At 39.1% G+C, this 121,896-nt stretch overlaps 2 protein-coding genes across 2 annotated transcripts; both read left to right on the top strand.

Annotated features, from left to right (window-relative positions):
* Positions 1-6,256: 6,256 nt before the first annotated feature.
* Positions 6,257-68,340, top strand: LOC126470863 (katanin p60 ATPase-containing subunit A1-like). Its single transcript, XM_050098879.1, has 14 exons — positions 6,257-6,306; positions 6,418-6,468; positions 6,902-6,963; positions 12,914-12,921; positions 13,041-13,192; positions 13,417-13,472; positions 17,683-17,914; positions 18,558-18,861; positions 26,670-26,891; positions 29,560-29,702; positions 34,086-34,097; positions 36,641-36,750; positions 65,063-65,189; positions 68,104-68,340. Exons 1-14 carry the CDS (start codon positions 6,257-6,259, stop codon positions 68,300-68,302), a joined length of 1,728 nt encoding a protein of 575 aa, XP_049954836.1. The 3' UTR covers positions 68,303-68,340.
* Positions 68,341-104,058: 35,718 nt separating this feature from the next.
* LOC126470862 (uncharacterized) lies at positions 104,059-104,526 on the top strand. Its single transcript, XM_050098878.1, has one exon. The coding sequence runs from the start codon at positions 104,059-104,061 to the stop codon at positions 104,524-104,526; it is 468 nt and encodes a 155-aa protein (XP_049954835.1).
* Positions 104,527-121,896: the final 17,370 nt, after the last annotated feature.

Here is a 121,896-nt window from a genome sequence, read left to right as displayed (position 1 = left end):
TTGCCCTGATTCACTTAGTAGCTGAGCTACTTGGTTTATTAACTGCTAAATAAGCGCCCTGAGCCGAAATTTGCTCCACCATGTTGCCTACTGAGAGAGGATAGGAAAACAACCATACAGGCTCTAACAAAAATTATGTTGTTGCATAGGATGTCCGTGCTGCAGAAGATCCGAGGTTATGGCTGCTGTCGTGTGGCTGTTCATCTTCTTCTTTATGTCCATCCCCAGCAGTCCCCCTAACATAAGTTATAACATGACGGCTCTGATAGCTTAGTGGGGGCTAGGATTCGCTGCTGAGGGAGAATGTTGTGCAGCTGAAGAAGGTAAAGTGATGGATACAATGACCTCTTTATTGAGGTTTGATTTCAATCATTAGTGTGTGACATGGAGAATGTGACAGCATCTTCCCAGAGGCGATGGTCTCCAGCTGCTGTGCGTTCTGCTGCTATACAGCTGTTGCTGCGTCACCAAGTTCCTGTGCTTCCTGCCTGTAGTGAGTGTGTCTGGCGGTGGCGACCACAAGCACATCAGGCTGCACCACGATGCCTGGCTTGGAGCGTAGTGGTCTTCTGTTGGTGCAAGAACAAAAATGCAACTTACATACTGCTTTATTTGCAAAAACAAAAACGAAAAAAACGTTCTGGTACTGTGGCACTCTAGGGGGTGATTTTTCTTTTTTTTTTTAATTTAGACATCCCAAAACGTTATTTTAAGCTTTCTTTTGTCAGAGGTACCGGTATTGGGTACTGAATCGCACTGTCACAAATGAAGCACTGTGCTTGTATGTGTGTGTGTGTGTGTGTGTGTGTATGAGATAGAGACAGAGAGAGACAGACAGAAAGGAAGTGAGAGAGAGTTTGTGTTTACATAGAATGGGATGGACACAGAGAGTGGAGAGGAAGAAATGTGCTGAATATGTATACATGAGCGAAGGTGGGGGAAAGGACTAGTGTATATACACTGATCAGCCACAACATTATGACCATCAACCTACTACTGATATAAACCCATCCAGACGATAGCAGCATTATCTAACAAGGAGTGACTGCTAGTCAGACACACGCATGGTGCATGCAGTATCAGTGAATGTGTTGTCCGTGTGTAGAATGGGGATGCCCTGGAGGCTCAGCTTGAGCATTTTGGAAACTGCACTACTTGTCGAGTGTTCGGCGAGTGCTATCGTGAGTGTTTTCAACACATGGCGGAACCAACGTGAAACCACTTCCAAACATCATGGGGCTGGGTGGCCAACCTTCATTATAGATGTCGAAAAACTGAAACCACTTCGAGACATCGTGGGGTTGGGCAGCCACCCTTCAGTACGAATATCGGATGTTGCAGACTGGTAAAACAGAACAGGCAGTGAAATGTGGTGGAAATAACATCAGACATTAATGCTGGGCACAGTACAAGTGAGTCTAAACAAATAATGCACCAAATACTTCTAACGATGGGCTTCCTCAGCCAATGACCCATGCATCTGCCAATGTTTTTTTTTTTTTTATTTATTTACTGTTCCGTGGGACCACATTTAGGAGAAGTCTCCATGGTCATGGAACGAGTCAATACATGAAATTATAACACGATTGTAGAAACAGATAAAATGAAGTATAAGAAACATATTCAGGCGACAAGTCGTTAGTTTAAATAAAGAAAATCAACAATGTAACACTGGAATTTGCTTAATTTTTTAGCTCTTCCAGGAGCTCCTCGACAGAATAGAAGGAGTGAGCCATGAGGAAACTCTTTAGTTTAGACTTAAAAGTGTTTGGGCTACTGCTAAAATTTTTGAATTCTTGTGGTAGCTTATTGAAAATGGATGCAGCAGAATACTGCACTCCTTTCTGCACAAGAGTCAAGGAAGTGCATTCCACATGCAGATTTGATTTCTGCCTAGTATTAACTGAGTGAAAGCTGCTAACTCTTGGGAATAAGATAATATTGCTAACAACAAAAGACATTAAAGAAAATACATACTGTGAGGGCAATGTCAAAATTCCCAGACTATTGAATAGGGGTCGACAAGAGGTTTTCGAACTTACACCATACATAGCTCGAACAGCCCGTTTTTGAGCCAAAAATACCCTTTTTGAATCAGAAGAATTACCCCAAAAAATAATACCATATGACATAAGCGTATGAAAATATGCGAAGTATACTACTTTTCGTGTTGAAATATTAACCACGAGTTTAGCGACTACGACTGAAATGGGCACGTGATCATCAGCACTGGACAATGACACAGTGGTAATGCTCTGCACGGTCCGATGAACCCCAATGCTGATGGGAGGGCACGAATCCGTCACCTTCCAGAGGAACATTTCCTTGATACCTGTACTGTGGGACGGAGACAATCTGGTGGCAGCTCCAGTATGCTTAGGAGAACATTCACGTGGGCTTTCATTGATCCAGTGGAGCTCGTGCAAGGCACCATGATTGCCAAGCAGGATCTTACACCGCTTCATGACGATCATGTTTCCTGACAACAGTGGCATATTTCAACAAGATAATGCGCCATGTCACAAGGCCAGGAATGTGATGGAGTGGTTCAATACAGTGCCTAGTTCCAATTGATGTGCTGGCCCTCAATTCACCATATCTGAACCCGATCGAACACTTCTGGGATGTGATTGAATGTGGAGTCAGAGCTTGTCAGCCCCATCCTTGGAGTTTATGGGAATTAGGTGACATGTGGGCGGATGTGGTGCCAGCTCCCTCCAGCGCCTTGCCAAGGCTTTATTGCTTCAGTACCGTGAAACGTTGCCACTCTATCCATGCCAAATGTGGACGTACCAGCTGTTAGGTAGGTGGTCATAATGTTGTGGCTGGATCAGTGTACATGACCCAGTCACACTAATGTAACCATTACCTACGTTCGACATCAAAGTGCTATAGCCACTTACAGACAGCAGGTGGCAGCATTAGCAGTGTAGAGTATAATGTGTGTCGGGGTATGCAGGAACAGCGCAATCTTTGTCAGTGCAGAAATGGTGTGATTTATCTAATGTCTAAAAGGGCCCGATCACTTGCTTTCAGGCCTTATTCAGTAGTAACAACTGTACTTCAAAGTATCTCATTCTGTCTGCCGCCACACGTACTGGGCATAACATCATACTTTGTAGCTTATATTTTAGACGTCGTTAGCCATATTTTCATCCCCCTATACTGAATATGTATCATTACTGTATTACAGGGATTTGAGCCTGATGGTCCGAGGAAAGGGCTAAAAGGGGTTGTCAAGAAATAAAAAGTCTGAAAATGTGATCGAGACTGTTTTCTACTGATTTTTAACATTTTATACCAATCACTGTGCTCCAGTCAAAAATGCTTTCTAAAATTTTAAAAGAGTGGAAGCATTTCCGAAATGGCTATGTTTGTAAACTGTTCACGTGCCACCATGGTTAAAGCATACCATGCATGGCAAAATTGCAATATCCAAAACTGATGCTAAGTGGTTATAAATCTGTGGTGCAACTGTGGTGCATCATGCACTATAGATGACAGGGCTGAACGATGCCTGCAGAGATGTGTACAGACTAATAGATGTAAAACTGTTGAGCAATTGACAAGATGAACCAAGGGACTATTAACAGTATCTCCTCATGGCCATTTAGTGCATGTAGCTGCATATGGGTCTCTGCAGCAGGTGCATGGTTCATGCATAGGTGTTCATTTTTTATGCGTGCTGTTCTAGAGTGGAGTAATAGAGAATTAGAGTGCACTTTGTTTGATTAATCTTCTGCCACAACCTTAAGTGTTATTTGAACCATAACCATGTAGATGCAGATGTAGGTGCACCCATGTGGACTGCTGTTCGTCAGCGACGAAGGCTGGAATTTGCTTGCCAATAGCACCACTGGACATCCACTAAGTGGTGACAGAAGGTCTTTTCAGATAAATCAGTTTTACGCTCCATTATGTCAAACTTCTGAAAGCAAACACCCTGCAACAATCGTCAGGCGGGTCCAGGATAGAGAAGGGAATGTGAAGGTCTGAGGAATGTCTTCGTGGCTTCCCTGGGTTTTCTTGTCATGTCGGAAGACACAGTGGATTAACACAGTTATCCATCTATTCTCGGGAACCACATATACCCCTACATGCAGTTTGTTCTTCCTTGGCACGCAGTTCATTGGAATGTGCAGAGGAACGTGTATCACCCTGCACTACTGTACCAGACATAGGAAGTCACTGAGTGGACTGAAGGGACATCAAAACCACATTTATGGTTCTAATCCTCATCAGTTTACGTTTTTATTTTTTAGATGTTTCTTCCCTACTATTTATCATTTCTTATCATTAATAATCAGAACATTGTTCTATGTGTCCACTAACTGGGCTGTGCACAACCATAACTAGTCCTGTCCAGTTCATGTAGGGTGACTTCCAGATGGAGTAGACAAACAATGAATACATCACTATGCTTTTGATACTGGGTGAATTCGATAACCAAGCTGCTATTGCTGCTCGTACATATACTGCACAGTACCCTCAAATGTGACATCCTGATAAGAATGTTTTTGTCTCCTGGAGCAATGTCATCAGGGAAGCAGTAGTCTTTGTCCACAAGTAATGGACACGTGTCATTCAAGGACTAGACATGCTCCACAAACACAGGATGCAATTCTTGATACCATTCACCATTCACCTCAGTGAAATACCCATGATATTGCAAGGCAGTTCAGATATTTCAAAAATTGGTTGTTAAAGCGTTGCTTAGTGAAGAATTGCACCTGTATCATTACACATTTACTCAACACCAGTGGCCAGAAGACCTCATTCAACGAATGCAGTTTTGTGAATGGCTTTTGCAAAAAGTGGAAGATAATGAACATTTTATGAAGAGTGTGATATGGACAGACAAATCTAGCTTCACTCGCAAAGATATTTTTAACCTCCACAACAGACATTATTGGTCACAACACAACCGACATGTCACACATAAGCATGACTTGTAGGCACGCTTTGCCATAAATCTGTGGCCTGGAATCATGGAAGGAGTGCTTTTGGGCCCCTACATATTACTGGAAAATTTGAATGTGCTCCTGTATTGTATGTTTCTTTACAGCACTTTGCCTGGCTCATTGGAAAACATCCCACTTAGTGTTCGGCGAAAGCTATGGTCTCAACGTGATGGTGCACAGCCACGGTTCAGAATGAATGTGTGTAACTATTTAAATTAGGCGTTTTCATGGAAATAGATTTGTCACTGAGGTCAAATATTCTGACCTCCATGTTCCCCGGACCTTATTCCACTAGCTTTTTATTTGTGGGGACACCTAAAGGAACAAGTTTATAGTATTCCACCAATGGATGGATACAAACTAAGAGCATGTGTGCATACTGCTTTGGCAATGATGGATGCAGGTGTGTTGCATAGCATGTTACAAAGTATTTTGACTCTAGAGGGAATGGCAACCAATGCAAACAAAGCATTCCTTGCATTGGCTTTAACACTGTGTATAAAAAAGAAAAAGAAAACGAGATGCTAGTCCAGGAAATAGTTAAAACTGAGAGACATATAGCTATGAAACTCTGCTAAAGGAATTTTTTTTCATTTTTTTACTTGGCCCTCACACTGAAAAAGAAGACACAAGTATGCAAAAATTTATTTTCATCTAGTTTGTTGCCTAACAACAGTTTATTAAAATATCACACTGTGGAAACATATACATTGTGTTTGGAAGAAGATGTGAATTTTGATATTTTTTTTATTTTATTGCACTCCTTCTTGTGTGTTGTGCATAAAATATTGCTTTTTTTTTAACTCTTCCACCATAATACCATATATGGCTGGGAAAGAGGCAAGACGTCTACCCTTTTGGTAATTGCCGGTACTGTTTTGTCTTTATCCTTGATCATAGTTTCCACAGTTGCAAAAACTCATGATAGTGAGATGTATTGTAATAATCTCTTTTTTGCTAAATCTGCACAATGAAACATCAACACCAAAAATCAAAACTTCTCTCAAACACATCAAACACTCTAAATGTTTGACAAATGCATCAGACAAAGCCACACATAGTAAATTATTTAAAAAGCTAGCAAAGGATGACAAACTGCTTGTTCGCATATGGGGGGATTTGAAAATTTGATATCCTGTCATACAAAAACTGCACACAGTAGGTGTTCATATGAACAGTTTATATTATGTTTGTAAAATAATAACTAACTACAGAGTGAATCACATCATAAGAGTACATTTGGATGGAATCATTTAGTTGACCAATAGTATATTTTAATTGAGCGTGACCATAAGATGTTAACCTGGACTGGTCACCTAAAAGAAGTTCACAAAGATATTTACATGTAAGTGTCTGGTGGTTAGACAACGAGTAACTGGAACACTGTTCTGCACAGTGAGTTACAGAAGTGTGTATTAATAAAATTCAAAATTTATTGTTATATTTTACTTTATAGAGGGAAACTAGCAAAATTTGTGGACACAAAATTACGATCAGACAAAGAAGTGTCATTAACTATGTGTTTTTTATCAAGGAAAATGACAATATTATAAGAATTATGTTGTAAATACCATACATATACTCATCGGGATCTGCAAATCCTGGGAAAAAAATGGCTAAAATTTCAAATTTTGTAGATAGAATAAATAGTAAATTAACAAGTTTTGCTAGTGAGAGGGGCATTTTTGAACTCAGACAAATCAGAGCTACAAAATTGTGGAACTGAATTTTGAAAACAGCCACTGATTAAAAATCAGAAATCAAATAAGAATTTTAATTACAAATATTTGGGGAAGTATGGTATTTTAGAAGAAATAAAGATGTTCTCTAAAAAGGGGAGGGTGAAAGCTTTAAACTGAATAATAATCTGTCAGTCAAAATCAGTTATTAGTTCACTTTATAAGTTCCATCTCTACAAGTTCTTGAAATTTTATTTCCAGGTTATTTAATATAAGTATCATTGTTAGTGACTTAGAAACTATATTGTCACTTGAAGGAAGGTGTAAGTAGATGAATGACGAACACTAGCTTTACTTAACGAAAGTTTATTCAGCACTTGCACATACAAGAACGCAGAGCGATGTGCCTCTGGCCAGAACACTTACGGTATATATACAGCTACAGAACATTCCAGTATAATGATTCTTGCCATTTGTGGATACTTCTAGAATGGCAATGTTTCAGTTCAGGTGAGTTTTGAACTCACGACCCTCCATGCAACAATCTAGTATCATAACCACTGCACTACAGCGACTGCGCTACTCGGCTTCTTCTGCGAGATTGCTCCCTCCTTAAGAGAACAGCGTCTTGCTGTTACATCCTCCTAGTCCAGGAATGAGTCATCGGTCTTGCATACTCTGACTCTCGATGACTGATGTTCACCCTGGTGGTGATCTTCTTATAACTTCCCTTGCCGCTACGATCTTTGTTACCTTTCCACTTGTTGCCTGTCGCTGGAGCTTCGACTGTACCCTGGGTTGCAGGAGCCTTATAGGGCTTCATTCGAAGGGCGTGGACCGTAGCTCTGATCTTTCGTCGTCTTGTGTCAGGTTTGAAGTCTTCAACTTCGTAACATCAGACAACAGTCTTACAACCTTATAAGGGCCAAAGTAGCGCCTGAGGAGTTTCTCAGAGTGACCAACCTTCCGAACAGGAGTGAAGATCCAGACGAGGTCACCAGACTGAAAGACAACAGGGCGGTGGCTTGTGTCATACCTTCGGCGATCGTTTTCTTGAGCCTGCAACGTACGGAGTCTAGCTAACTGCCAAGCTTCCTCAGCTCTGTTTATTATCTGGCCGGTGTAGACGTCTTCCACGTCATCAGGATGTAACGGAAACACAGTGTCGATCGTCGTAGTCGCCTCACGCCCATGCACCAGGAAAAATGGCGTAAATCCTGTGGTGTCTTGTTTGGCGGTGTTGTAGGTAAACGTCACGAAAAGTAGCACCTAATCCCAGTTGCTCTGCTCAACATTGACGAACATTGATAGCATGTTGGCCAAGGTCTTATTAAGGCGTTCAGTAAGCCCGTTAGTTTGCGGATGGTAGGCAGTCGTCATGTGATGGGTAATGCACCGACAGTTTATCTCTGTCACAAGATTCGATTGAAAAACTTTCCCTCGATACGTAATTAACGACCTTGGGGCACGGTGTTTCAATACAATGTCTTCTACGATGAATTTGGCTACCTTGAATGCTTCGGCTGTTTTCACGGCTTTTGTAATGGCATAGTGCGTCAGACAATCAGTGCAAACAACAATCCATCTATTGTCACAAGCAGACGTTGGAAATCGTCCGAGGAGGTTCAAATGGCTCTGAGCACTATGGGACTTAACTGCTGAGGTCATCAGTCCCTTAGAACTTAGAACTACTTAAACCTAACTAACCTAAGGACAACACACACATCCATGCCCGAGGCAGGATTCGAACCTGCGACCGCAGCGGTCGCGCGGCTCCAGACTGTAGCGCCTAGAACCGCTCGGCTACTCCTGCCGTCCGTCCGAGGAGGTCAAGCCCAATACGATGGAAAGGCGTTTCGGCTGGTGCAATTGGCGTGAGTCGGCCAGGTGGTTTCTGAGGAACTGCCTTTCTCCTCTGGCACTCGCTACAGTGCGACACATAGTGACGGACACTCCTAAATAAACCCAGCCAGAAAAGTCTCTTGCGGATCCTATCGTATGTCTTAATAAATCCTAAATGTCCGGCCTCAAGAGTGTCATGGAATTTCGTAGAACATCTAAGCGCATGTGTTTAGGAATCACTCGTAGCCACCTCTTTCAAAAACGGATCAAAGTTTTTCTTGCAAAGTAATCCTTTAACTACCTTAAATTGTCCTTTCACATCCTCTGACAGATTTAAGGAAGCATAATTTGAGATATCTTGGCGTCCTTCTTCTGCTCAGCAGAGAGATCCTAGAGTGCAGCGAGACAGTCATTATCTTCATCAAAGTCTTGATGGTCTGGCACAGGGCTTCTTGAGAGACAGTCGGCATATTGGTGTTTTATCCCACTTTTGCACATTATGGTAATGTCATATTCTTGAAGTCGTAGTGCCCACCTGGCGAGTCGTCCTGTTGGATCCTTAAGATCTGTCAACCAACAAAGTGAATGATGGTCTGTAACAATTGTGAATGGCCTTCCGTAGAGATACTGTCGAAATTTGCACATGGCCCAAATCACAGCAAGATATTCTCTTTCTGTAGTTGAGTAGTTTCTCTCGGCTTTTTTAAGTGTCCTAGACGCATAGGCTATAACCTTCTCTTTTCCATCCGAAATCTGCACTACAACAGCACGGATCCCATACCCACTGGCATCTGTGTGTAGTTTTGTAGGTACTCTCTCATCATACAGATCAAGTACAGGGTCAGTCGTCAGAGCTTTCTGCAGCAAATCGAAAGAATCTTGTTGAGCACCACCCCAGATAAATTTAGCATCGGCTTTTAACAAGTCTTGGTGTGGCCTGGCTTTGATACAAAAGTCTTTGGTAAAACGACGGTAATAAGAACACAATCTTAGGAAGCTTCTCACATTTCTAATACTTTTAGGGATAGGAAATTCCGTCATAGCTCTCACCTTTTCTGGGTCTGGCCGTACACCTTCGTTTGACACAAGGTGTCCAACCATTTAGATTTCTTTTGCTCCAAGGGACACTCTCTTGCATTAAGTTTCAGTTCGGCTTGTTGGTACGGTCTGGCTTGTTGGAGGCACTTAAGAACGGCCCTCAGTCTTTTTATGAATTCATCAAATGTCTCTGAGAACACTATAATGTCACCTAATTCACAAAGACACATCGTCCACGTCAGGTGCCTTAGAAGATTATCCATCATTCGTTCCAAAGTTGCTGGTGCATTACACAGACCAAACGGTATTACCTTAAATTCATACAGGCCCTCAGGGGTGATGAATGCAGTTTTCTCACGATCAGCCTCATCTACTTCGATTTGCCAGTATCCCGAGTACATGTCCATGGTTGAGAAAAACTTAGCCCCTTTCAGACAATCTGGTGTATCATCAATTCATGGAAGAGGGTAAAGGTCCTTTGTAGTTATCTTATTAAGCTTCCTGTAATGAACACAAAAGCGCCAACTGCTATCTGTCTTCCTGACAGGAACCACTGGTCACGACCATAGGCTCTGCGAAGGCTGAATGATGTCATTCTTCATCATTTTCTCTACTTCGTCGCAAATTATTCGACGTTCCGTTGCTGACACACGTTATGCTCTCTGGCTTATTGGTTGATGGTCTCCAGTGCTAATTCAGTGCTTCACTGACGATTTGCCTAATTTGCTCTTCACCTGTGGATTGAAGCATTCAGAGAACTCTTGAAGAATGGCAGTTAGCTTCTTCTGTTGTTCCTTAGTGAGATCTGGTGATAGTCGAGCTAGAAGATTTTGTCTCGTAGTGGTAGCGCGAAAGTAGCGCTAATTTCGCCCACAGACCCGGCCTGGGAAGTTTCTATGACGCTCAGCTGTTCTGCAATTAACAGCTCAGCATTTACTACGCACATGCATCTTGGAAGGATCTGCGGTTCTCGGCGACACTTAACTATCCACAATTCACCGAATCCGTTCTTAAACGAGATGCCAGAGGCTGGGATGACCAAGTTATTCTCCAGTGGTTTGCTTCTCTTACATTCCACCCAAGATCCATTGGTTGATGCATGGCATGACACATGACAGCTACCTTTCTAGTGCTGACTGTAGGAATGATCACTTCATCCAGCACACATAGTCTCCACACACTCGGATGCGCATCTTCCTGTCCAGAGTACCTCATCTCATCTACCATAATCTTGGAGCGACCACAATCTATAATTGCTTGAGAAGCTATCAAAAAGTCCCATCTGAGAATGACGTCATGATTACACTCTTGGAAGACGATGAATTCTAACAGCTGTGTATGGCCACTTATACCCACATGAATGACACATCTTCCTGTAGGTTTTACATATTTCCCATTAGCCTCCTTCAGCAGAGATGTTTTGCTGTCGACGAATACGGTTTTCTGCAACTGGCGATGGTACTTCTCCGAAATGACTATTATGATGCTCCAGAGTCCACAAGAGCTTGGGCTGGTTGGCCATCCATGAGGACATCGACGTAGTTTCCTATCATTTTCGTAGTGATCGACGGCGGAGGATTTTTCTCTTCGACAGTCTCACCTCCAAGGAAGGTCGCACTCTTTAGTTTTCCAGGTGGCGGCGGCTAGGTGATCGGCTGCAGCTTCTAAACGGCGATGTGGACCTGGGGAGCGTCCTCTCCAGCGGCTAGCTTGCGGCGATGGTGACCTACGTCGTCTGGCGCCACCTCTTCTTGTTCATCTTCGTCGTCCCGGAGTTGGCGACGGCTAAGATCGTTCTGCTGTCTTTTGGCGCGGGCTCCATCAAATATCCTTTCTCGACAATAACGCATCACATGTCCCGGTCGTCCGCAGTGGAAACATACTGGTTGGTTACCCTGGGTCCTCCAGACATCAGTCTTCCTTGGTTCCTAAACAGGTTCCTCATGCGGCATTGTAGAAACGTAACTTCGCCTGGGTCTCGACTTTTTTATTGTTTTAAAGAGAAATGAAGGACGAGAGATTGGGTTCAATGTCCGTTCCACTTCCTCCCTTATGACCTCTTGAACCGTCTCGGTTTTTTGCTCGACGTGCAATCCAAGTGCCTTATGAACTTCCTCTCTCACTATCCGACAACGAACACTTGTGAAATCAGTTTCTTCCTCCATCACAGACATCTATACGACGCTTGGAAGCCGTTCAAACTTCTTGCGTGTAATTCTTTTTTCATCCATTGTCTCGATATACTAGCACCATTTTATGAAGTCGTCTGCTGTCGAAACCTCCTTCAGGAGTAGGGCTTGATACATGTCCTCAGCGACACCCTTCATGAGATGTGCAACCTTATCTTCCTCCTTCATTTGGGGATCCACTATTTTACACAGCTCCAAGATGTCTTGAATGTAGGATGCTGTAGTTTCTCCTGGACGCTGTGCCCTGCACTTTAATTTATCTTCAGCCTTGCACTTCTGTCGTTGTGTGTCGCCAAAATACTCGCGCAGTTCCGCCTGGAATACTTCCCAGCTTGTGAACTTCTCCTCGTTGTTCTCATACCATTGCTTGGCAGTGCCCTCCAAGTAGAAAAATATGTTAGCCAAACACACGGTGTCATCCCATTTGTTAAATTTTACTATAAGCTCGTATACCTTCAGCCACTTGTTTGGATCTTGACCATCGTCACCAGAGAACCCGGAAGGATGTCTCATGTGATGGCACACAGTTGCTGTTATCGTGACGTCATCTTCTTCTTCTGTCTCTGATAGATTGGGATCTATAGAATATGCCTCAAACTCGGGTTTCTCGCCACGTAAATGGCGGCTCTGGAGTGGCCTGATGGGAGCCACTGTGTTGTCGACAATGTGTGGTATCACAAGTTCCAATACCCAGCGCCTCCACCAGAGTAATGTCACGCAGAGGAAGGTGTTAGGAGATGAATGACGAACACTAACTTTACTTAACGAAGGTTTATTCAGCACTTGCACATACAAGAGCGCGGAGTGAACTGCCTCCAGCCGGAACACATACAGTATATATACTGTTACAGAACATTCCGGTACAATGATTCTTGCCGTTTGTGGATACTTCTAGAATAGCAATGTTTCAGTTCAGGTGAGTTTTGAACTCACGACCCTCAATGCAACAGTCTAGTATCATAACCACTACACTACAGCGGCTGCACTACTCAGCTTCTTCTGCAACAATATTTTGAACAATTAATTCTGATAAAATACAACCTGAATACAAAATTAACTATTTTGTGAAATTGTCCCCTATGTGTATATTACTATCAGGAATGGTATAAGAACAAGTCAATAGTTCCACCTTACTCCATTACTGCTAGTTCCAATACAAATCAGTGTTGAACTTCCCACATAGAAGTGTTGATTTCTTTCATAGCTATAGACGTAAGCAACAACTGTATTTGCATATATCTCTGTGTATAAAGAATTTTATAATAGCTTTGCATTTCTACTCTTTTTTAGTCTCATAACTGCTTTTACACAAATAATCTGACAGTATGTAGCCTCATGTAGAAATTGAAACTAACTCATCTACCTATATCCAATTTTCTGTGGGGCATAGAACACTAATAACACTTAGTTCAGTACTAGCACTTGGTGTTGCCTTTTTCATACTACTGATATCTTATCATACCAGGTCACTTCCACAAACTTTGTAAGTTTATTCAAAATCATTTACTCTCCCCATTACATAGATTTCTGTCACGTCTGGATGTTTCTGAGTCATAATCTCTACGTTGCCACAGGAGGGCCCTGTTTAAGGTCCAAGGGCCACTTGGGGCACCAGGCTGAGGCACACTAGAGATGCCTCTTGTGAAAAATTTGACACAGAGTGTATCATAAATAGTAGTAAAACCAATCCATTTCCATGTTCAGTAGATTTAGGTTTATTTTGACAGGTCTCATGAAGAGCCCAAGGAATTGCAGCTTGGCAGGTAATGTACGTGCAAGGGAAGTAGAAGGGAAAGGGGGCATGAAATGTTTCTTGTGTGGAAAAATGGGAGGGGGGGGGGGGTGGCAAATGACATATTGTCACTTGTGTGGAAAAATGATCCTTGTCACAGAATTTGGTAGAAAGATGTACCTATTAATTTTCCAGTTTCTTTCAATCAGTGTGGTATACTTGTGTGATATGGTAGTTTTGGTTTGAACTTTTCTGGTCTGTTATAAGCTGAGGTTTGATAGGGTCCCTGAATGTTCATCAAACCAGGAACATATGCTTGCAGACCTGTGAACATAGCTGCTGCCATCATGAAAGATGGTAGTGTCCATGGCATATCACCATGAATATATAGAAGAAAGGAAGATAACTGTTTGGCAAGAATGCTGAAATATACATCCGTAGCCTGAATGAATGGGCTCAAGCCATGGTACAAAAAAACATCCCTCGAAGATCACAGGACCACCTCCATCCTGACCTACACCCTCAGTGCATTATAGTTTAAATGCCTCATTGAGCCACCAATGCACTCAGCACCTTGTATCATTTGAAAAGAGGAAAAACTATGACTCATCAGGCCACACTATGTGCCTCCATTCCTCTGTGTTGTTTGGCTCATTAAGTAGATTTATGTGCATTTGTGAGTAATGGCCTTTTGTGAGGTACCACCCTACGCTAAATGTCCATTGCACTCCCTTCACAACTTATTGAGATGAAACTGCATTCACTGATGCCATTTCCTGGCAAGTTTGAAACTGATCATCATTGACATCCCTGTTAGTTAAGACCTTATCATGACCATAGTTAAAATGCTGTTACTTGGCTGTGAATAGTACACTATTCCCTGTAAACACATTCGACATTCCACATTGATACACTAACAAACTGGGCAACATCAGTCACAGTGTGGTTATATGCACATCCAAATACAATATCTCCTTTTCCATTCTGTCACATCTCCTTCTCAACCTAGCTTACTGCAGTGATTTGTACAACTGACATCACTTGCCTGAAATGATTTGTCAATGGTGGATGGTCACATGAGTGCCTGCTACTAGTTCTATGTCATCTACAGAATTCTAAAGTGACAATAAGGCTCTTTTATGAGGATAGCTGATATCTTTCCCCATGAGCTGAACTCTTTGTGGACAGAATTATTGATCAATAAAATCAAAATATTGTATGTGCTCTATTTGTAATATACAAGGGTATGATATAAGATATTTTGATATTTGATAAAAAGACATATTGGTCAAGTTTTTTATAATATATTATGCAGTGTTATTTATTTTTTACAGAAATGATTTTACAGATGAATTAAATGTTGGCTTCTTATTTTATTTATTTATTTATTTATTTATTTATTGTTCCGTGGGACCACATTTAAGAGAAGTCTCCATGGTCATGGAACGAGTCAATACATGAAATTATAACACGATTGTAGAAACAGATAAAATGAAATATCAGAAACATATTCAGATGACAAGTCGTTAGTTTAAATAAAGAAAACCAAGAATGTAACACTGGAATTTGCTTAATTTTTTAGCTCTTCCAGGAGCTCCTCGACAGAATAGAAGGAGTGAGCCATGAGGAAACTCTTCAGTTTAGACTTAAAAGTGTTTGGGCTACTGCTAAGATTTTTGAGTTCTTGTGGTAGCATATTGAAAATTGATGCAGCAGAATACTGCACTCCTTTCTGCACAAGAGTCAAGGAAGTGCATTCCACATGCAGATTTGATTTCTGCCTAGTATTAACTGAGTGAAAGCTGCTAACTCTTGGGAATAAGCTAATATTGCTAACAACAAACGACATTAAAGAAAATACATACTGTGAGGGCAATGTCAAAATTCCCAGACTATTGAATAGGGGTCGACAAGAGGTTTTCGAACTTACACCATACATAGCTCGAATAGCCCGTTTTTGAGCCAAAAATACCCTTTTTGAATCAGAAGAATTACCCCAAAAAATAATACCATATGACATAAGCGTATGAAAATATGCGAAGTATACTACTTTTCGTGTTGAAATGTCACTTATTTCAGATACTGTTCTAATGGTAAATAAAGCGGCATTTAGTTTCTGAACAAGATCCTGAACATGGGCTTTCCACAACAGCTTACTATCTATCCGTACGCCTAGGAACTTGAACTGTTCCGTCTCGCTTATAACATGCCCATTCTGTCTGATTAAAATGTCAGTTCTTGTTGAATTGTGGGTTAGAAACTGTAAAAACTGAGTCTTACTGTGATTTAGCATCAAATTATTTTCCACAAGCCACGAACTTATATCATGAACTACATTATTTGATAATGTTTCAATATTACACACAAGATCCTTCACTACCAAGGTGGTGTCATCAGCAAACAGAAATATTTTTGAATCACCTGTAATACTAGAAGGCATATCATTTACATAAATAAGAAACAGCAGTGGCCCCAGCACCGACCCTTGGGGAACGCCCCATTTAACAGTGCCCCATTGGGACTGAACATCATTACCACTCTCAATATTGCGGAGGATTACCTTCTGCTTTCTGTTCTTAAAGTAGGAGGCGAACCAATTGTAAGCTACTCCCCTTACTCCATAATGTTCCAACTTCTGCAGTAATATTTTGTGGTCAACACAGTCAAAAGCCTTAGTAGTTATATATACTGTCTGACAAAACAGTGAAGCGCCCAGAAGACATGGTCGGCTGTCAAACATATAAAACACCAGTGTTTGTGTAAAAGATTATAGTTGCAATTCTCTGTGACAGGTAGAACAGCCACCGTAGTTCATTAGTGCATGAAGCACACTGTAACCCCTCCACATCTGTGCCTGCCATACAAGAACAAGTAATGGATTCCCTGCAATGTTCTGTATCATCCTGCATCATTCAGTAGAGATTAGCAGCAGCCAGACTAGGGAACTACTTTCCCATATGTAGGCTCCCATTAACGCCACAACACAAACAGCAGTGTTCGGAGACGTGCCATGAACATGGAACCTAGACTGCTGATGAAAGATGTCATATTGTATTCTGCCATGAATCATGATTATGCGCTAGGCTAGATGATCATCGTCGACAAGCATGGTAGTGACATGGGAAGATGTCCCATTCTTCCAATGTTTTGAAGAGGCATAGTGGTATTAGTCTTGGCATCATGGTGTGTAGAGCCATCGGGTATGACTTTACATCGTAGCTGGTACTGGTTACAGAACTGTGATGGCAAAATGGTACATAACAGACATCCTGCATTCTCGCATACTACCACTCGTACTACAGTATTGTGGTGCTACTTTTCAACGGAACAATTCTCATCCACGCATGGAAAGTGCCTCTGTGAAGTCTCTGTGTGATGTTGAGGTATTCCTGTTCTAGCAACATCAAGATTTGTTGTTGATAGAAAATGCTGAGGACCAGCTGAGACATCAACTCTGTCAAAGTGCCAGTATCCAGGATACCAAGGAATGACTTGCCATTGGAGAGGGTACAATGGCTTTATGACACCCTTGACAATTGTATCAGTAAATAAAGCCAGGCAAAAGAGAGTGCAATGTCATACTGATAGGTGAGTCCACTTTACTGTCAACTTCTTTGTAAATTTGCCCCAATCTTGTAATCACTGAAATAATATCACATACCCTCTCAACCCATGAAGTTTCGTTTTGTTCCCTCCTCCCCAACTGGGTGCTTCACTATTTTTGTCAGGCAGTGTATATACACTTTTCTGACACATGGAAATACACAATAATGACATACTTGTGACCTGTATAACCATTATCTTTTGTGGAAGTCCAGAAAACAGTTCCTTATTGTCTAACATTGTCTTGATGGACAACTCATCTCTGAGAGCTACATAAAAGGTATACAGAAAATCAGTATCGCAGAAACAATTTCAAATAATGCTGCAGAATAAATGTGGAGATAAAAGCCAAAACCTTACCATTTTGAGAAATGTTTCTTGTAGCTCACCTATTTGTTAGCACAAAACAGCTGCAGTATAATTAAAGGAGCCACTCAAGTAACTGTTGCCACCCTCTCCATCTGCTCTGTGTGCCACACAAGCAAATACACTACTCTTCTTTGCATAAAATTCTGTAGGGCTGATTTTATATAAAAACAACTTTTCTTGTGAATGCCTAAGTTAACAAATTTGTATTTCTTAAAAAAAATAATCACAATGTTTTGGAATAATATCTACCATAGTAATTTTTTATCCAGATATTTCTCAAAATTATCCACTTTTTGTAGAATTTCTTAAAAGTTCACAGCTTACCCTTTGTAAGATCATTCATAATAAGTATGAAGAGCTGAAACAAATGTTTCCACATTCCCAAGATGCAATTGCTCAAGTGATTCAACAAATTGTCACAGCACTATTTTACAATGTATTGGAAGCTTACAAACTTGTTAAGCACAACCATAGAGGGTTATATCCTGTCATTAATATTCAGTAACTCATATCTGTATGGTACAGTTTATAATATAGTTTTAATGTCGCTAAGTTTGGATTTTTTTTTTTTACTAAAAGTAGTTCTGAAGGAGCATACCACCACAGCCACACTTTTGACATGAGCCACTTTTAGTTAAGGGACAGCACCATTTCTTACTTAGTGATTCTTAAACTGCAATGCATCTCCTCCATTACTGGCCGTTCATGAAGCCATACTGTCACATGCTTTCATGTTTTCACTGTGTTTGATGGTTCTTCATTGACTAAGAGTTTGTTACATTGTCCTATGTTTAAATTGACCCTCACACAGTATATCACCTCTTCTAAGATGGTTTAAAAAGCTATTCATTAATGAAAATGTGGTTAAGATGTGTCTGAATTTTGATTCCCACAAATTTTGCAATGACTGAAAATGTGGAAAGATAGGAAAGAAGTACCATCAATATTTTCTGAAAGTTTGAATCATAAATGTGCTCCATAATTAATTCTTATAAACAAAAATGCATACCATAACTTCAGTTTCGAGCTAGTTGTCATAGTATTATATTAGTGAATATCTAAATTCATTACACATTTAACAATAAGTCATTACAATTTCACCAAGTAAATTTTTCATTAAGACTTTTGACTTCTTTCATTGTAGCCGATCCAGGAAGTCTCATTCAATGGACCGCACTCCATGCCTGACAAAGCGGTCACATCGTGGAGCAGCAGTGAGCGTGAAAACACAAGGACCAGTAAGACGGAGCAATGAGGGACCGCCTTCATTACCATCTGCAATACCTTCACAAGATAGTGATTCTCATGAAACCCCACCAAAAGTGTTCCAGGCTGCCCAGTATGAACAGCATCTTGTAGAGACACTTGAAAAGGATATCATTCATAGAAATCCTAATGTGCAGTGGAACCGTGTCGCTGGGCTGAGCGAAGCAAAAGCAATACTTCAGGTGATGAACAATATTCAGTTACACACTTATTTTAGACAGTAATATTTTGTTGAGTTACATGTTATTACTAACACAACTCAAGAATAATCAAAAATTTCAGCAAAATATGATGAAAGTATTAAAAAACCAGAAGAAGGTGTACATGAGAAATGTTTCTCTACTGCTTGAATAACTTTTTGTATTTAAAATACACTCTGGATGTGTGGTATCAGAAATTATGTTTTATATCTCCTGCTTAATAAAAAGAACAGTTTAATACTAAATCATTGCATCAGACATGAGAGCAAATACCCTCACCTCAGGTGCCCTGGATATTGATTGACATCTGCACTCTTCATGCCACTGGTTAGTGGCTGTCAGGTACTGCATAACACGACCATCATTCTCTTCCTCCTGTGTTCTATATGTAGAGGAAGCATGATGAGACCTATGTGTGTCCTACTGCTTCTTATCTTGCTCATGTGGATTTTCCCTTACAGGTACAAAAACAACAAAGTAAAACCAAATTCCATAACACTCCGGTGTTCAAAAGTTTCCTCAACAACTTTCCACAGAAAGAACATCCAAAATTTAACATTCTATGTTATAAATCTTCTGAAAGACTTTAACTTGGACCAGACATGCTATTGGGAGTTACAGTATTCATCTCTGAATTTCATGTATATGCTTTGCCAATGCAGCCTTGCCAGAGCCATACTCATTTTTAATCTCCTGTATATGCTGAATTTTATCAGTAGTATTTCATTGAAATGGGATATGCCATTTCCTGTCTCCATAATTAAGTACATAACATAGTTAGCCTTCCACTACTACTTCATGTAATCATCACTAACTAGCAAGACAATGAATGTTTCTCATGATGATGTGCAATTATGTAGAGACAGCCACAATTTGCCTTTAAAAATAGTACTGAGTGACAGTAAGGCACACAAAAAAATGGAGATTTCCACTTGCTGAGCGGTAAGACATCGTTTCCTCAAACAAAAAGGTTATCAGGAAGATAAACATAATTTTGAGGTTGCTGATATATTGCTTTGGATACTGGAACAAAATAAAAACATAATATTTAAATAAATATCAAATTAAATAAATACTAATGTAAAAAGTGAGTTACACACATAAAATTTAGAGGTATTCAGAAAAATATCAGTCTATAGAACCAATGTAAGGGAGGACTGGAATAGTAATAGGAAGAAAAAAGAAGAACAGTGTGACAGAGTCAGTGGTGTGAAAGCAGAAGGAGCTAGGCAGATTACATAATATTGTTGAAGTTCAGACAAAGGATAATGTAGGAATGTTGGGTGTTCTATATGGACATTATCCATTTATGTAGAACATTTTGCATCTGTGTAAAAGATCTGTCCTTTAGTTGGAAGTTACAGATGGTATGGGTTCTGAACACGTTGGAGTCTCACAGTTTCATAATCTTGCTACTTTAGGAATCATATCAATTTAAACATTAATTTTTTTCTTCGGGAATACATATATGTTAATCACACATAAGACGCATAGGAATTTCTGATAGTATTCTAAGCATAGTGGTTTAAAAAATCCTTATTTTTTCTTAGATGCAGAATATTCCCATAATTCATAATAAAGAATAGGTTATTGAACTGAAATCACTCATGTATAAAACAATGGAAACACCAGGTTGAAATATCAGCTGTATAAGAAAAGGATAGATTGCTACACACCATAAAGATGACATGTTGAGCTGGAGACAGGCACAATGAAAATATTATTACACATTTAGATTTTGGCCAAAGCCTTTTTTAATAAGAAAACACACACACATTCATTCACACAAGCAAGCACACCTCACACATACATGACAGCCATCTCTTGCAGCTCAGACTTGTGAATAGTTGCCCCATAATCACAAATACTAATGTATGGTGCTTCACCTGGAAGAGTGACCTTCTCTGTTCTCAACAAACAGATAGATCTCATTTCTTCACGGAGTAATAGTAAGCTAGGGAAAATAGACATTTTATACTACTCACAGTTCTGCATGTAATTACTTCAGGCTGATCAGACTACAAAATTTATACTGAAACTAACTTTTTATCAACTGAATATAATGTTGATGTGATCCATACTTCATTCTTGATAACTCATTCAATAATGAATATAGAAAGCTGCTCTTGCTTTCTAGGTGACATGTAAAAACATGATATGTCATATAGCTTAGACCAGTCAGCATAAATTAAATTTTAGTGTTTTTCAACAATATGGCAATAGCAACAGAGAAAAAAATTAAACATTTAGTGTGAAATTATTGTTGCAGATGACAGTCCTCTGAAACTCTTTGGCAGTGACTAAACATTTATCAGTGTTTACAGCAATATGTAGGTAAAGTTCCTATACCTACCAAGTGAGCAGCTCGGTGTATCAGAAATATCAAAGGACATCATATCCTACATTAACATATTTGTAACAGGATTGCTGTTTATTTAAACATTATCTATCGTCTTACACTGCCAGATTCATACATGTTAGGGAAAACTGTCTTTCATGGTAATTTCTTCATGACACATGCACCATGTAGCATAAATTGATTGTGGTGGATATTATGTAAAAGCTTACCTAGACCTCTGTGAGACCTATGGTCATTTCAGAAAGTAACATAACTACTATGAACTGTGTCAATATTACTGCTAACATTCATGGCTGACACATACATTTTGAACCCTAGCCAGGTATGTGTAGTCTAAATTTGCACTTATTATTAACCACAAATAATGTTAGGAAGTAAATTTATTGGTGCACCAGTATAAAAATCCCAGAGTCTATGAAGAGGATTCTGCAAAATGCTTGGTTAGAAACTTTACAAAATATTTTAACTGCATGTGCCCTTAGAAAAAATACTTTTTTAACCTTTCCTGCACTGTCCCAGGAAATTATGTCACTGCACCATAGTGCAGTACTGAATGAAAGTATGTAAACACAATCTGCAGATTACACAGTGGTAGGGATTTTCAAATGCCAAGCAGACAGATAGGAGCTTTTTGGAGAACTTACCCTTTATGCTGGTTCAACTCAGTTTATTATCCATCTGAATGCTTAGACTTTTACATAGAGTTTCATTTATTGTATTCCCATTGACATCTATTTCTAACCAGTAGTTGTAACATTTTTAACTGATTTCAATTGCATAATATAAGATTTGTAAGATAAAGTAAAATAATGGTAAGAGTATCATGGGAGATTGTCAGTTCACCTGCCCAACGAACAACATCCTTGCATAACATGTGTCAGTAGACATCGAGTTATAAACACAATGTTTATGTCTGGCATAGTGGTTAAAAGAAAAATATGCAGTAATACATTTACAAATGTGTAAAAAAAATCAGAAATTTTAAAATCTTTTGCTGTTCAAAATATCAACCCTGGTGTGCAACCTCAGTTATTAAATTAACAGAATATACACTGAAGCACCAAAGAATATGGTAAAAGTGTGCATGCTCAGGTACAGAGATATGCAAATAGGCAGAATACAGTGCTCTAGTTGGAAACACTTATATAAGACAACAAGTGTCTGGCGCAGTTGTTAGATAGGTTACTGCTGCAACAATGGCAGGTTATCAAGATTTAAGTGACTTTGAATGCGGTGTTGTAGTCAGCAGATGAGCAACGGGACACAGCATCTCCAAGGTAGTGATGAAGTGGGGATTTTACTGTATGACCATTTCACGAGTGTACTGTGAATATCAGGAATCCGGTAGAACATCAAATCTCCAACATTGCTGCGGCCATAAAAAGATCCTTCAAGAACAGGACCAACAATGACTGAAGAGAATTGTTCAGTGTGATAGAAGTGCAATCCTTCTGCACATTGCTGCAGATTTCAATGCTGGGCCATCAACAAGTGTCGGTGTGAACCATTCAATGAAACATCACAACACAAAGCTTTAGGACAGTCAGTACCAACATTGGACTGTTGATGATTGGAAATATGTTGCCTGGTCAGAGGAGTCTCATTTCAAATTATATCAAGCAGATGGACGCCTATGGGTGTGGAGACAACCTCAAAAAACCATGGACTTTGCGTGTCAGCAGGGGACTGCTCAAGCTGGTGGTGGCTCTGTAATGGTATGGGGCATGTGCAGTTGGAGTGATATGGGATCCCTGATATGTGTAGATACAACTCTGACAGGTGACATGTACGTAGGCATCCTGTCTGATCACCTGCATCCATTCATGTCCATTGTGCATTCCAACAACACCCAACACATCCAGAATTGATACAAAGTAGCTCCAGGAACATATCTGAGTTCAAACACTTCTGCTGGCCACAAAACTCCCCAGACATGAACATTATTGAGCATATCTGGTATGCCTTGCAACATGCTGTTCAGAAGAGATCTCCACCCCCTTGTACTCTTACAGATTTATGGACAGCCCTGCAGAATTCATGGTGTCAATTCCTTCCAGCACTACTTCAGACATTAGTCAAGTCCATGCCACATTGTGTTGTGGCACTTCTGCATGCTTTTGGGGGGCCTACATGATATTAGACAGGTGAATTGGTTTCTTTGGTTCTTAAGTGTGTTTAGTAGCACTTGAAGAAAATAAGTAAAGGTACAAGAAGCTGCTTTCATTTTAGAAAGTATGGCGTAAAGTTCCTGATGTTTCAGATGACAGGCTAACATTTCAGATGGTTAACTTTGCATATAAGCACAATACACAAAATTTGTCAGCAAAAATCCTAATAATAAAGTTTCGAGGTTAACATCTATGATCACGATGAAGAACTAAGATATAGGTGAACAAGTGTGGAGGTACTTAGACATTCACATACTGTGCATTATTTATTGTTTATGAAGATGTATACATCAATGAAATAGACACTGAAGAGTAATGGAATGATACACATTTCCTTAGTAACATACAGTACCATGATGATGGTGGACACTTGTAATGGCATGGGGTTTGCAAGAGACTAGTTGCCACATGGACTCTTACTGATTGATGATTCACATCTAGTGGAAACTAGTCTAATGATGTGTAGAATCCCAGGCTTGCTCAATAGGACTGAAATTAGACCATACTCTAATATCCATAGAGCACCACACTGACAACATTCAAGAGTGATGTGATGATGTGGGTATTTACACATATCATAAAAAGTTTTGTGTCACCCCAGTTCCCAGAACTCCTGAAGATAGTCATTGACTGTGGATATTGTATCACAGACACAGTCCCTTTGGCTGTTCAGAGATGTCACTAAACCTGCCTGAAGATTTAAACAACCACGCACGAGCAGTGACTATTAGATGGAGGGGGTCCGACTGCCGATCAGTTCCAGTCATTCCACCAGGAAGGAGGTACACGGCTCATGTTGTCTGTAGTTCAACCAAGCCTAGATGGTCAATGCCACAGTTTGATCATGTCCACATTGTTACTTTCAGCCAGGAAGGGTTCTCAACAAGGAAGGTGTCCAGGAGTCTCAGAGTGAACCAAAGCAATGTTGTTTGGACATGGAGGAGTTACAGGGAGAAAAAGAACTGTTCATGACATGCATCGCTCAGGCCACCCAAGGGCTACTACTGCAGTGGATGACTGCTACCTATAGATTATGGCTCAGAGGAACCCTGACAGCAACGCCACCATGTGCAATAATGCTTTTCATGCAGCTACAGGACGTCGTGTTACGGCTCAAACTGCACGCAATAGGCTGCATGATGCTCATCTTCACTCCCAACGTCCATAGCGAGGTCCATCTTTGCAACCATGACACCATGAAATGTGGTACAGATGGGCCCGAAAACATGCTGAATGGACTGCTCAGGATTGGCATCATGTTCTCTTCACCAATGAGTGTCGCATATGCCTTCAACCAGACAATCGTCGGAGACCTGTATGGAGGCAACCCAGTCAGGTTGAATGCACTCTGTCCATCAAGTACAGCAAGGCAGAGATTCCCTGATGTTTTAGCATGGCATTATGTGGGGCTGACATACACCACTGGAGGTCATGGAAGGTGCTGTAATAGCTGTGCGATACGTGTATGCCATCCTCCAACTGATAGTGCAACCATATCGGCAGCATATTGGCGAGGCATTTGTCTCCATGGACAACAATTCGCACCCCAATCGTGCACATCTTGTGAATGACTTCCTTCATGATAATCACTTTGCTCAACTAGAGTGACTAGCATGTTATCCAGACATGAACCCTACTGAACATGCCTGGGATAGATTGAAAAGGGCTGTTTATGGACAACGAGACCCATCAACCACTCTGAGTGATCTACACCAAATCGCCATTGAGGTGTGGGACAATCTGGACCAACAGTGCCTTGATGAACTTGTGGCTAGTATGCCATGACAAATACAGGCATGCATCAATGCAACAGGACATCCTACTTGGTATTTGAGCTACCGATGTGTACAGAAATCTGGACCACCACCTCTGAAGGTCTCGCTGTGTGGTGGTACAACATGCAATATGTGGCCTTTATGAGCAATAAAAAGGGCAGAAATTATGTTTATGTTGATCTCTATTCCAATTTTCTGTACAGGTTCTGGAACTCTTGGAACCGAGGTGATGCAAAACTTTTTTTGATGGGTGTATTATTATCATGCTGAAAATACATATCTCCAGTAGGACCCTATAAATCACAAATATAAACACATGATCTGCCAGCCACTACCTGAATCCTTAGCCTATGAATGATAGGAGTACATGCACCAGAGGTCACGTTCAGTCTCATATGAGTTTCATCACATGAAGAGACTACCACTTATTAGACTGCATCTTGATCGTTATAGGATTACACACACATTTTGAAATATGCAATTCTGTACTGGAACTCATCTGCCTTAGTGACCTTTTACCTTTTGTTGAGCATCCATTTGCAGTGTTTTTGCCCTTATGCTAATTGCTCTGGTTTGCGAGGTGTGGTTTGCAAATTGTTTATTGTGTGATGGCGGTTTTTGTACCTTATGGTGATGCGATAGGTCTTGATGGTATTGTTTCCCAAATATTGTGTACAAAAATAGCAAGTGATCTGGAGGGCTGTGGTTTGTCTATCTAAGGTTAAATTCTCAGCCCAGTGATGGAAATCCCTACCAGCTAAATTTTGATAACTGTAGTTGCAGTATTACCTGGATCAACATAGCCACTGTATATACAGGAAATTGTGGCCAATGAAAGCTCCAGTACCTGTATAGCTTCAGGGATGAAGCTGTCCCTCGCATCTGACTTGTGTCACTTGTCAGTCAAACATGTTGCCTTTCTGTGTGCAGCTGTTCTGTGTACAGCCAGTGCATGGTCTGACTACATTTCAGTCATGTACCATACTGAAACACTCAATTCAGTGAAACAACAAAAGTGCTATTACTCCAATGTGGTAGCAATCAGTTTCCCATCAGCATATATATCTGACCTCATACAGATGCAAATATTCTGTTGTAGAAAAACTGGCTCTGTAAACCTGTGCTATTAAGAAATCTGTTTTACTTACTTTATTTTAATTGAGTCATATTTTTAGTTACTTAACTGAGTAGGACATACAGTGAGAAAGTTGGCGTAACTAATTTAATTTTGAAGCCAAAAAATCCACTATGAGAATGTTACAAATATTCTTTCCAAGATCCTCAAAGAACATGCATCAGTCAAGTGAAATTATTTCTATTTCCAGAACATACATTGCCATTAAATCTACTTTATTATTAATTTACAAACTCATTTCTTTCTGATAAATGGAGAACTTCCAGAATGAATGTTCTATATAATCATCAATTACTGACCAGTGAATGGCATATTGACATTTACATAGGCTGAAAAAGCACTCTATGTTTCAGGAAGCCATGGTACTCCCAATGCTGATGCCTGATTTCTTCTGTGGAATAAGAAGACCATGGAAAGGAATTCTTATGGTGGGACCTCCAGGAACAGGAAAGACTATGTTGGCTAAGGCAGTTGCAGCTGAGTGTGGTTCAACATTCTTCAATATTTCTTCAGCAACACTTACCTCAAAATACCGTGGAGACTCAGAAAAGCTTGTGCGACTATTATTTGAAATGGTACGCTTATACAATAATGGAAATTCACTTAAGTTTTCACGAACTGCATAAAAATCACTTTTAATCAGTCAAAGTAGCAATCTGGTTTTAGAAGTCAGTATAGCACAATCAACCATTTATAAGTCATGAAAGTAGTTGCACTTTGCCTACGATTCAGAGATTTTGAGAAAGCTTTAAATTTAATGTCAGTAAATTCTCTTCTGACAGTCCTTGACAGACAATACATTGATTCAACCTATGTTATTATGCTGATGAATGCATAAACCACTGCAATGACTATCATTAGATTTAACCAGGATAACGGGATTTTTAATATTGAGAAATGAAGCATGTACGGAGTTTTGTATCACTGATGCTATTCACAGCAGCCCTAGGTGATGTTTTCAGGTACATATGGTGAAAAATATTTGTTAATGGAATGTAACAGAACAATCTTCATTTTGCTGATGACATTGTGTTGTTTGCCTGCAAATGGTTTGTAATCAGTACACAGGAAAAAAATTGTACAAATTAACAATGAAGTTATAGAACCAGTTGAAAAGCTGTATTTCAGACATTTGAAGACAATGGCAGTGTATGCAGCATAAGAAAAAAAAATATAGGAACAAAAGTGGCCTGGGTTGCTTTGGTACACTAAATTTCGAAAGTAAGCATCTGACGTGTATGAAAAGTAAAGCTTGCAGTTTGTGTATTTATCAGTTATGCTTATGTTAGTGAGATAATGCAGAATCTGTACAAAACTTGAGGGTTTTTCAGAGAGCAATAGGAATATGCATACCATAGACCATAATGGTCTAAATAAAGTAACTTTCCTTTTTTCCAGTTCATGGATAATAATTTATTTTTTAGAAGTAAGCAGATTTTTTAAAAAGTAGTGCCCTCTTTTGTATATGGGTAAATACTCATTTGCAGTTGTCCTAATTATATAAAGAACAAATCAGTTCTATCACTGTCATAAAAGTAGACTGTCATTAACACTACATATATTTACATTTGACATTATAATGAAGAATCCTGTCTTCAACACATCTAGTAGGGAAGACAGCACTGTTAGTGTTACAGAGCCTGAGGAGATTATAGAGCATATTTCTACAAACAAACCATGCAGCACAGTATGTCTTTTTGGAGTTGGTTTGGTATAATTTGCTATTAATCTCAAGAACAGGACAGTTGAGTTAAAAAACTGAAACTGTGCAGATTCTAATAGTACATTTTAATACTCTCTACTCCATTTGCATTCAAGCTGGAACAATCTAGATCACAGTGCTGGCAAAACTAAATTATTACTCTGTAGTATAACATTTATTGCAGAGAAATATTCCTGAAAGGTTAAAATTATGTGACTTATGTGGAAGGCAAGCAAAGATCTATACTCAGGTCTCAGTCTGACATAAAGCTTTAACCCATTGGGAATTTTTATTGTTGCTTAAAGTTTACTTCAGGTTTAATGTTTCATTCTGAGAACAACTTCAAGGCATTTACATTGTACACTATTTTGTTTTTAATAGCATTTCATTAATTTCTTCAGAATTGATATGCTTGTTGCTACACTCTGATTTTTTTAATGTCCTCTGAGCTGATTCTTTCAGTGCATCATCCTTCTCACACTTTATTTTACACGTTTCAATGCATTTTCTTCCCTTCCCTTCCCTTTTCTAAAATCCTTGGAATTTGTAAACTAAGTTGATACTCTTTGTTCTCAGTTCAACTAATATTAATAATTCTAAACTGAAATGGAAAATTGACACTTATGAGGTTCCAGTAGAAAAACACAAGAACAGCAGATGATAAAGATAGTAGACTTTGGAATCAGATGTTCCTTTATTGACTAAAATAGAAGAAAGGGCTGAAAGAAAAGGGGCAATTTAAGAGATATGCAGGAGACCCAACCAGGTTCCCAAGTCAAAAAAGTCATATTGTCACAGGATAAGAAATAAATAAATAATGAAGCCAATGGAAAAGATTTAAAAACTAGAAGACGAAAGTGATGGAGAGGGTAGCCAACAACTCAGAAAAAAGTGGAGCATAGTGTGAAACTAGAAATATAGATAATCAAGTTTGGCAACTCCAGATTGAATATTAAGAAACTAAAGAGGATATTCATTGTACACCTAGACTCTGATACCCATAGTTAGGAAAATGCTCAGTGCTACTGTCCTGTCAGACTGGATATAAATATCAAAAATATTAATTATTTAAAAATAGTTGAGAGTAACTTTGACACAAGCATCTCCACATCATAATGCTCCATTAAAGTGTCTCTGTAAAGCAGTGTTTCAGGAGATCCACTGCATATGCTGTGGCCTGTACTTTATAACAAATAATTCAGTTCATATGATCACATAAAGCTAATTTGTTGCCTACATGTTTCAATATTGGTAGAACAAGTTTATCTAAAATATATGCCAATCAACTCATTTCTTATAATATACTGTATATTCTAGGCTAACAGCTCATACTGCTACATTACAAATACACAATGTACATTTCAAAATATAATGACATGTAGAAAAAAGGCAATATGATTGGAATAGTGATTGAATACTTGTATTAATTTTTCAAAGTGATTTTGTTTTCTGGGTCTCACTCATACCAGTTTTTCAACTTGAACATTTTAATTTGCTGCAATGAATAAGATATTTCCTTAATAATATGCATTATATTTCAGGCTCACTTTTATGCCCCAAGCACTATTTTTATAGATGAAATAGATTCACTGTGTTCACAACATGGTACAGATTCAGAACATGAAGCTTCCCGAAGATTTAAGGCAGAACTGTTGATTCAAATGGATGGTCTTAATTCTAACAGGTATGAACACCATATTTACTTCAAATGGTAAAGAAACATCCATTAATTAAGTTATATGGACAAGTGTTGCCTGTGTGAATGAAGATATAAGTTGGTTGACACTGCAATCAGTGCTTGAGTAGAGTCTGAGAAAAGAAAAAGGTTAGGGTACAGGCACATTGGAAGATTAATAATGCAGAGATTGTGAAACATATGTAGTCCCTAAGCCATTGTTGTGAATTCCAGATGAGCTGACAGTGCGAAAATTTTGCACATAAAATACAATAAGCAGTTCTGAAACATGCACACACACACACACACACACACACACACACACACACACACACACACACACACACACAGAGAGAGAGAGAGAGAGAGAGAGAGAGAGAGAGAGAGAGAGAGAGAGAGAAAATGTAACTGTTTATTATTTTATTATTGTGTCATTCCTCAGCATACTGTTTTGGCACTAAATAGATTCCTGTCCTCATCTGAGACTTTTTTTAACTGATAAACACTCAGATGACATGATTCAGGGTGCCGATTTCTTGATACTCTCAAGAATCTGTTGAGTGTTGATGTATTTTTAGTAAATACAAGGGATATTAAATATAGCCTATATTTTCCCAGGTAGTGTATTGGATTTTTGGGTGTCCCAGCTGTTATGCACTCTTGGTCACTACAACTGCTACTCTATAAATTAAAGAATATCTGACCAGATTTTTTCCTTGAAACAAAATGTGCTTCATTCTGTCACAGAAAATGCCAAACTACTCCACTGGTGTTTAAAACTCAAAATAAGAACAAGTTTCAAAACACTCTGAAAAATAACAGACTGTGCACTGCACATGTCCACTATTTTTTAGTTGGTTAGCTGAGTTTGCTAGTGAGTGTAACCCCAGAAAACAAATTCTTTCAGGAAATCAGCAGATTTTATCCCAGGTTTTTCTTTTGTCATAATAGAAATGTCTTCCTTGTGTGTTAATTGATTCAGTTCTTAATGGGCACTTGTAATACTTGTAGCATAACAAATCCCAAAATTAAACACAAATCAGCAAGCTTCATTTAAAGTTATAAGTTTACTCTTTTGTGAAACATTCCATGAGTCACAATACGCTCAACTGCGAATGTTGTTCTTAGGCCTGCGATGAGTTACTTACTGTTTGTAGACAGCTGGAAACAGATCTGACAACTGTTAGATGACTAGAGCTGCACCAAACAGGTGTACTTGGAGGGCTACAGAGAAACATGTACCAAAGATACCAATGATACCTCGAATACAATCCTCCCATTGTTTCCTCTACAGCAAGTACAGGATCTATCACTACTCGCCATTGTGGATGGTGTGATAGGTCTCAGGGCCCTGTACAGAGGAGACAGGGACCAGAGAGAACTCAAGGTTTTACAGCCACCCACCCCACCCCCAACCAACGAATTCAAGGTTCTGTCTTTCACTGAAACTGAAACTGAGCCAGTAAGACTCACTTCACTTATTTAGGAATCTGCTGTGTATCATGTCAAGGGGAGAAAATTTAAAAGAGTATGGGGTCTATTAAGCACTGACACTTATAACATACAGGAATACTTGTACCCTTAGAAAAATTTCAGCAAAGGATGGGAAGGATCACCACACGCACTCCACACGTATGCCCATTCAACATTCTGAGGAGGCCGTTCCAGCACCCATTGAAGGAACAGACAACTGTGTATTGTGGAGCATATTTGAACAAACAGTGCTTGTCAGGCAAGCTTCAAAATCATACTTGAATCCTTCCACAACTGGAAGGAAAGGCTGAAAAGAATAGCCATTTTCACAGACATACATTCTGCAGCATTTCCCCTGGTTCTCAGTTGAGAAGGCGGCTTGAATCACTTTGACTTTGGAGGTTCTGCGACAAGTTAGGCTACAAATTCTTAGAATTGCACCATAGAGTAGAGAAATCTAGGGTCTGTCTAGATGTGTCAGGTGTGCACTACACATCAGAAGCTGTTACCAAGACAGTTGATGGTTTGTGGGGTGCACAAAAGATTTTTTTTATATTACCTGACTCTTCATGCTGTCTGAGTAATGACACCTGTAAAAGCATCAGTGTAAGGTCAAAATTAATGCACTCCCCTTGCCACCTTCCCCCTATCCACCCAAAAAAGTATAGAAGTCCTAGTTATCAGTATCAATTGCTGAAGCACTTGCAACAAAGCACCAGGGTTAATAGCACTCCTAAAAAGCAGAAATGCTGAACTCCAGGAGTACTATCCCAATTTAATGCTTGCACCACTGCCAAGATTGGTGATATAGATATTAGGGTGACTACTATTAAGAAAAAATTTAAACCGCTAAGACTGAATGAAGTTCCATGACCTGATAGAATTCCTATTAGATTCTATACAGAATTTGTGGCTGAGTTAGTGCCCCTCGTAAAAATATTATATACCATAGATCTCTCAAACAAAAAAAACTGTGTCCAGTAGTTGGCAGAAAGCACAGCTCTCACCCATCTACAAGGAGGATAGCAAAAGTTATCTACAAAACTAATGTCCAATATCATTGACATGCATCATTATAGAAACTTAGAACATATTCTGAGTTCAGACATAACTAGGACTTCAAACAAAATCACCTCTTGCAAGGCAACCAGCATGGATTAAAAAGCATTGTTCATGCAAACCCAACTCACACTTTTCTCACATGATATCTGGAAAGTTATGGAGCAAAGTAGTCAAGCAGATGCATTATTTCTTGAATTTTGAAAAGCATTTCACTCAGTACCTCACCTAAACTTCTTATCGGAAGTATGATTCTGTGGGATATCAATTAAAATTTATGACTTACTGAGGATTTCATGGTGGAGAGGATGAAGCATGTTATCTTGGCTAGAGGGCCATCAACAAATGTAAAAGTATCTTCAGGCAACCCATAGGTAGGTTTCTTGGGATGCTTGCTGTTCACGTTGCATATTAATGACCTATCAGACAATACTCATAATAACCTCAAACACTAACCATTGTGGCCGAGCGGTTCAAGGTACTTCAGTCTAGAAGCGCGCGGCTGCTTCAGTCACAGGTTCGAATCCTACCTTGGGAATGGATGTGTGTGATGTCCTTAGGTTAGTTAGGTTTAAGTTCAAATGGTTCAAATGGCTCTGAGCACTATGGGACTTAACATCTGAGGTCATCAGTCCCCTAGAACTTAGAACTACTTAAACCTAATTAACCTAAGGACATCACACACATCCATGCCCAAGGCAGGAGATTCGAACCTGCGACTGTAGCAGTCGCACGGATCCGGACTGAAGCGCCTAGACCCGCTCAGCCACCGTGGGTGGCTAGGTTTAAGTAGTTCTAACTCTAGAGGACTGATGACCTTAGATGTTAAGTCCCATAGTGCTCAGAGCCATTTCTTTTAACCTCAAACTTTTAACAGATGCATTTATGTGTAATGAAGAACTGCCTGAAAAAATTGCACAGTTACTGAGATAAATCTTAATAAGATTTAAAAGTGGTGTAAGGATTCACATCTTGCTTTAAATTTTCAGAAATATAAAATTTTGCATTTCCCAAAATGAAAAAAGTCGTATCCATCAACTTCAATAACAATCAGTCACAACTCGAATCAGTCAACTTGTACAAATACAAGGTTGTAACAATTTGTAGTTATATTACATGGAGAAATTGCCTAAGCATAGTTGTAGATAAAGTAAGTGGCAGACTTTGTCTCATTGGTAGTACACTAAGAATACATAATCTGTTTACAAAGGAGGTTGCTTACAAAACACTCAAGCTATGCAGTAGTTCTATAATGTTACATTTTATTCTGTCATGCTAAAAAAGTATTTTAAGTAAATAATTATTCTTAATTTTACTTTATTTTCAACATGATTATTTTAAACCATTTTGTGGTACTTAAAATCACAAAATACCTGTAATTATTCTGTACACTTACAATTAGATGTTATGAGACAATAAAGTTTCTATTCTATTCTACCAAGGGGGGGGAAAAAAAAAAAAAAAAAAAAAAAAAAAAAAAAATGTGGCTCTGAGCACTGTGGGACTCAACATCTATGGTCATCAGTCCCCTAGAACTTAATACTACTTAAACCTAACTAACTAAAGGACACCACACAACACCCAGTCATCACGAGGCAGAGAAAATCCCTGATCCGCCGGGAATCAAACCCGGGAACCTGGATGCGGGAAGCAAGGACGCAACCGCACGACCACGAGCTGCGAACTAAAAGTTTCAATTCTGCCATAAAAACAGGTAGCCTATTTATGGGGATTATGACAGTCAAATTGAAAGAATGCATTACAAATTTAGAAAAAAATTGGGCTTTATAAGACATAAGATTTCGCATGTAATAAATGAAAATTCTGAGCTGCAGAACGTTTCCCCATCTTGGCGTTAAGCACCAACAATCAGTCGAATTGCTCGACAAACAAAAGTAAACTATGAGCAAATACGTGTTGAACATGCAAAAAAAAAAAAAAAAATCAACATATTTAGTGACAGGACGTGTCTAGCTTGCACTGTAATATCAAAAATTATGGAAAAGAGACATGTAGAATCAGAGAAATTCGAGAGTACAGAAGCAAACAAAATGTGACGTTAAGTCGAAGAGTTTCAGGTCTTTGCTACTGTGGAAATCGTTCCTTTAAAGGAATTGTGTGCATCAAATATAAAACTGCTTCATTTCTCTTGTGCAAATGTGAATTCAAAATGGAAGATATGGTTGTGCATGGAAGATGAGCTAGGGCTAAATTTTAATAACAAAGATGGTACTTACATTTTTTATCAGTATGCTCATTGATGAAGTTAAAGATTTAAGAAGTAAAATCGACGAACTCCGTTGACAGAAGCTATAAAATGATGGCGAAATATGCAGAGACAAAAAAATTGGCGCTAAATTATGCAAAAACCAATTCCCTGCAAAGAAAACCTTTACGAGAACTGAACAATATATTACGACTAAAAAAACATTTAAAACTGTGAAAAGAATTGCGAATGATTCTTCCTTAATTATTACAATAAGCAACAGGTTTCTAGCACTTCAAAAAGGATAAAATCATTAACAACAAAGTACCTGTTCTGAAAATACGGTATTAATTTTACAACTGAAGCAAACAAAATAAATAACAAGAAATATTCACACAACAGAAACAGCAATGGCATAAGCAGCAGTCACAGTTGGAGTCAGTCCATTCATCCTATTATGTGGGTGTAATAATGTGTTGTGATAATGTAACTGGCCAGAAAATGTATAGGCCTAGGTAAAATGCTATCAGTTTACAAAGGTGACTGCTTCCAAAACACTTGTGTGTTCCACAGCACAATATTGTTGAAGTGTGTGGAAACCATACCAAACAGGACTTATTGGGGATACTGAACTTATACAAGTGGTCACATGTTTGTTTGACTCGAAGGAGACCATCGAAAATGCTGAAAAACTTGAATTGGCAGATGCTTTAAAATGGAGACCAAGTATCCTGTGAAAGCCTATTCACAAAGTTTCAAGAAATATTAATATATATGGAATCTAGGAATGTATTGCAGATGCCTAAAAGATTCACTCATATACCAACTGCAAATACAAAATTAGTTTAATTGGAACGTACACAAAGTCATTCTTCCCACACTGCATATGCAAATTAACTGGGAAGAAACTGTAGTGTGTGATACTGTGAGAAGTACCCTCTGTCATGCATGTCACAGTAGTTGGCAGAGTGTGTGTGTAGACGTATATTTTTTGGACAATTCCATTTATACCATAGAAGAGTTGAATAGACAATATTTATCACAATTTTGAGACACATCTGGTTACTGTGGTTATGCAAGCCTATCCAGTTATGTCTCCAAGAGTGACCCAAAGCCTCAGTATGATTGTTATTCCCCTTGTATTTCTTCTGAACATTACAACAAGAGATTCTTCCAAGGCATACATGGTAGCAGCATCACAGGGGTAATGGACATTGTACCCTGTACCACCAACCCAAGGACGTTAACATCCATGGAAACATTGAAAACTACGAAACAGATTCATTAATCAAATTACTACTGTATTATTATTTATGAGTCTAATTTAAATCCAGGTTCAAGTACTAGTCTGTTACAATTTTTCTGTTGTCACAATAGAAAAATGATTTTGCAGGAACTGAGTTGATTAACTGCTTTCATTTTTTAATTTCAATGTTTCTATGGAAATATATTATGTATTAATAAATATAGGTTAAAACCAATAAGTAAACAGTGTGCATCTTTTGTGAAATAAAAGATAATTGTAGGGCAATGACTGAAAAAATTAGTTGTTTTTCTGTCTTTTATTATACCAGACAATAATCACTGATTGTGTTTATACAATTATTGATTTCAAGTGTGATCTACAGCCATCTCTAAATCAGTATTGGAACACAAGAAGCTTTTTTACACAGTGATGCAAATGTAGCATACTTTGCTACATGTAATTCTCTTTGACCATGTGATCAAACTAACAAGAAGAATTGTCACTACAAAATGTGCACTGTAACCTTTTACACTGTGCTAGGAGTAATGGAGAGGATTATACCTACTCCCCTGCTTCCTGCATCCCCCATGTAAAATGCCAAGTTACATTGCACATATATTAAATAAAGCCTCCAAGCACACAAAAACTTCACTTTTACCTTGCATATAATTCTTCCAATGATAACAAATATAAATCTTCTGATCAGGGTACAGCTGAAGATCAAATATGGATACATAACAATCTTTAAATCAGGTCTTAAAGGGCATTATAGCCATAGTGCAGTAAATATCATACCTGGCCATTTGTCTTTTCATGTGTCTGCACGTGCATCAAGTCTATGAGCATTTCTTAGGTGTGTGTGTGTGTGTGTGTGTGTGTGTGTGTGTGTGTGTGTGTGTGTGTGTGTGTGTGTAATTCCTCCATGATACAGAAATAACAAAAGTGCTCTAAAAAATTTTTCAGTTCAGATAACAAGGTGATAATGGTACTAGCAGCAACCAACCATCCATGGAACATTGATGAGGCATTTCGCCGAAGATTTGAGAAAAGGATATATGTTCCTCTTCCAAACGGTAAATCTGCATTCATAATTCATCATAATAATGGTATTCATACAGCTATGTATTTGATTCACAGTGGTGTACTTAAACCCAAATCATTGAGCTATGACACACAGAATTGTTACACATACTCTAGGATCACTTGATGGAAAGATATTAACTTTCTCCTTATTATATTCCTAAAATCAATACACATATACACTCAGATCTACATATAATGTACAACTGTGCATGTACATGCAATATCAGTAACTGAAAATCCAGGAATAGAGATAGTATGTATGTAGGATAGAACACTGCCCGCCAAATAGAAGCAATTCTGAACAGTAGGTAATTGCTTATAAAAGACAAAAATGCTTTATTTTTGGAGAATGTCCTTTATTAGGACTACCAATGCACATGCTCAACTCAGCACAGGCTCTTGTATTGCAATGCTGTTTATCTAAATGAGGTCGGCAATGATGTCAAATGGGATAAGTGGTGGGCGAACAGAGATATATGTAGAGTGAGGAGATGGATGAATGGTACAGTAGGTGGGGTGGGGGGGGGGGTTATGAAGGATAGTGCTGGGATGGAACATGTAACTGTTTTGCAAGGTCAAGTTAGGGATAGGTGTGCCAGGATGAAAACAGAGAGGAAAATGGGAGAGTACTGGGGTAACAATACAAACTCGTAGATACATATAGGAGATATCGAAAGGTTCAAAGTTATGAGTAAGGATGGAGTAGTAGATAGAGGAAACAGGAAAAGTAAGAGCATGTTATGGGAACAATTGGTGAAATTAGTTGATAACATGAAGGGAGAAGAGAAGGAGGACAAGTGTGGCACAAGAGTTAGCAAATATTGAAATCTTAACTGGAATGAACGATATGTAGAAGGGAGATTTCCCACCCACAACATTCACAAAAACTTAAGGCTGTTGGCAAGAATCCAAGTAGCATGGCATGTAAAACAAATGCTGAGTACAACCACTTGCATAGCATGCTAACTTTCAGTCACGGTTTGACAATTTCTGTTCATGTGAGTGGATAGTTTAGTGCTCATATCTACATAGAATGCTGCATAGTACTTTCAACATAGTTATATGCTGTGACTGCTTCCATGTGTGGCTCTAGTTGTGATGAGTGATGCCAGTGATAGAATTGGTCTAGGAATGGTTGGCAGATGTATAGGACAGGTCTTGCATCTGGGTCTTATACAGGAATGTCACCCAGAGGTCAAGGGATTGAAAACAAGATGGCCATAAGGACACACAAAGATACTGCATAATTTTGGTGGACAACTGAATAGGGGTAGAGGAGTTCTGTTTAAGTCAGGGTTGGAAGGGTTGATATACTCTGCTGATGCTTCAGTACGATTCTCAGTACCGTAGGAAAAGAATTGCTTGTCACTGAAAATTTGGTATCCACTGGTTGCCAGTCTGTATGGGGGAGGGAGGTGAGACGTTTTTTATATAAGACAGGTAGCAGCTGCAGAGTGGATGTACTTCTGGTGAGTGATGGGTTTAATTTAAATAGTCTGAAAGTGGCCATCAGTGAAGTGAAGGTGGCTCTAGGGGCCAAGGAGGACAATATAAAACAGGTGGTAGACCGGTGTTAAGATTTTGAATGAATGACAGTGGGATGTCTTCAGTGGGTCTCTAAATCATAAATATGTCATCAGTAAATCAGAACTAACTAAGGGTTTCAGGACTGTGAGTGATTAGAAAGGATTCCTCATGAAGGCTCTTGAACAAGTTGACACAGATCATGTAGATGTAATATGATTTTCCGAACATCCTTTGACCATTGATACAGGAATGCTGAATATGGGCAGAAATAACTGCAGGTCAAGCATGGAGAAAGGAGGAGATGCCAGTTACATTAAGAAGGCATGAAACTATAAAAACACTGATACCCATATACTTTACAGTGATCAGTGTTTTAAAACTTATGCTGCAAAAGTAGATTTTCTTGGAAAGTTAATAATAATAATAGCATACAGGACTCCATCTGTTAATTTTGAATTATTTATGAAATATTGATGCATTATTAAACTTCTTGACTTCCAAGCAAAATAAGGTAATATTATGTGGAAATATAATTTTTCAGAGAACACCTGTTCTAGAGCTTTACTTAAGTTCCTTGCCATTTTATGTGATCCAGCTCCTTTATGCAATTTGCAACAAGAATTATGGGAATGAGCACTACTGCTACTGACCACATTTTTATAGATGCATTGAGATTACAAAGTGCTATTGAAATTCCCATAGTTAATGGCCTCTCAGAATATTATAGTCAATTGCTGATGTTTAATATCAGAGTGCACCACAAAAATAAAAATAATTGGAAAATACAAGGGTGATAAATGGACAAGAAATTGTCAGATACAAACTGGAAAGATATGTACAACATTCCTGGTGTTAATGAAAAACATAATGTATTCTGTAACATTGTAATAGGCTACTAATAGAAACTGCATTCCTAAGAAATTGAAAAAAGGAAGCAGATTAAATGCATCTGAAACTTGGGTTACATATGTAATCAGAATATCATGCAGAACTACGAGAAAACTCTACTAGTCATCAAGGGACATGGATGATGATAGGATTAAAGCCCATTTCAAACTGTGCTGTAAAAGTCCAAGTAAAGTCATCTGAGTGCCAAATGGTATGTATTATCAATAAAAAATAAGCTCCTTAAAGAACAAGATAAGAACTGTTTGGAACCCACCAAAAAAATGAGACAGGAGAAAAGAATCCAGACAATGGAGAAATTTCTTTAAAAAAATGAGGAATTCTGCATAAATTTATTTGGCCAATAACAGATAGATTAGGTTTGAATATTTCCATAGAGTACTTTCCAAAACAAGTTACATAAAATTCAGCATCCTCTTACATTTCCAAAATAAGTTTCCAAATTTTATTAATTCTCTTACAAATAAATGGTCAAGTGGTTACGAAGAAATCAAAAGTAAAATAATGAAATGTTGTTCAGCTGAGCTTACAATTAGTAATATATTGGCTTACTTATGCAACTAATCTTTTCCTAGAGAGACAAGCGTTCCGTTTTCTGCAACTTCGCAAAAAAAGGGGGCAAGACACTATTCCAAATTACCAATCTGTCTTATTATGGCCAGTATTTTCAAAAAAAAAATTTAGAAAATCATATAAGTTGTAAACACTTTTGTTTGTTTATTTATTTGTCCATCTTCAAGCATCTGCATGCAAAGGATGCCTAGACATTTGTAAGTACAATCTATTTTATTTAGTTGAGTTGTATGTATTTCTATTTTTAATGTTTGACAAGAATTATCTTGGTGTACAGGTTGCCTTAGGCTATTCCTTCTATAATTTACTTCTATATGCAAGAGGTAACTGCATATGGAGAGAAATAAACTGTTAATATATTTAACTGTGTGGAATAAGGCCTATAAGGTATTTTAGTCATGGAAATTCCAGATGTGCACCTGTTGGTCTTGTTCAAACAGATGCTCCCCCCCTCCCCCTTTCTCTCCCTCTTAATTTTTCTCTCTTCTTTTTTTTCTTCCTCAGGGAGAATCACCCTAAAATCAATACCTTATTTTAAATGAAAGTGGAAGATATCATAATAGGAACTCAGTGATAGTTGTTTAAAAACATATGTGCATTGTTTCCCCAACAAATAAATAACAAGTGACATAATTATAGATATACCGTCCGTGTGACTATTTGAAGTAAATTTAGTCTCAAAATGTATGCCAAGGAGTTCAGCAGATGTGCACTCATTTCAGCATAGGATTAACTGAAAATAATGTTCAGTCTTTTCCTTGGTATACAATATACTAGAATCAGTAAAATAGAAGCTACTACCATTGGGAAATTTTGTGACTTAGCTAAGGGAACCATAGTATTCCCAAGGAAATGCTTAAATATTATGAAGTAGTAGACACAGCAGGTTCCTGGTTTTTATCTTATGTGAATGGCAGAAAGCAATGTGTATTCCTGGTTTTTATCTTATGTGAATGACAGAAAGCAATGTGTATCTGTTGCCTGTCAGTCACTTAACAATAGGCACTCAGAATTAGAACCAATCAGACATGGTGTACTGTAAGGTTCAAGTTTGGGTCCTCTGTTGTTTCTGATCTACCAGTACATAAACAATCCTTCATTTGCAGTTTCAAAAAGTACAAATTTTATTATTTACTGTAGATGATATAAGTGTAGAAATAAGAGGTAATATCAATTTCCTAAGTGAAAAGGCACTGTTGAAAGATTAGAAAAAGTCAGCAGTTGTTTTAACACAAATGCAATGCAATGTAATGATATTTGTGCTATGTTGAGTACATTCAGTTCAGTACATCTCATATAACTCTACAAGCTACAGAAATAGTCTACTGAAACAATGAAGTACAAGAAATAGAAAGTGTTCACTGTTTTGGATCACAACTTTAATTGGAGGACTGTGGCCTGGAATTATTTTAGTGCATTAGTTTGGCTATGTTTCAATTCCTACTGCCATACGTAATTTAAAAATGAAGAAACTATTTTTTTCTGCACATTTTCATTCAATAATGAGCTATGGGATCATTTTATGGGGATGCTCTACTTATATGAGCAATATTATTTTCAGATGATGGTAGTGTGTTATAAGAATTATGTATGGTGTTATCAGTGCTCCTTCAATAAGGCTGCTTTTATTTTTATATACATCATTTCCTTCTCTGATTATGACACAGTTTACATCACTTTTTACTGCAGTTTCACGGTTTTTGAGCACTTCTTGTAATCGAGCTCCAGGCTTTCAAATTCTATTCACTTTATATTCTGACTTAATATCAGGTAAGACTGTGGCTAGTCCCCTACCATGACTCATTGATAGTACGTATGTTTCTTCTTTCTTATTCACTGTCTGGTTTTCTGCACTGCATTTAATTTCATCATTTGTTGCACTAATACAATTTTTACTTCTAATAGTACTGTACATGGTGGTAATGAGTTTCCATTGGCAGTTTTTTGGTCAATAGATTTTTCTGAGCAGTTTCCTCTGACACTGAATTTTTTTTCGACTTTTTTGGGCTGCCTGCACTTCGAACCCTGTACTCGATCATTAGTGGAACACGAAAAACGTTTGTTCTTAACACAGGATGAGAGAATTTCTTACGCCTAATATATATAGTACACATTCTTGTTTGCAGCTTTGCATCTCCATGGGAATGTCCACAACTGCATCAAATTTTTCAACATACTGTCTGGCTTTACTCAACCTGTTTTGCAGCCCTTCCCCCACAATTACTTCAAGTCTGGTGTATTGCTTTACTGTATCTTATATAGACCTATTCAGTTGTCTGTACAACCTTTAGGGCCTACTGCTTGTTAAATCTGGACCAGTAAAAATACAATAAAATACAGCACAATGAAACTGGTGGTATGCTAAGTGAACAGATGTGCTAAATAAAACATACTGGTAGTTCATAATGTGTTGTAAGAAAGACATGAACGCTTTGTCCCTTAGAAAGCAGTTTCTATTAGAAGTATATATAATTCCTAGCAGTTGTGTTCATAATGACAACAGATGGGACCCTGTCCCATTGTTTGTTTTTCTGTCTAAAAAATTTTTTTTGGCCAAATTACATACAATGTGCCACCTATAACCCACTTTGTAACCTTTCCCAGAAAGTTTGGATACTCACTACTACCTCCCAATATGTTTTCTACATGATAGTCATAGTGGACAAATTGGTGCACAGTGAAACTAAGAAATACACTATAATTACAACACAAGAACATAAGCTGACCAGCTTGTGCACTGCTGAAACTAAGTGTTGTCCAGTGCATACAACAATATCATGTGACCATTCATGAAATTTTATGTCATAACAATGTGTTATTCATAAATGATTGTTGTCAAGATAGGACTATTACACTGAGGTGACAAAAGTCAGTGGATAGCAGTACACATGTCCAGAGGGTAGTAGTATTGCATACACAAAGTACGATCTGTTGTAGAATTTTAGAACATGTTTTTTGCTCGAGTATCATGTTGTTTTTGGAAACCCAGAATCTACTATGTAGGAATCAACATGGATTCCGGAAACAGCGATCGTGTGAGACCCAACTCACTTTATTTGTTCATGAGACCCAGAAAATATTAGATACAGGCTCCCAGGTATATGCTATTTTTCTTGACTTCCGGAAGGCGTTCGATACAGTTCCGCACTGTCGCCTGATAAACAAAGTAAGAGCCTACGGAATATCAGACCAGCTGTGTTGCTGGATTGAAGAGTTTTTAGCAAACAGAACACAGCATGTTGTTATCAATGGAGAGACGTCTACAGACGTTAAAGTAACCTCTGGCGTGCCACAGGGGAGTGTTATGGGACCATTGCTTTTCACAATATATATAAATGACCTAGTAGATAGTGTCGGAAGTTCCATGCGGCTTTTCGCGGATGATGCTGTAGTATACAGAGAAACTGCAGCATTAGAAAATTGTAGCGAAATGCAGGAAGATCTGCAGCGGATAGGCACTTGGTGCAGGGAGTGGCAACTGACCCTTAACATAGACAAATGTAATGTATTGCGAATACATAGAAAGAAGGATCCTTTATTGTATGATTATATGATAGCGGAACAAACACTGGTAGCAGTTACTTCTGTAAAATATCTGGGACTATGCGTGCAGAACGATTTGAAGTGGAATGATCATATAAAATTAATTGTTGGTAAGGCGGGTACCGGGTTGAGATTCATTGGGAGAGTGCTTAGAAAATGTAGTCCATCAACAAAGGAGGTGGCTTACAAAACACTCGTTCGACCTATACTTGAGTATTGCTCATCAGTGTGGGATCCGTACCAGATCGGTCTGACGGAGGAGATAGAGAAGATCCAAAGAAGAGTGGCGCGTTTCGTCACAGGGTTATTTGGTAACCGTGATAGCGTTACGGAGATGTTTATTAAACTCAAGTGGCAGACTCTGCAAGAGAGGCGCTCTGCATCGCGGTGTAGCTTGCTGTCCAGGTTTCGAGAGGGTGCGTTTCTGGATGAGGTATCGAATATATTGCTTCCCCCTACTTATACCTCCCGAGATGACGAATGTAAAATTAGAGAGATTAGAGCGCGCACAGAGGCTTTCAGACAGTCGTTCTTCCGCCGAACCATACGCGACTGGAACAGGAAAGGGAGGTAATGACAGTGGCACGTAAAGTGCCCTCCGCCACACACCGTTGCGTGGCTTGCGGAGTATAAATGTAGATGTAGAAGGGCAGTGCACTGGCTAAGCTGTCATTTGTACTACGCTAATTGATGTGAAAATGTTTCTGATGTGATTATGATCACACAACAGAAATTAACAGGCTTTTAACGTGGAATGGTGGTTGGAGCTAGAAGCGTTGGACATTCCATTTTGTAAATCGTTATATAATCCAACATTCCGAGATCCACAGTGTCACGAGTGTGCTGACAATACCAAATTTCAGGCAACCCCTCTCACCATGGACAACGCAGTGGCCGATGGCATCCACTTAATGACTGAGGGCAGTGACGTTTGCGTAGGGTTGTCAGTGCTAACAGATGAGCAACACTATGTGAAATAAGAACAGTAATCAATGTATGATGTATAAAGAACATATTCATTGGGACAGTGTGGTGAAATATGGCATTAGTGGGCTATGGCAGCCAATTAGACCCTAGAAGTCTGGAAGACCATGGCCTGGTCCGATGATTCCCGATATCAGCCGGCAAGAGCTGACAGTAGCGTTTGAATGTGGTGCAGACCCCATGAAGCCATGGTTCCAAGTTGTCAAGTGCTGTGCAAGTTGGTGGTGGTTCCATAATGGTGTGGGCTGTGCTTGCATGGAACAGACTGGGTTCTCTGGTCCAACTAAACCAATCATTGACTGATAATGGCTAAGTGTAGCTAGTTCGAGACCATTTGCAGCCATTCATGGACTTTATATTCCCAAACAATGATGGAATTTTTGTGGGTGACAATGCACCATGTTATTGGGCCACATTTTTCTGCGATTGGTTTGAAGAACATTCTGGACAATTCAGGTGAATGATTTGACCACTCAGATGACATGAATCCCATTGAATTTTTATAGGATACAGTCAAGAGATCAGTTCGTGCACAAAATCCTGCATTGGCAACACTTTCGCAAATATGGACAGCTGTAGTGGCAGCATGGCTCAGTATTTCTGCAGGGGACTTCCAATGACTTGTTGAGGCTATCCCATGTCAAGTTGCTGCACTACACCAGGCCAAAGGAAGTCTGGTATAATATTAGGTAGTATCTCATGACTTTTGTCACCTCAGTATATGTTGTTGAAGAGAAACATGGCTGCTGTATCTCATGGTGTTTTTATGCAATACATTTCCAAGATTCTCTCTGGGCAGGCAATTAAAAAATTAAGTGCTAAAACATGTGCAATAGAGGTATTACAAGAAACATTATCAGACTTAAATTTAATACATGTTGCCTCTCGTATGGTGTAATGCCATTCTGTGCAAAACTTAAACTACATAGTGTTTCAACTGTTGCTCCCGAGATCAAACATTGTTTTTAAATAGCTTTGTCCTTTGAGGACGGCCCAGTGGCCGAAATGCGTAAGAAGTGATTGAAACATTATTTGTAGTCAAAACAGAAGAATTGTATTATACAAGCTCTGTCACGGCAACATCTTACATGAGTCAGTGTTATGAGAGTTTTATCCCCTGGTAAAGAAAATTTTCTACCGTTATTACTCAGACCCTGTCCCGCCAAATTTGTAAATTTAGTGAGAGAAGAAAGACTCAGAACACACCTGCCTGCTTCCTTAATCCCAATTTTCTCATTGTTACGACATTCACATGAAATATGAGCACCAACTAAGAGAGACTGGGAAGCAGATGGAGATGATCCAGGTCATTTGCCTTTTACGTTATTCACAGTTTGGATAGGATAGTGAGACACGAAAGACAGGTGTGGCTAGACGTGTGGTGGTTTGACAGGTGACCCAGCTCGATGCATCAGGAGTGCCAACACAGATGCGCGTAGTCCGTAAGGAGTTAGCATGTGGAGCTGTCTGTCTGAGCAGCAGACCATACATCAACCCCTGCTACTGGAACAGTATAAGGGCACCAAGTAACCTGAGGGGTTATTGTCGACATCTACACTATATTCTGCAAGCACCCTCATCATGTTTGGTGGAGGGTACTTCGTGTACCAGTGACACTTCCCTCTTTTTCTCTTGCAGTTACAAATGGTTCGTAGGAAGAACATTTGCTGGTTAGCCTCCATGTTGGCTCAAATCTTTCTGATTTTATCTTCATGGTCTTTTCATGAGCTAAACGTAGGAGGAAGCACTATATTGGTTGACTCTTCAAGGAACATGCACTTTTGGAATTTTAACAGTAAACTACACTGTGATCCAAAATTACTCTCTCGCAGTTCCTGTGACTGTTGGCTGAGCATCTCTGACACTTTCAAGCTTACTAAATGAACGTGTAACTAAATTATCTGCTTTTCTTTGGATCTTTTCTGTTTCCTCTATTAGTCCTGTTTGTCACACATCTTAGACTAATGACAATGCGTGTTCTTTGCAGTGGTTTGCAAAGTACAGATATAGATGTTTAGATTAATTCAAGTGTTGGTCAAACGAGTGTTTTGTAAGTCATCTTCTTTATCGATGGACTACATTTCCTAAGAATTCCTCTAATGGGTCTGTCTGGCATCTGCCGTACCCAAGAGTAGCTGTATGCAGCAGTTCTACTTCAGATTGCTCCCTACGCATATCGCTTTCCAGTGATTGTTCTGCATTTGTGTAATCATACAATAATGGGTCTTTCTATGTATTCGCAATATGTTACATTTGTTTATGTACAAGGCCTAGTGCCGATCCTCTGCAGTTCCTCCTGCAATTTTGCTACAGTTTTCTAGCTTTATGACTTCTCTGTCTATAACAACATCATCCACGATCAACCTAACAGAACTCCCGACGTTATCTTCTAGGTCGTTTATATATACTGTGAGAAGTAATGGTCCTAAAACACTTCCTTGCGTTGCGTCCAAAGTTACTTTTATGTCTGTAGATTTCTCGTCAGTGAGAATGACATGATGTGTTCTGTTTCCTAGAAACTTGTCACTACAGTCACGCAATTGCTGTGATATTCCGTATGATCATATTTTGTTCACTAAGTGGCATTACGGAATTCTGTCAAACGCCTTCAGGAAGTCAAGGAACACGGCATCACTTGTGCGCCTCCATCTACTACTTTCTGGGTCTCGTGGACGAACAGAGCGAGCTGGGTTTCACATTATAGCTGTTTCATTCCTACAGACAGGAGATTGTCGGTCTCCAGAGATGTCATAATACGCGAGTATATATTCTACAACAGACCGGCGTCAGAGATATAGGCCTATAGTTCTGTTATTTGTTCGACGACCTTTCTTGAAAACGGGAGTGACTTGTGTTTTTTTTTTTTTTTCAATCATTAGGAACGCTTTGTTTCTCCAAAGACCTACGGTAGACTGCTAGAAGAGGGCAAGTTCGTTTGCATACTCTATGTAGAATCGAATTGGTATTCCTTTAGATCCATTGGTCTTTCTTCTGTTTAGTAATTCCAGTAGACTTTCTATCGCATGGTCACTTATTTCGACATCTGTCATTTTGTGCCATGATTTAAAGAAGGAACTACAGTGCTCTTTCCCTCTGTGAAACAATTTTAGAAAAAGTCATTTCCGCCTTTTCTGTGTCATCCTCCGTTTCATTCTCATTACGCTCACAGTGTATCTGAACAAAACTTCTTAGGATTTTCTGTCAAATCGGTCAACAGAATTTTACTTTCAGATTCATTGAACTCTTCATTCATGGCCCTCCTGTGCTGATTTTGGGTTCGTCTAGTTTTTGTTTGTGTGTGAGGCTTTTGCTGGTTTTAAATTTGCAGTCAAACTCTCTTTGCTTTCGTAACAGCTTTCTAACGTGGTTGTCGAACTTTGGCTGGAGTTTTCCATCCCTCACAACTTTGCTCGGCATGTACAAGTCTAAAGCCTAGGCCTATTGTACAACAGTGGCGGCTCGTGACTGGGAAGTTAGGTGAAGAGCTATCAGGAAAGAAAACTATACCTAGATTCATACAAGCTTATCTAAATAATTGAATTTATTTCTTTGTTGTACTCCAAATCAATTCTTGGATCCTTTAAGGGTGGCCGGCCGGAGTGACCGTGCGGTTCTAGGCGCTACAGTCTGGAGCCGAGCTGCCGCTACGGTCGCAGGTTCGAATCCTGCCTCGGGCATGGATGTGTGTGATGTCCTTAGGTTAGTTAGGTTTAATTAGTTCTAAGTTCTAGGCGACTGATGACCTCAGAAGTTAAGTCGCATGGTGCTGAGAGCCATTTGAACCATTTTGAACTTAAAGGGTGCAAACTTGTCGGTGATGTCTTCATAGAATGCTGTGTTTATATTAACTGCAGTAGAAGTTCCTTCTGAATTGAAATATTCGCTAAAGAAGAAAGTCTTTCTTCTGAAACTGCATTCTTCGTGTACGTTTTTATACGCTTCAGACAAGGAAAGTGTGTTTCCGTAGATGCCGTAGTAGAAGAGATGGACAGAATGAAGGAGAACGCTTTATAAGTAGCCGGGAAAATATCCTTAGCCTCGTTAAGCATTTATAATATCCTTCCTGTGGGAATCTTTCTCATTGCCATACAAAATAATAAAATACATACTGCATCATCAGTGGAGTTCAGATTTAATACATATACTGCCAAATGCATTATGCGTGCTCCACACACACAACAAACTCTGCTTTACAGCCTTGAATAGGAAGCAGCCGGGAATAAAATTCCCATCTACATCACTGCATGCCGCCTCCACAGAAAACCTCAAGAAGGTGACATCTTAGTTGCTATAGTAACCATACGATCACGCTCGACCTGATATGTGGCTCCGTTCACGAGGTTGAGCTCCAGGAAACGAAGGCCACTGCAGTTCGCCTGGTCCGAATCGTGTGCTTGCTGCTAGAAGAGAATTCCACACAGTATAAAACATGGAAATGCATTTGGAGTAATAACCAGCATACGTGGTAAAATAAATAAACTCTTTTAAAGTGTGGCAACGGTTGCGGATGCTGGGGGGGGGGGGGGTTAAGGGGCTCAAGGTTCCCCCCTCCACCCCCCCCCCCACACAAAAAAAAGCATCTGGGTCTACCCAGATACAATACTTCGTATTGTCCTTCTTTCTTAGTACAATTTTCATTACTTATCCTAACGTAATCGATTTAAAGTAGGTATAATATGTTATCAACTTTTAAATTACTTAAGAAGCTGTTTACATAACGAGTCTTTAATTCGCACGCTACTCATTGGCGATGCACCAACAGCGACGCCCAACTGCTACCGCCGCAGAGCCGCCCACGACGGGGTCCCGCGTGGTATATGAGAGAGTAGTGTGCAGTAAACAATGAGTGGTTTTCTTACTTTTTTTTTTTTAACAGCAGAAGAAGAGGCCGAATCGCGCGAAAATGAACCAATATTACCCGAAAACAATGCCAGCTACTTCTTATTGTCAACACAAACGTTCATCAGGTGCATCCTTCTGATTATTTTGTATGTTTTAAATGAAATTCATATAAACGCGATTAGTCGGGTTTGTGACTTTTTGTTCGGTTGATTTCGTTGATCTTTCGATAGGTGTGGTGTGGCTGCCTGTGGACACGAGTCTGAGCACTCGTTCCTCCCTGCTGGCCCTACAAGGGACAGCGTGAAGTGAAACTTAATGTAAATAATGTAATACAACATAAATCATCGGGTTTCTTCGGTTTGTAATTCTTTTTAAACTAGCTTTCTTCGCACGCCTGCAACTGCTCTGAATTTCATAGTTTTATATTCTATTATTTACCTAAAATCGGTAAATAATCTTTTACAGGTTAAAGTACTCATCCATAAGAACAACTTTTACTATCGGACCTACTTCGAAATCGCGCAAAGCACCAGCTATTTCATACATTTCGGTCAAGTAGGTTATCAGATGTGTAACTTTTGTGCAGCTGATTTTTTTCGGGATTTCGAAGCTGCTGAGTATTATTCTAACCCATTAAAAGGAATTTTGACTATTTTTAAATAACCCTGTAGAGTAGCTCCGCAGAGTTAGTTTAGTTGGTAAGTTGTTGATTTCATCGTGCGCGCAGGCTGCTGGTGGCCGAGTGTTTCTAGGCGCCTCATTCTGGAACCGCGCGACCGCTACGGTCACAGGTTCGAATCCTGCCTCGGGCATGGATGTGTGTGATGTCCTTAGGTTAGTTTGGTTTAAGTAGTTCTAAGTTCTAGGACACTGATGACCTCAGAAGTTAAGTCCCATAATGCTCAGAGCCATTTGAACCATGTGAATCATCGTGCACGATTCTCTACTTCGTGTACAAGCATCAGTTTGTTGGCCGCTGTTAACAGAGCCCGACCCAGTGCTATAGGGAGTGGCTAGTACATACATTACCTGACCTGAAAATCGTTTCGATATTTCTTATGTAACAGGAAAAGCATTTAGCGATGAGGAAAAGTATTAACATCTGACAGTCTTCAGAACCACCTCGAATTATGAATATCCAGAGTAGACAAGAAAGAAAGTTTCAATTGGATTGGCTAAAGAAATACTGTCTGTAGCCAAAAACAGAATGGTGCATAATGTTTGTCTTGCGTACTATTTTCTGGTCCAGGTGGTAGGGGAAAGCATTCTGTAGCGCTAGGATCTTTAGCCACTCGTCCACTTTGCAAATACACTCTAATATAAAATGAAAAAGAATCCTGAATATGACAGAAATCGGTAGATGTTCTGTGCATCTACAGACAAACAAACCATTACAGTTTCAGAACATTTGGACGATTTATTCAAGAGAAAGCGCTTCACAGATTTAGCAAGTCAACAACGCATTGGTCCACCTTTGGCCCTTTAAGCAAGCAGTTACACAGCTTAGCACTGATTGATAAGAGTTGATATATGTCCTCCTCAGCGATATCATGCCAAATTCTGTCTAACTGGCGCGATAGATCGTCAAAATCCCGAGGTGCTTGGAGGGCCCTGCCCGTAATGCTCCAAACATTCTCAAGTGGGGAAAGATCCGGCGACCTTGCTGGTCAAGGTAGGGTTTAGCAAGCACGAAGATAAGCAGCAGAAACTCTCGCTATATGCGGAAGGGAATTGTCTTGGTGAAATGTAAGCCCAGCATGGCTTCCCGTGAAGGATAACAAAACGAGGCCTAGAATATCGTCGGCCTACAGCTTTGCTGTAAGGGTGCCGCGATGACTGCCAAAGGGGTCCTGCTATGAAATGAAATGGCACACAAGACCATCACCCCTAACTGTCGGGCTGTATGGCGGGTGAGAGTCAGGTTGGTATCCCACTCTGTCCGCGGCGTTTCCAGACACGTCTTCGCTGATCATCAAGGCTTAGTTTGAAGCGCGACTCATCACTGAAGACAATTCTACTCCAGGCAGAAAGTGGCTGACACCACTGCAGACAGGCTTGTTGGTGTACAGAGGTTAATGGTAGTCGGTGCAAGGAGCTCCGTGAGCTCAGCCCCCTTTCTGTGAGCCGCCTATTGATGGTCCTTGTGGTCAATGAAGCACCAGTTGCACGTTGCTTCTATGATAATGATGAATCCGTGGTTCTGATGATTGCTCGGTCCTCATGTTCTGTCGTCTGTTCCTTCTTGACATCGTGTTCTGCCATGGTTAATCCATTCCTGCCAACATCATCGAATAGTAGCATCGCTCCTATCCGAACGTCGAGCAATTCATCGATTACTCCAACCAGCTTCTTTAAGAACAACTACACGTCCTTTCTCAAATGCTGATATCTACGTATACTGTTCGCGCGCCCATTTACGAGGTACAGTTGCTGTCTAATTGAATCCACAGAATGAAACTCGCAAAGATTTTATGTCCTGGTATTGACGTGTCCCCTGTTTATTCTCCTTGCCAGCTGCGCAGTAAAACCGTGCTGCAGTGTCACACATTCATCCACCGGCAGTCAAAGTTTACAGTTTTGCATTTTCCTTCGATACATTGATGAATACCAATTTGTGAGCAATTTACATAACTCCTACTTGGTGCGTCGTTTCTTTGTCTGGTACACATTTCAAAAGTTCATATGAAAACCCTGAAAAGGCTGCCAATATTTTAATCGAAACGGAGAGAAACTGAAAATGATTAAATCAAAGAGAGTGTGGCTGATTCCTATAGTAAATACTATTATACTATGTTATCGACAAAATATACCGTTAAGAGGCCGCCGAGATGAAGTGATGAAATCGGCCAAGGAAAATTTCAAGCCGTTTTAAAATTTCGCGTTGACTCAGTTGATTCATCTCTCAACAAAAAAAATAGAGACAGCGCTGCAAAATGCTACATATCTGAGCAAAAAAGCTCATAATTAGATGATTGATTGTTACCATTCTGTCATAATAAGAAAGGTACTCAACAAAGTCGACGAAGCCGGCCGTAGTGGCCGTGCGGTTAAAGGCGCTGCAGTCTGGAACCGCAAGACCGCTACGGTCGCAGGTTCGAATCCTGCCTCAGGCATGGATGTTTGTGGTGTCCTTAGGTTACTTAGGTTTAACCAGTTCTAAGTTCTAGGGGACTAATGACCTCAGCAGTTGAGTCCCATAGTGCTCAGAGCCATTTGAACCAAAGTCGACGAAGCGAAATATTATGCTACCCTTGGCGACGAAATAGGATACCAGTGGTGCAGGACAATTTAGTGTATGTATCAGGTATTTCGATGTACTAACAGCACAGTGCATGGAGATTTCATAAGCTTCCTGTCTGCAATTGACTTGACTGGTGCTGCATTAAGCGATCAAATCGTTCAAGTTCACAATTTGAGATGTGAAGGTTATGACGGAGATGCCAACATGTCTTGAAAGTTAAGTGGTGTACAATTTCGATTAAAGTAACTCCTGCTTCTAGCGACTTTTATGCATTCTGCATAACATAAACTAAACCTAGCTACCGTGGAGGCCTGCAGCTTGCCTAGTGTTCGCAGTATGATGAAAGATGTAAGTAGTATTACCAGTTTTGTAAGTGAGTGAGTCAGCAAAAGGGTTGGAACTTATCAAGCGAACTTTCCTTGAAATCATCCGAAGGCAAAAATAGTTTCAAAATCTTAATGATACACGCTGGCTTCAAAGTCTGATGCACTCCAATTCAAAGAGCTCTTTCACTATAGTGTACAGCTTTCTTTTTTTTTTTTTTTTTTTTTAAGTAATTGACGGACCTTCTCCGCAATCGGAAAGTGCAAGTCTTCTGGTTTCTATTCGACGATGGCTTACCTTTGACGGTAACAACCCCTGAATTTGAGATTACTGTTTCGCTTTCACGCCAACTTTAGGCTGTTACATTAGACCTTAACTTTTGCTATGAGATGGTAGACGGTGTAATAAGAACTCTGGAGAGGTACAGAGAAACTTAATATCAAGAAATTTACCAAGAGGCATGTCGCACTTGTAGAAACTTTGGACATTCAATTGCAGGCTCCCAGAAAAGCCAGACATTCAATTCAGCGCTGAAAAATAGAAGCTCCAGATGCTAAGTAATACTAAGGTAAAAAAAGAACCTTTAATATACAGGGTGGTCCATTTATCGTGATCGGGCCAAATATCTCAGGAAATAAGCGTCAAACGAAAAAACTACAAAGAACGAAACTTGTCTAGCTTGAAGGCGGAAACCAGATGGCGCTATGGTTGGCCCGCTAGATGGCGCTGCCATAGGTCAAACGGATATCAACGGCGTTTTTTTTTTTTTAAAATAGGAACCCCCATTTTTATTACGTATTCGTGTAGTGCATAAAGAAATATGAATATTTTAGTTGGACCACTTTTTTCGCTGTGTGATAGATGGCGCTGTAATAGTCACAAACGTATAAGAACGTGGTATCACGTAACATTCCGCCAGTGCGGACGGTATTTGCTTCGTGATACATTACACGTGTTAATGATTGTACCTTAGCATATGGCAAAATCTAAAAAAAATCATCTGACATGACAATACAGAGAGGATGATTTCATCACACTGTGTTCCTGATTATACTTCTTGTGTATATTTCACTCTTTGAATTGCATTGTGAATATGTGCTCATATTCTTCTTTATTTTTGCATGCATCCATAATATTATGTGGAGTATTTGATTTCATGTTTATTTTTGTTTCATGTAGGACTAAAATAGAAACTGTTTCATTGGATAGTGTAGTATGTACTCATGTAAATTTGTTCCTGCTTACTAATCTGTGTGTGCACTGCTCAGTTTAAAGGTATTACAAGTTTGTTGCTAGTATTCTGCTTTACTTTAGATTGCATCCATTTTTATACTTTCTCACATTTAATGGAATACTCCATGTTACCAGCTTTTGACATAATTGGTAGTCAGCTTTATTACATCTGGTCATGAAGTAAGTATGTATTTCTGCTTTGTATAGTGTTGCTTCTTGCCATTAAGTATCCTTTGTGGACGTAGTAACGGACACCCGTAACAGGGACTACTGACAATACAATGCACTACAATCATCCTTCCACACCAGTGAAAATTTGATAGGAAATAACACACACACACACACACACACACACACACACACACACACAAACACACACACACACACACACAAGCTTTCATAATTGGATCTACTAGCGAATCCTCTATAACTAGAGTTTGCTAGATGCAGTAGTATTCAGTTCAGTGAAAGTGTTTTCAAACTATAGCACACAATCCGATGTACAAATATGTACTTCGACGTAGAATAATTTTTCTAGTTATAATATATGGCACAATAACTAAGAACTCTGTCACTAATATTACAAAACATACTAACCAGTAAAGTACTTGGGCTCGAACAAACAGATCTGTATGAACGTTTGGTTACAGGACCATTATGTTCCTCTGAATGTGCTGGTGGGTGTCGTTTTTCTGCAAAACTCTGCAGTCATGCTCTAGATATCACTGTAGATGTAATTGTAGACGCCATACGCAATGCAGCAATCTTAACTATAAATGTAAATGCGGAATGTCATTAAAATGCTCCGAGCAATACGAATGACTGCAAAACGCACAGTGAAGAAATGCAAGTTGATCACATGGCGTATTTGCATATTCTATATCAGTGTTGAACGCCACGTCAATGACACTTTTGAAGTTGTTGGATGATTCACCAATATCGTAGCCAGCGTTCTGCCACGCGTAACGAAACATTGGTCTGTACACTCCCGCAGATAACTGATTGTAAATGACAGAATGCATATTCATGATAAAGAACCTGTCGTGCAATTTCGGCTGCATATTACTGGAGCGTAGTTTAATGAAGTGTTTTATTCTCTCGGCATATATTTTATATTGCCTGAAGAAATACACATCCAGAGGTTGTGCATATTTTGTAGTTTTAGGCGGAATGATTTTTAAATCTACATGTTTTCCACCAGATGCTTCCAGTAGTACTCGTTCATCCTTATGTCCAGACCAGGAGTCACAAAGTACTAATGACTTTCTCGACAAATGTGGATTCAAAACTGACAGAAAAAACGTCTTCAGATGTTGTTTCGTCATCTTCCCATTCACACTTGCATCGACGACGACATTTGGAGGGCACCGCGTTTCTATTTCCCTTGACACGCGGGGTCCAAACTTTCCACGGGATTCGTGGAATCGTCCATTGATATAGCAACATCGCTCGTGTAACTACACTGCTGGCCACCGTAAATGCAACACCCTGATGGAAGCATCCGAATCAAGTGAAATTTACACCGTGGGTTTGCAGTGATGAGATATGCAACTGATTAGAATTTCAGCGCAGACGCACATCATGCGCGCCTGTGGCGCCACCTCATAGCGCCATTTAAGGCTTGGCGATTTCGACGAGTGTACGTTCGGCACGTGTGTTTACCTTATGGTTGTTTCACAAGACGATCAGTTATGCCTCGTAGACAACAGCGAACATCGTTTGATCAAGTATCCGAGATTGTGGATTATCATACAGAGAAATCGCTAGTCATGTTGGACGAAACCAAACAACTGTAATGCGGATATGTGACCGTTGGGTGCAGGAGGGTACGACGGACCGACGTGGTCGATCGCATTCACCTCGGTGCACCACTGCACATGCTGATAGGCAAACTGTGCGCATGGCAGTGACGGATCGCTCAGTGACATCCCGAACCATAGTACAACACATTGCGTCTGTAACGCATCATCCAGTGTCTGCGTGTACCATTCGACGCCGTTTACAGCAGAGTGGTCTGTCCGCAAGACGTCCATTGCTTCGTCTACCACTGACGCAGAACCAAAGACGTCTCCGTCGCCAATGGTGTGATGACAGACGGATGTGGACGGCAGAATGGAATGACGTTGTCTTTACTGACGAGGCACGCTTCTGTCTGCAGCACCACGATGGTCGAATTCCAGTGTGGAGACACCGTGGAGAGAGGATGCTGGACAGCTGCATTATGCACCGCCACACTGGTCTTGCACCGGGTATTATGGTATGGGGCGGTATTGGATATTACTCTCGCACGCCTCTAGTACGCATTGCCGGTACTTTAAATAGTCGGCGCTACATATCCGAGGTGCTGGAGCCAGTTGTCCTTCCTTACCTTCAGGGCTCGGCCACAGCCGTATTTCAACAGGATAATGCGCGACCACACGTGGCACGCATTGTCCAAAGGTTCTTCGTCAATAACCAGATTGAAGTGCTTCCCTGGCCGGCTCGCTCTCCGGATCTTTCGCCGATAGAAAACATGTGGTCCATGGTTGCTCAACGAGTGACCCAGATTACATCCCTAGCTGCCACACCAGATGATCTTTGGCAACGTGTGGAAGTTTCTTGGGCTGCTGTACCCCAGGAACACATCCAACGTCTCTTTGACTCAATGCCGAGACGTGTGGCAGCGGTGATCTCCAACAATGGCGACTACTCTGGCTACTGATTCTGGCAGGAACCACATGTCACAGACGTCTGTAAACGTAATCATTTGATACTTGGTCAACATGTTATCTACAAAATAAATTTTGTTGTGCTACCTCTTGTCTTTCTTGGTGTTGCATTTACGGTGGCCAGCAGTGTATGTGTTGCACAGTTAACTGATTGCAACACCGCGACAGTGTTTCTCTCCCCTTTCGTGGATAGTGTTCTGTCACAAGAAAGTTCATAGTTGAACTGACTGGTCACAGTTCCATACAGAACTAATATCGATGTTTTCTCTCGTGACATGCTCATTGACGTCAGCAACAAACGTTTGAGCTCTTTCAATCAGCTCTTCTTCGTCATCCTTATATTTTTGTGCTTGGAGCATAGTGATACGGCGTGATGTTATCCTATACTCCTTTTTCAAATTAGTAATAAATCCTAGTGAATCTGTAAAGTTTGTACACCCGAGATTTCTGGCTACGTCCAATGCCAAATGTTGTAAATGCCAATAATGAACGGTGGAACCGCATTCTCGCGCTTCATCGAATTTCGCCATTACACGCTCCTTGATGGTCTTGAACAGCAGTGTACGATTTCCTTTGAAAACTGTATTTCCTTCTCTTTTCTTTGCTACGTAATCCAGTATGTTTTTAATATTGCTTTTAGACTTCAGTTTAGGATATCTTTTCAGAAGCTTGTCGTATGTGTCGAAACCTCTTACGTAATAATCATCGTACATGTTCTCGAGTGTGTTGTCATCAAACGCCGTGATGATACTTGCAACTTTAACCTTCTTCTTAGGAGACGGTTGGTATTCACTGTCACTGCTTCCATCGCCTCTTCCCGCACTTGCCGTAGCACTACCGTTTGCAATGAGTTGTTCGTCATAATCATCCCTATCATCATCATTATGTGTTATTGTAAAAACAGTATCTGTTTCTAACTTATGCTCATATTTCTGCTCTATAATAGACACCAGAAAACATGCGAATGATTCGTCTTCTACACCGATATCATCTTCGCGAAGAAGGGTTCTTCGTAACTTCTTCTCAACCAATCGCAATACATTAGCAGGATTGATTATCAATCGCCGACCCATCTGACGCTTCAATACACAAATAATGTCACAAAACGCAACTTCAGAGGCACGCTGCACCGTCCCTACTGGTCCCGACTGGCGTACCGACAGGTCAGAGTGCAATGCGGCATGGCATACGCAGTGCCTCTAACGGACGACTGCAGAGTTTTGCAGATGCGGGAGTATCACTAGTGCAATAAGAGACCTTTACATTATTTCTCACACGATTTTGGTGTATTTGTGTTTGTTCGAGCCCAAGTACTTTCTTGGTCAGTGGCAAGAAGCAACACAGTTCAATGCAGAAATACATACACATTGCGTGAAAAGACGTAATAAAGTTGAATAGCATTACTGTCAAAAGCTGCTAAATGGAGGTCCCCATAAACCCATTGGATTATACAGCTTATACAGCTGTCTCACAGCCAGCCACAGGTTTCAAGTCCGTCATTACATTGCTAGCTGTGAGACGGACCGAGCAGCTATAGCGCCTCCTTAGTGTTTCTTCTTCGCTGTTACTAGATGGCATGAACGTAATATACCATTGGAAAGTTGAGAAATCGGTCTGTTTGGTGGTGAGTACCACACACGATTTCTTTCGATATTTTACGAGTTTTAAGCAAACACTTTCAGGTTTTGTTTGGTTTATTCTCCCCAATCCCATCAAGAAAACACCCCCCAGAAGTTGTGCAGTGTGTAAAGCAAGGAAGAAGAAAAGTGATACACGATATGAATGTGAGAAACTCTAGTGGCGTTGAACATGCCTGCATTTTTCGGGTATATCACACCAACAAAAACTTCTAAAACAGTGTTATCTTCATTCCTCAACAATTCAATAAATAGTGAGGATAGATTTATAAAGAACTGTAATCAAAAATATATATAACTTTGAGGAAAGTTTGTAAGACAACATATGATGATTTTCGTAAATTTAAATAGTAAATGTATGGTCAACTGTGGGAAAAATATTAGTAAGTCACTGGGTGAAATGGGAGAAAGATGAAAAATGGATGTGAACTAAAATAAAGTAGGATATAAGAAATATACTTAAAATGCACTTAAACTGGGCAGTTCACATTCGTATTCGTAGGCAGGAACAAATGTCAACAGAACACTATGCAGCAAAACCAATTTCTGTTTTATATGAAACGAAAACAAATATGGAATTATTTACTCCAACAATCAATACAGATGCAAGCAAAAATCGAGCAGAATACAATCAGCTTATTCACAGTGCAGTTCAAAGAGTGCAATACACACAGGAAGTCATATATCAGGAACACAATGCGATGAAACCCACTTCTGTTTACTGCGAAACGAAATCAAATACGGAAGACATTAAATCACTCGATAAGAAAGCGAGATGATGTACTAATAATTTTGCAGTGCTCCAAATGTCATGGCAGAGAATCGAGGTCATGTTACCGGAAGTCCCCCTAATGTGAATTTCAACCCCCCCCCCCCCTCCCACTACACACACATCGCTCTGCTGAGACTACCAGACACTGACTATGCGAGAACTGTCTCCAGTGTTCACGAGATCCAAATTGAATCACATAACTGTAGTGCTTATGACGGGGCAAAACTGCACTAGAATGTTGGCTCCCACAAAGATAATGCACTAAGACTTATACAAAAAACCTTAAGATAGTAAACACTAGTCTAGAAAGTAAAATACAAAGGTACAATTCACTTTTTCGAAGAAATACGTGGGAACAAAAATTAAACTATGCACTGTGAATAAAACAAACTAATATCGCTCCAGGTGCGTCTTTGGAAGGGATGCCGCAAAAATGCGTGAAAGGACCAGAGCTGTCACGACGGTCCCACGTGGCACGCACACATGCGAGCCAGCAGAAGAAGCAACGGCAGTGCGAACTGAGCTGTCGTATAGTACAGACGCGAATTTCGAGATTCTGTAATTTCAGTCCGCGGATCAGGAGGGTCGAGCTTAACACGAGCTCCCCACAGACTCATACGGATCTTTGTTTTTCACTCTCCCTTTGCTTCATCATGTCTGCGAAACACACAGCACCCCCACGATCACGAGAAAAAGATTCGTTTTGTTCCGGACATGCTTCCACTGTTCTCCTGCCCTCACACAACCAGACGACACGCTCGTCACCGAGGAGGGTACACCGTCTGGGGTCGGTGTTCGAGCGGAACTGTTATGCAAAGACAATTATCGCGATCGACGGTTAATGGACATTGCGAATCAATTTCATTTTTGTCACTTGTTCATTTACTCATTTGACAAAATAATTTTCGGAAAGTGTACTTATCAATTTCCTGTTACCACACCGTCGAACAAAGTGCGTGGGTGTCAGTAAAGTCGGATCTCTCTACAACTGACATGTAAGCGGCGATACCCACACGTTCCCGCTTCACTGGTGACCCCAACACGATCGCTACGCTAAATACGCGGTGATGAACTTTCATCAATGTGAGTGATGCAGAACCACAAGTGATCTAACGCTTTCGTCCTCGCGTATGAAGAGTGAGTTCACGAACAAAACTTCGTGAACTAGACGCTAAAGCAAGGTGACAGCTTTGGAAGAACTGCAAAAGACAATAGACAGTGTACAACAGACAATACTTGAGCTGCTAGTGCGCAATCAGAGACTGGAGAACAAGTTTACGGGAGTGGCAGAAAGCACAGGATGTGTGTTTTGGTTAGGCTGCCCTCCATTTGGCCCCGTGGCCCAATCATGTGGTTCAGCCAAGTGGAGGCAGTTTTCATGAGCAACATCACCTGTGACCTCGCCAAATTTGGACATGTCATGAGCCAGCTAGATCAAGACTATGCAGCCAAAGTGTGGGATATCACCACCACGCCGACATAGTCTTCATATAAGTGACTAACAGAGGAGTTAATAAGGTGAATTGCATCACTGCGGGAACAACAGGTGAATCAGTTGCTGCGACAACAGGAGAGATTAGATTAGATTAGATTAGATTAGATTAATACTAGTTCCATGGATCATGAATACGATATTTTGTAATGATGTGGAACGAGTCAAATTTTCCAATACATGACATAATTAAGTTAATTTAACAACATAATTAAGTTAATATAACAACTTTTTTATTTTTTGTTTTTTTTTTAATTTTTTTAATAATTTTTTGGTTTGGTTTTTTTCTTTTTTTCTTAATTTATATCTAAAAATTCCTCTATGGAGTAGAAGGAGTTGTCATTCAGAAATTCTTTTAATTTCTTCTTAAATACTTGTTGGTTATCTGTCAGACTTTTGATACTATTTGGTAAGTGACCAAAGACTTTAGTGGCAGTATAATTCACCCCTTTCTGTGCCAAAATTAGATTTAATATTGAATAGTGAAGATTATCCTTTCTCCTAGTATTGTAGTTATGCACACTACTATTACTTTTCAATTGGGTTTGGTTGTTAATAACAAATTTCATAAGAGAGTATATATACTGAGAAGCTACTGTGAATATCTCTAGATCCTTAAATAAATGTCTGCAGGATGATCTTGGGTGGACTCCAGCTATTATTCTGACTACACGCTTTTGTGCAATAAATATTTTATTCCTCAGTGATGAATTACCTCAAAATATGATGCCATATGCAAGCAATGAGTGAAAATAGACGTAGTAAGCTAATTTACTAAGATGTTTATCACCAAAATTTGTAATGACCCTTATTGCATAAGTAGCTGAACTCAAAAGTTTCAGCAGATCATCAATGTGTTTCTTCCAATTTAATTTCACATCAATGGACACACCTAAAAATTTTCAATATTCTACCTTAGCTATATGCTTCTGATTAAGGTCTATATTTATTAATGGCGTCATACCATTTACTGTACGGAAGTGTATCTACTGTGTCTTACCAAAATTCAGTGAGAGTCCGTTTACAAGGAACCACTTAGTAATTTTCTGAAAGACATTATTGACAATTTCATCAGTTAATTCTTGTTTGTCAGGTGTGATTACTATACTTGTATCATCAGCAAAGAGAACTAACTTTGCCTCTTCATGAATATAGAATGGCAAGTTATTAATATATATTAAGAACAACAACAGACCCAAGACTGACCCTTGTGGAACCCCAGTCTTGATAGTTCCCCATTTTGAGGAATGTGCTGATCTTTGCATATTATGAGAACTGCTTATTTCAATGTGCAATGACAGGAGGCCATCGCAGTTCCTGCACCATTTTCAGAGCCTCGCACAGTCCGACATGGTCCTAGACTTGCTATTGCGTGCTGTCTGGATGCGCAGCCTTCCAGCACAAGTGCAAGCAGCCATTGCTGCACAAACAGAAATGCAGCTGGACACTGTCATGAACTTGGCTGATAGGGTGTGTGACGCACCGGCAACAACACCCAATACCACCGCCGTGGCAGCCTACAATGCTGTTGCCGTGCCTGCAAATTTGGCTTTGTTGTGATATGTGTCTCCCGTAGTTACCAGTACAGATGCCAACCTGCCCTACCTAGTTCGAGACCTGGCCGCAAAGGTGGCAGTACACAGGTCGACCAGTTGGCACACTCACAAACAGAGAGCAGCAGTCCCCATAGTGGCACAGATTTCGATACCCCTATCTGGCTCCCACCACCACCAGCGTGTTACCAGCCATTCTGGTGGTAAGCCGACAACATTAGAGCATCAGCTGAGTGGGCACTGCTGGTATCATTCCTGCTTTAGCTATAATTCGACAAAGTGTCGGCCTCTCTGCTTGCACCCAAATGCCAGCTGCAAATGGGCCTAGGTTCACCCAGCTGCAGTGCAATATCCAGGCATCTCCTCAAAATGGAATGGCCTAGCAGCGTGAAGTACCTCATCTGCATGGGTTCCAATCTGTCTCTTTCCCCTTGATTTATGCTAAGAGCTTGCTGGAAGGCCTAGACAATCTCTTATGGTGGCAAACAACTCAACAATAAAAATGTACAGCACTTGTCACAGAAATTTGGATCCTGGACTGTGTCGCACCTTTCCTTGTAAGTTTGTTGTGGCTGATGTCAACAAATCAATCCGGGGTGCGAATTTCCTTGGTCACAACAACATATTAGCTGACATTACAAGTGCCCTTCTGATTTGACAACAAATTTGAAAATAGAGTTACAGTAACAGCTGGCTGCCTCGTTCAGTGTTAAACTAGTGAAGTTCCCCAGACCATATGCAGATATACTGGACAAATTTCCAGAGCGCACTTGTCTGCCTTGTGCACTGAGGCATGTCGAACATTCAGCAGTCCACCACATTATGACTACATGTGGACCACCAACCTCATGCTGTCCACATCAACTTGCACCCGAGTGACTTGCTGTAGTAAAGGCTGAGTTCGAGGCCGTGTTGTGACAGTGCATTGTTCGTCCACCATGTAGCCAATGGTCCTCTGCCTTGCAATTTGTGCCAAAGATAGATAATTTTTGGTGCCCATAAGGAGATTGGTTGGTTGGTTGGTTTTGGGGAAGGAGAGGTCATCGGTCTCATCGGATTAGGGAAGGATGGGGAAGGAAGTCGGCCGTGCCATGCCCATGAGGAGACTACCTACCTTAAATGCACAAACGGTGCCAGACCGATAGCTCAAACCACGCCTATAGAATTGTAGCCACGCCTTGGTGGGCTCTGTTATACTTAGCAAAATTAACTGCACGAAGGTGTTCATGCAGATCCCTGTGGTACCTGAAGACATTCAGAAAACAGTAATTATAATGCCCTTCATTCGTTTTGAAAGCTTATACTTGTCATTCGGTCTACAGAATATTGCCCAGACATAGCAGCATTTACTGGATGGCATTTTACGAGGCATATTTGTGGTATTTTATGTACCTCACTGATATCCTCATCTATTCAAAGTCATCTGAATGCCATCACTGCCACATAACGACCATCTTTCAGTGGCTGAGCGAGGCCGGCATAGTCATTAATCCCTCAAAAATTATGTTTGGGGTCACAGAAATTGAGTTTCAAGGGCATTTACTCAGAGCCACTACTGGGTAAGGTGCAGGGGATGTTGAACAAGGTGCACCCACAGACACAGAAAGGCTTAAGCCACTATCTTGACATGATAAATTTTTATCGGTGCCATCTGCCTAATGCCACCACATTGCTGGAACCTCTGACTGTGGTGCTACGTGGTCCTACCTTGAAGCCGGCCAGTGTGGCAGTACGGTTCTAGGCACTTCAGTCTGGAACTGCGTGACCGCTACGGTCGCAGGTTCGAATCCTACCTCGGGCATGGATGTATGTGATGTCCTTAGGTTAGTTAGGTTTAAGTAGTTCCAAGTTCTAGGGGACTGATGACCACAGATGTTAAGTCCCATAGTTCTCAGAGCCATTTGAACCATTTTTTCCTACCTTGAAGGGAGAGACCCTTGTTAACTGGTAGTATGCAATGGAGAGAGGATCTATTAACTCCAAACGAAGCCTTGCAGAAGTGACACTGCTCTCTCACCTGGTGCACGACGCTCAACTGGCTGTGGTCATGAATGCTAGCCAGACAGCTATAGGTGCAGTGCTTCAACAGCGCATTGGCAGCAGCTGGCAGATGCTCAGTTTCTTCTCATGGAAGCTTTCAGAGTGGCAACACACATGGAGTGCTAAGGATTGTGAGTTGCTTGCATTGTTCAAGGCAGTAAAATTCTGCCGCCTATCAGTAGAAGCTCATCCCTTTGTAATTTTCACCAACCACAAGCCCCTAACTCACGTATTTCAGTACAATAATACCACGTGTACGCCACACCAATACTGGCAGTTGGAGTACGTGTCACAGTTCTTCACGGACATCCTCCATTACCACAATAAAGAAAAATTTTAATGGAGCAAAAAATAGTACGTTCATAGTGAAAAATGCAACAGGAAATGACAGTGAAAGGAAGTTTGTTGACATTAATCAATAGCAGTTGAAACAGAAACAGCAGTATCTTTCATAAATATAATACAACAGTGAAAAATGACATTTCCTAACATTTATACAAACCTAGCAATGCACAGGAAGGAGTAAATTATCCACCTGTTGGCTCTCTTCCAAGATTTGTGTAGTGATCTTGAGGATGTTATGCGTATAAAATAATTTTGAAAACAAATTACTCTACACAGAGTATATGCAGTGTTTGTTCTACTGGACAAGTGAAGACTATGTTATGTATCTTAAACCCACTGCATCATTTGAGCACATTCCGTAAACTGACTTAGAGACAGTGGATGTCGTAAAGAGTTTGGTGTATCCACACAGTCTGTGTTACTGATGAGAATTAATTCGCCTTCATTACACAGAATAAATCCTATATTATTTGTATGTGGCAGTTTCTTCCTTTCCAATTTCTCTTTCACAGACTTTGTGTAATGGACCCTTTTTTACACAGATTGTCATTACTGATATCAGGATGTTTCATGTTGTTTCAGATGAAACAAGATCTGCCTTGGTGAAACTATGCCTAGAAGGAGTAAATGTTGATCCTCCTCTAGATACTAACAAAGTTGCTGACAGCCTTAAGGGCTACACAGGATCAGACATAAGTAATGTATGTAGGTAAGTAAAATACAATTTGTTGAAAATCAAAGTACACTACTAAGGCAGAACATTATGACCATCTTTCTTCCATTTAAATGAGGGAAGCTGATAACCAAAGCAACTTGACAAATATGATTTTCCAGTGAATATCACAGATGTGACATGGCTTGAAAAATGAAACAGTGCTGGAGGAGATAATAGTGCTTGAGAGCACACAATTCATGATTCATGATTGCTCATGTCTTTCTGCACCCATGTGTGTGCACTAATTTATCCATTGACACCAATACATATTATGTCATTCAGCATTACAGGATTCACCTTAGAAAATAGTGTAAGAGAAATGTGTTATCTTCTCTAATAAATCAGGCTTCTTGTTTCATTATGTTAAATGATGCACCAGAACATACTGGCATCTTGGAGGTCACCTGAACAACACACACATCATGAGACATAAATAAATAGGCCAGTGATCACAATACCATGTTATGAGTGGCATCCGTCTGTGTTTACCTCAGCATTACACAAGGCAATTAGTAATATCCCTGTTACGATCAAGTTTTTATGCCAGTGGTTGACTCACAGAAAATTACATGAATGATCAGTATATTCTTGCTTATAAATGTAGACTGTCACTAATAAAATACTAAATAAAGTAGTTAAACATATTAGTAATAGTATTAACTGAAAGACTTTGAATATTCTGTACTACTGTCAGTCATGCTGCATGGCAGCTTATGTAACAGTGACCCAACTGCTAATGGTTGACACAGTAATTTCATTTCATAAATAACAACAGGTCACACTTATCTCTGTTACATAATAGACCATTATATGAATAAATCACTGCTCACTGTTATGATTTAAGCTACTTCATGAAACCATCATTCTCTCATATATCATATAACAAATTAGAGTTAATAAGTCCGACAGACAACAAGCAGCCTTGTTTAACTTTCAAAGAGGAAAAATTCTGCGCAGTATGAAGCATGAATTATGGATGCCAGTATGGAATCAGAGGACAATTGAGCCACAGGCTAAAATCCTACCTACATGACAGACAAGAGAAAATAATCTCAGATGGGATCAACATGTAGGTAAGAGGGCTGGAGTCCAAATGGGGAATGGTAAATTATGGAGCCCTACAAGACTCTGTCCTCAGTCACCTGCTATTTCTTATCCACAAGCATTGTGATACACTATAAAACATCCACAGATGTAGAGTTTAATGCCATATTATTACTTGCAGATGTTCTGAACTGGTTCACAGTAAATTCCCTGACAATAAACCTCATCAAAACCAATTATATTTACCTCCATTCTTATCAGGAAAGCCCATAAGAAATTAACACTGCACTTGAGAGCCATCAGATACAGTGGGCATATTGTTTGAAATAATTAGGCATACTAATGAATAACAGGTTTAACTGTGAACATCACATCCTTCAAATCTTGAAAAGGATAATCTCCCAACTCTGAGACATCAACGTCTCAAAATCTGCTTATTTTGGTTACTTCCAGTCGCTCATCTTGTGCGGCAGTTCACTGATAATGAAAAAAGTCTTTATCATCCAGAGAAAGATTGTCAGAGTGGTGTGTGGACTGCCTCTAAAATTTTCATGTCCTAATCTTTTGAAGCAAATAGAGATATTAATTACTACCTCTCAAAATCTCTTTTTGATTGTGCCATTCATGCGTCACAATACTTCTCAATATGAAATAAATGAATGAGTACTGCCATCGCCATAACACAAGAAGGAAATGTGGCATACAATAAAACTTGAAGAATTTTCTCTAGTGCAAAAATGTGTAAAATGCACTAGCACAAAAATCTTGAACTCACCTCCAAGTCATATTAAATCCCTACAAGGCAGTAACTGAATGTTTAAAAGTAAGCTGGAGCAGTTTCATCTTGAAAAAGTTTCTGTTCTCTAGACAAATTCTTTAACAGACACAGGTAAGAGCATTTTCCATATCTACCTGTGTTTTGCTGTTTTATTGTCTCTTTCTTCTTTAATTAGATCTTATAAATCACATTGTGTCCTGTAAGTTATAAAGATGGTTACTGTATTTTATAAATCAAAGGCTGTGTTTAGGTAATATCTGAAATTTACATATTAAACTCTGTATTGACATAAACATACAAAATGAGTTAACAGTTTCAAGTCATTCCACAAGCATGTGTGATCACACAATAATGGATAAATGGAATGTGTATCAGAATAAATAAATAAAAACACATTCCACTATTTCTCTGGCAATTTCAGTTTCTATCTACAGTGAAAGGAATTTTTCCTCATCACATAATAAGTATTCTCAATGGGTTACAACTTAGATGACATTGCAGGCCAATGGATAGAGATCATAGCTTTTCAACAAGCTGTGTGTTAAGTAAACATTGGATTTAAAATGGTGAAAAATTGCAGTGTATATCATGCAATGAAATAGCAATAAATGGTACAGTTGGACAGTTGTAATATATCACTGTCTATCTCACAGCCTCTAGTGAACACAATAAGTGATAACAAACAGTAACTGGTGTCACATCAGACTGTAGCACTTGATATTTCTGACACATGATGCTTATGAACCAGTACTAATTACCTGTTGTGCATTGCAGTGACAATCATTGCTCTTGTCAGAATGGTATAGAAACTTGAAGCGGGCAAGATCAGAGAAAATAATGCTTGCTCAGTTTAGTTGTACCAGACATTTGAGTATTGACTCAGATGCAAATTGATGCTGAGGATTCAAACACAAATGGCAGAAGGTGACCTATGTTGTGGTACTGAGTTATGGATTCTAATGTGTTATAGATTCCAGAGCTCAGTATAAAATGCATGAAATGTTACTAAAAAAACCACCCCACTTGATCCTGAAACAGTAAATTAAACCTTTGTGTAATTATTCATGTTTTGTGTGCTCTTCTCAGGGATGCTGCCCTTATGGCAATGAGGCATAAAATATGTGGCAGGAGTCCAGAAGAAATTAAGAAAATCAAGAAAGAAGATGTTGATCTACCAGTAACTATGCAGGATTTTGATGAAGCATTAACAAGATGTAAAAAAAGTGTATCAGCAGGAGACATTGCAAAATATGAAGTTTGGATGGAAGAATTTGGATCTTGCTAGAGACCTTGAAGTGATGATTATTTTTTATGAAGTGTAAAATGACATGTGATGTAATTTTCTAGCATGTTCAGAGTGAAATAAAGATTATCCATGTATGGTATTCTTAAACTAATCTTTCCCATACTCACTAACCATTATTACTGATTTGCTCATTTTTTGAAACAAAATATTTACTAATTGTGTCTGGACTATTTGTTAAGATTTACTGTGGTGTGTTCTATAGAATCGAACAAAGATATGAAAATTGTTTTGCCTCATTCTCATTAAGAAGAAAGAATTCTTATTGTAGCTTTTGGCTGTCAGCGTTAGTCCTATGTACTTTATATGGGCAGTTTTCTGGTATCAGAATGAGCCCAAGGAGCTTTAGAATGGATAATATATTTTTTCCTTATCCCTTTTCATACATTATTTTTTAACTTAATCATTTTTCATTGTTGCATATTCTAAACTTTTTTAAATTGTTGTTCCTAACCAACCTATGGTATACAATATAAGAGATATGGGATAAATTATATATTAGCATCATAAATACCAGAAATATTTATGTGAAATGGATGAGTACCCCAAAAACATGTAGTTTACATGTCTACATCTACATCTACATCTACATTTATACTCTGCAAGCCACCCAAAGGTGTGTGGCGGAGGGCATTTTACGTGCCACTGTCATTACCTCCCTTTCCTGTTCCAGTCTTGTTGAACTTCATGCATATATGTTAAGTTATTGAGCCAGCCATGCAGTTTGTATACAAATGCACTGTGCTAACACCCAAATCTGTACATAAATCAAAATGAACCAAATCCAAAGAAAACACATTAGGTTGGCTAATGATGGTGTCACACACTGCGTGGTGCCTAGTGGAGTACAAATGTAAATGACATACACATTACTAGGACCAAAATTGATAAAGTACAAGAAATTATAGAACATATTAGCTTAAAAATATGTTGTAGAAATCTTAAGTAATGACCAGTACAATTGGTGATGCACCACAAATTTGTATAAAATACAAAGATAACAAAGTACACAAATTTAAGTACCTTGGGGAGATCATCAAAGAAAATTGAGTGAAAAAAGAAGCACTTTGGAAGTGAATGCAAGAACTCAACAAAGCACATCAGGCATAAAAGCAATCTAAAACACAAAGTCATCTCCTGAAAGACATCGATAAATTATTGTGAAACCATTTTGTATTGTCTCAGTCAGAACCAAATGGACTAGTCACAATATTTTTTTCCCATTATTTTGCACTTAGGAGAACTGTCCTACTTCCACAGTGATGTCAAAGGGGTGGGGGAAAACTGTGTAGCAAAATTTGGCTCTTTTGAGTTTCCCACCACCTTTTGATTTTCGCACCATTTTGCACTTATAGCAGTTTACCTATGTCAGAAGGATGGGGGAGGGGACAAAATCTGTCAGAGTTGCATGGCATCATTAACGATGATGTAGATGAGGGGGAAATCTAGCAAAAATGCAGACTATCCTGAAACTGGCCTAGCCCAACTACTGAAGAATTCATTAATCAGCAGTTGCGGGCATTATTGAGGAAAGTATCAATCCGGTGGAGCACCTGTGGTGATCATCCCCAAAAAAGAGTGTGTATGGATAGCTCAAAATCATATCAGTTTTGTTTTAGTTACAGATAACTCAGTAGTCGCATGATTACAGGTGCTTATCTGATCTCAAATGTAGCAGAAACTATGGATAATTTTGGATAGACTCCACCATGGACTTAAAGAGTGGTTATCACCAGCTAGAAGCAATACTGGAAGACCAGCCAAAAATGCATTTATTGTTCCTATGGGTAACTACCAATACTGGTATATGCCATTTGGATTAAAGAATGTGGCAGCCACATTTCAGCATTTGCCACATGGATTTTAGCAAGGTTTGAAAGCAAGGAAGTGTACGGTACATTTGGATGACGTTGCTGACCTTGCTCAGGATATGGAAGAACAAGTGCTACTGTTAATGAAGGTGTCTGACAGTTGCGAACAGCACATCTAAGACTGAGTATTGAAACATGTGATTAATCATGAAGAGGTCTGGACTGATGCTAGTTGGTAAGGGCCATGCAAGATTTTCTGCACTGTGTTCTGAGGAAGAGCTATAGTAGTTTTTGGTTTTATTGAATTGTTATAGAAAGTTCAATGTGAAATTTGCAGAGGTAGCATGGCCACTTACTCACCAACTGAGAAAAGGAATGATGTGTCATTGTACATCAGAGTGCAGGGATGCAGTCAGTAAATTAAAAGAATTGTTAAGATCTTGTACAGTGTTGATTTTTTCAAACTATGAATTTGTATTGTCATATGATGCAAGCAATAATTTGCTTAGCTGTTTATTGAGTTAGGAAGTGGACAGAGCAGAGCATGCAGTTGCCTATTCCTCACATTGATTGAATACATTGTAAAGAATTTACTCTAAAACAAAAAAGGAAATGCTTAAGCCTCATATGTGGCATAACATACTTTTGATGTTACTCACATTGTAGTATACTAAAAGTAATAACAGGTATGTGGTGTTGACACGGATATTAAGTTTGAAGGATCCATCAAGCAGATTGATGCACTGGATACTGAAGCTTAGCGAGTTCAATTTTGAGGTAATCCATGGACCAGACAGAACACAAGGGAACGCAGACGGCCTCAGTCTCAAGGTTTGTGTATTATGGTGAGTGGGTCACACAGCTGCAGAGTGATAGAAAGCACAAGATCCGATGAAGACTGCAAGTTATGCAGCTACAGTTCATTCAGCATGGTGGAGTGTTATGTAAGAAAAGAAAACAAGGACCCCCATCTTGTGATTCCAGCCACACTGTGGAAGGAAATGTTGAGACAGGTACATGATCATTTGTTAGCCAGCCATGGGGGTCGAAGAACCATGGAGCAGCATATAGCAAAACAATACTGGCAGTGGACACTTGAAGAAGATGTAAGACTGTACATGTATCATGTGCACAGTGGGTTGAATTAAGCCATCAGCATATTCCACTGCAAAGATTAACAGAGGCTAGTAAATCATTTGCAATGATTGATATGGAGATCTTAGGCTCTTCTAAGGTTTCTGAGAGTACAAGTCTGTCACACTGTGAGGTAGTATATGGCCAGAAAATGCCTTCACTATTTGAGGTAGTGAAGGCTAAAGTAGGGAGGAATGGAGAATAGGTATGGAATTCCACAAGAGCTTTACAGAAGGTATGGAATGAAGTGTGCAGGAACGGCTCTGCTAGGAGGGGCTAAGGCGGTGGGCGAATTTGTTGAAAGAAATTGTTCTGACACCTTTTCTTGAAATGAGGCCATTTATTGGCAGAAAAACCAACAGATGCGAATTCAAATGGACAACATGAGTCAGGCCTGGGAAGGCAAGGGTGAGCCAAGATGTAGTGGTGGGCAAAACATAATTTGCAGCAAACTTAGGTGAAGTTAAAGAAAAGTGGTGGCTGTCATTCGGACAAGTCTGAATGCCATGGCAGCTACAGAAACAAAGTCCTCGGTGCCGCAGCACCGGGAAGAGAAGATGATGTTCACAGCCACAGGGCGCGTGGCAGAGAGCGTTTTCAGCTGATGGGCAGCAGGGTACCTCCAGCGCAGCCATGCGATTTCCTCCACCCTGATTGGCCAGGAGCCGAGAAAACCACAGCAGCACCATGGAAAGTTCCGAAGCATGACTTGGTCAGCTTTGCCTAAGTGGTATTACCTCATCAGCACATGAGGGAGGTGCGTGATTGAGATTGCCCACCTCGGTGGTGACTTGCTGCTGCCAGACCATGGGACGAGAAAATTACAGGCAGCTGGATCTACTGGCTAATGCTTGACCATAACAAGAGAATGAAATAAACCTTTTGAAATAAAATAAAGATAGAATCCCCTACTATCTGGCTCAACCTTACAGAAGTGCAAAGAGCAAATACAAAGGCCCCAGAACATCTTCAGTGGATGGGGTAATGAAATGCTAAGTTACCTGAATACCATGTAGGACAGCTGGTATGTTAACAAGCTATTACACCCCAGAGGGAAAGGTACCAAATTCTTCACTTATTACCGAGGTCCATACTTCATTAGTGAACATGAAGCTACAACCTCCTCCAAGTACACGAGACATCCATATTGGGCATATCCATCTGCCTTAGGGTGTACTCGACTCTTTACTGCCATTACTGGTGTCATTTCCAAAAAAGGGGAAGATGTAGGAAGGAGAATGTAACACAAGTGGAGTGGATTACTTCTGTGCAATCTGCATACAAGTCACTTTCACATTAAGACAGACAGTTAAGCAAATGTATAGAGGAAATGACAGTGTACTAAATTTTCTTATAGTTTTATAAGATGCATTTTATAGCTCATATCATGTATCACATCCAGCTCCATAGCTGAGAAGTCAGCATGATTGATTACCATACAGAGGACTTGGTTTTGATTCCCCATGCTGCCAGAAATTTTTCATTGGTGGGAGGACTGGAACAGGTTACACGCAGGTTCATGATGCCAGTAACTGAGGAGATACTCGACCACATCATAATGACACCATATTTATTCAACAATGGCTGGGGGTTAGGTGTGTTGACTCCCGCTCCTCCATACCACATCCACATGATGCCATTAGTTGATACATGACACAGTGGTTGGTCAGGCACAGTTCACTCATCTGTGGCAAGAACAGCAGTGCTTATATTTTATTGCTTCATGTACCATGATAATGAGAGTGTCTGAATGTATTATGTGCACATGATGAATGAGTTTTGTTTTAATTTGTATGTATTTTGACTGAGATGTTAATTTGGTGGTTGCAATTAGTGGATGAATTTCATTCTTGTGATATTTTAACAGCTGTGCAGGAAATATCTTTTGGGTTGTCTGAATTGATTCTAGTGTTTTGTTAGTATAGTAATTTGGGGATTTCTATTGTTTTGCAATGGTGGGAGATGGTGTTTGCTTATTTTTCTCTATAAATATACTGTAAGTGAGGTATAGCTACTAATGTTTTCAGGTTGTAGATTTAGATGGAACATTGGGAGAGGAAGTAACCCACACAGTTGGTACATGGTACAGCATTAGAGAAATTGTATTACTGGAATGGGGTGGTGTGCAGTGATTTTGTGACAATGGTTCAAACTGTCACAGATATGTGCAAGATACAGCTGTTTCTCAAGGGGACAGGAGCAAGAAGATGCCCACAGGCATCCTCACAGAACAAGCATATTTCCAAAACACAGGACCCTACTGGGCACAATCTGTGTGTGACCTAATTAGAGTTATCAGCACTTGCTATGAGCAGGGATGTTCAAGGGGAACAGAGTGCTTAGAGCTATGGAACAGTGGGCCACTGTTGAATGGTACAAAATGTGACATCTTGGGACTGACTTTTCAGCTCCCAGCAACAATAACAAGAGCTATGACTCTGAACATAACAAATTTACTGCTGTGTTTTCTTGATAATCCTCTACATCACTCCATACTGACATCACTCATTGATCATATAGCTGCACAGAAAGGGGGACATAAGTGTGGAACAGATGTTCCAATAGATTCAGTAATATTGCAGCAGGTACCAGCACAGAGTCATGGTAATTGTAATTTAATCCTGGGGCACCATCTTAATCCCAGTCCGAACCTCTGTCTATGAATGCTAGAGAACCAACTGTCGACCCAAAATTCCAGTCTATTACATACTGATCAAGTGTGTCAGCCCCAGAGTGCTGAACAATTGTGGGTCTACCAGCCTCCATAAACCATGTGATCAAGTGAACAAAGAAAGAAGGCGCTCAATGTAGAAATTGTAAATAATGGTGTCAGAGGACAGAGATGCTACAGTGTTAGGTTATTTTAAATGATTAAAAGGCTTAGAACAAGCCAGGGATTCAGAGGACTGAATATTCCTGAAGAGGAAGATGTTTTGTGTAACACAGTCCAGACTTCACAACCCATTGAGAGTCAGGCAGGTGAGCTGAATATGAAATCTTGTTACTGGGTGCAAGAATTCTGCTGGCACAGCATGCTGCAAGACCACAGTCTGCCACAGTCGTGGGCTGAAATTCCACATGTCATGACACAATTCTACACTTTCATGGTCACCTACATGACTAGAGACAGGGCCCTATCACACCGTAGCTGTGCAGAGTTACTATACATACTCATTACTCAGCACCTACCAGCACTTTTATTCATACTATGATTGGCTCTGGGATGTCCAACAACAGCTGACACCACCTCTAGGTCAGCTGCCTCTGTGGGGCAAATCAGCTTCAACTTCACCTAGCACATTGTAGGAACCACTGCTAGAACTGATAGTTTTGGGTCTGGAACTGGGACTACCAAGGGAAGACCTCCTTTAGGGTGTCTTCATCTGCTACCCTAGCCACCATCAAGAACCCTGGGCCAAGTGCTGGGCATCTGTGCATCTGACTTGCTGTTCACAGTCATTGCCTCATAAGCCTGCTGGCTGCCATAGGTGCCTACCATACATAGTATAGCTGGGGCGCTAGCTGTGATCTTCTGCTGAGGCAAGCATCATTGCCTTTAGTACACAAACACTCCTTTGAGCTGGACATGTAGCATGGAGCTATACTGAAATAGTGTCCATTGCCTGGGTGACCACTGGGATGCTGTCATCAACCTCTGTACAGAAGTCTTGCAGCATAAAGAATATTATTACTGATTGAGTTCTCCTGATCTGCACTTGCTGTGATACTGGTGGAACACAAACCACACTTCCCACACACTTCATTCTAGGGCAGAATTGGACATCTGGCTAATAATGATGTCCACACCCTGAAAGCATTACACTGTGTGTGTATGTGTGTGTGTGTGGGGGGGGAGTGTGTGTGTGTGTGTGTGTGTGTGTGTGTGAGTGTGTGTGTGTGTGTGTGTGTGTGTGTGTGTGTGTAGAGAGAGAGAGAGAGAGAGAGCTAGAATATCACTTTCTGTTTATCATTAGAAGGTCTGTACCAGTCATTCTGACTGGTGAGCATTGTTTAACATTCAATAAATAGTGTATGCCTGTATTTAATGTAATTTGGTGGTTTATAGCTTCTGCAAAAGACAAAAACCTATTACAAAAAGTGGATAACTATAAACATTTTTATCATAAAATGGCACCCAGTTATGTTGTCTGCAGAGTATTTTTTACATTTATCATCTCTACATGTGCAAAAATGGATTTTTACATCTGCTTAACTTATTTTATTTCATTCTTCTGATCATCCCTATCTTTCTTTCCATTTTACTTGATGTAGTGGAAGTGCAAACGTGTGTTTCTTGCTGCTCTCTGTCAGTATATTGTTGTGCTCTGCAGAAGTTCAGGGCTCCTCATTATTGTGGCTCATTGGTGTTTCCACATGTGTAGAGAATTACTGAACTACTTGAACAGTTTACCAGAAGAAGAGTCTGCACGAGAAGATATTTATGATTCTGATGAGTTGGATGATAAAGATGTCAAAGATGACACAGAATATCAGCTTCATGAAACAGAACATGGGGAATCATCTGAGGTGCAAGATGAATATTCAGAACCTGTAAAACAACACACAAATAATCCAGTTCTTATAGATTCAGTTCCTGTGGTGCCTCAAACCCCTACTCACAGTCAAGGAAGAAAATGGAAATAATCACATTCATCTCAGCATCTAGAAGCTAGAGTGAGGAGACTGCACCAAGTGGAAAAGTGTGGACTTGACTGCACCATGTCATGCACCTGGGAGATCAGTGCATCATAACATGTTGGAAACTATAGGGCCAACATGTAATGCTAAGAAACTTATAGACAGATGGTGATAGACAGAGGGTGTTACTTGAGTGCATTGTGAGTGCTAATAGACAATAATACTCTACAAATCATAAATACTTTACAGAAATTATAGCCCAAAAAGTTAATCAACATGCTTAGGTGGTGGCAAGTGTGGGGCCCGCCATTTTTTTCTCGCACTATGGGAAGACTTGATAGAAGTAATGAGTAGGTTAACAAGTAGAGGCAAGTGTGGGGCCCGCCATTTTTTCTCGCACTATGGGAAGACTTGATAGAAGTAATGAGTAGGTTAACAAGTAGAGGTACTATACAAAGTATGTTGCTGATGATGTCATCGATGATGCACTTGATGGGTCATCAGATGTTCCCAACCCCACCCCTCCCTTGCCTGACAAAGGTCAATTGCCCCTCCATAAAGTGGTCAAAAGTGCAAATTTTGGCAGGAAATTCAAATTTTGATGGGCAATTCAAAACATAGCCCAACTGTGCTAGCATCTTTCCTGTTGAAGTAGGACATTATCCTAATTCAAAAATGCAAGATGGCGGCCAGCCCATACTGGGACGAGCTCTACAACATCATAATCCAAGAACAGGAATACTGGCACTGGCTGTATTACATCACAATCCAGCTCAGACCTTTTGGGCTATTTACAACAGCTTGGTGGGTTTCCTATGGAAGGAGGTCTGTGGTCCAAAATATAAATTTGAAGGAAATTAAAAATGGTCCATTGTCATGCTGGCTGACCTGGAATTCTGGAACAGGCACTATAACATCATAATCCAGCTCAGATCTGTTGAGTTGAAACTTCCTGGCAGATTAAAATGGTGTGCCGGACCAAGACTCAAACTTGGGACCTTTGCCTTTCGTGGGCAACTGCTGTACCAACTGAGCTACCCAAGCATGACTCACGGCCCGTCCTCACAGCTTTACTACTGCCAGTGTCTCGTCTCCTACCTTCCAAGCTTTTCAGAAGCTCCCCAGCGAACCCCCAACCATGGGGTAACTTTGACCAGTGACATGAAAAAATTATTAGGTAAATTAATCAGTAGCTAGGTGGCTAGCCCCCAATATACAATATTCAGTTTCAGGAACTGTTTGTGTGTTCTGATATCACACTTATATTGAAAATTTTGGTCAAAGTATCCCCATTTGATGGTACCACCTTCCCACCTGAATGATTTTTAGTAGAAAACAGAGCAAAGAAGAACAACACAAGATAAACAGGGTCAGGGCTTTATTGGAGGTGAATGGTTCATCAGAAATGACTAAAAGCAGTAGCTGCAGTAAGCAAATTAAATCTAACATTCTGCCATTTCATATAATGTATCATAATGTTCAGTCTCTGACTAACAAATTGCAAGAACTAGAAATAATACTATGTTCTGACCTAAATGTTGATGTTATCTGCATAACATAACATTGGCTAGAAGAACCACAAATAGAAACTCTAAAGATCCATGGTTTTTCTCTAGTCAGTTCATTTTGCAGGTCTTATTATAAACATGGAGGGAGAACTATCTTTGCAAAGCAGCATTTGAGGTATAAAGCAATCTGAACATATTCTAAACTGAATAAAGAAAAAGTCTTTGAAATGGTGGTTATTGAACTTACTGACATTCAACAAGTTATTATAGCTATATACAGATCACCTGATGCTGACATAAAAGAAATCCTGTATAAATTTGATATGATGTTAAATATTGTAGAACTAAAGAAAAGAAAATCATTTGTGGGGACTTCAACATAGACTTTTTGAAACCCTCAAACTGCAAAGATGAATTACTGTACATGACAAAGAGTTTCAAGTTAATCCCCACAGTAAATACACCAACACGAATCACTAGGCGTAGTAAAACTGCACCAGACCAAATTTTTATTCAAGAAGCCTTTTCTCACTACAGTAGTGAAGCAGTTAAGATGGGATACAGTGATCATGATTCTGTGTTGTTATCACTGGAATTATGTTCAGAGAAAATATCTGCCATTAAAATAACTGAGTGCAGGGATTTCACTGATGGCATTATAACAAACTTTTGCAACATAATAAGCTGAGGAACATGTGCTGAAGTGTTTAATGAAACAGATATAAATAGAATGTTTCATAACTTTCATGGATCATATAAGTACTATTTTGACACAGTCTTCCCACTAAAGCAACATAAATTAAAACCAACCAGAAACAAAAGTTGGATTACTAAGGGCATAAAAATCTCCAGTGCAAGGAAAAGATTTCTACATTTGTATAAAAAACAAAACACTTTATCATTAGAAATGCAAAATTATATCAAAGAATACAGTAAGATCTACCACAAAGTTATTAAAGAGGCAAAGAAAAGGGGGAATGATGAATATATCTGCAAATCAAACAACAAAACACGGGCCGCATGGAACATCATCAGATTTGAAACACACATAAAACCAGTGGCAAAAAATATTAACTTAAAGCTGGAAAACAAACAAGTATCAGATGCTACCTCTGTAGCTAATATCTTCAATGAGTACTTTGGCAAAACTGCAAATGATCTTATCCAAAGCAACTTTCAGAATACTAATATGAACTACATTGAGAACTATAAACCACTGATGGGGTCTTTGTTACCCAAGCAGGTCACACAGAGTGAGCTCATACTGGCAATGAGCTCATTAAGGAAACTTTATGTTGTTTTGATGAGATTCCGGATTGTATTATAAACCAAACAAAATGATAAATTGTAGAACCTCTGAAGCATGTTGTTAACCACTCCTTTTCCAAAGGTACCTTTCCAAATTTTCTAAAGATTGCAAAATTAGCACCCTTGCACAAAAATGGAGCCACAGACAATGTTAACAATTACAGACCTGTAGCACAGCTTAGAGGCTTCTCAAAGTTCTTTGAGAAGCTCTTTTATAATAGGTTGCTAGAGTTTGTTAACAAAAACTCATTGCTGTCAAATCATCAACATGGCTTCAGGCAATCTAGATCCGCAACCACAACAGTCTATGAATATTTGCACACCATTCTAAAACCTGTAGATGAAAAGGAAATGGCTACTGGAATATTCTTGGACCTATCCAAAGCATTTGACATTTTAGATCATGGTATCCTGCTATGTAAGTTGGAAAGAAAGGGAATTAGAGGTATTCCAAATCAATGGATTGGATCATATCTTACTAGCTGGCAATTAAAAGTTGTTCTCAGACAGGACGCAATAACTGAAAACGTTTCAAGAACAACAACATACACTTCAGAAAAAACTACCATTAAATATGGTATGCCACAAAGATCAACATTAGGTCCTATCCTATTTCTCTTGTATGTTGATGACCTGAATGACATTGTCCATGCCAAACAGAAACGAGCTATCAGAATCATCTGCAACATGAAGAGCCAAGGATCATGTCACTCTCTTTTTCCTACTCTAAAGATATTGAACCTTGCATGCCTATATATATTTGAAACAATAGTCTTTGTAACAGAATATTTAAGAACCTCCAATGCCTATCAGCTGAAGAGCTCTGTGCACAATTACACAAGAAGAAATGGCAATAACGTTCGTGTCTCCTATGCTAGAACAACAGCCTACCAGAAAAGTGTCCTTCATAGAAGCACACAATCGTCTAAACCACCTCCCTAACAACATCAAGTTGGTAAAGCAAGACAGCTTGTTCAAAAAAAAAAAGCTGAAGTCATTTCTGATGGACCACAGTTTCTACTCTGTAAATGAATACCACTCAGAATGAAACAGAATTTTATAATGTTAAATTAATAAACATTTTATGACAATTATTTGTTTATTAAAGTGTACTAGCTGTACATTTAATGTTGTTTGAATGTAGATATTTGTATTCCACAGCATTGTATTGATCTATATATATATATATATATATATATATATATATATATATATATATATATATATATATATATATATACAGGGTGGTCCATTGATAGTGACTGGGCCAAATATCTCATGAAATAAGCATCAAGCGAAAAAACTACAACAAATTAAACTTGTCTAGCTTGAAGGGGGAAACCAGATGGTTGGCCCACTAGATGGGGCTGCCATAGGTCAAATGAGTATCAACTGCGTTTTTCTTAAATAGGAACCCCCATGTTTTATTGTGGCAATGGCCTTGCCGCAGTGGATACACCGGTTCCTTTGAGATCACCGAAGTTAAGCGCTGTTGTGCGTGGCCGGCACTTGGATGGGTGACCATCCAGCTTCCATGCGCTGTTGCCATTTTTCGGGGTGTACTTAGACTTGTAATTGAGGAGCTACTCGGCAGAATAGTAGTGGCTTCAGTCAAGAATACTGTCTTAACGACTGGGAGAGCGGTGTGCTAACCCCATGCCCCACCTATCCGCATCCTCCAATGAAGATCACATGGCGGTCGGATGGTCCCGGTAGGCCACTCGTGGGCAGAAGACAGAGTGAGTGCATTTTTAATTACATATTCATGAAGTACATAAAGAAATATGAATGTTTTAGTTGGACCACTCTTTTCACTTTGTGACAGATGGCGCTGTAATAGTCACAAACGCATCAGTACATGGTATCACGTAACATTCCGCCTGTGCGGACAGTACCGGTATTTGCTTCATGATACATTACCCGTGTTAAAATGGACCATTTACCAATTGTGGAAAAGGTCCATATCATGTTGATGTATGGCTATTGTGATCAAAATGCCGAATGGGTATGTGATATGTATGCTGCTCGGTATCCTGGATAACATCATCCAAGTGTCCGGACCGTTCGCCAGATAGTTACGTTATTTAAGGAAGCAGGAAGTGTTCAACCACATGTGAAACGTCAACCATGACCTGCAACAAATGATGATGCCCAAGAAGGCTGCTGTTGCAGCTAATCTGCACATCAGTAGCAAACAAATTGCGTGAGAATCGGGAATCTCAAAAACGTCGGTGTTGAGAATGCTACATCAACATCGATTGCACCTGTACCGTATTTCTATGCACCAGGAATTGCATGGCGATGGCGACGACTTGGAAGTGTACAGTTCTGCCACAGGGCAAAAGAGAAATTACGGGACGATGACAGATTTTTTGCACGCGTTCTGTTTAGCGACAAAGCATCATTCACGAACAGCGGTAACGTAAACCAGCATAATATGCACTATTGGGCAACAGAAAATCCACGTTGGCTGCGACAAGTGGAACATCAATGACCTTGGTGGGTTAATGTATGGTACGGCATTATGGGAGGAAGGATAATTGCTCCCCATTTTATCGATGGAAATCTAAATGCTGATTTCCTACATGATGTTCTACCAATGTTACTACAAGATGTTTCGCTGCATGACAGAATGGCGATGTACTTCCAACATGATGGATGTCAGGCACATAACTCGCATGCGGTTGAAGCGGTATTGAATAGCATATTTCATGACAGGTGGATAGGTCGTCGAAGCACCATACCATCGCTCTCACGTTCACCGGATATGACGTCCCCGGATTTCTCTCTGTGGGGAAAGTTGAAGGATATTTGCCATTGTGATCCACTGACAATGCCTGACAACATGCATCAGCACATTGTCAATGCACGTGCGAACATTACAGAAGGTGAACTACTCACTGTTGAGAGGAATGTTGTTACATGTATTACCAAATGCATTGAGGTTGAAGGACATCATTTTTAGCATTTATTGCACTAATGTGGTATTTACAGGTAATCCCACTGTAACAGCATGTGTTCTCAGAAATCATAAGTTCACAAAGGTACATGTATCACATCGGAACAACCGAAATAAAATGTTCAAACGTACCTGCGTTCTGTATTTTAATTTAAAAAACCTACCTGTTACCAACTGTTCATCTAAAATTGTGAGGCGTATGTTTGTGACTATTACAGCACCATCTATCACAAAGCGAAAAAAGTGGTCCAACTAAAATATCCATATTTTTTTTATGTACTACACGAATATGTAATAAAAAACAGGGGTTCCTATTTAAAAAAAACGCAGTTGATATCCAATTGACCTATGGCAGTGCCATCTAGCAGGCCAACCATAGCGCCATCTGGTTTCCTCCTTCAAGCTAGACAAGTTTCGTTGTTTGTAGTTTTTTTGTTTGACGCTTATTTCGTGAGATATTTGGCCCAGTCATGATCAATGGACCACCCTGTGTGTGTGTGTGTGTGTGTGTGTGTGTGTGTGTGTGTGTGTGTGTGTGTGTGAAATTTTTAACTTCGTGAATCATTTATTGACCTGTCCAATATCTGTACAAGATGTCACAGGACCAAAGCTAAATACATAGATAAATAAATAAACATAATCAAAGAGTAGTTTAAGCTATGTCCACCACAGACTGAGTCTCCCCATAGCGACCCATATTGAAGAGTATAAATCACGTAGACTCACAACAATTGAAGGCATGAAGGTACTTAACAGAGGCATGTATTTGTTCTCCCATTACTCCATAAGCACATGGAGTAGCAAAAGGGTCCAAACACCTCCCCCTCCTCTGTCTGTCTCCTGTCTCCCAGTCTCCTGTCTCCCTCTCTCCTGTCTCCCTCGCTCCTTTCTCCCTGTCTCTTGTCTTTGTCTCCCTGTCTCTTGTCTTTGTCTCCCTGTCTCTTGTCTTTGTCTCCCTGTCTCTTGCCTTTGTCTCCCTGTCTCTTGTCTTTGTCTCCCTGTCTCTTGTCTTTGTCTCCCTGTCTCTTGCCTTTGTCTCCCTGTCTCTTGTCTTTGTCTCCCTGTCTCTTGTCTTTGTCTCCCTGTCTCTTGTCTGTCTCCCTGTCTCTTGTCTTTGTCTCTCTGTCTCCTGTCTTTGTCTCTCTGTCTCCTGTCTCTCTCTCTCTCTCTCTCTCTCTCTCTCTACATGTCAAGAACTCCAGCTAATACTTGACATAATAGAACATCAGTTCAGATATGTCGACCATAAGTAGTATCTCCTTAACGATCCATATTGCAGAGTACAAGTCACATGTGTTCACCCCATTTGAACACTTAAAGGTACTTGTCAGTGGTATATATCGATTCTCCCACTGCTCTATATGCAAGTAGAATAGCAAAAGGGGCCAGTTAGCAGTAATTTAAGATATTCCCCACAATGTGTTGTATGTAGGCTTGTAGACTATACACAGTTATCTTTCTAAGGTTTGAGGCATAGCAGAAGCAGCATCAAAGTTTTTAACACCACACGCAACACATTTGTAAAGGTTCTTGTGTAAGAAAAAGTGCTATAATAGTCCATACAGATGTGTGGACGACTTTGGCTCGGCCTACCATATATTTTTTTCAAATATACGGGACACCTACAAAAATACTCCAGTGTCACTCTCTGACACAAAGATGACCTAGGCATCCACTAAAACAACTTATTGATCCTATTTAACTGGAACTGAAATGGATCAACAATTGCTTTTTGTGACTGGAATATTATAATAATGACTTTTACCATCGATATTCATGTAAGGTAATTGCATTTCAGAGATAACAAAGAGCCATTGTTATTTATGTAAAACAAGTAATAAGTAGTTAAAAGAAAGAACACTATCACGTTTAAAACCATTTAACATTTTTATAAATCTTTTCTGTATAGTGCAAATCTCATGCAGTCATTCATGTTTGCTTATTTACATATTTTGCACTGCAGTGAATATTTTCACAAATGTTTCTGAGAGTCAACTCTCTGGTATACATTTCTGTGCATGGTAAAGTGAAATTACATTGTAGCATTAAAGAATTCATGATCATAGATTCCAAAACATTGGTCTTTTTACATGACCAGCACTTAATCATTTTTGAAAAAATACGTTATATGAGTGCATTTGAGCCCGGAAGGCAAATGATAAATTCTTTAACCTTAGGGAGGATTGTTATTGGAATGTTTTTCTCCTTAAATAGATCGAAAATTCCCACCCACCTATCCTGTACTGCTACAGTGTTAGCATTCCATTCACATAATTTTTCTACTGTAATTGTTTTAGCCATACAAAATTCATCAAACAAGAGTGAACAATCAAGGATTGTATTACCCATGTCTTGTACTGTGGAAATACTGGCCTCTTCATCTGACCATTTTAGTTCTGATTTCAAAGTAGACCAACATAAGTCAGTGTTATACGGAAATTTCTGACTCCATGAAACTAGATAGTCATATGCTACACAGTAGAAGATATTTGCAGATGAATAAAATCTATCTTGAGCTGCTCGGTCACACACATACAATTTCAGTAAGATGGATTTAACTTGGACAAAAAATTATTATATCCCCTTCTAACAGCCATGTACCGCAAGTCTCTAGAGGAAAAGAAGGTTCCAAATGATTGGAAAAGAGCACAGGTAGTTCCAGTTTTCAAGAAGGGTCATCGAGTAGATGCGCAAAACTATAGGCCTATATCTCTGACATTTATCTGTTGTAGAATTTTAGAACATGTTTTTAGCTCGCGTATCATGTCATTTCTGGAAACCCAGAATCTACTCTGTAGGAATCAACATGGATTCCAGAAACAGCAATCGTGTGAGACCCAACTCGCTTTATTTGTTCATGAGACCCAGAAAATATTAGATACAGGCTCCCAGGTAGATGCCATTTTCCTTGACTTCCGGAAGGCGTTCGATACAGTTCCGCACTGTCGCCTGACAAAGTAAGGACCTACAGAATATCAGACCATCTGTGTGGTTGGTTTGAAGAGTTTTTAGCAAACAGATCGCAGCATCTTGTTCTCATTGGAGAGACGTCTACAGCTGTTAAAGTAACCTCTGGCGTGCCACAGGAGAGTGTTATGGGACTATTGCTTTTCACAATATATGTAAATGACCTAGTAGATAGTGTCGGAAGTTCCATGCGGCTTTTCGCGGATGATGCTGTAGTATACAGAGAAACTGCAGCATTAGAACATTGCAGCGAACTGCAGGAAGATCTGCACCGGATAGGCACTTGGTGCAGGGACTGGCAACTGACCCTTAACATAGACAAATGTAACATATTGCGAATACATAGAAAGAAGGATCCTTTATTGTGTGATTATATGATAGCAGAACAAACACTGGTAGCAGTTACTTCTGTAAAATATCTGGGAGTATGCGTATGGAACGATTTGAAGTGGAATGAATATATAAAATTAATTGTTGGTAAGGCAAGTGCCAGGTTGAGATTTATTGGGAGAGTCCTTAGAAAATGTAGTCCATCAACAAACAAGGTAGCTTACAAAACACTCGTTTAACCTATACTTTAGTATTGCTCATCAGTGTGGGATCCGTACCAGGTCAGGTTGACAGAGCAGATAGAGCAGGTCCAAAGAAGAGCGGCGCGTTTCATCACAGGCATATTTGGTAAGCGTGATAGCGTTACGCAGATGTTTAACAAATAAAAGAGGCACTCTGCATCGTGGTGTAGCTTGCTCTCTAGGTTTCGAGACGGTGTGTTTCTGGATAAGGTATCGAATATATTGCTTCCCCCTACTTATACTTCCCGAGGAGATCACGAATGTAAAATTAGAGCGATTCGAACGCGCACGGAGGCTTTCTGGCAGTCGTTCTTCCCCCGAACCATACGCGACTGGAACAGGAAAGGGAGGTAATGACAGTGGCACGTAAAGTGCCCTCCGCACACACACCGTTGGGCATGCGGAATATAAATGTAGATGTAGATTTTTTACCTTTGTTTTTAGTAGCTTATAACAATGCAATGCTTACGCAACACAAATATTCTGCCTTTAAGTTTCTAGAATGCTTGTTCAAAAGATATTTGGCTGACTGTGCACAAAGCATAACCATAATTCTGATTCCTTATTACTGAAAAATGAATACAAAGTAGCAGAACACCCTGGTTCTGACAGGAAAAATGATTTTAAAGCAGGATACAGTTTCACAATCCTTAAAAGTGCAGGCAATAATGCTAACCACCTTGCTCTGCTGTAACTCAGTACTTGCTAATATTCAATATTCACAACATCACAGAATTCTGTATTCGTTCCACCAGAACACTGTATATGTGGAAATGCTTATAAATTTTACACACATTGTTTTCCACACCAGTGGGCTACTGCTGTTACTGTGGTGTTGTGAATTATATATGCCATGCAATCAATCCCTATAGGAGGCTTTTTAGGACTGACTTTTGATTTGCTGGAAACATTTTGTTTAGCCCCTCTCTTAACTCCACCAAACATACTATTCATTTTATCAGCTGAGAGACACACAAATTTTGACTTCCAGTTATTGGCCTGTAGAACATGTTGTACATGCTGATAAGACGGCTGATGTTTCATTTTCAACAGAACAGAAATCTGATAACTTCACATGTACCCCACTTACAGGTTTGAAAAATCTGACAATGAGTGGAAGTAATTTAGTTGATTTATGATTGCTGGTATCAATAGAAATGCTTATAAAATTCATTTCATTAAGGTCTTCAGTAAGAAGCTCTTTGCACGATGGATCCAATACATTGTGAACTATACATTCTGTTTTTGCCCTTGCACAACTAAACTTGGTATCATACAGTTTCTTAATCATTTTCAGTGTGCAGTCCATGGAACTATAGCTGTGTCTGTGACGCACAGTGTGGTAGGTAGATGTTCCTTCTACGCAGCCAATTTTAATTCTTCATTGCATGAGACAGAATGAATTTGTAAAAGTTACTAACAAAGAAAAAAAATTGCAGTAGTTAAGAACGAAAGTATAAGATTTCAATATTACAGTATTGTGTTAACATATGTAATGCTCTACTGGGTACAAGGGTGCTCATTTTTAATGATGTTGCAGCAGCTATTGAACCCAATTTATGTTTCTTACAAGGGAACCTCCCCACCGCACCCCCCTCAGATTTAGTTATAACTTGGCACAGTGGATAGGCCTTAAAAACTCAACACAGATCAATCGAGAAAACAGGAAGAAGTTGTGTGGAACTATAAAAAAAATAAGCAAAATATACAAACTGAGTAGTCCGTGCGCAACATAGGCAGCATCAAGGACAAATGTCAGCTCAGGAGCGACGTGGTCCCGTGGTTAGTGTGTGCAGCTGCGGAGAAAGAAGATCTTGCTTCAAGTCTTTCCTCGAGTGAAAAGTTTAATTTTTTATTTTCAGACAATTATCAAAGTTCAGGCACTCACACATAATCAACTTCGCTCTCCAAAATTCCAGGACATGTTCAGATTTGCTTGGACATATTCAGGATTTGACGCTCTACACAAGGAATAATTTGAAACGTTAAAAACCGTTAAAACATATGTTTTGACAGAGCACAGGGAAAACCGTGCGACTGTGAAACTGTTGCATTCATTTGTAGCAGTTTATGTGACACTCTTATGTTTTCATCACTTTTTTGGGAGTGATTATCACATCCACAAGAGAACATAAATCGTGCAAGCTAAAACCCATTCGCCAAGTGTACAAGTTAGGTGGGTCGACAACATATTTCTGTCATGTGACGCACATGCCGGCACCTGTGTCGTATAGAATATATCAGACGTGTTTTCCTGTGGAGGAATCGGTTGACCTATGACCTTGCGATCAAATGTTTTCGGTTCCCATTGGAGAGGCACGTCCTTTCGTCTACTAATCGCACGGTTTTACGGTGCGGTCGCAAAACAGACACTAAACTTATTACAGTGAACAGAAACGTCAATGAACGAACTGACAGATCATAACTTTGCGAAAATAAAGAATGTAAGCTTTTCACTCTCACGCTAACCACGGGACCACGTCGCTCCTGAGCTAACATTTGTCCTTGATGTTGTGCACGGACTATGCAGTTTGTATATTTTGCTTATTTTTTCATAGTTCCACACAACTTCTTCCTGTTTTCTCGATTGATCTGTGTTCAGTTTTTCAAGGCCTATCCACTGTGCCAACTTATAACTAAATCTGGGGGGGGTGCGATGGGGAGGTTCCCTTGTTAGAGGTTTGTTTACGGTTAGGCCGAGGCTGCGCTTGGGAGCGTACTGCGGCCACGCCGGCCGGTGGGGGACACGCCGCACGCTTCGTCAACATCGCACAGAGTATTTCCCCAACGTCGCCCCATGCCTCTATTTGCGCTCCAGCGGCGCGAGAAATTTCAAAAGACTGAGTGGTGGATAGGACTTCATCTAGAGTCGGATTTGCCAACTGAAGGGCACATTGCCTAGCTTCTTTGTCTGGCGCCGATGGCATAATAGCATCCCGTACCTAGGAATCGGAGTAGGATTTTTTGTAAACTTCAGTAACAAATTGACACTTTCTACTGAGGCCGTGAAGTTCAGCAGCCCAAGCGCGATGGGGTTGATTTGGTTGTTTTTGCAACGATAAAAGGCAACACGAGAGGCTACCACATGCTTTTGCTTTTGAAAATAGACGGAGAGAAGTGAGCACATTTCAGCAAAGGACAAAGACGCAGGCTCTTTCAAAGGAGCCAATTGCGACAACAACCGATACATTTGAGGTGAAATCCATGAAACGAATAGAGACTTACACGTTTGTTCGTCCGCGACATGAAATGCCAAGAAGTGCTGTCGAAGACGGTTTTCGTAATCAGACCAGTCTTCCGCCGTCTCGTCGTAAGGAGGAAAAGGAGGTATAGACAACGACAAGAGACGCCCCGCATTTGATGCCGTGACGAAATCACGAATCGCATTTGTGAGAAGCGTTTGCTGTTCTATGAGATCTTGCAGTAGTTGCTCTAAAGTAGCCATGGAAACATGTGGGTCAACGATGGAAAAGAAAATTCAATACCTCGTCGCCAATTGTTATAACTTCAAGTTGAAGAAATATATTTCAAGGAAGATGCAATACATGAAAGTCACAGATCAAGTAAACAGAGTAAGACGGGTGTACACTTTCACAGTCAAATCACAACTGAGTCCGAGTCTAGCGGCTGCTGGCTGGCTGGCCGCTTAGGTGGGGCGGGTGCTGCATGGCTGGCAGACAGCGCCGCATGTAGAGGACGCACTTTGAAAGATTGGCGAGTCACAACAATAGAGAGAGTCAAGACTGATCTGATGTACATTCATTACTTTCCCTAACCACAGAAAAAAACTTGTTATAAATTTGGATTATGTAATTTGAACTGATGTTATGTACAGTACAATTAATATTGTGCATGCATGTTGCTCATAAGTTAAGACATTTTTCCTTCAATGTTGCAGAAAGGAAAATTTTGTTTTCTTATGATCTATTACTTGAAAAAATGGCAGGGCTGCAAATAAGCATGTGTTACCCCAATAGCAAGACTGAAAATAAAGGGAAGAAAAGTGAAATTATATGATGATGAAGACTAGTTTGTTACCCTTTATTGAATAATCAGACATGAAAGACTTACCTCATAATTCATGGTAAGGGTGACATATGTCCAGTGGTAGTTCTTTCTAATTAGTGACTGTGGTGCCCTGCATTAATACTTTTCTGTTTACCTTCTATGATGTTCTTAATTTCAGAATTATAAAGCAAAAAGGTAAAGAACATCATGCAGTTTGCTTCGCATTGCGAGAAATCTTTTCCTTATCTCTGAAGATGCTATTATGAATCACATAGTCTCCACTACATCCTACATATGAAACAGCAAATTCCAAAGAAAGTGATAAAAATTTATGAAATTGAGCCTTATTGAACCATGAAGTCAGATCCTCTCAGCAGGCTGCACTTGTCTGAAATGCTTGCTTTGCTGTTGCATGAGAAGTTCAGAAAAATATCATAGGAATGAGGAGGAAAAGACCATGTTTCACAGGGTGGACAAAAAGGCAACTGGAGAGAGGGATTTAAGTTGATTTTAACATAATAATATTGTATATTTTGGTTATCAGAAATCAAATTTTATATCACGTAGTCAATCAAGAGTACAGGTTGTTGGGATGACAACTTTAAGTGGTTATTCCTCCTAAAGTATTTGATTGAGAAACGCAATTTTTTATATTTATAGAAATTACTAGTGAACACAGAGAGCCCTGTGTGTAAGCATTTTTTCCCCAACAAAAAATATGTTGAACTCAAACTGAACAGCCTAGTTGTTTGAATAGAATTTTAAATTTAAATTGTTGTGCCAACAAGTTATTTATTATGTTCACTGTACTTCAGCTCACTCCTTGTATAAATTTTGACTTGTTACATCATCAATAACTCATGGTATGAAGTTCTATAATATTCTGATTAGTTTTGTTAATGTGTGATTTCAAGAAATTTTAATTCAGAAAAAATGATTTCTAAGAACTGCCAGAAACCCAATCTACATAAAATTCCGAGGGCCTAATTAGTAAGTTAGAAAGAAAAGTCTATGGGTATGATGAAATGGAAAATAATCTCAATAAATGATAGGAAAAGAAAAGGATTCCTCAGCTCCATGAGACCAATGCCGGAATCATTCCTTAGTTTCCACCAGGGGCCATCCTTCCCACTTTTCTATAATTTTTTAGTTTAAAAAAGGGGCAAGTGGAGATGATGAAAGCCAAATGAAGATAAATCTTACAGTAGCACTGACATCAACAGTTAGTTTTATGTACTCATTCTTTACAAGCTGGGTCAAGACACGTGCAACAGAAGAGACAATGAGAAGTAAAAGGATGCACTACAAAGATATTTCAGCCCAAAGGGAGAACAATCCAGGAGCATCGAGGATGGAAAGATGTATGCTGAGCCATAGACCAAAGAGACTGGCAAAACTACTGAATTTAATAAGACGTAGTTCTTCAGGACAGCACCACAAAGCTGGCAAGAACATCCTTGTGACCAGTGAAGACAGCAGCAATGTTGAGAGTGGGCCATCCACAGGATGTTCTACAGGCCTCCACTCGACTGAAGACCTGGTTTATGAGAGAAGCTCCGAGAATGACACATCATGCAGAAATGAAATTAGATGACTCGACTTTTAAAATACCAGGGGAAAATCAGCTTTAGCAGGCATCACCACAGGTGGGATTGAAGGCAAGCCTAAACTTGAAGACACAGTGGACTCCGATTCCAGAAGATGGCTGGAAATTATTAATGATTGCATTTGAATGATCTTGGTCATACAAGCTCCTCCAGAGCATGTTAAAGCAGCTGAAGAACGTCCTAAAAACGTGGACAACTGTCGCTTCAGCCCTGTACATTACAGCTATTCTTTAACAAATCTATGAAAAGCAGACAGAAATTGCTTGGTAAACTCCAACAGCTATCTTCCGCTTTTGTTGCAAACTTTTTTTGTCATCTACAGTAAAACTTGCAAGGACCAGTATAAGCAGCTGGTGGCATCTTACTTCTTAACTCAAAACTCATGGGCAGTCTACTGAGGATTTGAATTCACACAAAAAGGTGATTGCGTTTTCTAAAGGACTGAAAAATTCATGAACTGTTGACACCCATCATAAAAGGCTACTGAATATTGAAAGCAAACATTGGAAAAATGTTCTTCAGCATTTAATAATTATAATAAGTTTCCTGGACCAGCAATGTCTGCCCTTGAGAAGAAGTACTGATAAACTTTTTCAGCATGACAATGGAAAGTTCTTTAAAGTCATTGAATTATTTGAAAAAGTTTGGAGCTGTGATGATAGAAAACCTGTATAGAACAAAGAAAGGTAAGACAAGGGTCATTATTTTAGTAATGATGATGTCTGCAAAGTATTACAGTATCACTCTGGATTGCACACCAGGTATTTTAAATGTTGAGCTTATGACAACTGTGGTATGCTTAATCCAGGAGACATGACTTGGAGGGGTATACGACACCTGAGTTCTGGGGCATTTCCTGAGATTCCTTTCAATATCCAATTCTTCAAGCTCCACTCTGATGCAGGTTCATACTCAAGTCCTTGGAAGATAAAAAAAAATTCATTTTAGAATATGAGAGGTCAATGGTGTGACAGTGGGGTGACCATGAATGGAAAGTATTCTGGTCTCCAGAAAAGAATTTTATATTTGAACAAAAGAGCATTTTATGCACCATGTAGCAGTCAGTCATTCATTCTTGTGGTAAAGGATTCTGCTATGTCTTCTCAATATGCTGTTTCCATGTTTTTGACAGTGAATAGCTTCTACGATTTCTTCTCCTCCTCCATTCAGTGTTGGACTACCTTGAAGAAATATCTTTCTAACTTGACACTAAAACTGCTGAGCAATACTAGGTGGGAAAGCTATATTGATGCACACAACTCCCCTGAAGTTTCAGGCTGGAGTAGTTTATGTCACGTTTGTTCACATATCAGAAGAATTCAATGGTATGACTGCTCACAAAGCTATGGGACTTGTGAATCAAATAAAAAATTACACCTTTCTAACTTCTCCAGTAATCTGATATGATGTACTGCTTCACATCAGTGTAGTCAGTAAGACCCTCCTGCAGAGTACTGACATAAATATTTCTGAGGCTGTAGAAATACTTGAAAGTATGAAAGTATATTTTGAGAACTGCAAAACAGAAGAAAAGTTTGTGTCTTTCTTGACAGATTCCAAAGAACATACCACAGAATTAGAGCTAGAAGATCTAACGTTACTATTACTGAAACGTTTAGTTCTACACACGCAACTACATTTAGAGGTACAGTTAATGAGTCAAGCATCATTGACGTGCTGGAGTTGAGGCAAGAACTTAAAGTCCTTTCAGCGTTTGCAAAACCCAGAATAAGTCCAACAGATACTTCGAAGTTTATGGAAAGACATAATTTTTGTCCCGGTATTAACATTTCTCAAAGAATTCTCCAAACACTTCTGATGACAGTTGTTGAAACCATTGTACAAGAAGGGTGACAGAAACGAAGTAACCAATTATCGTTCTATTTCACGCTTAACTTGTTTCTCCAAGATTCTCGAGAAACTTGTACACAGAAGGATTCATTGAACATCTTAGTAAATACAATATTCTCAATAAAAGTCAATTCGGTTTCCAGAAAACATCTCAACAGAAGATGCAATATATACTTTCACCAACGCAATTCTTGAATCAATCAATAATAAAATGTCTCCAACTGGAATTTTTCGTGACCTTTCTAAGGCGTTTGATTGCGTGAACCATAAGATTTTTCTGAGAAAGGCAGAATTTTATGGGTTAACTGCAGAAGCAGGGATGTGGCTTGCCTCCTATTTAAAGGACCAGAAACACAGAGTCATGGTAAACAACACTCATGGGGAACCAGTGTCGTCTTCTTGGGGTACAATAAACTGTCAAGTCCCATAGGGCGCTATTCTGGGTCCTCTACTTTTCCTTATTTTCATAAATGACCTTCCAATGTGTACAAGGGCTATGGTAAAATTTACTTTCTTTGCTGATGACACGACGATTCTGGTAGACAATTCAACAAATACTAATCTTGAGATCACTGTAAATGCAATTTTTCAGGAGACCTTTAACTGGTTTACCTCTAATGGACTAACACTAAATTTTGAGAAAACTCTTTTGATTCAGTTCCATACAAGCCAAAATATCGAAGGTGAGATTAAAGTTAAATAAAATGATGGGAATTTAGCAAGAGTGGAATCAACAAAGTTCGTGGGTCTTCTTGTTAATAGCAATCTAAACTGGTCCTTACACTTTCCTTACCTATATAAAAAACGAAGCTCAGCAGTTTACGCTATTCATGCGATTGCATCCTTCAGTGACTTAAATACTTTGAAAGCTGCCTATTTTGGTTATTTTCATGCCCTGATGGCCTATGGAATTATATTCTCGCGAAACCAGCCAAAGGCAAACAAAATCCTCATAACCCAGAAAAGAGTCATTAGGATTCTGTGTGGTGTCAAGTACAGACATTCCTGCAGGAAACACTTCCAAGAGCTGAGAATACTCACAACAGTATCTCAATACATTTTCTCTCTCATGTGTTTCTTGTGTAAAAACCATTCCCTTTTTGAAATGAAGAGCATGTATAATAACTATGACACTAGGGTAAAAAATGATCTTCATCTTGAACAAAAGAATCTAAGCATGGTACAAAAAGGAGTACACTACTCTTGTATAAAAATATTTAACGCTCTCCCTCAGGCAATAAAAATGTCAGTTACTGATCCACATACTTTTAAAGATCAACCTAAACAATATCTGCTAAGTAAAACCATTTACTCACTGGACGAATTTATCTAAGAGAATATGTGAATTGATTTTGATCTATTGTAAGTCTGTTCAATGTAATTTTTAACTTTTTACAAAAAAACAATTCTTGTAAATATTTTTTCTATGTAATATATTATTCATTGTACAACCTATTATTATAAACAAATGTCTCAAATTTATCTAAATGACATGTTCTACACCCAAGCGATTTATCACTACTGGGTCTACAGAACACGAATGAAATAAATAAATAAATAAAGAGAAGTTTCTCAAAACTGAAATTGATGAAAACATATCTCAGTTCAACAATGAGCCAATCTCATTTAAGTGAACCTCCAACAATATTTACTGAGCACAAGCTTGCAGAGGACTTAAATTATGTGGATCAAGTGAAAGAGTTTGCATAAGCAAAAGCCAGGAAAGTCTGATTTGTCTGTTTTTTTTTTTCCTTTTCTTAGTATTCAGAGGTATAGTTCTTTCGAATATTATGCTTTATTTTGTTCAATGTGAAATAAATTATTATTTATACCTTATTCTTCAAAGCAAATTAACATGAAAATTTTAAACTGTGTTGTAATATATTTTGTTTTCCACAGAGTAGATTATTGAGACATAACTGTAAAAACTGTTCATTTATGGTAACAATAAAGTCACATTGTTTATTAAAATAACTGTTAAGAGCTGGAGTTGTTAAATCATGTGACTAACTATTTAAGTCAAGTTACCACACATACCAAATAATGGACGTTTTTTAACATTACACAAACTTTTTTAAAAAAATGGAGGTGGAGGGGGGAGGCGGCAATTTTGCAACTCACATAGGGTGGCAGTGAGGCTTGTATGTATGACATCTAAGATTTCCAGCAGATTTGTATCTACAGCTTACCTGTAGCATCCAGGCTTCCTACGCATCAAGAATGAAGGCTCTGCTATGAATTTCTAGCACTTCTCCAAGACAATAAACTACTGAGGAGGATATCATTATTCCTGCACAAGTACTAACCTGCATGGTTCAGAATACAAGATTGCAATCATGACATCTTCAGTGATGTTAGAAACGAAGATGGCTGACCTGTTGATATGAATGCAGTCCAAAATAGTAGATCCAATTCCCCTGGCACTGCAGACACCTACCCCAATGATTTATCCACAGTGGAGGCTACCTAGCCATCAAACAAACCAACCACTTGTGCTCTGTACTTGTTAAATTGTGTAACTGAGTGGCCCAAAATCATATGTATGCATTATACAGCATTGTAACTTCTTCGGCAAATAAAACACTATTCAATACGGTTCTATACGACATCATGCACAGTATAGGCTCAGCTGTGTTTTGTATTTTTTAGATGCAATTTTACTCCAGGGTGTAGAACACGACAGAAAACAAAAATTGGATGTCAAATAAGTTAAAAAGCCTTAAATATATGTTCATTTAAATGGTACGGGGTGACAGTTATTGAACTATATGAAATAAAATCATCATAACTTCTGAATGGTTCGCATTAGGAAGTTCAAACTGCGTGGTTGGCTATGGGGCATGATGAGAATTAGCACGCACTGTATGGTTTGATTTAGCGATGAATCTCATTTCATTTGTATGGGTTCATCAATAAGCAAAATTGGCACATTTTGGGGACTGAGAATCAGCAATTTATGATCAAGATGTCTCTTCACCCACAATGGGTGACTGTGTGGTGTGCAATGTCCAGTCACAGAATAATTGTTGTGATATTCTTTGATGGCACAGTGACTACCAAACAGTATGTGGAGGTTTTGGAAGATGATGTGATTTCCATTATCCAAAGTGACCCTGATGTGGTTCATGCAAGACAGAGCTTGACCCCACCAAAGCAGGAAAGTGTTTGATGTCCTGGAGGAGTACTTTGGGGACTGCATTCTGGCTCTGAGGTACGCAGAGGCCACTGGCATAGGCCTCGATTGGCTGCTATATTCTCCAGATCTGAATATGTGTGACTTCTTTTGTGGGCTATATTAAAGACAAGGTGTACAGGAATAACCCCAAAACCAATGTTGAGCTGAAACAGCCATTCAGGAGGTCATCAACAGCATCGATGTTCCGACGCTTCAGCAGGTCATGCAGAATTTTGCTATTCATTTGCGCCACATTATCATCAATGATGTCAGGCATATCGAATAAGTCATAAACTAAATCTGAATATATATAGTGATGTTTACATGTTGAACAAAGTATGGACATACTGTAGTTTGTAACTAATTTACATTTTTTTAAATATAGTTCAATAATATTGTCACCCTGTAATAACAAACTTGTTACTATACATGTAAATGTCTAATACACTGAGGCGAATAAGATAATTCTTAGGCTGTTATAGCAATGCACCATCAGATAGATAAGTCATTTTACAATACTTATTTACAGTGATTGCATTATTGCACCGAAATTGTAGAGAAGTCTGATTGTACATAATACTCACATTATTTGATATTATTTTGTAACATATACACATCAATCCGTTCTGCTAAGAAATTCATCAGTGGAGCTGAAGGACTTAGCCATCAATAAATGCTTTAGGCTCCTCTTAAAATGAACTTCATTTGTAGATGAACTTTATATGGCTGCTGGCAAGTTATTGAAAAAGTGCATTCCTGAATAATGCATACCTTTCTTGACCAAAGTGGTTGACTGCATAGCTTTGTGAAGGTTATTCATATTTGTAATATTAATTCCATAAACTAAGTACATCATTTGAAAAAGAGGTATATAATTTATAATTACAAATTTCATTAAGGAATGAGTATATTGGGAGGCAGTAGTTGGTATACTTTGTTTCCTAGACAGGCATCTGTAGGATGATCTTGATTTCACATTAGACAATGATTCTAATTATACATTTTTTGTACTCAGACAACTTTAGCTTGACTTGATGAGTTACCACAAAGATGTACTGCAGGACAACCTTGTTTGTGACTGGAAAGGCCAAGATGAGACAGTGAAATGACATGAAATTATGGAGTAAACCACTAGAATATTATTGAATCTGAGCCATCTATGGTAATAATATTTACAAGCAAAAAAGAAGGCAATGGGGGATATCAATGTAGACAAATTTCATTAACTCTGTCCATTAAGGTTTTAATGACTGTCCTTGTCTTTGACAAAGGGAATGCCACAGCTGTAATGAATAGTGAAGATTATCATAAGAAGATTAATGACCTTTTGGAGTCAACTACTTATAAAAGGCTTTGTAAATCCCTAGAACAAATGTTTTAAGAATTACCAGTCAACTGGTAAAAGTGTCTTCTTTCTTTTAGGCCATAAGAAATGACTCTGCAGGACAGAAGCTTCTCTGCCCAGACCATACGGGCTACGAAAAGTGCACACACTGGAAGCTCTTTTGAGACTTATTGTGAGTGCAATGGGGCATCCATGCATGATGTGCTGTTATATCTAGTGCCACTTGTGCAATTGTGCTCTCGCAGAACTTACAGTTGTATTAAAAACTCAGTACATGTTATGGAAAAACTAGATGACATGAACATGGGCCCAGGTGATCATCTTACCAGCTTTGATACTGTGTTTTTATTTTTGATGGTTCTTTTGAATGAAGATATTTCAGATGTAGACATTTTTCTGACTGGTACAGTAGCTTTATTTAGACACTGTCTCACTACAACCTATTTCCACTGCAGAAAATGAATTTTATGAGAATATTGATGGTTTAATGCTGGGCAGCTATCTTAATTTAGCTATTGTCTATTTATTTATACAGATTTTCTAGCAAAGAACACTGCAGACAGCCAGTAAAAGACCAGCTCAGTGGCATCATTATATGGATAATACATTTCTAGTGTGGTCATACAGTGAAGAGGAGTAAGCTGTCCACTTGGTGTATCTCAGTAAGTTCAACCCAAAAAATTTAATTTACAATGAAAAAAAAAGGAATGGGCAACTTAATTTCCTGGATGTATGTGTGATCAAATGGGTGGATGGTACTTTGGGCCATAAGGCATACAGGAAAGCTACATACACTGATTGATACCTCCATAAGAATTCCAATCATCTTCCAAGACAATAAAGGTGTCATTAAAACCTTGATGGACAGAGTTAATGAAATTTGTAAAATAGTTTATTTACAAGATGAACTGAATCACTTACAGTCAGTTTTCAAGAAGAATGGTTTGTCCAGAAAGGAGGTGTACCACGCATTCCAACCAAGAGGAGAGAAAGCCATATACAATGACGAACAATGGCCATCTAATGGGAAAGTTTTCCTTCTATATCTTAACAAACTTTTGGATGGACTGGAAAATTTTTGGACAAGAACGGATTTGAAATGCACCTTTAGGCCCAACAAGAAGATAAAGGAATGCTTAAGATCAGCAGAAGATGTAGGGCATACACTAAGACACCAGGGTTGTATAAAATTCCATATAAATATAGGTAAGTATGCAATGGAACCACAAATAGAAGTGTTAACAACCATTTAGTTGAACACAAAAGGAACTGCTATGTGAAACATATTGACAAATCAGCCATAGCAGAACATATTTTTTGAGATGAAAATCACAAAATAAAATTCAGTGATACAAGTATTTTTGCAAAGATAATGTATTATCATGTATACATGTACAAAGAGGCCATAGAGATTCACAAGCACCTTAATAACTTAGTAGCAAAGAAGAAGATGTTAATTTAGAGAAAATGTGAATGTCAACTCTGTAACAACAGAATGATGATTGATTACTTTTAATCGGGAATTACGGTTTCATCCAGAGATAATCATACAATTTGTATCACATGACAAATGTGGTGCCGTCAACATCTATGTCTATATTTATACTCTGCAAACCACTGTAAAAGGCACGGCAGACAGTACATTCTATTGTAATAGTTATTAGCCTTTCTCCCCATCCATTCACACATGGAGCACAGAAAGAATGATAGTTTTAATGCCTCTGTGCATGCCATAATTAATCTGCCACAACATCTAGGTGGGGGGGGGGGGGGTGAACAGTACAAAACGTTGTGTACTGGAGTCGTTTTTTCTCTTAACTCTTTCAGTGAGTGAACGGAATTAACTTGGTGTTCATTTGCTGCTGTTACCACAAAATCCGAAGTAAGTTCCTAATTTTTAATTTCTTCGTTTTGAATAACTATGTCTCGAAGAAGAACATTAAAGAGTCGGACTGAAAGACAAAGAGCTGGAGAGAGACAGTCTTCGCATAGATAAAGAAACAGGAATAATGTGGATACTGATAACGATAAGTCTATTGTTAACACAAAATTTCGTAGGTGACTGTCTACAGACGTTAAATAATTTGGAAAAAGCATATTTATGCCATCCGTTGTACATTTCATGTTTATTCTCTACTGGTTTCGGTTGTTACAACCATCATCAATGAGAAGCATATCTACATCAATGGATCAGCCATCCGTTTCTGTCACTGTACTGCTGTGATTTTGCCATGGCACAGTGTGTTCATATGGGTTGTGTTAAGACAGACTATTATGAAAAATAGACATGTTCTACATTTGTATGGCTCATTATATACATATATGACGCAGATGTATGGTTGCTCCATTGGTGTACAGTGTTTTTATCCTTGAAGATGATTGTAACAATTAAAACCAGTTGAGAATAAACATTAAATTGTTCAGCTGATGGCACAAACGTGTTTTCCAAATTCTGTTGTTGTTTTGAAAGATACATTTAAATGTACACTGATCTTAGTTCCAAATAATTTTGTGAGTTATAACTGCAGATTTTTTCTGGAAATTGTCTCAATGGTTAGTTATATCATTTATGCTCCTATCATACTTTTTTTCCTCTTCAATTTCAGTATTCTTTTATAAAAACAGAAATTAAAATCAAATAATTTGAACGCTCGCTACAACGCTCCATTTGAGTCATGTTATCCCTGTGATTCCAATGGTTAGCTCGCTGCTCCTACTGTCATAATGCCAATTAACAGTGATGTCTTATTTTGGAAAATGGGTTACAAAATGTGTGTTGTACCATACTGTACAAATACATCTAAAAAAACTCGTGGGAAATTGTTTTTTAATGTTCCGGAGTATGAGAAGATGCGTAATATGTGGTTGCCCTATACCAGCAAATTTCCAACACGTCGACGTTCAAGTTTACTAACTTAATTAAAAATTGTTGCATTTTGAAGTTTACATTAACTCATCTCCGAGGTATGTTCTCCCACTGTTACAACGAAGGATGTCGTTATGCAACGAAATTAAATTCCAACTGAAAACTGACGTTTTACCTAACTACACCTCAATTATTCGGTAGCTCATTTATTAGAGGGGTAAACCGTCGAATTTTATAAGGCAATGTCCATAGATCACTGGTGCGAAACGTGAAAGAACATTTTAACTTGTTTAACGACTCGACAGTCCTCTCATACGAAAACCAAATCTCAATTACAAAACTTAACCATGCCGATCAGAAACAGGATAGTACTCTAGTCCTTGCTGTTCACATGCGCTTATATTTGCAATCACTGTTCACATGCGTCACGTTAAAAAAAGATATTTCTAGTTAATGTGACCACACATTTTTTACTGTATTGAAACTATGTTTTTTATCTTCGTACTGTCTAGTTTGCATCCTTATTGTTTAAAGTTTTGCAATTTCATCATCTTACATGAAGATGAATTACGGTAAGTCTGCTTCAGACGCTAATGTTAGTTTACGCTCACAAACATCACAGCCCTTACGTTTGTCACACCTGAGTGTTGTACACGCTTTTATATCTCTCCGTATAACCTCATCGTCCTACATTTCGTTGTACTGTAGATGTATGGTTATACCATCACTACTAACAATGCTTTCCAAAAACAGTAAATTGTTTGTTCACAAAGTAAATGCATTTTTTCTCTGTTGCTGGTTTCTCAGACCAAGATTAATGTGAAGCTGTGTATAACAGAGCCCACATTCGAAACAACTGCAACAATCAGTTCTTGATAATGCTATTTTCGTATTTCGTGTAAAGCTTTTAAAAATATATGATCCTCCCAGTATTCTTTTTTTTTTACCTCATTTTGTTCGTTGTATTTGTCTGTGTCAGACGTCCCATGACATCCATTCACTTTCATCGCTGATCCTTTCATTCAGTTTTTTATTACAGAGGGCAGCTAGTCCTCTGATCTAACACGCTGAGCAACCATGCTGGCAAGGATTCGAACTTCTTAAGGCGGGTCCACACTGAGCGCGCCGTGCTGCGCCGCGCCGCTGCAGCCCGCGCACTGCTGTAGCACAGTAGAATGCGCCGTCCGCGCCGTTCCGAGGCGCGCACTGTGGTTCCAGTTGGAGCGCGCGCACGTCTGAAGATGGAGCGAGCCAAGATTGTGAGTGCCGCATTTATTGTGCTGTACCATCAGTTAAGGAAGAAGAGGAAGAATCGTCGTCATTGGGTAACCCCAGTGTTAAAGAGTAGTGCATTATACGGTGGACATGGTCTTTTCAGTGAACTACTTGCAGACGACAGTATACAGTTCGAAAACTTTTATCGAATGTCTTTCGAAGACTTCGAATATCTGTTGAAAGTGATCGAACCAGACGTAATGAAGAAAGACACAAATTGTAGATGTGCTATATCTACCAAAGAGAGAAGAGAGACTGGCAATAACTTTGCGCTTTCTGGTAACTGGAGATTCCTTTACAAGTCTGATGTATCTGTTCCAAATATCTAAACAAAGTATATCAACGAATGTCATCGAAGTTTGCACCGCTCTCAATAATGCACTGAAACCCTTTGTGAAGATAAGAAGTTATTATTGTTCATTGTCGTTAAATGAAACCATCCTTTTCAAAGGATTTGTAGTTACGTTATTTGCATAAAGTTGATACCTGTCCGAAGTCAAATGTGTACAAGGTAAAAGAGGTTGAGGGCTGAAAGACTTACATCAAAGAAAGTTCCTTACAAACAATTATTTATTGACTGTAGTTTTGTTATTCGTTACAGCCTTATGTACGTAAATATCCGCATACAAATAAAAATGTCTGAAACACGTTATTGTTAACAGAATGTGCTTAATCAAATGTATTTATGAAGCACTACAGAAAAGTATATGATGGAGGTTCTTGGAGCAGAGCTGAATCTGGTAGACGGAGCGAGATAGAGTCATATTGTTCATTGCTGCTGCTTGGTTGAGTAGGGACAACCGTTTGATGAGCACAGGTGACTGGGAGTGACTCGAAGGAGAAGTTGCAGAATAGGACTGCATTCGGGAGAGGGGTGGGTGGGGAACAGGACTGCTTTGGGGAGAATGGACGGCAGAAGGAGACGAACTATCTGATGTCAGATGATGTGCATACAAATCAGTCTCGGCATCGAAAATCAAATTGTTTATTCTGTGCATTAGCCCTGATCGCCTGTGGGTGTCAAATTTGCGGAGCTTCATTGCAATATGTTCTCCGAATGTGGAACACTCGTCGGGACGTACATTTCCCACACTTTCCATGATGCCATAGGCCTTCATGAGCATCGGATCTTCTTTCTTCTTACGTTTACTGGCCGGTTTCTTTTTTTTTGGGGGGGGGGGGACTGGAAATCCTTTCCCCTGTACGCCATTCCTTCTTCTTTGTTAATACGAGGTGACTCTCCAGGACTCTCCGGAGTGGTGTCATTTAGATGTAATACTTCTTCGGCGACATTTACCTAGAATCCTGTTGGCTTTCTTCATCACCAGAACTCTGAAATGAAACATTAGGCTATAATGTATTAGGTTTGACAGTAAATGCCACAGCCAGAATTCTATTTCATTATGGTACAGTACGAAGTAATTTCTATTCTTTTAATTCAATATTTCTTGGCGAACTCGGAAATTCCACTATAGTGACAAGTACGGTTAAATTTGTGAACAGTGGTCGATGGATTGATATCGGATGTTTTCTGAAGGCACACATGATGGCACTGATTGTTAACAAACTCTTATGAGAATGTCACGACTGCAGTTTCGGCCGTAAGCCATCGTTAAGTTGAATTTCGAAATATGTTAAGTTATATCATTGTAACCGGCATGCACTTGTTCTGAGCATAAAATATTGCAGTACGAATTTCATATATGGAATGAAAATTCTATGTAAAATGCAGGACTATGGCTTAACGCCGAAACTGCAGTTGTGACGTGATACTAAAAATTTGTCAACAGTCAATCGCGCCATGATTTCCTTCAGAAAATATTATATCACTGTGACCCCCGCACAAGAGAAATTCTTGTTATCGGCAAGCTTTCATTCTAGAACTGCCCATTGTAGACGCTCATTTCAACCACACTTGATACGATTATTTAACAAAGACATGTTTCAATTCTTCAGTTTTTAAGACAAGATATGTTGTAACTTCTTTGAAACCCTTTCTTTTCAGTTGCCGAGTACTACAGAAGAATGGAAATGATGTTTGGAGGAATTTGATAAAGCATGGAATTTCCCCCATTGCCTGGCTGCTACAGATGGCCGGCCGAAGTGGCCGTGCGGTTAAAGGCGCTGCAGTCTGGAACCGCAAGACCGCTACGGTCGCAGGTTCGAATCCTGCCTCGGGCATGGATGTTTGTGATGTCCTTAGGTTAGTTAGGTTTAACTAGTTCTAAGTTCTAGGGGACTAATGACCTCAGCAGTTGAGTCCCATAGTGCTCAGAGCCATTTGAACCATTTTTTGCTACAGATGGTAAACACGTAATGTTACAGGCACCAATAAATAACAGCAGCGAGTACTATAACTACAAGAACTTTTTTAGCATTGTGTTATTTGCTCCGGTGGATGCAAAGTTCAATTTCTTGTGTGCACATGTAGGTTCACAAGGTCGTATATCTGATGGCGGAATATTCAAAAGCACTAAATTGTGGAAGAAATTGCAAGACAACTTCCTGAATATACCTCGACCTGAACCACTTCCTGCACGTGAACAAATGGTTCAAATGGCTCTGCGCACTATGGGACAACTTAGATCTACTTAAACCTAACTAACCTGAGGACATCACACACATCCATGCGCGAGGCAGGATTCGAACCTGCGATCGTAACGGTCACGCGGTTCCAGACTGAAGCGCCTAGAACCGCTAGTGCACGTGAACAGATGACACCATATGTTATATTGGCCTACGAAGCATTTGCTTTGCATGAGAATGTGATGAAACCATACGCAGGCGTCTATGCGAAAGGTACAAAAGAGAGAACATTCAACTATCGACTTTCAAGAGCCCGTCGGGTTATCGAAAATTGTTTTGGAATCCTGACATCCGTTTTTAGGGTCATGAGGAAACCAATGCTTCTGGACCCAGAAAAAGCCAGTGTTATTGCACTGACAACTATTTACTTGCATAATTATTTGAGACAGAGCAAGAAATCTTCCAGTTTGTATGCTCCAGACGGCACAGTGGACAGATGGTACTTTAGTGGAAGGAACATGGAGATGGGAAGCACAACCAATGTCATTATGCAATTTAAAGGCAGTGCCAAGAAAAAGTTCGTCAAATGCCTGAGCTATTCGCAAAGATATAGCCGACTATTTTATCAAAAATGGACGTATACCTTGGCAAGATGAGGCAGCATGAAAGCATATACGTGTTTGTTATCACTACACCGTTGTGAAGACCACACTTTATGGCCTAATTACCTATTGTGTTAAAGTGCTAATAGAACCTGACTGTATATTATAGATAATTGTTACATAACATGTACGTACATATTCTGTGTTTATGGTACCAGTGGGAGTGTCTCGTTCCTTCAGGAATTCAGATAATGGGAAAGCAAACCAGTTACTATTGTGTCTGTCAGCCCTGAAACAATAGTGCGATGTTATAATAAATGTAAATGGGAAACTGTGTTGTTACAAACATCGTTTATGAATAATTACCTTTTCCAGTGCCCCTCGACTTTTTCATTTTCATTTTCTCCCTTCTGTAGGAAGACAACAATGATGTCATTCTTTTTTTTTTTTGCTTCATCGATTCCACAGCCGACGCCACTCGCAACCCACTGCCAAGCATCACTTTTTTTGGTTTTCATGTGGTAATTATTGTCTTTTGGGTCCCACAGTTCCCGCCTTTGTCTATACAGCTCTATGAGGTTCTCACTTTGCTTCCGGTCCCACTCCATAACGAGGACACCTACGCGAGAACACACGACCTGTCACCGCAAATTGACGCACGCAATAAACTACCGCGCCCGCCAGCCGAAACCCCGTCTAAACTGAGCGCGCGCAAACGCGCCACTCCCTTTGATGTACCGACAACAGCCGGAAAACTGCGCGGCGCGGTTCGCCGTCCACACTGGACACGCACAGCAGTTTTGCGCAGCGCGGCGCGGCACGGCGCGCTCAGTGTAGACCCGCCTTTATACTGCAGTCAAATGCGCTGTCACTTGCGCGACAGAACGGCTGACAGGTACAGAATCTCTGCTGAGTGCCTTCTGGGCAGGAAATCAGTTTTACCAGGAATAATTTGCGCTTGGGTCGTAGTTCATGACTGATAGTCGACAATCTATTTATAATATATGTATCCATGTGCCAAAGTTATACAATTCCTTAGTTTTGAGCGAGTTTAATGACGTTGCAGGGCGCAGGGAAAACAATGTACATCGTAGCAGATATCGCAGTTCTAAATGGGTGGAGCATAAACGCATCAACTTTCGCAAGGCTCCCATTATCAGCGTCCACAAAATTCCTTTCTGTTGTTACTTAAAAGTTGTAATTGCGTTTTCTGTCACTACATAGCTAAACTGTTTTCAGTAAAAATACGTAAAAACCTCGTAACTTCATTTAACGCTCCGATAACACAAGGATCTTTTTATTGCCTGTGACTTCGTCAGAGCATCAGTCAATAACAGAACGTTTTCGATCACGCGACCAGATCTTGATACTTAATGACTTTTTGAGCTTTAATTACATAAAAGTAACAGGTATTTGGTAAGAATATTGACAGTAGATGCTATTGAAATATTATAATCTATCAGAATAACATAATTCGAACCATACTTATAACAGCGGAAAATGGCGCATTGCTGTTTGCTAAATTTATAGTGCAGACAGAGCAAAACATTCTGCCATTTTGCGTGTGAGGTTATTTTGCCTGATTCATTTTGTGTTGTCAAAAATGGTTCAAATGGCTCTGAGCACTATGGGACTCAACTGCTGTGGTCATAAGTCCCCTAGAACTTAGAACTACTTAAACCTAACTAGCCTGAGGACATCACACACATCCATGCCCGAGGCAGGATTCGAACCTGCGACCGTAGCGGTCGTGCGGTTCCAGACTGTAGCGCCTTTAACCGCTCGGCCACTCCGGCCGGCTTTGTGTTGTCGTAAGAGGAAAGTTAATTTGCCACTGTCAACACAAAATTTATTTTTCAATGCGCTGTATCAAGGACTCACTTCAAATGTTCGAACAATTAAAGAGGAATCAAAGAATTATTTCAGTAATATTCATAGCTACAATGCAGAATTTGCTATCGTCAGTTCTGAAACTAAAATTTCAGACACTTTTATGTGGAGCGTGTGACTTTAAGATGTATGACCTTTTTTTTTTATCATAGATCAGTCACTTCTACATACGGTAATTCACCATGTTAAGTGCACTTACAGTTTTATGGCATCGATACGAATGGTCGGATTTCGATCATAGGCGATACTAGTTACCCATTTACGTGTATATAACTGTTTGTTCTCAGATCAGCCGGCCGGGGTGGCCAAGCGGTTCTAGGTGCTACAGTCTGGAACCGCGCGACCGCTACGGTCGCAGGTTCGCATCCTGCCTCGGGCATGGATGTATGTGATGTCCTTAGGTTAGATAGGTTAAAGTAGTTCTAGGGGACTGATGACCTCAGAAGTTAAGTCCCATAGTGCTCAGAGCCATTTGAACCATTTTTTTGTTCTCAGAAAAAGATATATTAATTTCACAATACTGCCGGTTCTCATTAGCTGTAGTTTAATTAAGTGGATTATTTGACTGAATTTTGGCATGTCTCATGTACTCTAATTAGAATATTAATAAATTATATGATGCGATGAATAAATAACTATTTTCTCACAACATAAACAGAATGTATATGCCCCGGGACAACCGGGAAATCCGGGAAAACCCGAGAATTTTTGTCATCCGTAAATTATTCGGAATACCGGTGATTTTTCATGGTTTTATATTCAGGTAAATTTTTGTAATTTTGACTGGTAATAATTGATACTCTAACAGAGAATATTACTATATCCCGCTACTGCAAAATAATACTGCAGCAATAAAACATACACGAGAGAAAAATACCAAAGGAAATGTGCCTTTTACAACTACAAAACACCGTGCACACACAAGCATCTGCAAACAGCAAAATGTGTCGAAGGCCTTAGAACGAAGACTGCAATACTTCGTAACAACAAACTGCTTCCGATGAGCGTAACGTCACAACTAGTTACATAGGTTCGTTTGAGAGGTTGCCAGGGGGCGCATGCGCAGTTCTGTCTCACAAGAGCTGTCTTTCCCGGTTCTCCGGCTACTTGAAGACAGATGCTAACCGATAATCTTTTTCTGGTGCTCCCAAGCTGCCGGATTCGCGCGGAGCAGTCCGAGTTGTAGTGGGGAGGTGGTTAGTCTCCACGTGGGCCGTTTTGCTGTGCCTGTCAAATGAAAACAAAACTGATTTCTGTGGCCGGGAGCTATCAAGTGAATTAAAATACATTCACATAGTTACGGAAGGCTGAAATATATTACTAGTTTCCATTTTCGGATTTTATTTCATTTCCTCATCTTTGACAGTCAAGCAATACTTGCTTTGCAGAACACTGAAGTTATTTTTGTCGGTTTGCTAGAGAAATTTGGCTTTTATTAAAGTTTTCCGCTGACGCAGTCAATTCCTTTGAAACAAAACTTTTCATTCCACAGTATAGTCCAGTGTGCTGAATTTCAAGTGCACGTTTTCGTCTTCTGGCAAGTATGGCATTTTGCCATAATAAAGAACCAAACATGAGATAGTACAGTACTGGTACTCTGAGAAAATAGACATCCCGAAAACCACACTAGAAAGGGTAATATGAGGTTGGGTCCTACTTCTTTGTGAATATGGACATACAAATGTGTACTTCAAGCCGAATTATACATTTTAATATGGTTTACGAACTTTTGATGCCCTGTTTCTTTTATGATGTAATGTAAGATATCTTAATGCATTATACGTACGAACATACGGGCTTCCTACGCTATCGTAGCTGCGCAAGCGTAGTAACGCCTGTTTTCTGGCACACCATGGCAACTGCATAAAAGAACCTACTGTATTTCTAACAGGTCTCGGGAAAATACTGCAGTTGGTGGTTTCAAAAGCGTTACTTTCAAAGTAAATTTCCTTTTACGAGAGATAAATTACGTTACGTGTGAGAATGTGCGATGAATTTTTTACATCATAGAGCGTTTGACTTGTTTACATAGTATAACACACGCAAAAGAAAGACCAATATTACATGTGAAATCTTAGATTCTCTTGTAGCTTACTAATCTTCGAGATCAATATAATATGCAAAAGCTTCGCTTTTCTTGTAGCTACACTATGTATATTAATCTAGACCATCAACTTTTCCTATTTGTGTGTTCGCGCCACGTAACAGTGATGTTTGTATTGGCTGACTACATCAAGTGTCCTATGCTGTAAATATCGGCTGGCGAGATCACGCGACATGAGCTATGACTGGCTTACAATAGGACTTCGCAATCTCGATTTCAGTGCTTTCTTTGGTGGAATTCGGATTTCATGATGATGATGAGGAGGAGGAGGTTCCATATTCCGAGGAGCGTAGGGAACGATGCGGGACGCCCAGAGGTCGTAGTGGAGGTGGTTTGCCATTGCCTTCCTCCGACCGTACTGGGGATGAATGATGAACAATACCCAGTGAACTCGAGGTAAGGAAAATCCCTGACCCAGCCGGGAATCGAACCCGGGACCCCGTGCGCGGCAAGCGAGAACGCTACCGCAAGACCACGAGCTGCTGAAAAATTCCACTTTACACTTTCGTAATTACGAAAATATGTAGCGTACACGTTGTGCACATCATCCAAGATATCTTTTCTGATGGATTTCGTTTACAAAAGTGGCGGCGGGAAGTTCTACGCCGATGACGTACAAAACGTTAACCATTTAAAGGACTAATAAGTTCCATGGGAAAGTATACTGTCACTTAACATGGAAAAGTGTATTTTCACCTGGAAAAAAGCTTAATTTTTAACCGCGAAATCCGGGAAAAATCCGGATTTTTCCCCTTGTCCACGTATATACCCTGATAAAGGAGCTTCATGTCATTGCCTAGTAGTGCATGACTTTTTTTCATCAACTTACAACTGAGTCCTTTGGCTGTGAAAAGTTTATCGAAATCGATCAACTCAGTTGAAAATGATGAGCAGTTTACTGCAGGTGTATTCCTACAGACGGAAAAAAAATCCTGCAGAGGCTAAAGAGACACTGCATTCATAAATATTATGAGTTTTGGAAGGAACAAATACAGATGAGTGTAAACTGAGAGATGTCCTCCTGTGAAGAACTTAAAAGAAATAAACATTCTACATCAAGGGAACCAGGGATTCCCACTCGACCATCTCCAAATCTAATGAAATTTCGTGCGAATATTGCATATGGTCTTGGATGGTTGCATACCAAATTTCAGTCCAGTATCTTCAGTGGTTGAATTTTTATGGGCTTTTAAAGAGAGGTTACTCATCTTCACACCACATACAAAGGTGCAAATGTGCCAAGTTTGCTAGGCTTTTTTTTAGAAGTTATAGAAAACATTTGGTCATTTGCTTTAATATACATAGACACCTTTTAATGTGAATCACACGATGGCAAAATTTAGCGATTTAGCCGTACCTAAATAGGGATACAAGCTTCTAAAGTGGCTAAAAGATATGCCACACTTTTCTGCATGCCAAGGATTGACCAACCACTGCTGCTTGTCATATGAACCAATCATACCAAAACTTCAGAGAGTTATTCTTACCTGTGATGTCTATGTATGTATTAGTTTTAACTAACATTTGGTGCCTAAATGAAAAGATATGCATCTGCAAAGTTGGCCAAAACTTTCTATGTGCAAATTTTAGGGTAATTTTTGGGGGGCATTAACTCAACTCTGTCTTGTTCAATCCCTTTTTCTTGTCTTTGGTGGAAAGAGCATGCTTTAGGCTTTCAAAGTTATATTGCTTAATTCCTGGATCTTGCATATTGGTGAGTAAGAATACATTTCAAAATTTATTATTTTAGCACTTTGAGAAGATAGAAATGTGAAATATTTTGCTCATTAAGCACCATAATTAATTTTTTATTCCAGATTATAAATCAGTTTCAAAAATTAATTTAACACATACCATAAAAACAAATATAATACACAACACAGCAGATTCACAAAAAATACTAATATAAAATACTAAAATAATAAAAAATACTAAAGAGTCAGTTCTATTTATGGTTAAACAGTTCTACAGTTTTGTCAAGGACAGATTGTGAATAACTGTATTGTCTTCATGATGATGATGATGATGGTGCTTCTAAAGTCATGAAAATATGTAGCTCAGGAAACCAGCAGATGTCTTTAGCAGCCGGCCAGTGGAGGGAACGAGCAGAACCACGTGAGTGCATAAAGCTGATGAGGACATCTTGTTGTTCATGTGAAACTTCACACAAGCTTCCAATCCACCAAAACATGTCATACATACATGCAATATATTGTTGGTTGTAAACTTGAAATTGAGATTGCTGGAATTTCTTCATCTGCTTCAACGGCTTGAACTCAACTGCTGTGGTGTCACCTGAAACTCTGCTTGCTCCAAACTGATTGCAATTAATTTGGTTAAATTGATGATTTTCTCTTGCTCCAGATATTGTATGTCCCATGGCAAACTTGTTTCTTGATCGGGCAGATTTTTTTTTTTTTTTTTCTTTTTCAATCTCTTCTTTTGGTACATAAAAAAAACTTTATCCATGGATTCAACAAATCGTATGGAGCCAATATTTTGTTACCTAAGATGGCAGTTATAAGAGCATGAAAGGGAAGCAGCGGTTGGGAAGGGAGTGAGACAGGGTTGTAGCCTGCCGCCGATGTTATTCAATCTGTATATTGAGCAAGAAGTAAAGGAAACAAAAGAAAAATTCGGAGTAGGTATTAAAATCCATGGTGAAGAAATAAAAACGTTGAGATTCACCGATGACATTGTAGTTCTGTCAGAGACAGCAAAGGACTTGGAAGAGCTGTTGAACGGAATGGACAGTGTCTTGAAAGGAAGATATAATATGAACATAAACAATAGCAAAACGAGGATAATGGAATGTAGTCGAATTAAGTTGGGTGATGCTGAGGGAATTAGATTAGGTAATGAGACACTTAAAGTAGTAAAGGAGTTTTGCTATTTGGGGAGCAAAATAACTGATGATGGTCAAAGTGGAGAGGATATAAAATGTAGACTGGCAATGGCAAGGAAAGCATTTCTGAAGAAGAGAAATTTGATAACATCGAATATAGATTTAAATGTCAGAGAAGTCGTTTCTGAAAGTATTTGTATGGAGTGTAGCAATGTATGGAAGTGAAACATGGACGATAAATAGTTTGGATAAGAAGAGAATAGAAGCTTTTGAAATGTGGTGCTACAGAAGAATGCTGAAGATTAGATGGGTAGATCACATAACTAATAAGGAGGTGTTGAATAGAACTGGGGAGAAGAGGAGTTTGTGGCACAACTTGACAAGAAGAAGGGACCGGTTGGTAGGACATGTTCTGAGGCACCAAGGGATCACAAATTTAGCATTGGAGGGCAGTGTGGAGGGTAAAAATCGTAGAGGGAGACCAAGAGATGAATACACTAAGCAGATTCAGAAAGATGTAGGTTGCAGTAAGCACTGGGAGATGAAGAAGCTTGCACAGGATCGAGTAGCATGGAGAGCTGCATCAAACCAGTCTCACGACTGAAGACAACAACAACAAGGGGCTCTGCAGACTAGCATGGGCTGCTAGTCTTTTTACTGTTCCTTCAGTGCCATCACAAGGCGATTTACTGTGGCTTGTCCCAAAAAAATTCTGTTTGGCTGTGATACCAAAATTCTTTTCGTGCAAACATAAACTGATGAAATTTTTGAAATTCTTATGCTGAGCAGCTGAACCATCACTAAAATAATAAATGTTCTTAATATTTTCAAACTTTGTCTTTAAATATGCTATTAACTTTATCTGAAAGGCATGAACAGCAATAGTATCATCATAGAGACTGTTTCTGATCCACAAATGCTAATACTCTGATATTCGTTGCCACCAAATTAGACAGCAAATGGATGTAATGTGGCCTGACTATTGTCCCAATGGAATCTTTGTACAGCATCTTGAACAATAAATAAATAATTCTCACCAAACTCCTTCAATATAATTAATTCATTTTCTGCAAGAGTTCTTTTTAACTGCTTAAATTATTAACTTCGGTGTTTTGACACAAAGTGATGGTGTCTTAAACCGGTAATTTTCAAAATCGGTGCCTCCGTGAAATCTTCAACAGTTCTCTGATATGTATCTAATGTGTGTCTGTCAGTATGGACCATTGCTTGCATTCCATTGTTTCTTCAGAGTCATCATCTTTAAAAGCATCTTCAAGAAAAGCCTCTAGTTTCCTAAACATTCCTCAGAACGTTGCAGCATACACTCTTTTGATTCCAAACTGCATACAGTTTTTTATTTTTCATAAAATTCTTGTAGTTATCTTGGATGGATGTTGCTGAAGCCAACATTAATTTGAAATTTTGATGAATTGCAGATACACATACTGAGTGTGATTCAGATCACCATCTGCAGTACACCATATCGGCCTGAGCTCAAAAAATTTAGAGGATCTCAATTGATTTCCATATTGCTTACAATAAGCAATGTACATTTCTTTCAGCTTACGAAGGAGCAGGCGTTTCTACTTGTGACTCTTTTGCCTATTTATTCCTACTACAACACAATTCTTTTTCCATGGACATAAACATACAACTCATTTTTAGAAAGGTGAGAACATATTGTTTTACTTCAACACTGGGATTTTGGCAAAACTGAAAAGGGGAAAAGCCCATTTTCCATCTTTAGTTTCCTAGCCTTCTTCACCATTTTAGTTGAACAGTAAATTCTTTAGCCTTTTTTCAATAGTCCATCTGTTTGGGGTCAGGTCAAAATTTGAACTTTACTGCAATTGCCTGAAGTCTGAAGCTTAATCTTCAGTTCTTGAATTAAGATGTCCATGTCTGTACATTTTTGGCACTCTTCCATTTGCATCTGAGCAACATCTACTTGGCTCACACCAGCAGCTGGGGCAATTACCTTAGTAATGCTGCCTTGGGCTTTCAGAACTTTGCACTTTATGTATCCCATTGAATCCTTTTTGCTGATCCGTTTAAGCTTTAATGGTGACTCTCCAATTGATGCTAATGAAGTATTAGCAGTAAAGCAAGCATCAACAACATCCATGTCTTCAGTGGATAGTGGTTCTTGCTTATCCTGGTGGGATGATTGTTTTTGGGCCACTTCATGTCTACATTTGGTACAAATTTTCTGACCAGGTTTAAAAACTTCATTAGTCAGTAACTTCTACCTGTCAGACATTGCAATGGTTGTTGGTGTTAAAGCCTTCTTCATTAGATGTTTTTCTTTACCAAATGGGTTGCAGCAAGTCTTCTGTAGGAACTGAAATTTTGTCATCAACAAGGCATTATGGTATGAACTAATTTGGGCACCTTCAGTGAAATCAAGCCCCGGTCTATGTCATAGAAGCTCGTTGTCTATTGGTGACATTTCCGTAACTGATTGTAGTTGACTTTTGTCATAACAGAATGGTGATGACTTATGACAATCAACTCCATCTGATCCACCAAAGCAGCAAGGTGCAAGGGTCTCTTGGTTCATTTTTATACAATAGTTTATTAACCTACAACAAACAATTTTGAAAGCCGATGAACATCCTGGTTTGAAGCACAGCAGATTCTGACTTGTTTGTACAGCTATATAAAACATACAAATTAGTGTATCAAAACATATTGGTTGAGTGCTTACCTTTAGCTACAACAATGATTACTGATTATTCAAACACTCAGTACTCAACACTAAGATTGTAAAATGTCAACACCAGAGATTACACTACACAGAAGACTGACATTATGAAAAGTGGCAATACTGAAAACTGCAATTGAAAGTGATGATTCAGCAATGTACCACCACTGTGAGGATAGAGCCTTAAAAAACTATTGCTGCTTTATAATGCCAAGTGAAACTGAGTGACAAAGCATATATGCATCACCATGCATTGAAGGGTTAAAACATTCTAAAGCAGTGTATCATTCCATTGTGATCATCTAGATTTTATAATCTTAAGAGCATTTTCTCAAGTTTTATTATACTTATATTCTCTACTGTAAAATAATGTAAAAACACTTCTTATTAGCATAGTTACAATCCCTAAACCAAAGGCAAATCTTATACCATTAAAAGACACTATAATTACACATTTTTTGACTTACAACTTCAAATTGTATTAATTTTTTGCATTTATCGATAATCCATTTTCCCTACTTTTGATAGGTATTCTGATTCATCAATATGCAAGATCCAGAAATTAAACAATATAGATTTGAAAGCTTAAAGCATGCTCTTTCCAGCTGTGGCAAAAAAAAAGGATTGAACACGACACAGTTGAGATATTGTCCCCCAAAAATACCCTAAAATTTGCATGTAGAAAATTTTGGTCACCTGTGGTGATGCATATCTTTTCAACTAGGCATCCAGTGCTAATTAAATTTGATCCACATATAGACATCATAAGTAGAAATGACCCTCTGAAGTTTTGGTTTGATTGGTTCAAATGAAAGGTAGCAGTGGTCAGTCAAACCTTGGCTCTCAGAATAGTGCGACGAATTTTTTAGACACTTTAGAAGCTTTTATCAATATTTAGATGTGGCTAATTCCATAATTTTTGCCATGGTGTGATTCAGCATAAGAAGTTCTCCATGTATATTAGAGCAAATAACCAAATGTTTTCTAGAACTTTTAAAAAGATGTCAAGCAGACTTGGCGCATTTGCACCTTCATACGTGGTGTGAAGATGAGTAGCCTCCCTTTAAAGGTCCATAAAAATTAAACCACTGAAGATACTGGACTGAAATTTGGTAAATAACCGTCAAAGGCCATATAGAACCTTCAAACCAAATTTCATTAGATTTGGAGAGGGTCGAATGGAGACATGTTTTAATATTGTCACTTTGACATGGAATGACCCAAAACATAAATAAATAAAAATTTTCGTGCTCGAAAATGCTTGAACAAATTATTTCTTAGTAATGCAATCAATTTGCTTCCTTTCCTATCAAGGTGGTGTGATTAAGTTTGCATACAACTTGCACACATATTTTTATACTGCTTCCACTTACTCCATTTCTTTATTATTAATTTTCAATCCTCACTTCAAGAGTATATATGCAGAAACATTCTTATATAAAAACACATTACATACATTATGCACACAAATGCTTTAACTGATAGTTTTCCTAGTTTGGTAAATAACCTTCTATAATTAATAGCTACTTAATATTCTTTTACATTAAAAAATTGTTTTTTTTTTCCTTCTGCAGAATTCAGATTAATGGCTTTTGCAAAAACCTTCATTACTTTAAGTACAGATAAAATAGTAATTGGTTACAGTTTTATGATATGAGCATCCATCAGTACCCAGAACAATTACTCCTAATTATCGTGAATTTTTTTTTACCATCAAGAGAAGAGTGTATGGCTATGACCAAAACATTTTTATGTTCACTCACATTTTTAGGTGTTTTCAAAACACTTCTTCTTCCATGATTGAAATCATCAGCCAATGTGAATAATTTTTAATTATTCCTGAGGACAGTTCATGACCATAACACAAGAAGTGAACGTACAATTAATGTGCCATATGTAAGGCTTGCAAAGACTCATAACAGTTACAAATATTGTGGTTCTCTTTACTTCAACAAATTATCTGAAAATGCCTTCCCAGTGCCAGTAAATAAATTTAAAACTATTCTTTTGTGATGGACGAAAGGTAACATAACTTACTCTGCTCAAGATTTCCTTGAGTGTGTATCAAATGACCTACATTTCTTATAAGAATGAACTACAAACTTTACATATGGTACACTGTGTAACTGTTTTATTACTGTTTCATAAATCTGTTTGATTACTTAGGATATTTGTCATTCACTTAACTATGTAGATCATTTATCTTGTAATTACTCTGTAAGAACACTCCCTGTGGTTACTGGTATTTACTTAAATATGTATTGTATCTATCTTGGATCATTTTCTTATAACTGATGATATTTCTCCAAGTTTACATTATTATTATTATTATTATATTATTATTATTATTATTATTATTATGTTAACTTTGTTGACACTGATTGCATGTGAATATGCTCAAAGGTGAAATAAAACATATGTATATTTGTAAACAGACTAATTAGAATCTAGTCACTAGATGATCATTGTTCAGTATTACATTATTCTACATTTGTCACTTTCGGACCTTGTGTTCTGTCACTATGATACAAATTCCCCTCGCTTAAGTTCATTTATGTAGATTGTTATGATCTTTTATAATTCAGTAATTTGTAACAAGTCATTTTGTTTTCTTTTACTGCATATTTAGTCATAACTACTAAACACGCAGTATAACTAGGCACTTCCACAGGATGCTGGGACTTTAAGCAAGTGATCATCATCTACCAGATGCCAAGTTTGTTTTGTTTCCAATAAATAGCAAATCAAGTGTAGTCTTAGAAAGATCGGCTAGAAAAATATTTGTGGACATTAATCACTGGTTCCTAGCCAATTCTTTGTCACTAAACTTTGAAAAAACACACTACATGCAGTTCAGAACTTGTAAGGGGTGTCCCACAAGTATGTGCCTGACATACGATGACAAGCAGATAGAAAAAGTGGACAGTGTTAAATTCTTGGGATTACACCTTGATAATAAATTCAACTGGGAGGAGCACACCACAGAACTGCTCAAGCGTCTTAACAAATCTCTATTAGCAGTGCGAATTCTGTCAGACATAGGGGATATAAAAATGAAAGAGCTGGCATACTATGCTTGCTTTCAGTCCATAATGTCATATGGGATTATTTTTGGGGGTAATTCATCAAGCCAAGCAAAAGTTTTGTGGGCACAAAAATGTGCAATATGAGTTATATGTGGTGTGAACTCAAGAACATCCTGCACAGGCCTCTATAGGGAACTAGGGATACTAACTACTGCTTCCCAATATATTCATTCATTAATGAAATTTGTCATTAAAAATATATCGTTTTTTCAAACCAACAGCTCAATTCATGGAATTGATACTAGAAATAAGAATAATCTTCAAAAGGATTTAAAGTACTTAGTCTTGTACAAATAGGTGTGCATTATTCAGAAACACACATTTTCAATAACTTGCCAGCAGCCATAAAAAGCTTAACAACCAATGAAATACAGTTTAATAGAAGCATTAAGGATTTATTGGTGGCCAACTCCTTCTACTCCATTGATGAATTTTTCAGTAGAACCAACTGACTAACTTCTCCACCATTTCAGTGCAGTAATGTGTTAATTGTAAATAAGTATTCTAGTAGTTCTATTATATGTTTATTGCCTTATAAATAAAAAAACCTTTTTTTTAATTTTAAATTCAGTACATTAATGCCATCTTAGTTAATGAGTGTTGTAAAATGATCCTTTCATATAGTGTTAATTAAAAAAAATGATGATCATTCCACTTGGGACCTGTGGAAGGCACATTAGCTTATTTGTTTTAGTTGTAAATATCTGTCATGTGTTATTGTTTTTCTGACATGTTCTACATCCTGGAGGACCTCCTCACTACGAATCACTTGGAATGAAAGTAAATCTAATTTAATCTAATCTAGGAGAGAAACAATCTAGAATAGAAGAGGTGTAGGAGGAGGAGGATATTAGTGTTTAACGTCCCGTTGACAACGAGGTCATTAGAGACGGAGCACAAGTTCGGGTGAGGGAAGGATGGGGAAGGAAATCGGCCGTGCCCTTTCAAAGGAACCATCCCGGCATTTACCTGAAGCGATTTAGGGAAATCACGGAAAACCTAAATCAGGATGGCCAGAGACGGGATTGAACCGCCGTCCTCCCGAATGCGAGTCCAGTGTGCTAACCACTGCGCCATAGAAGAAGTGTGTAGGAAACATGCCCCAACTCATTCTTGCAAGGCAAGAACAACACTGAATTCAATACTACATATGCAGTGCTATATTTCTACAGCACAGTCTACTGTTCCTAGCTAAGTTTGCCAATGTGCCGAAACAATCTATACTGGCCCAAAATCATCCAACTTCCACTGCTTCCTCTGCTCGCAGAAAAGTGTAAGTTATGTTTAGAGTATTTAATAGTATATCTCTCTCTTCTAAGCTTATTGGTGAAAAATGTTTTGACTGAAACCATTAACTCGCCCAACCCCATCCCCATCCAGTTCTCCCTTCTCTACTGATGGTGAACGTTACAATGTTATTGATTCTCCCACTGATTTTGCTTCTTTTTGGGCTATCAATATTTTAATGGCAGTCAGAGTTGTTCCATTTATTTCCACTATTGGACTGTTAATGAAATATTGTGACTATCTAGGCAGTACTGCCTTTCTTTTGTAACTTACATGAAATTCATGTCATGCAAAATTAATTTTGACATCAGCTATTACTGAAGTAAGTATAGCATTCTCAAATTGGTTAAAAATCTTATGTAATTTTCTGTTTGCAACAATTATTATCTCATATTTATATTGAAATTTCCCATACATCTGTGTGGGGTGCCCAGTTCAGAAACAATTTAGCCTGCGTTGTTACTGTTTCTCTTTGTCCTATTGTTGCTTATGTTATGTGAATTCAATAGATTTCATATCCACCTTCAATTTTAATACTTTTAGTTCTTTCTCTGTCAATGTCTAGCATGCCTTTAACTGTTTCCTAATTTGACAATTTCCATTACTCAGAATTACATGAGTATTTCTGTCATTAAGTTTCCCAGTCATATCCTCTGGATTGCTGCAAACACTTAATCTTCCTACTTCAAATTCTTCTCAGTTCCATATTTAAACTTAATAACTAGACTACCATGAAGATAACATCCAACAAATGTCATATTAACTTCAGATATACTACATGCTTCGGTATGCAAATGATTAACATTTCAGTGCAGCTACATACAGCAGGTATGAAAAGAAAGGAAGGAAGGAAGGAGGATTAGGGTTTAATGTCCCTTCAACAACAAGATCATTAGAGACAAAGCACAAGCTCAGATTGTTTTCATTAGGATGGGGAAGGAAATCACCCGTGCCCTTTCAAAGGGACCATCACGGCATGTGGCTCAAGTGGTTTAGGGAAATCACAGAAAACTTCATTCTAGGTAGATGGATAAGGATTTGAATCACCGTCCTCATGACTAAGTCCAATGTTTTAACCACTGTTACTCCTCACTCACTCAGTAGGTAGGAGTAATGCAATCTACATATATAAGGAAAGATTTCATTTCTTTTTCAGACATTGCATTTTAATTTTGTTTGCCTGTGAGACAATTGTGTTATGCCTCGTACAAGGAGGAGAGTTGTCTGACAGCATACATCAGAATTCAGTAGTGGCAGAATCACAGTCTGTAGGGCTTCAGTTTATTCTTCTGTAGTAGTGCTGCTCATGTTGATTGGAATCCCACGTCTGATATGAATATAGAATTGGTGGGTTCATGGGGGTCATTCTCAATTCCATGCAGGATCTCAATGGTACCATGTGACTAGCAACCAAGAAAAACAGACATATTATTCAGTCAGCCATGTAGGATCATACAGCAACATCAAATACCTGAAGTCAACAAACAAACTTCTTTGCAGAATGACATGCATCTACAGCACCACAGACGGTCAACACATTGACAATTGTTGCAGCTTCCCTTCACATAGCAGCAGAGAGAAGCACACCACTAGTAATATGCCAACCTACAACAATGGACACAGGAGTGGCAGCACATTATCTTTTCAAACAAGTTCCAGTTCAGCATACAGCAACGCGACAGATGTATCTATGTGGGTGTGACTCCAAGGAGAATGAACAGTACTTGATTGCATTTGTCATTATTATACAGGCCCAGCACCTGGTATGATGAGATGCCACTGTGTACACAACACTACCACCTATTTCTAGTCTGAATAGCTGGTCATCTGGACAGCTGGTATGGTGACATCTTTCAATACGATACTGCAAGAATGTGTGTAGCCTGTCCTGCCTGATCTATCTCTAAACAGAGGATGTTTGACAGTTGCATTAAACAGCATGCTCCCAGATCTCTTATCAACGAACTCTGGCATAAAAATGAAGCAGCACTTACTCCAAGCTCTGTTTGACTCAATGGCCAGCTGAATTAGAGCTGTAGTTGCAGCCAGGAGTGACAGCTCTGTGTAATAAATTTTGCAGTCTCTGTATCCCAAAGTGAGCTACAGATTTAATCATATATTCTTCCTACTGTATACACACAATAAGTAAAATTTCATTGTGTGTTATTCTTGTTGGTGTTGCAATTTTAATTTCCAGCAGTGCAAACTTTTTCTAAAAATCTTGTGCCATCACATCAAGCATAATAGCATCTTTGAGGACCAACAATGTACATTGTTAATCAGTCACCATCAAGCATGTTTCAGTTAAGTAAACCTGTTGAATCACTAACAATGCCACAATTTTCCAAACAAACAATTTCACAAATTAAAGCATTGGGCTAAATTTTTATGCAACATCACATTTAATTTTGTGCTGAAAGAGTCCAAAATAATGAGCATTTTAGGCCTAATGCATGAATTCAGTGATTCATATATCATAAATGTGGAGGAAAGAGCTACCAATGCTATTTTTCTTTGTCAGATGCTATTAAGAGCCCATGAGATGAGAACCAAATTAGTCCTGACTGGCTGCGAAATTGATTAAGCCTGTGGGGAAGAATCCCAATTCTAAACCACAAGCATCAAGTCCTTGACAAAATAATTGCCACAGGCAATTGCATTTATGTGTATACTAGTCAATCTGAAACCAAGAGAACAAGAAAGAAATAATGCAATACCTCCTAACCAAAACCAAAACATTTTACATTCAGTTATCATCAAGCCTAAAAGCTAAACTTCACTTGGTGTGGAGCTAGGGTTATCATGAAATGGCACAAATGCAGCGGAGCAACAGCAGCCAATATTACATATGGAAATGCTGTAAAGAAAGTGAAAATTGAGTGTAATTCATACGTACTCTATTTGCTTGACCTTGACTCTACTTATTCTTCACATATTTTGACTGCTAAAAGAGAAGCTGCATGGAAAGCAATTCAAATATGTTGAAGGAATGAGAAACATGAAATATTTTCACAGTTTCAGACTCTGGAATATTTGCATTGAACTTCAGTTTTCCCCATCAGACCCTATGCATCCTTGTGAGCTTTGTAAACACGTAAGTCTGATGGAAATTTTTTAAAAATTAAAAATAATGTATGAAAACAAGAAGTTTGTGATAAAATACTCCCTGCCGCCATTAGATAAGCAGCAGCCAGTAGCAAGTCGCACTCTTAGCACACTTATTTGTTTTATAGTTTAATTCTTAATTTCTTTGCATGTTTTTGGGTACTTGCATAGTTTAATTTACAAATTTCAGGTGTATTATAGTATTTGAGAGTTGAAGCATCACGTTTTAGTACCCGTATAGCGTAAATTCACATAGTCGTCAGTCATCTGTTCCTTTTGAATGGCCTGTGAGATAAAAGAGAGGAAAAAAATTTGTTAGGGATTGACAGGGACTGCACCTGTTGTGTACAGATTCAGGGGGAATTTGCCACCACTGGTAAACAGCTGGAAGCTATGTTGGCCG

This window comes from Schistocerca serialis, chromosome 3 (assembly GCF_023864345.2).
Source record: "Schistocerca serialis cubense isolate TAMUIC-IGC-003099 chromosome 3, iqSchSeri2.2, whole genome shotgun sequence".
NCBI classification, from domain to species: domain Eukaryota; kingdom Metazoa; phylum Arthropoda; class Insecta; order Orthoptera; family Acrididae; genus Schistocerca; species Schistocerca serialis.
Note: the sequence above shows the minus strand (reverse complement) of the source record. Positions and strands in the feature narration are given on the sequence as shown.

What these genes read in the sequence shown, in the direction of transcription:
- LOC126470863 (XM_050098879.1), top strand. Translation starts at nt 6,257, where the DNA reads ATGTTAACCTGGACTGGTCACCTAAAAGAAGTTCACAAAGATATTTAC. An exon ending in ATATGTTCCTCTTCCAAACG is followed by an intron (nt 36,751 to 65,062) that starts GTAAATCTGCAT and finishes ATGTTGTTTCAG; the next exon opens with ATGAAACAAGATCTGCCTTG. An exon ending in GACATAAGTAATGTATGTAG is followed by an intron (nt 65,190 to 68,103) that starts GTAAGTAAAATA and finishes TGCTCTTCTCAG; the next exon opens with GGATGCTGCCCTTATGGCAA.
- LOC126470862 (XM_050098878.1), top strand. Translation starts at nt 104,059, where the DNA reads ATGACACCATATGTTATATTGGCCTACGAAGCATTTGCTTTGCATGAG.